Consider the following 127,258-nt stretch of genomic DNA (forward strand, 5'->3'; position numbering starts at 1 on the left):
TACCTTTAATCATGTACCTACCATAGTACAGGAAATACAGATGGGACTAGTTAGCTAGCTTGCAAGCAAGCCTTTGTAGCTAACGCACTATCAGAGCTAGCTAACGTTAGCTAACTAACGTTTAACTAGCTGACGTTGAACTAGCTATTATTACTAGTTATCATTCACCGTAGGCGATGGCGTGTTGCTTGGCGTCTGGTGACAAACGGCCATGTATTTCTTTATGTTTTCGCTCCCCTTGATGAAGTCAGTGTGCCTGTGCTGGATTGACAACGATTTGGCAACTCGTTGTCCACAAATCCGACGTGCCTTGAAAAAAATGTGCGTCTTTTTCTCGTCGTCGTCATCCTCCACCCCAAGCCAATCTAGCTTCAATTTTTCGAATGAAAATTGTATCTTTTGGAACCTGAGATGGTGACAGAGACTGTGTTTGCTGATCCTCATTTCTCCTCACACTCGCAGTCACAGGTCTGATTAAGAAGCGCTCCATTTATAATTTTTGTTAGAATGTTCGGCTCTTCACGCACACGCAACAATCAGTCAAGGCGAACATCTAAAACATTTTATGGCAACTGGACCGGGTCATATAGGCTACGATGTTTTTGACAAGTTCATTAAATTGTTATTAGAGGTAATTATGGGGGCATTTTTTGCCCCTCTCCTAGTGATATCAGGGGCAAAATTATATTTCTTAGGGGCAGTTTTGCCCTTTGCCCTCGTGTATTTCCGACGCTGGGTATATCACTCCTTGCTGTTGCTGGTAAGGTCCTGGCCAAGGTGTTGCTGCAGAGGCTACTCAACAACATCACAGAGTCATTGTTCCCAGAATCACAGTGTGGCTTTAGAAAGAACAGGAGTACAGTCGACATAGTCTTCACAGCCCGGCAACTTCAGGAAAAGTGCAGGGAGCAACATCAAGACCTGTTTATGGCTTTTGTCGACCTCTCCAAAGCCTTCGACACTGTGCAGAGAGACCTACTGTGGGACATCCTGCTCCGGTTTGGATGCCCTAGCAAGTTTGTCAACATCCTCCGACAGTTTCATGATGGTATGAATGCTAGGGTGACAATAGGAGGACAACAGTCTGCCTCCTTCCCTGTGTGCACAGGGGTCAGGCAGGGGTGTGTACTAGCACCAGTGCTCTTTAACATCTTCCTCCTATGCGTCACCCAGCTTCTCCATAAGGAAATTGAGGACAACAGCGGGGTGACAGTGGTCTATAGGCTAGATGGCAACCTCTTTAACATCAGGAGGCTGCAAGCAACCACCAAGCTGCACAGAGTGAGGGTCCTTGAGCTGCAGTATGCAGATGACTGCGCTCTTGTGGCTCACACGCCACAAGACCTCCAGGCTGTCCTGGATGCAGCTGTGAAGGCTTACAGCAGGATGGGGCTGACCATCAACATCACCAAAACAGAGGTAGTCTGTCAGTGGAGCACCAACATCCCACCCACGCCACCCATCTTCAACATCACTGATAAGAATCTGTCTGTAGTACCATCTTTTAAATACCTGGGGAGTATCCTCTCTGAGGACAATAACAAAAACAATGAGGTCCAGAACAGAATCAAACAAGCATCAGCTGCCTTTGGGAGACTCAGGCGCCGGGTCTTTCAAAACAAGAACTTGTATCACTCTACAAAAATCTCTGTGTATCAAGCAGTTTGCATCACCACCCTCCTCTACAGTTGTGAAGCATGGGTCACTTACAGCCGCCATGTGAAGTCCCTGGAGCATTTTCACATCCGCTGTCTCCAGTGAATGCTAGGAATCACTTGGCGTGACCGAGTGCCACACACCGAGATCCTCAGGAGAGCAGGTTGTAGGAGCATTGAGGCCACCATCACCCACTACCAGCTACGATGGCTGGGGCACATTATAAGGATGCCCCTCAACCGGCTGCCTCACAAAGTGCTGAATGGCCAGCTCGCCCAAGGCCAACGCTCTGCTGGAGGGCAGAAGAAGCGCTATAAAGACCAGATAAAAACAGCGCTAAAGAAGTGCAAAATCAGACCTGGGGACCTGGAGGGCTTGGCTGCTGACCGTAACACCTGGCGTCAGATGTGCCAAGACGGGACCAAAGCACTGGAGGAGGACAGGACAGCCAGGAGACAGGAAAGGCAAGAAAGAAGGCATACAAGAAAAACAACCAAGGTTGCCAGTACCACCACTACTACATACGCATGTCCCACCTGCGACAAGACCTGTGGATCCAGGATAGGACTATACAGCCACCAGAAAACTCACCGTTGAGAGTCAGAAGTGGACGTCATCATCGGCCTCGATGGACAACTACAAGCAAGCAAGCAAGTTCCTGATTAGCTGGGCAGGTGATTTAGGACAGGTGTGTTCCTGATTAGCTGTGCTTTAAAAGCCCTGACCAGCCGACAGTCAAGGCTGCTCTGGTCCTCCTGGCATTTGGCTCGTTGGTTCGTCCTTGGTCGTTGGAATTTGGGTTCGCCTTTGGTGTTTGGTTCTTCGTTGTCTTTTCTTTTGTTAACCCCTAAACTGACTTTGCACAACATTTTGATTTACTTTGGTTCACAATACTGAATTGCACCACACTTTTGCATTCCTTATACTTTGAAATAACCTTTATCCTTTTAATAAATTATTTATTATTATAAAATCAGCGTGGCCTCCCCTTTATGTTCGTGCCCTGAGCCGTGCATGTAACACTAGGCTCTAAGGTATTTAGTATCGTTCGAATTACCAGTTCATGAATAAGGCTCCAAGGTACCTGTGTATTACCGTTTGACTGAATTACCATGACTTTTGCTTCACTTCAAAAAGGCTGTTCTTGGCGTAAAGCTAACTTCATACAATTTTAACTACTATTCAAAGCGGAATAGAAGGGCATGTTTTCAACTAGCATGGCCCAATCCTCACTACACAAAATTATGATACACAAGAGTAACAGACGCTAGCGTCATTGCTCGGATTATGCAAACACCTTTCTTTTCTCACCCGCTCTTGCTGACACACACGCACGCACACACACTCACATGCAAATGTTTCATAATCGGCAGGAACACGCCAGATAAACCATCTATCTTTCCGGTGTGACCAATAGGAACACAGCAGGCAATTGGGGTCTGGCTGTAAAGACTCCCATCACAGTCAGTCTCTTGGCTGGACAGAATACAAAATGGAGTAAAAGAAGAAAAAGACTGCAGTAAACAGAGGCAAAGTCAGTGTATTGCTTGCTGTAATGTACAAGAAAACATTCATTGGGAAATCAGGACCCCCCCCCTCCCTACCCGATTAAAGTACAAAAACAAAGAGCAAATAAAAAAGGTCATAAAAAAAAACCATCAACAAACCAAAAAAACAGAACGAATTGGAGAAAAAGAGTACACAGCATCTGGCCGCCACGTCTCACACACGGGCAGCCAGAGTTTGTCTGGATGCTCTGGGCATCACTGTAAAGATGCTTCGCTTCGCCACACCTCACACTGCTTGGGTCAAGACCATCCCGGTCGCAGTTGCGGTGGTCAGTTCATCACATAGTAGAAACACTGCACAAGGTGCGTGACAGCGACACAACCACGGCCTCTAGTACTGCATGCTAACCGGATGACCGTGGACAGGTGTGGCTCGCCAGGTAGTCCGTCAATTGGTCCGACAGGAAAGGTACCCACGAGAAGGACCCTAGAGCCCCTCAGACACATGGAGCAGGTATAGTCCATCAGGTAGTCCTTGAGTAGGATGCGCGGTGGGGTGGAGGGGGGCACTCAAGTCCACAATTAGGGACCACAATTGGGACCCAAGTGCTGCTCAGACATGGTGAGTGTAGTCAGGTGGTCCTAGGGCTGGGCGATATGGGCCGAAAATCATCTCTCTGTATTAGACATATAGACATCTCTGTATTTTCTACGAAATGGTCTAAATGTCCAGTTGTAGGTCAAAGCCACATGTGAGATATCACTTTTATTAAAACAGACTGTGATCAAAATAAAATGGAGACAGGGTTTTCCCTGTTTGAAAATGTACTGCTGCAAAACATGTAAATGAAAAATTATTTAAAATAAATAGCCTATATTGAATAAAAATAGGCCAGAGAAGGCTCCAGTTGTTTTCAACATCAGACTGATTGATTGACAGACAGACTCAACCATTACAAGTTTTCCTCCTTCCTATGAACCCCACTAAAATTCCACAAAACTGCTGCGTAATTTTGCCAAAAACCAAGGGAATTTTTAAGTATTTCAATTAATTAAAAATATCCAAGATTGAGCTAAAAATCTTCATGTCAATTAAAAGATGGCAATCAAATATTTTTAATGACTTGACATTTATTGATTATTGTAGTCACATTGTATTGTAGCAGTAGAACGTGATTGAAATGCATGAATAGTGCATATAGCGTTCGTTTCATATTATTTTCTTTATTAAATAATGGACCTTTTTTTTATTTACATTCTATGCATAATATTTTATAACAATCTCCCAGACTGTTCTATTTATTTGCTGAAGTTTCAGGAGCAAGGCTGTAAACATGCTCACGAGAGAGCAAAGAAAATCTCCTCTTGACAGTTCCACCAAGTGATATACTATGCCATTAAAAAGCTATGTAATCATAACCCTGTGTGATTATAATCTGCCATCAGTAATGTAAAACCTTTATTCACCTAACCACTCATTCACTCTCTCTCTCACTCACTCATTCTCACACCTAACCACCGACAGAACTTGCAGTAAGGCAACTATAAGGACAGCACCACAATCGCCAGATTGTTTTCGTTTCGCAGATAAAATACCACTTTAAGTGCCTTGGACGAAACCAGAGATTTATTTTACTAACACAAAGATATGCTAGCAGGTAGGGTAATTGTCTTCTGTCATTTTGAGAAGTAGGTTCATTTTGAAAGATCTGAAGCAAACTTATATTTTTAATGTGATAAAAAGAGTGAGTCGTGCAACTCCTGACTAAAGTCGGCGGGCAAGCTAATTAGACCTGCTGCTGGTGCTTAAGTTGACAACTTTTTGAGCTATATTTCACAACAAAGTTAATGTTATAACTTTTTGAGCTATATTTCACAACAAAGTTAATGTTATAACTCACTATAGTGTCAGTGCACATCGTCAGAGTCCCTCCCTGACTGGACAAGTGCAGATATTTTGGTGATAGTTGATGTTATCAGAGTGACGGCTACAAAACAGAATCTGAGCTGTTTCATGGTGGGAAATACAGTACATAGAGGAAAACTGTATCAATAGATACAAATTGTAGGCAAATGGTTCACAGACATGACTTGGACTCACTAAAATGTTAGCTGGCTAGCTAAATATGCACTGCTTAACCCCAAATGGAACCTCCACATTCTCAAATGTTGACTGGCAGAGGTGACACTGGTAAAATGTAAAAACATGAACATTTCTCAAAATAGTTATACAGATGCATATATTTACCGTCTACCCATTTTATTGACAAGGGTCTAAAGTAGTCCTGAATGCCGTTTACAAGTCTTTACATACATGGAAACATGCCCGCTGTTGTTGGCCATTACAGTGAAATACAGAACTGCCGTTGCTGGCCGCTACGGGGTCTGGAGGGACCTCCGCAGACACAGGGGGAGGGTGGGGCCGGGGTTGCACAGAGCGTGTGAGAGAGGAGAGATGCAAACACTGGCACGGCCTTATGATTGACACGGGTTAGGTAACGCAACATCAAACATTATAGCTAAAAATGGCATTGTCTCATTCCATATCTCGTTTGAAAATATATTGATAAACCTTAAAAAGTTGATATACCGCCCCAGCCCTAGTCCTTGAGTAGGATAGATGGGCGAATGTAACCATGGTGACACTCAAGCCCTTGATGGCTCAGGAGGGTGTAACCACGATTACCATGGCAACACTCAAGCCACTCAAACATGGTAGGTGTAGTCCGTCAGGTAGTCTTTGAGTCTGTTGGGCAGGGGGAGGTCACAGACCTGTCGCGTCGTTCTGTTGATGCTAATGCGGCAGAGGTGCTGCAGCGAGGGCATGGCCGCATACGCCGGCTTGGTGAGCAGCAGCTGCACAGTGCTGTTGGAGGTTGGACCGAGCGGTGCCGGATCAGGACCAGGACCAGGACCAGGACCAGGACCAGAACCAGAACCAGAACCCAAACCCCGACATTGTCCTGCCCTGCTGGAGGTCCGCGACAGCTTAACGTAGTGCTCAACCAGGTGCACCACGCTGTCGAACTGCTTGAGTTTGGGCTTCACGAGCACCACAGAGTCCAGCTTGAACTTGCCATCCTTGTACTCGATGCGCAGGTTGGTGGGGCCGGCGGACGTCATGGCGGAGATGGTGAAGAGGTAGTCGCGCTGCGAGCTGTCCCGCACCAGAAACGTGCCCTCCGGAGAGTCCTGCAGGATCTCCTTGGCCTCGTTGGCAGTGAGGCGGCCCCAGTACCAGCCTGTACACACACATGAGCACAGATGGTGAGTAATCTTGTACACACAAACACAAATAAGCACAAATGGTGAGTGGTTATGTACACACACACACACACACACACACACACACACACACACAAATAAGCACAAATGGTGAGTGGTTATGTATACACATAGAACTATGTATAAAAGCAATATGACACTCGTGTTTGTGGGGTTGGTAAAGGATATCCTCACGGCCCTGATTACCTGCGGCACTCAGCCTACGACCCAATCACAGCCGTGAGGATATCCTTTACCAACACCACAAACACAATTATCATATTGTCTAAATCCATGTTCACCCCATAGACATAAGAAATGATTCAGTGTTAAAGGTACTGACCAGCTGAATACTGAATACCTGAGTTATTCATTTCTGTCTCTGCCCTCTGATGCATCAAAACAGACGTTACAGGAAGTAGTGGCAAGACACTTTTGAAACTGAGGAAGAAACATGAATATGGACTCGGGGCGTTATTTAGTTTACGATACAGACCCCCCCTTCCCATCTCCTCCCGGCCGACCTCAAGCAGATGGGTCCCCCCTTATGTGCCGTGGTTCTGCTTATAGTTCCTTCCTGACTAACAAGGAGTTTTTCCTTGCCCCTGTTGCTATTGTGCTTGCTCTAAGAGGGTCCAGGCACTGGGCTCTGTAAAGCGCCTTGAGACAATTTTAATGTTTTGGCGCTATATAAATAAAATTGAATTGAATTGAATTACAGAGGGTTGACGACGAACCTGCAGTGGTGCAGTCATGGCTGGTTTAATCTGGTCAATTTCATGTTACACATTTATTACGGAGACCTTTACCTCACAATACAAAAGAGAAACCATTTCAAAATACTGCCAGATAATCTTTTTAATAAGCTAAGTGTTACACATCAGCAACATTTGCCTGTGAAACATAATGTTAACAGAATAACAAAATCCATTTTGTTGTAGCCTAGCTAGACTTTAAGGGTGTTTGCGAATAAGAATCACAATTAAGACAGATGGACTCAGTATCAACACATGGACTTTGTTTTCTGATGTTTGTCAACTGACCTGGACTAATAGGCTTATTTGCTTCTTGCATATGATTTCCTCTTCAGCAATAAGAAGATTGGCTATCGAGCCTTTTGAGCTGCAGCCTTAACATGAATGTATGAACCTAATACTTCTGTCCGTTTCCACAACTGCTGTCTTGGCCATTTTCCTCCATTTCATTTATTCCAATTATTTAAAAGGCACCATGACCATATAGAAGTGCAACCAAAAATGTATCTACATGTTTTTATTGACACACGCTTACAATGCCAATTCACTGATACTGACTAAACTCATCCAACAACCTTCAGTTTAAAGCCGCGGTTGGTTACCCATAGAAATATTTCCTGTCATATTTGCTACTAAGTACTGACAGTAGTACATGAGACAGATAGCCCCTCTGGCTCCACCCAGTGCTCCTAATGGCATTTGCAAGAATCCGACTGAATCAAAACAAACAATTAGAGCCAGGAGGAGTGTCTTGAGTGGCAACCCCATAATTGTGCACCCTGCAGGCAGCACGCCTTTTCTGCAATCTACATTACATTTAGTCATTTAGCAGACGCTTTTATCCAAAGCGACATACAAAGGAGAAAACAATCAAGCTACGAGCAATAGAGACCTAAGCCCTGTCTATTACCGGGCACTTGTTGACTTTCAGTGCTTAGGGCGTTCACACTGACAGAACCAGCAGAATTCAGGGCACTGAAAGTACCAGGATGGCGCACTGCAAACGGTAAAAAAAATGCAGTGTAAAACGATGGACACTACTCGCCCTAAACGGGCGCCATCTTGGCTACGTAGCAGAAGAGGAGGAGCCCTTTCGGCAGCTTTTCAGTTTGGAAAGTTGGCTGACTGACGCCTCGCAAATCACTTCAACCATTATTGCTGGTTACAATAACTGTGTTATCTGATAGTACAGTGTCTATTTCTCGGTAACTTTAAAAAAACCTAAGCGAGAAAACGGCAAAAAGATGTACATTTACATACAAAACACGGCCGTCAGCTGAGTTTGGTTTGCCTTCTTTGTTTAAAATTTCCAGTTGGCCGGAGGAAGCTGGCGCACAGATTTATGGGTAAAAGGCTTGCACATTTTCGTCAGTCAGTGTTCCATTTGAGACAACACTAAATCAGCGACTGAACGCACTACAGATGTACCGTAAATCCTCAAATAAAGACCGGGTTTCAATTAGAGGCCGGGCTTCAGATAGTAGCCGGGGGTGTGGTCGATACGGACAAATAAAGGCCGGGCCCCGAATACAAGCCGGGGGTAAAAAAAGGTACCGGTAGCATATTTTACTGTAGCCTACCAGAATCATTCCATGAGCACAAAGCAGACATCACAATTTTATTGAATCATTCATAATACATGTTCTCCTCATGTTGGCTAATTTCATGGCTGTTTGCAATAAAAAAGAAATGTTTCAGCCTACAAGGCGAATTTGTTATTATAACAGTTACTTGCCTAAACGATAGAAGACATTCCTCCAAAATACCTCTTTTTAATGATTTTGTTGCCGTTTCGCGATTTCCGCTAAGAAAAAGATGTTCTTCAGGCCAATAGAACTTTAACGTTCCAGGTGTTGCGTAGCAACCCATTACTTGCTGACTTCAAGTTACAATGATTTTCCGCTACGTTAAATGACCGGACTTCTTGCCGGAATGATATGAAAGATGTGAATTAGGAATTGCCAATGACAGCGGTCATTAACTTTTCGCAGTAGTGAATATCAAGAAATGACAGACCTGCTAACGTTGGGGTGCTCCATTCAAATCAACGGAACTTTTTTGAACATTCTGAAGAGCCGTAAGAAATAACGGCCTGCCCCAAATACAGGCCGGTGCGCTGTGCAGCCTAAGTAAATAAAAGCCCCAGCCACTTTTTGAGGATTTACGGTAAGTGCACTGTATTGCAGTGTACTTCGTAAAGTGCGCGGTAATAGACATAGCTCATGTGTAACAATAAATACAACTTTACATAAGAAATTAAAAAAGTGCAGGAATGTAACTACTGTAAGTGCGAGTTAAGTACTAGTTAGAGGAGATAGCATTAGAGGAAAGATAAGGAGAGGTAGAGGAAGTGCAAGTAAGTGCTAACTAAACTAAGTTAAATAAACCATGTAGCCAAAGTAGTTAGCCACTTATGTGCTATCGCTAGTAAACTGTAGCTGTGTACACATACCTTCTATGTAATGTCTGTGCATGTTCGCAGTCGTCAGCACTGTAGTTAATCAATCAATCAATCAAATCAATCAATCAATCAATTTGTTTATTTGATCAAGAGGGACAGTGTACATTCATGAACATTAAAATGTAAATGCACCCAATTATAGCCAAAAGGCTAGTTTCCATTGGCAGTCCCCCTGCCAGAGTGAAAAAGGCTATACAACCTAAAAAAGGCATTAACGTATATCAAACATAACATTGACAATAAATCAAAAAAATTAAATAAAATAAGATACAATAAAATAAAATACAATCCTAATATACAAGTTCTACTGCTATACAAGTTCTACTGCTTACCCACTAGTGATCACATTTTTGGTTATTTATCAACCATGTTTTGAGATTACTTTCAAAACAGTTAAATGAAGTTGATTCTCTAATGTTCTGAGGGAGATGGTTCCATTCCCGGGCTGACCTAACTGAGAAAACCGACTGTCCAAATACACTTTTTTTTAAAGGAATATCACAGTCTCCTCTTGCTGCCCCTCGAGTAGCACTGGTTGCTGTTGTGAGCAAGTGTTGTTTGAGGGTATTTTATCTCATGTTAATCTTCATTGGCTTTGAACAGGATGTTCTACAAATGTGGTGATTTAGCTTACTTTCGTGTTTTAGTAGTTAGCGTTAGCGATGACAGCGATTCCCTGCGCTCATCTCGAAAAATCTGTTGAGGACTCATGCTCTGGCAGCTGGCCGTGCATATTCATGAGTTTTGGAGGAGTGGCTTTGGAGGAGTCTGAAAGAAGGGGCTGGGATTTATTCAGCTGTATACTTTAAAAATCTGTCTTACTCTCGCTGGTTCCTCCAGAATGACCTACCCAAGCTTTAAAAGTCTTGGTATGAGTGTGAAGGCAACGTCTTTAGTGTTAAATTATTGTAGTTGGGTTAGGTTTTATTTATTATGTAAATGTTTTGTATTTATTTATATGCTTACATATACTTTAAACCGTTAGAGAGGTAACATACACTAAAATTTTAAGTGTTTTGGCTGTAAACTAAATGATATGAGTGTACTGTGATGACACATCAAGGCAATAAAAAGATTATAAAATCATTTTATAAAAATCTGCATTTTATGGGTTGAAAATGTGTGAAATAGTAGTTGAATAGTTCCCAGCGATTATCAAATTAGTATATTTGCTTGAAATGCCAATCCCCAATACACACACAAACAAACACACAAAAGCACAGGGGTTAAGTAGTTATATCCACGCACAGAAATAAACACATGAATGTGACGCGCAATAACACACAATCAAGCATCAGCCCTCTAGGGCAACAGTGTGGGGCAGCTTTAACAGCCCTCTAGGGCAGGGGTCTTCAACCTTTTTCAGCCCAAGGACCCCTTAGCTGAGAGAGACACTGAGCAGGGACCCCCACCGCCCCAAATTTGGGCCTGATATTCATATAATGTATTTGGAACTAAGTGTCAGTCACACACACACACTCCCCTACACATGTTTGAACAGAATTACAAATCATCTGTGACACACAACTTGTTTCAATTTATTCTGTTTATTATTGAAATTTTTCTCCCTTACAGTTAGCCATCACTCTGTATTTAATTAGGGAGGGACAAAGAATTGAGTAGCTTGAGAAGCTTAAGTATGGATACCTCCAGGCAGCTGCTTACAGAATAGAAATTCCTCCTGCATCTCATTTTGGTTGACAAATCACAAAAAAGCTGAGCGTCGTTTGACACATCGGTGGATTCATCTAATTGTAGTGCAAAATAATCAGCCTTCGGGAGTTTTGCGACTAGTAGTGCCCTCACATCAGCTGCCAATTCATCAATAGGGCGAGCATTGGGATGCTTTTCAGTTTTTGTTTGTTTCAATTGTTTTGCACATATCACTAGCTGTTGGCAATATTAAACTTTCCGCAATTATGTATGGCTGTTTGGTCTGAGCGACACGTAATGCAACTTGATAAGAGGCTTTTAAAGCTAGCTCACACACTTTGGCTGATTGTCTCATCAAGGTCTGCTGGCCCTCAAAAGATTTTAAACGGGAAATATTACATTTTTTTTTTCTTTCAAGTGAGCATGGGTTGTCTGAGTGTAGTTGCAGCTTTGATGGTTTCATAGTTTCGTTTGATAGCACGGAAGAGCAAACCAGGCACACTGCTAATTCTTCACCATCTTCCTCTTTGTAGGTGAAGGCAAACTTCAGATAATTCTCTGAATATTTACGTGTCTTCTCCCGTTTGCGCTTTTGGCTGTTCATGGAAGGGGTGTTGGCATCCTCTGAAGATAGATCATCTGAACCGCCATCAGTGGTGTCTGACGAGGAGCTTTTGTTCCGAGAAATTACAAAACGATCAATTATTTCAAATTGTATGGTTATGGCAGGTAACGTCTTTTGGCACCAGATAGCTAAATGTAGCTAAAAGTGCATATGTTGCCATTATGATCAAATGATCGCGTGAAGACTCATGGGTAGCCTATGTATTATTTTTAAGGAATAGAAAGCAATTTTTACGTTCTGTTCTGTTTATGTAGTCTTTTGGACGTTTTTCATTTTTGGAAGAGGGAAAAAATGCTTCAGATGAAATCATTTGGCGGACCCCCTGCAGTACCTCCGCGGACCCCCTGGGGGTCGCGGACCCCCGGTTGAAGACCTCTGCTCTAGGGCAACAGTGTGGGGCAGCTTTAAAGGAGTATTAAGCCCAATGCAGACGGACTCTAGTTTGTCTGAACCCGGTGAACCCCGTCTCCGGATAGCCCTATCGTGCAGACGAACGCACTGTATCCGCACTCCCTCGAATCGGGGGTCCAAAGTGAGTAACCTCGAAATCCGATTGCTGTTGGTGTTCGTCTGCACGCTATCCGCATACCTAATCGGATTGCCCCACGTGATTGCATCATTAGACCAGCCAGAACAACGGACACAACCGGCATTATTTAATAACTGAATGGGTTGCCATGGCGCAGTGAGTTTGGCAGCCAGTTATAACAAAAAATTCTTCCTATTACCTTGCTCCTTTTCCACGTGAATTTCCCTAACGGGATTAATACAAATGTATCTATCTATCTGTTGTTAGGAAAGGGATGACATTAACAAGCCACACTTTAATCTATCACTGTTTAATCAATTGCATCAGACCATTTTTCAAAAACCAGTTTTTAAAAGTGTCAGCAATAGCCTATATGAGCAAATCTGACGTGAAAAGATTTTTTATTATAGACGGAAGTTTCAAAACAGATGAATGTTACGTTAGCTTTAGTCCTGTCAGACAACGATAGCGATAGCTACTAGCTAGCGTTAACGTTACTTCAGAGGTAGCCTACAATACGTGAAGGACAAAGCCCTCAACAATAGCCTACATTTGTTGTTAGTAATAAAACCATGAAATTGGAAGCAATTGTAAACCATGAAACATCCAGGATCAACAGCACTTGCATTGTGGTCTCTCGTGCTCAAGCTCAGCATCTCCATAAAGCACAGGCATTTAAACAACTCAGACATGTCATGTTGCACATTGCTTTGTTGCACTGTTCTAAACTCTTTATTATGAATAACAAATATAATTATTTTTCGCTTAACCTACAGTCTGCTCTTACCACTGATTTTATAAACCACCATAATGTGTTACTGTGCAGATTAAATGTAGGCTATGCGGCTAAGCTAAACGTTGCTAGTTGGAGCTCAACTACTGTCATATGTTAATTTGATAGCATGCTCCTGTCTTCTTCTCCGTTTTCTTCAGTTGTCTGTAGCACCAAAGCGCCACCAACAGGCGTGGGGGATGTACTACAGCTGAGTCAATCGGATTCGCTGGGTTCATGTGCACGCGATTAAAAAAGTTGATATGTGTGAAAAATGAACCCGGGTTCAGGCAAACTAGGCTTCGTCTGCATGGGGTCTTAGGCAGCACTGATGATAATAAGTACACATAAAACCCCAGAAGGCAACTTCCCACTTTAATGGGAAACACTGGAATACATGCAAACCAAGAAAAAAATGCCACGTCTGAGTCAGTCTTTTATGTACACATTGTCTTTCACAGGCTGTCATTTATTATGAAGTGCTGGTTTCTGTAAGCAGTCATTTCTGAGAAAATGCCTGTTAATATTGCTTTAACACTGCAGCTTCTCATATTATTTCTCTCAAAGGCAACACTGTGTAACACACCATCACAGACATCATGCATAAAACATAAGTTGTGTGAGTCGTTGAGAGCTGTGAAGGGTGACTGTTTTGGCACGGTGGGTTATGCAAATACAATACCAAGTCCAACAGCCCTGGCACCATGTGACCGAGCACACGGCACTCCGTCATAACATGAAATTCACGTTGGAGTTTGTAATCTGTTCTGCTTAGGGGCTTTCTGGTTTCCTACTGAGACCGAATATAAATTGATAGCAGATACTACCATCTAACTCAAATGCTAATGAAAAAAAGATGTTTAGGCTATAGAGGTTCACCAAAACCACTTATTTCTGTGTCCCGTTACACGACACAAAAATATACATTCCAACTGGTCGCGATATCAACTATCAAATATCAACCACAAATTACAGTTTTGATGACACTTTTTACTGAGCTGTTACGTGAAAACAAAAAACAAACACATGCAAAAACACACACACAAGGACCGCCTCAATTCATGTGATTTTTCTACGGGCATACTATTCTCGGACGATGAAATACAGCCAAGTGTAGCATTTGGTAGCCTGTATCAATTTCATTAAACCGACAGTTCCTGGAAACTCAGTATTCACATACGACTGTCCACCTCACTTTCCTTACAAAAACGTTGTCATGGTTATTATTCGTCTGTGTTAACAATGGAAGAAAACAACACGCACTAGCCGCCTAAATGAATTGTAGGATACAGAAAAATATTATTTTAAAAGGATCATAATTTTAACAATGATAAATTCTGAATTTCTAACAAAGGGTCGACTTCTGGTGTTTTAATTAATTAATGGTTGTTTATTTTGAAAAGGGATAGGAAAAATGGGGTTAGTGAATAATATAAAGACAGTTTAGTGATAGATAAACCCTAAATCACTACACCTGTCTCGATACCTTCTAGACAGACTATCCTGCAACTCCAGACAATTTAGGCAAATCTTGAGAACCAGACTACGGATTTATGAAGGTTTGCATGCAAAAAATCCAGGCAGTCGCTATTGTTTAAGCAAGGACTTTGCCTCGTGTAGGCTACGCGTAAGCTATAGTTAATGAGGTGAATAAACACCGTTACCTGTATTCTTAAGGTCTCTCATGGCGGAGGCGACGCGACTCTGATCAGTCTCTACGGCGCGGCTTTCAGTCTCCGATCTCCGGTTATTTTCGATGTTTTCCGTGGAATCGGATGAGTGGCAAGTCATTGGAATAGCTAGCGATAGGGGCCCTACCCCCCAGAAGAGCGATACACATCCAACAAACGTTGCAGTCCCCTCCCGTGGACAGGTGCACTAGTGCTTTTACAAGACAGCTCCTTGGTTCGCAAAAGAATCCTTTTAGTCCTTCATTGCCACGTGCACGGCTGCATATCCGTCTGTAAAATAGAAAATTCAATCATCAGACCACACAGTGCAGACAATTAAGCCATCTTAAAAATCAAGCCACTCAATGGCCGAATACCTTTGTCTTGTTAGACAGAAGTTAAAATCTGGCGAATAAACTGACCGTGGGCCTGAAATAACATACAAAATCAGAAACGTGGGCTACCAGACGACCCTGGTTACACTTGTTTTCAAATGCGACAGAGCATCTGGTCACGCCAGGACTCAATAGGGAAGCGCATTCTGCGAACTACCACTAACAAGCCTACTTGGAAATTGCAATGACAGTTCCCGACCTCTCAGTGTAAACGATCGCTTGCCAGTTAAACAAAATAAAAGAAGACTAGCTGTGACTGCATGGCGATAGTGTTCTGTACGTGAACAATTAATACAACTCAATTATTCACGCAAACTACCATTTAGCCAAATGTGGGAAGTTCTGCGTAAATTAGTCCAAACACGCCATTAATTCGCTAATTTAATCACCGGTCAAATGGCTTTAATGTCGGCTTGATTTGCTATTCAAAATGAACATTCGATGAATTAATATGTAAAACCTGCATGCATGTTATTGGAGTCAAACAATACGCTATAAACGAAATTGCAATAAACAGACACACTTACCCTTAATGTTGGCTACAAAAATGAGTTTAAGACAAAGGTCCATTATATTCTCTCCTTAACCTAAACATTCAAGCTAACGTACTCTATTAGTCAAATATTTTCAATGACGCCTGCTGACCTAACGTTAACCGGCAATGGCGATCCAGACGACTGTACGGAAGTCATTAAAAAGTCCCCGAACAAATGCAATTACAAGCCTGTCTCTCGCTTTCAAACTGTCACTGAAGCCAGTGCTGGACAGAAAGCAGTGGCTGTAATGTGTCTGTACGTAATAGGCTATGGCATGGCCGTCGCTTCGTCGTATGTCGACTGGCAAAATGACACGAAGAACAATAAAGGCAAGCAAGGTGGGCTACAAAACCAGCCGTGTCAGAAGCTATGGGGGAGGCGTAACGTTAACGTTAACTGCGGGGGACAGAGACAGATTACTGGTTTAGCCGGAATATTTCCTACTTCAAAGTAAACGTATTTTCTGTGACTTCAGCGCGGTATCTGTCCTATTTGGTTTGTATTGATAATAATCTAATCCATATTAAACAGATCAATACACAAAAGAACGAGTTCCAGGAACTTTCCAGGAATCGTATCACGTGGTTCTCCAGGGTAAGCGTTTTCTTAAGGTAGCGCGACACAAATAAGTTTGAACATTAATAACTGAATAGGCCACCAACTGTAAATACTTGTGATTCGAACAGTTCACAGTTGTCAGTTCACACAAACAATTTATTATTTCACCTCTTCAAGTTTTTGAATATGTTTGCTGAGTAATCCGAAAATGTAGTCAATAAAATGTTCAGATATGAAGCTGAACAAAAAAAAAAAAAAAAGGAAAAAAAACTTGAGAATTACCAATATAAATGAGAAGATCGACGGGGAACAATCAGCTCCGTTTGCCTCTGCCATGTTTGCATGGACTTATCACAAGTTAATCACCCGACAGTGCTGCCATTGATTTACATCGATCTAATTTGCTGTACCTTAAGAAGCTAAAGTGACCCTTAATCTTTCAAAACAAAGTCGTATCTCGCGCTTGATTCATGCTCATCCAATCTGCAACTGAACCTGTGGTCACGGGCAATTGTCCCTGGCTCCTTAATACAACAGACAGATGGGTTTAATTTTGTTGATCATTTTAACAGTGAAATATTAAGTATAAGACATAAAAATTAAAAAAGTCTTATGAAATGAGTCATGGATTAGAAATCCATAGGCATAGGCCTATCATAGACTGCACTATTTTTCTTTGAAGATACACATTCACACTATAATAAACTAACAAACTACAAAAGGCGAACAAACACACACATACATACTCATGAAAATCCATGAACTTCGTGAATTCATGTCATCGTAGGTCGAACCTTGTATATTCATTTTGAACATGATCACTGAAACTAAATAAAAACAAAGTCTACCAAATCTCACTAATCAACAACTTCGCAACATACCATGACAGCAAGTTTGGCCATACAAAACTAGATGAGTGTGTTCACAGAGAGAGAGGGAGAGTGTGAGAGAGAGAGAGATTTACAAGATTCTTGGAAATTATGTTACGAGGAAACACGCGGCCACATGGACAAGCATTGACAGTCAGTGTCTGACCTCTCAAAACAATGGGCCACTTGTGCTGCTGCCCCAGTAGGCAATACACTCACAGCAAAATGTAACCAATTTTGTATAAACTGAATAATCTTCAAGAACACTCACATGCTGTTTGCTAGAGGGATGACAGATATTATGCTATTCTTCTATCAGCCTAACAACTATTAATAAACAGCTAATTTACCTTTGAAGACTTTTTGTTAGGTGAACAAGCCCTTCGATTAGACCTAGTTAGAGACCTGTGTCTAATAGCCTACTTGTCAGATGTAGGCTATTAGGCTACGTGGCAACCATGGCCGATTAGCCTACTACAGGCCATGCCATTGTCACACAGAGTAGCCAACACTATTCAAATTAGCAGGAGGGCATAGGCAAGGGCCAAAGCTATGAGCCTATATCTAATCTCTAGGAAGATTCGTCAAATAGTGGAATATCCTCTCCATCTATAACAACAGTGGGTTTAAACTACTGAAGAAAAGCTTTTATTTCACGAGCAACACTTGAACGTTGGCGCCACCTGCTGCTGAAAAGAGGAAATTAACATATTAAAACAGATTTGAGTGAGATCATTCCACCAAATCAATTTCTTACTGAATGTTGGCTGATCGAATTGTGGTGAATTTTTACGTGGTCGCAGTTTCAGATTAAATTTCTTGATAAGTAATTTCAAATGATTGATTGATTGATTGATGAATTAATTAATTCATTAAGACATTATAGGTCTTTTGTTTGTTTGTGTTTTGTTTTCGATTTTTGTTCTGTGCAGAAAATGAGTGTCAGTGTACAGTCAGTGATTTAGTGTACTATCTATCTTTACTGTACTATCTGATATGCCAGTTATTGTAACTAAAAAGCAAGGCGTCTGCCAACCAACTATCTAACAATGCTAGCACGTTAGCTTATGTCATGTTACCTACCAAAGCAGACTGGTTTGCTGGCAAAGTTAAACAGCAGTCAGCAATTCATAATGGTGTGATTTATTGTTGACCTGTCAGTCTCTGCGTTAGCAAAGACTATCAACACACTCCCAAATGTCGGGCAAGCAGACCAACCATACTTTTTGCCGACTGGGTAGCCACGACGTGTAGTTACATTTCTGGGGAGGTTCGCGTCAGGTTACAGACATTGTACAATCTGATAACCCTGTTGCTGTAACCAAAAAATATGTCTACGGTGATTAAGCGAGGTGTCTGCCAGCCAACTATCTAATGTTAACACATTAGCTTATGTTAGCAAACACTCACAGAGTAGACAGCTTGCTAGCAAAGTAAACAGTGGTCAGCAATTCATAGCAGCGTGATGTTTATTAACACACCCACACACATCGGGGGTGGACCAGTCACAGTTGTTGCAGTCCGTGTCGCCGCGTGGTTCCAATTCTGGGGAGGTGCAGGTCAGGCTGTCTGGCATCTGTCAGTCTCGGGAGACAATGGTACGCGCACACTAGGATTGGGTCAGTTCTGGGAGCACTGACAGAGCAGTGCTTGGTGTGGAAAGAGAGAGAAGAGAGAGAGAGAATAAATCATTATAATCTGGTAAATAGGACATAAGGTACTCTAGCAGATATGATACCCACATGCGCATGCTTGTTTGTATGTGTGTGTGTTTAAGTGTATCACCACCTTTGTTTGATCTGGAGCTCTGCCTCCAGCTGAAGCGGTGCCATGCTTTTGGTGAGGGTAAAGGGGCAAAACCTCTTCAGGTGTAAAATGAGAACCCTAGAGAGAGAAAAAACAATTATAATCTGGTCCATAGGAGATATCTCTCCATAAGAAGCACCAATGCCAGTGGAATGAATGACTGGCTGCTGTGTGTTACTCTGGTAAACAGGAGGAGTACAGGAGTAACTGTTACATTGGTAGCAATGGTGTTATAAATATGTTAAACTCAAGGTATTAACACACCACTGCTATGTGTTTTAAACACCCGTGGCAGTGGTACTGGATACAGGTGATGTACCCTGATTTCTCATGTGTCTCGTGTGTGACTCATGTGTCTCGTGTGTTATTGCTCAAGTGGAGTCAGGCAAACTTACCAAGGCAGCGTATGGAAACCACACCTCAGGCTCGACACCTGACCCCCACACCGCTCACAGCTGTATTCAACCTGACTCCTGTGGACACAAACACATGGGACAAACCAGTTTGTGTGTGAGAGAGAGAGCATGTGAGTGTGTGTCATGACTACATTGTGTCTATAGAGATTGAGATTGAGATTGTTAGAAACGTACGCTAAAGTAGAGTTCCAGGCTGTTTTGGACTGTGTCCTGCACAACCATTTGGAGGGAGAGGTAGGTGGAGATCTCCTCCCTCCTGCCTTCAACTCCAAAGCTGCTCAACAAACTAAAACACACATTTCACACATGAGGGCTACCGATCAATGCTTCACACACAGGAATAATGTCTGCCTCCAGCCAGATCTTATGTGCTGGAGCTGGAAGGAGAGCAGAGTGTCCACTGGGCACCGATGGGACACATCACCCATCTGGAGGGTGTGCCCAATGTCCTTGAGGCCCAGAAGAAACTCCGAGAGGAACTCATTGGTGTCCTACAAACAAACAAACACAAACAAACGTAACTCCCACAAGCAGAGGCAGATGAAAGCCTATACAATACACTTATACTTCCCAGTATGATAAGCAGAACACACCCTGAACTAAGTCATTCCACCAAAGATAATTGTTAATTGTTTTGTTTTACAAAATTGTAAATTGTTGAGACATAGTCCTCCTGACATATATACTATATATTATGTGCACAGAGCCATGCAAGATATATGGTCTACAATGTCATCAGTAAAGCAGTTTGCATGATGTTTAATAATTAAGACCTTTGTCAGGTTTTTAATTGCACACACGACACACTGGAACACACGTTTGGAGTGTTGGATTTCAAGTGTGGTGTTCTCACATTCTGTGAGTTCCCCTCGAATTCATGGTTGCGCAGGGCGATGCAGTCCTTTAGCTCCCTCAGGCTGGTTTAGAGAGAGAGAGAGTGTGGTGATCTGGGTGACTTACCCCCTGCACTCCAGCTGCTGGGCCACGAGAACATGTGGCCTACTCTCTGGGGTCTCCGGGGCAATGAGGAGGGCCACAGGGGGTGTCCTGGCCCTACTCTCTGGGGCCTCTGGGGCAATGAGGAGGGCCACAGGGGGTGTTCTTGCCCTCTGTTTACCGCCCCTTGATGGGGACTGGCTCCCTTCCGGGAGATTGACCATATACCTCCCCTCTCGTAGGTCATGTCTGACTCTCTGGTCATACCTTATATATATATTTTATATATATATATACACACCTTCTATATATTTTTATATCCCACTTCTTGCTGTCCTGTTGTGGGCTGACCTTAGTCTCCAGCCCAAAGGAACTGAGGACCTGTCTGAACAGATAGCAAATTGTATTGAATATGTAAATAATAATAATAATAATAATGAACTTTATTTGTATAGCACCTTTCATACAAAAAAATGCAGCTCGAAGTATTGAATATGTAAATGCCACTTCTTCTTTAATTGGCTACTGTGGCTAAAGTGTAACTTTGTTTAGGATAGTTTTCATAGACATGGGTTAGGCTTGCACACTTACCTCCACCCCTCCACAGCGCTGTTCCTCTGCCCTGTAAACAGATGGCCTGCCTCCCCTCTGGCCCGGATAAACCAGGCAGTGTCATAAGACGACCCTACATGGAAATAAATAATTAAGAAAAACATTTTTAACCATCACAAGACAATTGGGTAACAGGTGTAACAGGACCTGGATTGCTACCTATTGTGTATGTCAAAAACCTGTATATGGAGATGAGCAAAGAGCTTAGCTAATGTCGGTTAGCCAGTTAACAATTGCTAGCTAACGTTAGCTTCCTGGCCAAATCAAACAAATTGAGTTGGTTCCAGTCATGGCATTATAACGTAGTACAATCAGTTTCAGGTCCTTGATGCCTTGTGTTAGACACCCTGCTGAGATAGCATTTTACCCTGTTTCAAATGGACCCATTGTGATGGCCACTAGCTAGCTATTAACTATTTATGTCACAACTAACTACATTGCATTGGTCAACTGCAGTAGCAAGCCAGCTTCTAACTAACGATGTGCATCACAATTTCCACCTGTGTTTCAGGGTTCATACACATTTTGACCAATGGATGAACTTTAAACCGAACTTTTCAGGTAGTATGAGAGCGTATGCCTGCTTATATTATGAGCGTATTTCTTTTATAAGCATATGAATTATTTTTTATATGAATTATTGTGGGTGACACCTGATGTGTCACCCACATCTTGCCTGTTTCATTAAGTTAGCTAAGCTAGCTAACTAGATCAGGAATAGCTTTCTAACATATGTGTTTCGAATCAATGAATTTACTTTATACAGACTTATAGTTAATTATTAATCAGACTTCCAAACTGATACGTGAGTATATTTTACTGATTTAACGACTTGATATCAAGTCTAAAACCAAAACAAATCACAGGACATCAGCTCAGGTGTTGCTATTGTGAGCAAACGAGTACCGCAACCTGACATACCCCAACCTCCAGCAGCTCAGTTTCAATGATGTGGGTCAGATCATGACTCTGGAGGAAGGCCACCAGTTGGTCAAAGGCCTGCTGAAACGCACCAGCATCCTGGAGGACAGAGAAAGGGGGTTGAAGAGAGCCTGGCATGCACATTTCTGATGTAGAAGAGGGTGTATGCTGTGCTGTCTGTCTCTTTGTGTGTGTGTGTGTGTGTGTACCTTTCTGGTGTAAAAAAGCATGTAGGCAGTGCTGGCTCTCTCTCTGAGTACAACCTCCTGAGTAGTGGGGTAGACTTCCTCATCATTAAGAGAGAGCCAGAGTCCCCCTTCCTTGGCACAGTCACTTGTGTAATGACCTGGAGGTGTCAGTGAACCACAGATCAGAAACACACTCACACACCTCCCATATTTACCTGTGTGTGCTCCTTATAGAGTCTGTGTTTCTGTAATGTCCACACTCATACAACTTTAAATATGGGTCTTATTTAGGGCTGAATGATTTGGGAAAATAATCTAATTGCGATCCCCCCCCCCCCCCCCCCCCCCCCCCCCCCCCCCCCCCCCCCCCCCCCCCCCCCCAATATTGTGATTGCGATTTAATATGCATTTTTTTTTTTTTATCCTAATTTTTTTCCCAACAAATCATAATGATTTAAATATGAGCAACACAATATTAGATACATTTAGTGTAAAATATTATTTCCCATATTTTACATTTTTATTTAACTGCTCATAACAGAATCAAGAACAACAAATCGATGGCTTTGCCACTGTGCATTTAAGTAATTTAAACAAAGTCATTGTAAGAATAAACACAAGGCATGTATTTTTTTTTTAGACCACGTTTTTAATCGCGAACGTTGCGGTTAGAAAATCACGTTCTATCATATCACGATTAAATCGCAAATGCAATTAATCGTTCAGCCCTAGTCTTATTTGCCTGTGTGTGTGTGTGTGTGTGTCTTACCGCAGTCCGTATTGGTCCCAATGTGGCTCAGCACACTCATTAGGGAGTAGGTAGAGCTGCCTCCCTCCTGACAGGAGAAACACAATATGGGTCAGCAACAGCAAGAGTACCTTGCTCTGAATTACTTGCACAAGTCTTGCTAGACTCTCCTAAGAAATGTCTTAAACTGTGCCATACCAGTCCCCTGCTTTAGTGGTACACCAGAGCGATCAGTGAGTTCTGACACCCCTTTCTCTGACACCGGGAGCACCCTATATAGTCCCGTCAAAGAGCTATACAAACCTTACTGTGGGTGATGACCAAACATTGCATAATACGGTGTATATTTTGTCGACCTTTGCTGTACCTAAGAATCCCACAGAATGACATTCACTCGTACTGGTGTATTCTAACCAAGGTTATTATAGTTTTGCATTTTTCACTAGTTTTTATTTGTATTTCTTATTGACTTTTTGTTTTCAATTTCAGTTTAGTTTTAATTCGTTTTTTAATCGGGTTTGCTAGTTTCGTTCATTTAAAATTTTTGGAAAATGCTTAGTTTGAGTTTATTTTTTTTTAGTTTCAGTATTAGTTGTAGTCTTTACCGCGGAATGCAACAGACCAAGGGGGGGCCAGTCAGGGAAGCTTAATTTTTTGCTCGCAAAACAAAATGCTCAAAATGAATAGTAGATACAGGCTATAATAAATAATAAGTAATAAAAACTCAACAAGACATACCATTTAAAAAAAAATGTATTCACTTAAGACAGATGAACAGCCATCCACAAAAGACAACTATGAAAGATGTGTGTCAGTCAGAATTTGCGTATGTCCTGTTCAAACGGACAGGAGACAGCGAGACGGTGAGGCAGCGACGAGCTGTGCCTCATCTCAGATTGCGCAATCCCTCACAAACTGGGTTGAGCGCATGCGTAGAACCTATTTAGTCTTGCTGATCTGAGATAAAACCGCAGTGAAAAAGCATGCAGGGGAGGCAAACAGTACCTCTGCCTCAATGAAGGGAGCATGCGAGAGCTGTGAAAGAAATATGCTATATAATTATTATCATGAAGTTGATATTAGGTTGTTAAATGGAAGTCTAAGCTGTTCCTTTGCTCTGATGAGAGGAATTCTGAGTTTGTGAGAGATGTTAAACTCAGACCTGTCATTTGATGTTTAGGGTAGGACTGAATTAGGAGACCATGTGTTTATGTGAACTCATTCTGGACTGTTGTGTTAAAGTCTGGGTTTGGGGGTCTTAGGTAAACATTCTTATCTCTGGGAACCAAGGACGAGATGGTACAAGATGGGAGTGTTTTCCTGTATGAACTGTGAACATCTTCTGTGAATATAAAGTCTGTTACATTTTTACCAGAGAGTCAGTGATGGGTTGAACAGCGTTCTGAAACCACTGCACTCCTTTTGGAGGAGTGTATGTTGAAGAGCGTTCTGAAACCATGCACTCCTCTTTGCCAGAGTAAAAGTTTGTTATTTATTCTATTCTTGGTTGTGGGTGTCTTAATTCTGAGTTTAATACAGTCCTGGTAAAGGGAAAAATTCCCTGAGAAGAGCCCACCGGTCGGGTTTATGCTTGTTCTGCCGTTGCTGTTCTTCTACACTTATATTTGACCTTGACTGCGAAAATGGAAGATTCTATAGCTAAGCTAAAACATCTCAAAACTGGACTTTCAATCAAAAAGTGAAGTGATCAATAATGGGAGACTAATGCCGTAGCTAAAAGGTATGCTTCAAACGACGGGACATAAGATAACTCGATCGACTTCTCACATTCAAAGCCAAATTGCTTTGAAAATATTTGGAACCTCAAGAATAGATTTGGTTTTGGACGTACAGCGGAGACTAAATATTAGCAAGGCGGAGGGGGGGGCTAACATTACATTGATATCAGAGTAAGCCCTTGCTCCGTTGATTTCCCATTATTTCTCTTAAGATTGTTTAATGTCTATGTGAAGCCATTTAACATAACACAGGTGGTTGTGATCACTTTGAACCCAAGACTGCTTTTTATTGGTGAGCTGATTAAGAAATTAAACTTAAATCGCAGATAAAGTTGTGTCTCCTGGTTGCTATGGTTATCTAGTTGCTACGCTAGCTAATTAGCTAGCTAAGGACACTTAATAAGCTTAAACTATTTAAATGGAAGAGTTCAATTTGCATGAAATGATAGCTAGTTATCTAGCTGATGTTATAGTCTCCTCGATTTAACTTTAATTATAATGGGAAAAGGTAGAAACCCTCAGGGTGCCTGTGCAACTTCGTATGAAAGAGTTCATATGAAGTTCATATTCATGAGTGCATATTCACACATATTAACACGAGTTCATCACAAGCTAGCAGCTGCCAACTGTATGTACCTTACCTATGTGTGTGTAAAGAATGCTGATATGAAAAACAACCAGTAGTCAATGAGCAAGCTGCCAATTGAATGGTGATTTAAGATACTCTATTGGGTTTATATATTTGTAAATCTGACTGAAAGAGTCAGTGCCTCACCAGCCACGAACCTCACCACACGTCACTGTTCGAAGTAATCCCAAATAGGACTCTGTCGCTTTCTCCCGACTTTAGCCGCCATGATACCAGGCGAGGGGCGTGTACTAAAAGTGGTACAGCGGAAGATAGACTTAAAGAAATAAATTGACATCTATGAAATACATTAACAAACATGAAAACTAAAGACATTTTCTCTATAATTCTATTTTTTTTAGTTAGTTTTGTAAAGACACAATACAGTTTCAGTTAGTTATCGTTTTTTTATAAAGCCTCGTTTTTATTTTTATTTCAGTTAACGAAAAACAAATTCACACCTAGTTTTCGTTTTTTTCGTTAACGATAATACCCTTGATTCTTACATCTGAGGAATAACAGCGTCCCCAATCTTGGTCTTTTTAAACAACCTCCTAAGTCCTTGCTCTGCCTGGACTTTCCTCCTCTGGATCCAAAGGATGGACATATCAGCATTCATTTACTTCAAATAGTTAAATATTTTTTTGATGTTACAGTTTTTTACAATCATTTTAACTCTTGTATCAATACCATGAACACTTTTCCTAAACATTTAACCCAGTGGGCTTTACAGACACATACCTCCGCATATCAGTTAACCTTTGGTGCAAAATGCACTACAACCACCAAAACACAACTCATGCTGCCTCAACATTAGCACATGTTCTCTCTCAGAGTACAATGACCTAAAAAAACCTAACAACTTGAAGCATTGCCAATTGCATATATAAAATGTTGCTGTGCCCTCCAGTTTGGCATAGATTACTGTAGTGTTGCATTGAAAAAAAAGAGAAAAAAAAACACACACAAACAAACACTTCTTTGGACTACAGTAATAAAGTTTGTAATATTACAGTAAACAAATAATTCTAAAATGCTGCAATATGTTACATTACAGCCATATGCTAAAATTGCACATGTTACTGCACTATATAGGCTTACTACATTACAACAAAAAGGCATGAATATGCTACGTATTTACTGCAGTATTTCCAATGCAGTAAATTACATACATCAACACAAGATACAGTCTACCAAAGTAGTGATGTGTCGTTCGTGAACGATTCGTTCATTTTGAACGAATCCTTACAAGGACTCGAGAGTAACGAGTCCTCTCAAAAAAAGATTTGTTCATTTTCTCGTGGCCACGCATCGGGACTTGCAAAGGCTCAGCCAAGGAAACAGAAATGATTCGTTGAATGCAGGTCACGTGGGAAATGATCCAAAGATCCGTATCCGAAGACCGAGTCGAAAAATGAACGAATCATTTCTGTTTCCTCTAGCTACCAGTACTGAGCCTATGCAGGTCACGTGAAAAATGATCCAAAGATCCGTATCCGGCAGATGAACGAATCATTGATCCGAAGACTCGGTTGGCAGAAGAACGAAACATTGACCAGAAGATCTGTATCCGGCAGATGAACGAATCGTTCACCTCCCGATCGTTCATTTACCCGAAGACACGGTCGGGAGGTGAACAACTCGTTCATCTGCCGGATCGTTCATTGACCCGAAGACACGGTCTGGAGGTGAACGACTCGTTCATCTGCCGGATACAGATCAGATCTCGTTCATCGTTCATTTTCCACGTGACCTGCATAGGCTCAGCACTGGTAGCTAGAGAAAACAGAAATGATTCGTTCATTTTGACTGGGTCTTCGGATACGGATCTTAGGATAATTTTTCACGTGACCTGCATAGGCTCAGAAGAGGAAACAGAAAGGATTTGTTTACCTCGTTCACTTTCGCGTGGCTAGGTTTAGTAAGACGTGAATGATATCCCTTCACAAGTAATAATTACAGATTTCGTTATTTTAACTTTTGTGTACTTTACTTAGGGTTCAACGTAATAGTTTGCCGTGATAATTGAATGCTAGTGTGATAATAAATGACCACTTCAAATCATCCAGACTGTCATGATACAGTGTTATGTTGTTAGTGTTAGTGTCACAATATTTTAATGCAGGAATTTCTCTGCTAAAATAAGAATACTTTTTCTTATTCACGCATATAACTTAATTTGTCTGTCCAAATACAGCATATTTTCATCTACAGTGATCTAAATTACTGTAAGTTAGGTTTTGAATTGAAAGTTAACTGTTTTGAACAGAGTATCTAAACATCGAGAAAAAATGCTGTAGTTGCACAGCGTTTTGCTGGTAGTGAACATTGACTGGGACAGGTACTGTATCCATGAATTTTGGAAGAAGGTGTCATTGACTGCATTTGTATCTAAGCATAGGGGCAAGTATCCACAGTTTGGTTCACATGGTCTACTGGTATGCTCGATGTGTTAAGTGTTTTGGGAATGTGTACATGGTATTGATACAAAGAGTTAAAATGATTGGAAAAAACTGTAAGGTCATAATCATCATAATAATCACCATTATTACAGTGTCCGGGCTGGGTGTCAGGTTCCTGCGGAGCTCCGCTCCGGCCACGCCCCCTTCAGCTCACTAACTCTCCCAGCTGCACGCTCATCAGCTGCATTCAGGTCCCCAATCACACAAGCACATACACCTGTTCCACTCTCTCGCTTCACTCACCGGAATACTGATCACGTACACCTGTAGCCTCACTCACCTGCACTGCGTTTACATTCACCAGGTTCATAATCACCCACACCTGTCACAGCCCTTACATATACCTCACACTCCCTTCACTCAGGTGTCTGGTATCGCACTTCAACGGATAAACAAACCTTGGATTTCCCGCGACCTGACTTTCATATGGATTACATTCGCTCCCGTCATAGTTTGTACCAGTTACGTTTATCGCTTTAGTTTCAGTTTTGCTTATAGTATTAGTTCTTGTGTAGTTAGTACCTTGCCGAGTGTGACTCGTGTTTTGTTTGCCGCAGCGGCGTTTTCCTCAGTTCCCAGCAGTGCTACGAGCCTGCGCCCCTCCGTGGGTTGTGACTGTTAATCGAGGATTAACCCCTCAGCATCTCCGTGTCTGCAACCTGTTGTCTGTCCTGTGTGTTCCTGGCTGTCTCTGTCTGCAATAAACTCTGTTTCCAAGTATTCCTATTTCGGAGTCTGTTCGTTCCGTGACACGGGGGACCTCCTCATCCTTGGGTGCTGCTCCGGAGAAGCCGTGCTGTGTCACACGAAATAGATGGGGCCCCTATTATGCTAATTAGATTACTGTTACTAGTTACTTAAGCAATATAGTGCGAGTGGGGTAGGTAAGGGATATTCCCACGGGTGGTGTTCGGCCGTAGCCACGAGGCCGGAGGCCGAGTGGCGCAGGCAACAACACCCGTGGGAAGATCCCTTACCTACCCCACTCGCACGAGTACTATATTGCTTTTATAAAACAATTTTATAGTCAACCAATTAACATTTAAACACGAAGTTATTGATTAAAAAATGTTTATTTCGCCATTGTTTCTCCGCAACAAAAAAATGGTTCCATTGTCAACGTCTTTTGGAATTATAAGAACTTTGAATTAACGGTTAACGTTTAATTGTATCAACGTGCTATAGAATGTTTCATCGCGGAGTGATTTATTATTAGCTGTGAAAAGTCCGAGTTGGGATGTCCTGGGATATTCCAACTCATGGAACGTCTCTCGGCCAATCAGAAACGGCTAAACAATTCAATAGAACCCAATTGTTTTATAATAGTAATTAGTTATTATAACTAGTAGAGTTCAGATTGCTCCTGCAGATCCTGGTGTTATAGAAGGGAAGTTACCTACCACAGGGCTTGGCTCCTGGATGTCCAGAATATCCCTGAGGAAGACACAAGGATTTTACTCAACACACACATACACACAGCAACACATGATGGAGATAATTTCCAAACACTGTTAATGACTTAAGAATATAATAATCAAGTGGCTTGATTATTAATTACCTTATAGGAATCATGTACTTATGTAAGCAGGAATATGGCTTTTCTGTGTTTCTGCCAGGGGCGGCTCGTCCATAAGGGCGACGCACTGCCTAGGGGAAAAGGAAAAAAAAAAAAAAGGAAAAAAAGAAGAAAAAAAACCCTCCTGATGTATAAACGCAATATCCTTGTAAGTCGCGTAAATGACATGTACATTTAAATGTAATACTTTTTTTTCTGTCGGATTCTACCACTAGACCGTCTGATCTGCCTCTGTATGTCATTGTCGAATCAGGTAACAGTCGTTCAGTCAGCCTAAAGTCGTGCTTCAAATTACAGTACTGTAAATTTGTAGGTCTACTGACATCAGCCGCTGTCTGTACACACGCGATGTAAAGCCAAATTGTTGTTAAAATAGTCTGTCAGATTAGGCTAATCAACTTTGTAATGGAATGAACGATTGAAGAGCTCTCGCTTTGATTTTGACATCCAATCAAATAGGCGTTCAGTGGCCCAAACCTAACACTGATTGGTCGAGATGCAGGAGGAGGCAAAGCTAACTTTGACCTGACAGCTAGTAAGTAACAACTCTTTTTAGGTAGGCAGCCTGAATATTGACTTGATTTTTTCACAGAAAGATTAATACACGTCAGTTATGTTTGTTACATGCCCCCTTAGTTTACCCGCCAACATGACAGGTAGGTTGATCAAACTGTGATAAACTCTTAAACGCAGAAAACGACTAAATTGCCCCCCAAAATAAAAAATGTTTACTAAATATTTAATGAGTATAACATGGATATTACAATACAAAGTACAATATTGGTGTCAGAGTCATTATCTCGTTTACGTTTTTTGCTTTGTAAGTTTAACAGTTAACATTACACATAATACTAGTTCAGATAAACATGTCAAGGTGAGCTGCATGTGGTTATAGCTGCAAACCACGTGGCAGTTAATCCAGTAAAATACAAATATGACATTTTGAATAAAACCCGGTAAGGTAAGGTGTTTCGACATTATGCCACTAATGCATAAACCACTAAATAAATAAACTTAATCAACTAGCTAACTTTATACACAAAGCAGGCGTTATGTAGTTTGAAAATTGTTACTAAGAATTTCTGGATAGACAGGCTCTGGTTGTTACCAGTTGCTAGCAAGCTAACTCTTGCAACGGTTGACTGATAGGCTAGCATTAATTATTCTAAACCAATTTACTGCATTGCTTATAAAATACTGAATGAACAAAGATGACCGTTGTCAAATTAATCATTAGCTACAACCAATAAAAGCTCTCCCTACCTCGCACGACGTTAATTCTCAAAAAGGAACAAAGGCAATGTGTGAACCCAAAGAACTTCAACTTCAAGATGCAGGTCGCTCTCTGATCTGGCTCTTCATTGGATCCCGGCAGGCAGTTCACCACATCAACCAATCAGCGTATTTTATACTGTGTTTTTTTTTTATGTCCGTTAGTCTCTAGTCATGAAGTTAATGCAAAAGTAGTGTGGTAACTGTCGGTAGGAAAACTGTATGATCAGGGAAAGTGTATTAAAACCGGATGTCGTCACTTTAAGCCGGTCTCTGGTTGGATAAAGCTTTTCAGCAGAAATGGACAAGGACCTTTGATTTATTCTGTAGGAACCATGCCGATGCCTGACTTTTAATATTGTGTGACGTTGTTGAAGTTCAAGTTCAACATTAATAGCGATTGAATTACCCTTGTGTCGTGTAATCGCTAGCGGTAAATAAACGTTAATAACTTGAATGACTGATTAAGGATATATGTTACACATCACAAACACATGTAATCGATGGGTTTTGGGGGAAATGAGGTAATTGGTTAGCTTAAATTGCAGTATCTTAGGCAAGCTAATTGACCTGGCTAGCTATAGCGGAATTAACAGTGCTAGCTTTGTGTTTGGTCATATAGCTTCGTAAAAGTTCAGTTAACAAGTCACTTGTGTGTTTAGTTGTATGACTTCGTAAAAGTTCGGTTAACAAGTCAATTGAGCATTAAGCCACCTGACTATAATGGGTCTATTCATATTAGCATGCTAACGTTAGACTTCTTAGCAGCGAGGCTAGCTAGCTACTATGTGTTCCAATGGATTGTTGGTCTAAGCGTTAGCTTCAGTTAAGACCTACGTGTACCACATGAACAACTAAACGAGTCAATGTAGACATATAAAAAGTTGTGTAGATAGCTTTATTCACATAAGCCGTATAACTTCACAAAAATAATAATAATTTAAAGAAAACCGATCGTTTGCATGCCAGGCGATCAACACAACTTCTCAACTCAAAAGTAAAGGTCCTTGTCCATTTCTGCTGAAAAGCTTTATCCAACCAGAGACCGGCTTAAAGTGACGACATCCGGTTTTAATACACTTTCCCTGATCATACAGTTTTCCTACCGACAGTAACCTTACAATATCCAACAGTTGTAATTTTTGTATATTTGACCCATATTGTTACATATTATGCTACTGCTGAACATGAGCACTGTTGGAGATGAGATGTAGAAGAATAACTGTTTGTAAGTTAAGAACTAGAAGTTTAATGTGTAATGAATGACTTTTGATGAATAGTCACAAGTCAATATGTAATGAAAATCTAATCCAGTAAAATAATCTGTGGGATTTGAAAGGAGAAACTATAGTGATTTGTAAAAACTCTTGTATGAAATAAACTAATAAATATTTTTGTGATTAAAAAATGCGCTTGTGTCCTTACATTTCTTGCATTTGAGGTTGAATATGAAGTCACATGACTGGCCAAAGCAGTTTAGGGCTTCACTTAGCACAAGGTAAGTGCAAATGAGTGAAGTATGGCCTTACACTGCTTGGTAAACAGCACTATATTTGTACTTGAACTATATGTACCCAAAAGACACAAAGGACATTCATATTTAAGTACATAGCCTTATTTTCCAATGCTTTTGCATTATGACAATTTATAAGGTTTAAGTTGTGTGTAGGACGTATATGATTGACAATATAATAATATTATACGAATTTAATTTGTGGGTTTAGCTCCATATATGGCTCTTATAATATTTACTTGGAGCAGATAGGTATCACATGTGTTTCTGATTCAAGAATTTGATCCCATGATGTACTCTGAAAATGTTCTATCACAATATGACTTTATGTGGATGTATGGGATGTGTGTGTGTGTGTGTACACATGTGTGTGTTGTAGATGACAAGGGTCCCTGTGGCCCAGTGTGTTGTGTAATCAGATACTGAGGGACTGCTGATCGGCCCTGGACCCCTTCTGAGGCTGGTATGTGTCTCAGAGCAGGTCCGTGACCCCTGTACTTACCACACACACTTTCATACCGCCACGCTTGAAGATCTTCCGCCACACTCTTTAACCTTGACCTACTGCTAGCTTGGCTTACACACTTCAACGCGTCTCCGTCTCCTCGTCATCAGTATACACACACGCACATCAGCATGCAAGAACATACATGCATAGTATACTAGCCACTGAGACTCTTAACCTGCACAAGAATATACTGTATATGTATATAGATCACTGAACATAGCTGATCATTTACAGCTTTCCACTTCCTCCTAGCCTTGTCACTAACAGTCATAATGTTCCTATTGCTAAGCACATTGCCATGCCTTCTGTATATGTAACTTGTCTCCGGATGCACATTTCATCATGACTGTTCTATTTCAAAATGAAAAACTGCTTCAGGATTAGCAGAAGGCCAACTTCTGCTTTGTAAGAGAGCTGTGGTTACGTTTTTTTTTTTTGTTTTTTTTTTCTAAAGATTCTCCTTGTTAGTCAGTAGGCAAAACACAGAGCATGTCCAAACAGAGCATGGCCAAACAGCTAATCAACGCTTAAAACTATCAGGAGTTTGATCCCATAATGTACTTTGTGGAAATGTTCTATCGCAAAATGACTTAATGAGGATGTATGGAGTGTGCGTGTGTGTGTGTGTGTGTGTGAGTGAGTGTGTGTGTGTAGGTATGTGTGTGTGTGTCCATGTGTGCGTGTGTGTAGGTTTGTGTGTGAGTGAGTGTGTGTGTGTGTGTGTGAGTGTGAGTGTGTGTAGGTGTGTGTGTGTGTGATTGAGTGTGTGTAGGTATGTGGTGTGTGTTCGTGTGCGTGTGTGTGTGTGGTCTCCCTCAGGTGATGCCTGTACCTCAGTCACCACACAGGTGAGACGTGCTATAGTCAACAACGTTTCTCAGCCTTTTACATTCAACATCTGACATAACTCCACAGTGAGTTATGGAGAAATTATAATTTTATATAGATTAACATGCTTTATGCTCCGGGCAGGCCTCCATATCTCTCTCTCTCCTTCTCTCTCTCTCTTTTTTTACTAGGGGATACATCTGTTTGGCTATGCTATTGACAGAGCAATCTGTTTTACACTCAGTCATAGTTCATAGTGTTGTTTACACACTCTGTCTTTCAGTCTCTCTCTTCGTGTCACTTTTTTCCTCTTACCTTTTATTAGAAGCCAGAGATTCTGTCTGTGACTCCTGATTCTCCGTGTCAGTGTACATTAGTCAAGTAACAAGTGTGGATCACTGCACAGTTGTTTACTACAGTTACAAGGGATTCATAAGAACTGCTAGACGTGGATTAGGGTTGCATTACTTGGGGGTGTACTAACTCATATACGCTCTCTGGGGGCGACAGTGGTACAGGAGGTAGAGAAGGCGGTTAGTAATCAGAAGGTTGCTAGTTCGATTCCCTGTCGAAGCGTCCTTGAGCAAGACACTGAACCCCTAATTGCTCCTGATGTGCAGTGTGCCATCAGTGTAAATGTAAAAAAAATGTGTATACATTGTAAGTCACACATATGTAAGTCGCTTTGGATAAAAGCGTCTGCTAAATGTAAATGTCTCATCTTGCTTTTCTATAGTCATTATACTGTATACTGCTGTTACAAGAAAAAAATAGGAAGATGACTGGAGAGTGGAGCAAGACGTTGAACTGGCAGGCAGAGAAACTACTGTGCTGTGTAGGTACCATTCCGCAAACTCAGTTGAGAGTTAGTGCTGTCTCGTCACAGTTTAAATGCCAAAGCACTCATTCTCTACCACTGACAACCCCCCTATTTTTATGATCTCCAAATACATTTACATGTGTTTTTACATCACTGCTATGATGTTGAATAGATTCACAATGGTGTAAGTGTATCCCATGGTAACGGAGACAGAGCACACACAGACAGACATAGACAGACACAGACAGACACACACACACACACTCTATAGAAGGTGTATTCATTTATTTAATTTTCATCTGTAACTGGGTGCCAATTCAAATGAAAAAAAAGAAGAAAACAAAGAATAAAGAAAATGACACACCATTACTGTACTTCTGTATGAGTTGATGTTACCAGACCTTCATAGTTATACTCAGCTAACTATAGTTATATAATAAGAAACAAACTATAATTTAATTTAATTTGAAGGCAACCGTAACCTAAAGAGATCTGTCTATCAATGATACTGACCCTGTGAATTTAAAGCGCCTTGAGACAATTTGATTGTTTTGGCGCTATATAAATACAATTTAATTTAATTTAATTTAATTTAATTTGCCTGTTCACTTCCTCTCAACTGTAAAACTTTCCATTCAACCTTATGCAATAGCACCTTAAGTACAGAAGATGGCACTGCAGTCTACAGTAGAGGCCAGAAATCTACAGTTTGGCTTCCTGAATTACATCAACGGTCTCTTTGGTGCTGGATTCCATCGTCGTTTTCTTTGATCGACCCATCCTATGTCAGATGCAACACAAAGAGTTGTATTCTGTTTAATATAATCAAAAACAATCTTATGAACACATACAGACTGCTTGGAGAAAATTATCTTTATCTTTACTTTTTTTAGAATGATAACAAAGTTTTGTGAATGCTAACAATTCACTTTCCATTTGGCGATTCTTTCTGCATAGAAATGTTTTGTGTTGTTGTTGAAAGTTGGTATCTATAAACTGGGTTGAATTATTAACCATGACATACCCACTAATTAGATTGCCAGAAACTCTGTCTTGTTTTTAACCTGACATTAACTTCATTAAGTAACTGTGGCTGATTGACGGCTGTCACTCACCCTCTGACTGACTGCATCTCAGCGAGGGTGTCTGGAAGAACCTTTCCAAACGTCTCAGGCAAAACAAAACAGAGCATCCCCGAGAAAACTGCAAGACTCCCAATCAAGAGGTAGGGTAGGTATTTATAGTAGTTGCCTATTACAGACGGAGAGGAGAGAGGGAGAGAAGGACAAAGTGGTAGAGGAGAGACAGACAGAGAGAGAGAGGAGAGAGAGAGGAGGGAGCGAGAGGAGGGAGACAGAAAGAGAGAGGAGGGGAGACGGAGAGTAGGAGAAAAGAGAGGAAAACAGAATATTTGGATTTAGTGTTGTATATGACAATGCAAATCTGAAATATATTTTGTTTCACTTGTGCAATGAATACAAATTATATCCATTCAATTATTTTACTTCTCCACTGTCTCACCCAGGTAAATGATGAATGGAGAGATTATGGTTCCGATGCGGGCGGCCATTGAGCAGGTTCCCATGGCCATGTTTCGGATCACGGTGGGGAAGAGTTCAGCAGTCACGGCGTAGACCACACAGAATGCTGTGGTGATGCCAAACTTGCCCACCATCTCCAGGAAGATGGCCACACCCGGCAGATCTGCATCATACACACCAGTTATCAGACCACACCAGAATCTCTGTTCCAGACACTAATCAGTCACCAATGGAAATGGATTCTACACAAATAAAGTTTCTTTAGGAGAACATTTACGAATTACTTTGCAGAAGCTGTTTGCAGAACATTCTTTAGGTGGTCCCCATAGAACTTTCTTTGAGGCTTCCACTTAGAACCCTTTACTATAATGAAGAAGTCTTTGTAGAACCTGGTTGTGTTTTGTAGACCCTGGTTCTTTGAGCTGTAATCCCTTAAGAGTGTTTAATCTGTCCACCGTGGGGACTAGACCTAACCTTTTCTTCCTCTGTGAGCATTCCTAGAGAGCCTGTTCAATCAGGGTTCCTACCTCTGAACATGAGTTGGATGAAGAGGATGATGACACTGCCCAAGACGACCCACAACACACAAATAATTAAATGGGAATCTAGGCACTAGACCATAACTGCCAACATAAGTTTCAAATATACGTCAGCTAGCTAATTCATTCAGCATCAATCCTGTCTGCCAACCCGGGTTGTGGGTTGCCAGGTTGTGGAGACAGGTGGGTTGAAATTGTATGTAGTGTGTGGATTGTGTTCCATAGATGATCAACTAGGCAACTAGGGTCTGACAAACATGCATGGATCCGTGTGTGATTATTATTCATCGTAAAGTTTGAGGGCCAAGCAAATTAGGGGGCGTTTCCCGGGAGAAACAACAAATCGGGAGAGCCCTGGGAGATGGCCTTGGAATATGGGAGACAGTTGGCAGGTGTGCACTAGACTTTTTTCCGAGAGTGTCCCTGTTTAATCAGGTCACTTACCTCTGGGCACGAGTTGGATTAAGAGGATGATGGTGCCGCCCAGGAAGAGCGTGGAGGACTGGCAGAACCGGCGGGGGCAGAACTTCAGCAGGAGCAGGGCCATGAAGTACGCTGGGATCTCCACGATGGCGGACAGGAAGAAGTTAAAATACGGATCACCATGCAGGTTGGTGGTGTTAAACAGCAGGCCGAAGTAAGACATGGTAATGACCATCCTGCAGTGTGCAGAGGGAGTCACGGTCAAAGATTAATCGATGCAGTTGAATATATCTACACCAGTTTTAGCAACCACAGGATTGGCTGAGAGGTATTGACACTGCTATGAACAGAGATATCCCAGTGATTACACAACTAGGTTACACACACTCCCATTAATAGTGGAGCAGTGAAACCACACACACACACACACACACACACACACACTACCAACTGCAACACTTGCCCTCTATATATGGGAAAAGTCGTCTGCATGGATTCATACACAGACACCAGAAAGGTTAATGGATTCCTACTGACGAGGGGCAAAATGAGTAGAAATTTAAACACCACTTTAGTAATGAAACTACTACTACTGCTGCTGCTTCTGTGGAATCAGGTCAAACTGTGTTTTGAGTTCCTGTGGTTCAACTGGTAGAGTAAGATGCTGACAACACGGAGAACATGGGCTTTATACCCACGGAGCACACATACTGATGAAAACCTACAGTAACGCTGTATCTGTACTTTATTACAGGGTTCTTCAGAATTCCAAAGAGTATTACATTGAATTAAAGGGGCCATCCCAACATTCAGAGGTCTGGCATTTCTTGATCATGACCGCTGAAAATGAATAATGACCACTGCCATTGGCTGCACATCGGGGTCCTTTAAGGGTTTAATTTTTTGCACGTTGTCCCTTACGTGTATATATATGTCTTTGGCTTATAGGTCTGCTGAATAAGTGAATGCGCGGCCAGGGAATGTTATACCAGAGAATAGAGCAGACGAGGATAAGGGCCATAGCTTGGCGGCTCCTCAGGATGTCCAGCATGTTGTACCTCTTCTCTCTTTTCTCCTGGGCTTCCATGATCTGGGGGGGGGGGGGGGGACACATTCATTCATGCCAATATTCAGAGCAAAACTCAGTAGGTCTGCCGTAATACAACGAGACTTCAAGTCCCTGAAAATGTACTTTGATTTGTTGTGAATCTTCCCAACATCTCTTTAAGGTGTAGTAAGTGTTATTTGTTGTCAAAACATGAAAATGCTTCTGGGCTTCTGGAAGGAGTGAGAAATAAACAATTAAATTCTATTTATATAGCGCCAAAAGAATAAAATTGTCTAAAGGCACTTTACAGAGCCCAGGGCCTAGCCCCCTTAGAACAAAATAGTACTGGGCACTTTGCACACTCTGATAATCCAACCATCCATTCTGCCCCGACCTGGGGTAATGGGGTAATGTATTCTGCCCGACCTGGGGTAATGCAAACGGATGCAGTGCAGGTTTACCTCAGCGGGTGTGAAGATGACCTCTGGCACGGGGACTTTGTTCATCCTGGCTGCATCTCTCAGTATGGCCTCAGCCTCCTCCACTCTCCCCTGGGACAGAAGCCAGCGAGGCGACTCAGGAATCAGCCTGGGGGGAGAGAAGAGTTCAACACCACACCGCCACAACCCTCAACACTACTGCTTTAATACATGACTGGGGGATAATGGTGTGATGGAATCAACACGGCATATGTAAGGGATAATGCATAGTCCGCCGGTCAGTATCGGAAAAAACTTCCCGACGGGACGAACTTGTTTTGTCCTGAAGGGCTTTTTTTTCTCGATAATGACCGCCGGACTATACATTATACCGCTTATTATATGGTTACTTGCTGTGACTATGTGATCGTCCCTACAGGTGAATATGTGCTCTGGCTGCCATGCCATAGAGCTGGGCTCTTTGGTCTGGCGGTCAGAGCGCATGTTTGGCACCCTGTAGACCCGGGTTCGAGTCCGGGTGGGGTGACCACGCTCTCCCTTCGCTACACTTGCCAAAAGGATAGAAGGCATTCCTCCAAATTATCTCTTTTTGTTGCTGTTTCGTGATTTCCGCTAAGAAAAAATTGTTCTTCACGCAAATAGAACTGTAAAGTTTCAGGTGTTGCAATAACCAATTACTTGCTGACTTCAAGTTGACTTTCCTTTATGTTAAATGATCGGACTTGTTGCGGATAGATATGGAAGATGTAAATTAGAAGCACAAAACCTGTTGCCAAAGACAGCTGCCATTAGTTTTTCCGCAGCAGTCAATATCAAGAAATATCAGACCTCAGAACAATGGGAATGGCCCATTCAAATCAACAGAACTTTTGGAACATTCTAAGGAGGTGTATAAGAATTTCCTATACTGACCAGTGGATTATACGTTATCCCAGAGAGGGATGTAGAGAAGCCCTTAGTGTGTGTGTGGTGTGTGTGTGTGTGTGTGTGTGTGTGTGTGTGTGTGTGTGTGTGTGTGTGTGTGTGCCTTACCACCAGAGAGGGATGTAGAGAAGCCCTGAGGCGGCCATGGGGATGATCAGGAGTCTCCAGTCCCGCAGGAAGTAGGCGAACAGGGGCAAGAACATCTGCCCCACCCCTGACGCCATGAACACCCCCAGGGAACAGAACACCGCTCGTGTGCCAGGGCTCAGTATCTCGGAGCCTGTCAGGCAGGAAGGAGGAAAATGTCACACAGACATTAGCAGATTTGTGTGAAGTTTTGTATTGGTTTGGAACCTGAGATACTGGGGCTGTTTTAAGGGATGCATATCCATAAAGGCCGCCAACAACCAACTTCATCATCATACAGTTACAGACCATGTAAACATTAAAAACCCATGAGTATTTCTTACTTTCAATGAAATTCCTTTCTATTCATTATTTAAATAAGATTTCATTTGAACTTTGTGTACAGGGTTTTTCACTTTATGTAATATAAAGCTGCCACCAAAATAATGTATATAATTAATTGTATATATTATTATAGAGGCTATTTATATCCTGTTACAGTCCACTTTCACCTCTTTGGCTCTCAACCTTTGGTAAGGGTTCTGGAATATAACCATTGGTTAGGGTTCTGGAATGTAACCGTTGGTTAGGGTTCTGCAATATAGCCGTTGGTTAGGGTTCTGAAATGTAACCGTTGGTAAGGGTTCTGAAATATAGCCATTCGTTACGGTTCTGGAATGTAACCGTTGGTTAGGGTTCTGAAATATAGCCATTGGTTAGGGTTCTGGAATATAGCCGTTGGTTAGGGGTTCTGAAATGTAACCGTTGGTGTCATAAACATACCAAGCACATAGCCGACAACATAGTTGGAGAAGCCACTGAACCCGATGAAGAAGAAGATGGCGCTGAAGGCCTCCCAGCTGGGAGAGAAGATCTGGATGAAAATGGTCAACGTCTGCATGGCCATGGTGGCAAAGAGCACAGGCCGCCTCCCATACCTTTATATCACACACAAATGCATGCACACAGACAGTCACACAAACATGCACACACATGCACACACATCAACATTCAAACACACATTTTGATTCCCTATTTGAATCACATTTCCAACACAAGGCATTCAAATATTCCCAGAGATAATATACACTCATTGACATTTAAGGGTACAGAAAGCATCGCCTGGGAAACACAGCAAGGCTACCAATAAGCAACATTTTACCAGCTGACTGGCCTTTTCTTGGGTAGGCCTGCCAATTGGAGACCGGTAACTGTCAATTTCCGAACATGCCCAAGGCTGCTTAATATCTGAATCACCAGCCTACATTTGTAACCCAGCTCATTGATATTTGCAACTAAGGACTGGTACAAGGTTAGTTTATCACAGAAGGCGATATAGGTCAACCTATCCCTAAGACTGTCACTTCCTTTTGGCCATCATCTACAAAAACAACATCAGGGATCAGCTGTTTAGACAAATCAGACATAACGCAGGACTGTTTGTGCACAGGCACATCTCTTGGTAGTGCATCTCTAACAGCAGTGGCAATTAAGTTGACAATACGGTCATGACGTGCGGCATAGAGCCGCCTGTACACTTCACATCCATTCATAATATGAGCAACTGATTCAGAGCCAGGGTGCACTAAGAACACACACAGCAAAGTCAATACATCTTTATGATCTTTATGGCTTTTAGGACGAAAGGATTATTATGTCCTCCTATCTTCGGATTGACTTCCATGGACTGTATCTTTTTTTTTTTTATGATTTTAACACAGTTCAGTTGGTCCACATTTTTTTTTTCAGCCTACATGCGGTACATATCTTTAAACATTTTAAATGAGTAATATGCTTGTTTAGGCTGTGCACAGCCGTGCTGGCGGTGTGATATGGTGTTGCCAGATGCAGAGACCTGTCGGAGAGCTGCCCAGAGATGAACGTTCCCACCAGCACACCCAGGAAATAGATGGAGGAGGCCAGAGGCTCTTTGTATTCATTCTCACACACCAGGTCCCACTGCAAGACAAACCATTGATCCCACTCCATGAATCATCACAAAATCATCTAGCTATGCTGTGGCCCAGCTCAGAGGGTGAGGCCCACTGGAATAACACAATCTTACAGTTTTACCCTGATAGAATGTTTCTGTTAACAGAGGGCTGTGAAACGTGCAGTCCACGATTCTAATCCAACAGACTTTGTCAACTTCAGCTAATTGCTTCGTACGGTCCATTTTGTGTGTGTGCACAAAAAAAGGACTGTGTGCGGTCTGTGTATGGCCTATGTATAGCGTTCGTACACAGTCCTGGCTCTGTATGAGAAACTAAGTGCCTCGGGCCACATGCTATTCCATCCAATCAACACAAGGGGAGAGGTGAAATTTGATTGGTTTGTTAAGCTGAAATGTCAACAACCTTTAAGACATATGGGAACATATTATATCACTTAGCAATTGCCCTTGAATTAATTAGGTACATCAAAACAGGAATTGCAACAAACAATGGCATTGAACGTCAGAATGAGACACTCAAGCACAAGTTCCTGGAGGGCTACAAAGACAGCACACTGTCAGAGAAGCTGGAGAGTGTGCAGTGATGTTGTTATGTTGTTAGGGTTATTATGTGGTACATGTTATTTGTAAGACTGCACACTGTCAGAGATGCTGGAGAGCAGCTGCGGATGAAGCTAGTTATATTGTTAGGTTGTTATGTTATCTGTAAGTGTTATCTGTAAGTGCACTTCAACATTGTTTCACACTCGGGTACAGTGACCCTCCCAAAAACTTTGAGCGGCACATTATGAGTTGCATGGACAGCTCTCTCTCTCTCTCTTAAAGACATGTTGTTCAGCTGAGTGAAGACACGAGGGCAACTGGCATTTGGGACAGAAGACAGCTTGCTATCAAAGTCAAAGTGTTTTATTTGTCACATGCACCGAATAGCTTAGTCATCAGAGCTGTGAAATTCTTGTGACCTGGCAGGCAACATCTACGCAGTAGACAGGCGTACAAGATAAAAAATCCAGTGTGATGACACATTCCATGTGGATAAGTTACCAGTTACCATGTAATCACTTCTGTGCTGTCTGCCAGTATGTCTTTGGCTGGACATGGCAGCAGTTATCCCGAAAGTACAGAATACATCCTCTCCTTGACCTGGATGCCACATGTAGCTCTATGACCCCGGCCTCGTGCGACGAGAGGGGTGCAGAGGTCACAGCCAGCCAGTCACGTGTGAGCTGATGTAAGCTGCCTGGTTAGTTATGTATAACATAAATGAAGGACTTTAAAGCAGTAAAACATTATAAAGGTTACTGTCTAAGCCTGTGTAATCATTAAACCGTTAAATAATCTTAATTATTTCAGCGGGTATGCATCATAAAGTGCAAAAAGACAATGGTGCTATTTTCTTTCTATGTAGAGACACGAGTGACCTCAGACAGTGGTTTGACCTTGCGCAGACACGTGAGGAAAACAGATCACTCAAGTTACCTCAGTACTCCGGAGTTGCATTTAAGTATATTTATTAAACAACAACAACAAGCTTGTTGGGATCACCCACGTCCCGGCAGGTCAGAGAGAAGCATGGGCCCTCTCTCAGAAAGAGAGGGATCCCGGGATTACTCCCAGACTGCATTAGACGAGAGAGAAGCAATATTAAACACATCACACAAGGTTTATAAAGATAGAAGTTTAGCGTTCTATGGCGCCAAAACAATTTGTCAGCAGGGATAACCACGTGGTGGGTCTCTGACGTCCGAGGTAATCTTACTATGCTTCCTGCCATGCAAAGATGTACACAAGGTCGAAAGAAGCACAGTTCGACCCTCCTTATCACCTCTGGTCCAAACATGCTCTTGCACATCTGCAGACTAAGTGGCACCTAATAGTCTAAGTTACACACACACACACAGAAACACAGAAAAGCCATGTTCCTGCTTACATAAGCACACGATTCATACAAGGTAATTATTAATACAAGGCACTTGATTAATATATCCTTAAGTCATTAACAGTGTTTCGAAATGATCTCTATCAAATACCTTACACCTCTGACCAGCCATGAGGATGGAACGCCACTTCATCTTGATGCACAAAGGGGTCAGGGTTTCCTCATGTCTTCCAACACTACTGCCACTGAAAGACCAAAATCCAGATCCACGGGCAAAGTGGTTGTTGCTTACGCAGACACAAAGTGCCTGGCCTCCACTTAGAGGAATGTCTGCCAGACAACACAAGATCCACATGCTCACCGATAAAAGGCATCACAACCACTGATCACAACCACTTGTGGATGATGTTAAATGGCTTCACATTGACATTAAACAATCCTGAGAGAAATAATGGGACATCAGTGGAGCAAGGGCTTCCTCTGATATCAATGTAGTGAATGATTGGGTCCCCCCTTCCAATTGCCTTTCTCAAACACGTACGTTTATATGGTATTTTTCTGACAAATGTACCTTTACAGAAACCTTTTTCTATACAATCTATATTTCTATAAATCTCGATATCCCTATTTCTCTGAGAATAGAGATGCTGACTGGCAACAGTGGGCGGATAGTTTCATTTGTGTGTGTGTTTGTGTGTGTGTGTGTGTGTGTGTGTGTGTGTGTGTGTGTGTGTGTGTGTGTGTGTGTGTGTGTGTGTGTGTGTGTGTGTGTGTGTGTGCTCACCTCAGTGACGATGGTGGACTGGTAGATCTCTTTACTGTACTTCCAGCCATCCAGACAGCCCTCCTGCTGAATCTGACTCACGTTGACGTCCACGTCGGGGGCGTAGTTGAGCCGGGAGAAGTTCCTGAGGAGGTCCAGCCTGTATCTGCTACAGGAGCTGCGCTTCAGCACCCCGTCCTGCAGCACCAGGGGAACACTCACGTTCCTCCAGCTCTCGCTGATGTTGCTCTCCTCTGGGACCAAACACTCATGGGGTGGCGTGTCGGCCACAAACACGATGTAAATGCCCACGAGACCATTGGGCAGGATGCTGAATGCCAGGGAGAAGAAGACCAGGCGCTGGAAAGGCCCCCATGTGCCCAGGAAGGAGGTGATCTCGTCATACTCTCTCATACTTAGCTCTAAAACTGTCTTTTCACAAGGACTTTTCACGGCTTTTGCCGTGTCACTTCTGTGCTGAACTCTGCTCCGGTCACGCCCCCTTCAGCACGCTCACTCTCACTCACACTCCCAGCTGCATCTCATCAGTCTCGTTCACCGTCCTGCATTCACGTCTCCCAATCACACAATCACACACACCTGTTTAACTCCATACATATACCCTTCACTCCCTTCACTCCGTGCCTGGTCTCGTCGCTACACAGGCAAAGTTTATGCCCGAGACGGCCAGCTCCACCAATCCCTCATTGCTCCCGAGATTACGCCTGCAGTTTATCTGGCTTCCATCCCAGCAAGATTCCTTGTCCGCTGCCTTCCATGTCAGCGAGCTCAGTGCCTCCTGGATTCAACGCCTGCCTTACCAAGAGCCCGTGCTCACGACTTCAGGTGTTACGTGACTTTCTTGTCCGGCTGAGTGCCGTGTATCTCTGTTCCGCGCTTATAGCCAGAGTTAAACTCCGTTGTTTGTTTGCTCTTTCGCTTGTGTCCCTAGTTATAGTATCTGTGTTAGTTTAGTATCTCCTATTGGATTTTTAGTTTCTCCCCGTTTGTGTGTCGTCGTCGTCGTCGTCCCCCGGCGTTCAACTATGGGATCTCAGTTTAGTTCGTCATCCTCTGTTGGTCTGTTCCGCTGTTAGATACCGAGTATCTTGGTTTCGTTTAACTATTGCCTTCTTAGATACATGTCTACGATCCTGTGCTCTGTTAAGCTCTTTGTTAGTTGTAGTTTCTTGTTTTGTGTTCCTGAGTATGATTTTTAAGGGTAGTTTAGTTCTGTCTTCTCCTCTTGTCTTAAGTTAACCCAGCCTGTTTGGAAGGGTTTTCCCTGTTGGTTAGTACGCCCTGTGTGTCCACTTTCCTTTTCTCTGGCTGAACTCGTTAATAAACCCTGCTATTCCTAAAACACCCGTCTGAGCCTGACGTCTGGTGACAGAAAACCAGACCCACGAAATTAAAATTAAAATGGATTCAGCCAGAGCCTCATCACCTGACCCAGCCCAGGACTTCATGGACGATCTCTGTGTGCCTTGAGAGCCATAAACTCCACTACCCCCTCGTTTTCTGGTGCACCCGAGGCCTGTGGGGGTTTCATCCTCCACTGTGCCAACACCCTGGTGATGCAGCCGCTTAATTATCCCACGAGAGGTCCAGGCTGGCCTACGTCATCCTCTGCCTCCAGGATGAGGCGCTACAGTGGGTGACCGATGTGTGGGGAGGCCTGGAGACAGTCATTCAACTCATTCACGGTGCACCTTTACGTGAAGTTTGGACAGCCGGATGAAAATCCAGCTATCCAGGAGGGTCTCCAGAGACTCCGCCAGCTTCTCGTGGAGGAGTTGCGTCGCAGCCTCGCCACTAGGCTCCACCCCTGCTGCTGCTGCCGCTGCCGAGGTGACTACTCCCATCGCTGGGCTCTCACACCTGCTCCGCTGAGGGTGACCACCTTGGCTCCCACTCTTATTCAGCCCAGGACCCATGAGGTGTGGATCCAGAATACGCTTTTCAGCTGTTTGAAGTTTTCACAGGCTATCCGTGTTGCCCCCGCACTCGCTCGGCCGAAGACGGCCGCTCCCACTCCAGTTCCGACAGCTACCGCTATTCCCGCGGTAACTGGTGTCGCTGCACTCGCCAGTGCGGATGCCCGCACATACGCTGACGGCGACGCAGACGGCGATGCTAACGCTGAGGGCGACGCTGCTGCTGAGGGCGATGCAGACGATGGCGAAGGCGACGACACCGTGGGGGACTACGCCGAGGCTGATGGCGACAATGCCGTTGCAACCCCCGCCATCACTGACCCTGCGGTCCCAGCCGTCGCTGACCCAGTAGTACCGGCAGTCCCAGGAGCCCCAGTCCCTGCAGTCCCAGGAGCCCTAGGCATCCCTGTCCCAGGTGTTCCTGTCCCAGGTGTCCCTAGTGTTCCTGTCCCAGGTGTTCCTGTCCCAGGTGTCCCTAGTGTTCCTGTCCCAGGCCCAGTTCCCTTCGATGTCTGGTCCCTTCCAGTTCCACACCTCCCTGCTCCCTTAGCTCCTCTGCCGCTCCTCTGGCTTGAGTGACGGCGATTCCGGCTCGAGCAACGGCAGCACCCTCTGCCGACCCAGATCCCGCAGCACCCTCTGCCGACCCAGATCCCGCAGCACCCTCTGCCGACCCAGATCCCGCAGTACCCACTGTCGACCCAGACAGCATCCGTTCCCGACGCCGGTCCAGCAGCCTGCGCTGATGGCACCGGCGAGGGCAACGATGAGGACGTTGCTGAAAGCATACCCCTGGATGTGTACTCTGTCTGTCTCACTGAGACCTGAACCTTTCCCCCTTCCTGCTATCACCCTTTGTCCTCTGTTCTCATCCCTCTCCCCCACAGGTGAACCCCCCACCCCACTGTCTTCTCTTCCTGCCATCACCTATAGGGTGTGGTCTCACCCCCCTGTATTGTACCGAACTGAATGGTATTCATGCCAACACATTCATACAATCAGGTAGGCCATTCTCTGAGCCACACGCTTAGAGGGGGTATCCACAATAAATTCAAGAAATCCTGACTGCGTCTTCCGGTCCATTCTTCAAGTTTGGCATGCTCAGTAAATATATGTTGCTTTTATTACTGCACAATATTATGTACACATATTAAAAATACGTATTTCTACAAAGCAAGTCTGCATACAGTGTTATCTACTAGTATTTGTGGAAATCACATCTTCACAAAGATGCTTCACTGATATGAATATATGTTACTTTTATTACTGCACAATATTATGTTCACATATTGAAAATACATATTTCTACAAAGCAAGTCTGCATACAAGTCTGCATAATTTACAAACTATCTGTTGAAATTCTGTTAAGTACAATTTATAGTTATGGTTTGGTTAAGGGAATGTTCAGTGAACAAACCACCTGTAATGTCTCCGTCAGTGGACTATACAAATAAAGTGTTAAACCCCCCCCCCCCCCCCAAAAAAAAAAAATACTACAAGTTGTAAATGCAAAAAAATCCTCTTAAATAAAATGTTTTAAAATGAGGACATTCATGATTAGAGCCTTGCTTCTTTTTGCGCATTCTGGAGGTGTCCGTCATTCTGATCTGAAGCTTTGCATTTCTTCAAGCTGCAGAGAACAGGAAACTTGAGTGAACCCATACATCAGAGGTGGATTTACATACAAAATCACACACACACACGGATTTACATACTACATGTTTCTTCTCTCTTATGCAATAACCTTGACATCTTTCACAACACTCAGTAAGGTCAAATAGTTGCCATGGCTAATCATTTACTTGCATACACACAGGGATGGATTACCGAACGGTACCTACCGGGCCCATGAGCTCAGGGGGCCCCTAAGCCAGAGCCTCTGCGTGAAGTTGCTGTTATGTTTCTCTTATTTGTGGTTGAAAGAGGTGTATTTTGTTAAATTGCTGTTGGCTTTAATTGAGTGTACCTGCGCTGTGTTAGATGTGCATATGCGCCAGGGGCATGTAGAAAATGCAGCCAGCGCGGAGGGTTTCGTAGGCAAAGGAGGACCTGCCCTAATACCTTTCTCGGCCTTTGACATGTCCAGGCCCAGGGGCCCATGGTTTCATAATCCGTCCATGCACACCTCTCTCTCTCTCAGTAAGGTCAAACCATTTCATAACACTCACAACAGCATTTTTGTTGTTGTTGTTGATTATGTTCTGTTGCATGCCAGCTATAAAAGATTGAACCACTATCTCTCCCAGCAAACCAGAGATCGGTGTGACCTGCAATAATGCCAAACCTTTATGGACAAAGATGGCTGCCAGAAATCTACCTAAACCTGCCAGTAGGTCGAGGCAATACTTTCTGTGGGCTTCTTATTTTATATTCATCTATATATTCTTCAATATACATATTCAATATATATATGTATAAAGTGAGCTCACCCTTTCATGGTCTGCATTTCACTCATGGTATCTGGTAGGACTCTGCCATACGTCTCAGGTAGGAGGAAACACAGCAGCCCACCACAGACTGCCAGACTCCCCATTATAATGTACGGCAGGAAATTGTAAAATTTCCCTGAAAGGACAATGAGGTCATGTGGTAGTCTGCCACGTTTTGAAACTTTGAAAGTTACTTCAAAGACAAGAAAGTGATGTTACCCAAGCAATGTTAATATTTGACGTAGAAGAGCAGAATATGTCTTTGGTCAAATTTCTTATCCTGTAACAAATCCAGCTGTTATCTTTATTTGTTCTGAAAGATATGATATGGCACCTTTATTGCTGACTAGAACTGGAATTTACTAAGGCTAACCCTAATCCTTAAGGCTGCAATGAAGATATGCTTTTCCTGAACTGACCCTTACTTGTAAAACACATATGAAGAACGGGACATTACCAAATAAGTATTTAAGGAAGGGATCCATTACATAGCTGTGGCTAACTGCAGTCCTGATGTTTTGGGCTCATTAAGCCTCTGTAGGCAAGAAAGAGGTTGAAGAAATACTGAGGTTTTGTCTAAAACTAGAAATTTTACAACCAACTAACTTGCCAAGGCCAAAAGCATCAAAGTTGGCAATGACAAAAGCTGGCTAGCTTATTAACATGTATTTCAGTGATCTCCTCCCCCCTTCCCAACTGTTAAGCACAAATTCCACTCTGCTTATAATACATACTGTATGCCAGCCTATTTACCCTTAATATAAACATATGGCATCATTGACATCATCATTTCTTGCTTCATTCAATTGTTACAGGTTATTGAATATTTGGCAGCATTGTGGTGTAAAAGATGCTCTTCCATTCTGAGCACACAGTGTATTACATAGTGGGAACAACAGGTGTATTTATCTCTCCATGTATTACATTTGACACATGCATATGCACAAGCGACTGGTTATCTGCAAAAACATACCTTTAAAAAACACCTGCATAATACTGCTGGGAACAAGTGTGCGCATTAAACACTGTCTCTGTACTGAGAAACTGAATGCTTCTGCAGCCCCTGCTCTTTATTTTGACATGCATACATTTTTTTTATCTTTTTGGATTCATCACCCTGCCTGTCAATCATGTCAAAGCAAAGTAAATCAGGCAACCTGTTCACTCACCCAGATAAACGGTGAAGGGGGATAGGATGGTGGCGATGCGAGCAGCCATCGAGCAGATCCCCATGGCAGTGTTTCTGACCACGGTGGGGAAGAGTTCAGAGGTGACGGCGTAGACCACACAGAACGCTGCCGTGATGCCAAACTTACCCATCATCTCCAGGAAGATGGCCAGGCTTGATAAGTCTGAGAAACAGACACACCAAGGGAAAAAACAGGGAGATTAACAGTGCTGGCTGGATTGTTAAATTGTTGTCAGAGTTTTTCTATCTATCAACTAACTCTATCCATCTGTCTATCTAAGATAAGATAAAATAAGATACACTTTTATTAATCCCCGTAGGGAAATTCAGATGTAATAGCAACAAGGTAATAGGAATAAAATATATAAATATAAATAAATAAAATAAGATAAGTACAACACAGCTGGCATATATTAGATACAAGTTATTATGTGGGGGGACAGACAGAAAGACAAACATAGTAGACATCTATGTTTGCCTGACTGTCTCTGTGCTTGTCTGTATGTCCCTCCATCTGTCCACCTCTCCTTTCTTGCCTGTGGGGACAAAGTTTATGGTGAGGATCACAGCGCCCCCTAGGAGCAGGGTGGAGGACTGGCACAGATGCCGGGAGCAGAACTTGAGCAGGAGCATGGCGATGATGTAGGCGGGCACTTCCACCACGGCAGACAGGAAGGTGTTGAGGTAGGGGCTTCCCACCAGGTTGGCAGTGTTCAGAACCAGGCTGAAGTAGGCTAGTGTGATGATCATCCTGCAGCCAACACACACACACATACACACACACACACACACACACACACACACACACACACACACACACACACAGTCCCTATACATTCACTATGGCTTTGGATAAGTTGTTAGGACTCATACACCGACAGGAAATAACTCAATCTTAAAGCGCCTTGAGGTAATTTTATTGTGTTAGCGCTATATAAATACAATTGCATAAAATTCAATTGAATTAGTCATATGAATAGAACGTGTTGACAATATGTGTCTTTAATCAGATTTTTAACATGCATTTAACAGTGAATGTTATTGATAGTCCAGTACAGTACTGTTACTTGCAAAACTTGAGTCCAGTATGCAGTTGCTTATACTCACCATAGCAGGGCACAAAGTCCTGCCATTGAACAGAGGTTGAAGCTTCTCAGCACATCAAGAATTGGGTATTTTGTAGCTTTCTTTGCAAGGACATTTTCAATCTGTTGGAGTAGATTACATCTGCCTCTTACAAATGTGAAAGAAGAACAGGTACATTTTAGTGTAAAGGAAACTTGGCAAATGATTGAGAAGCCCTGGTAGGAATCCATTTCAAATTGTCAGCCTACTTTACAAACACCTGAAGTATGCGTATGCGGTCATGCTGCGGCTAAAAAAGTAACTTGTTATTGAGTAAGGGTTAAACTGCAGCGAGGTGAAATTGTGGGAAGAAAACCTGTGGAAATTGATTAACCCAGGCCAGTTGTAACACAGCCTGACTCTCACTGGGAAACAGACAGGAGTCCAAGGTAATGTTCTCCAGAGAAGTTACTGCATCATTCAGCAGAGATTTACCTCAGCTGGTGTGAAGATGAACTCTGGCACGGGACCCTTGGGGTAATGGGGTAATGTATTCTGCCCCAACCTGGGGTAATGTATTCTGCCCGACCTGGGGTAATGCAAACGGATGCAGTGCAGGTTTACCTCAGCGGGTGTGAAGATGACCTCTGGCACGGGGACTTTGTTCATCCTGGCTGCATCTCTCAGTATGGCCTCAGCCTCCTCCACTCTCCCCTGGGACAGAAGCCAGCGAGGCGACTCAGGAATCAGCCTGGGGGGAGAGGAGAGTTCAACGCCACACCGCCACAACTCTCAACACTACTGCTTTAATAGATGAACGTGGGTTAATGGTATGTGGAATCATCCCGACATATAGCTGCTTTAATACATGAACTTGGGATAATGGTTTGGTATGTGGAGTTATCACGTCATATAACGGCTTTAATACATGAACGTGGGATAATGGTTTGGTATGTGGAGTTATCAGCATGGACTCTCAGGAATCAGCCTGTTGGGGCTGAACGCACCAGAATGGATTGATATATTGAAGTGGGATAATACAAGATAAATACTCAGGAGTGGTTAATCGCACAAACATCTTGTGAGATATAAAGTCATGTAGCTTTTACCCTGTCAAAGGATGTGATGTCAAAAGGACATTAGGTCTCAGGCATCATGAGCATCTGCACGCCTACTGTACAGCTGAGTATAGTACTATCGCCTTGGGCTCCCTCTAGGGGCTCAAGCCTTGGGCTCTGTAGAGCACACAGAGACTCTGTAAAGCACCTCGAGACGATGTCTATTGTTAATGACGTTGCATAAATCAATCACATTGAACAGAATAGAGTAATGTGCTCTCACCACCACAGAGGAATGTAGAGCACCCCCGAAGCAGCCATGGTGGCGACCAGCCATCTCCACTCACGCAGGAGGTAGGCCACGGGAGGCATGGCCATGTAGCCCAGCGCCGAACCCATGAACACCCCTAGAGAGCTGAAGACCACGCGCTCCCTCGGGCCCAGGGTCTCACAACCTGAGTCACACAGGAGGAGGTGCCACGGACAGGCATCAGGCGTCAGTCTGTGCATCTAATCAATAGGTTGTATAGATTGCTTTTACACATTTACCTTGGTGTTTGTTCATTTAGCAGACGCTTTTATCTAATCAGGCTTCAGTAAATTAGGAGATTTTCTGACATAAGCGTTAAGTGCTAATTCTGGTCAGTCTGACAAAGTGCAAAGAGGGCAGATAGAATAAGTATACAGTACAGTATTAGGAGCGTTAGCATGAGAGATGAGTTTTCAAGATAGTCTTGAAAATAGAATGATATACAGTACAGTGCACTTTAGCATCATAGTCATAGATTGAGCATTTCATCTGTGTACATGTGCACATACAACTAGGATTGTCTCTGTCAGTGTCCAATGTCCTAAAGTCTATCTACCTATTTTGCAGAGTGTATGAAATCGGTGGGATGACAGGCGTACTGTCTTCATCCTTTGTGAAGACACAATCCATATTTCCAACTGAAGTGCAAGGAGAGAGAGTCACACCAACCCATAATGTAGGCGATCAGATAGTTGGAGATGGAGCCGAAGCCCACGCAGAAGAAGGTGGCGGCGAAGACCTCCCAATTGGGCGAGAAGATCTGAGCGAACGTCGTCACCGTCTGCAAGGCCATTGTGATAAAGAGCATGGGCCGCCTGCCAAACCTGGAGGTACAAATGACTCCTGAGAGAGTTCAACATCACAGAAGCAAACCTCAAGAACCTTAGAAATGAACCTCAGGAACCTCTGGAGTGAACCTCAGCAAACTTAGAAATGAACCTCAGGAACCTCAGGAACCTCTGGAGTGAACCTCAGGAACCTCAGGAGTGCACCTCAGGTGGGGGAATACTCACCTGTCTGACATCTGCCCTGACAGGAAAGTGCCCACTAGCGCTCCCATGTAGTGGATTGAAGTTGTCAGCGGTACTTTGTACTCATCCTTGCAAACAAGATCCCACTGCAATGGCATTGAGTTCACACATGCACACACGTACACAGACACATACACACAGAGTTTTATGATGTTATCTTCAAGAGAGGATATCTGGTGTCGTAAACTTTAGTCCTAACAGACATGAGCTAAGCTATTGGCCTAGTGAAGCAGAAATTTGATATTTTATGGTGAGGTCAGTGAGCAAGCCATTGCCCTGTATCACAGTTTTAATTCCTAAAATGAATTAAAATTTCTAAAATGTAATTCACTGTTGAAGATCATTTAGGTCATTTAACTGCGTGGACACTGGTTTTTGTGGCATTCAAAAGAACACCAACCAAGACATAACAGGCTAATTTGTACTGGAAAAGTTAAAGTTAACATTACTTTCCTGAACAACTAAAAGGTAAGATGATAAGAAGGTTTGCACACAACACACAGGCACATGTGCAGATAGACTCCAAGTGGTGCTCAAACACCTGCCCTTAGGCCCTCTGACTTGATAAGTGCCCTTTTTGCAATTGTCTGATTTTAGGTTTTAGTTTTTAAACTACTTCGACTTCCCTTACAACCACAGTTAAAGCACGCAAAACAAACACCCTGTGGAGCAACATCCACATCTCCATGACTTTCCTTCAATGGTGACAGCCAGGTAAGGGCACTGGACATACACACACACACGGACAGGTAACCCTTGTCTTTCTAGAAAGATTATCCTGCCTTCTGCCCTTCCTCACTTTCTTTATCTGATGGGAGTGGACGTTTAACCATAAAAAAGCCAACATACAGGAACACCAACATTAATTATCATTCGCAAGCATAGGCTATTATTATTACACGTGCATGAGATAACCTAGGTATAAAGTCAGTGCCACTGCATAAAAGGTATTAGTTACTTACGTTTCATGAAACGGACTGATACAGCCTTAGTTACTCTTGATACTAAATTGATCGCAAGTTTTATTAGAATACAATAATGCCATTTTATCACAGAGATAAAGCTAGTTTTATTATTTAGAAATGCACCAGGGAAATTACCCAGTAAGCAAATGATAACCAAATTCAGGAAATATATATATATATTTTCTTTTTCTTTGTTACTCAAGATTTAAACATAGATGTTGGTATGTCTTCATGCAAAAATTGAAGTCTTTATCTAATTAAAATGCTCTTTACTACACTCTCTTGCCATCTTTTTGTTTTGTACTGTTTCAAATCTCTATCAAATAACTGAGCCATGCCGTGTGCTCACCTCAGTGACGATGGTGGACTGGTAGATCTCTTTACTGTACTTCCAGCCATCCAGACAGCCCTCCTGCTGAATCTGACTCACGTTGACGTCCACGTCGGGGGCGTAGTTGAGCCGGGAGAAGTTCCTGAGGAGGTCCAGCCTGTATCTGCTACAGGAGCTGCGCTTCAGCGCCCCGTCCTGCAACTCCAGGGGAACACTCACGTTCCTCCAGCTCTCGCTGATGTTGCTCTCCTCCGGGACCAAACACTCATGGGGTGGCGTGTCGGCCACAAACACGATGTAAATGCCAATGAACCCATTGGGCAGGATGCTGAAGGCCAGGGAGAAGAAGACCAGGCGCTGGAAAGGCCCCCATGTGCCCAGGAAGGAGGTGATCTCGTCCAGATCCCTCATGGTGGAGTGCAAGGAGCTGGAGTGTGAGGAGTCCCCAGGGCCACAGATAAGTGACAGACTAGCCTATCAAAAAGCAGTGGCTCCCTGCCAACATCAGTTTGCCCTTAAGGGCTGGGTAATTATTCAGCTCTGTTACTGTGTGATAGGTTAAAGACACACACACACACACACACTCACACAAACAGACATCTTTGAAATACTCCCTACTACACACACACACACACACACACACACACACACACACACACACACACACACACACACACACACACACACACACACACACACAGAGGTACAGGTATCTTTACTCAGCACCTCATCCCCACATACTGATGGGTGTTTTTACTCATCATCCCATCATACATATGACACACCACCCCATAGCCACATGTGTACACTGCTGATTATACTCAAGATTAAATATTTTTTTACACTAAAAACATTTCAATGAACATTAGTGCAAAGGTAATGTAATTAATCCAGTTAATGCCAAATATTTAAGCTCTCAAATCAAATAATTTAATATTTCTATCTGCTACAGAGGTTGGAAATTAAATGTTTTGGTGAACGTTCTGTCGAGTTTTTCAGAGAACTCTCAGGTTTTAGAAGGTTTTCAAACAATGCCTTAGATTTTAGAATGCTTTTTTAGAAGGCGCCTTATGTCATAATAGGTTAAGAGAACTATGACCTGAAATGGCCTTACGACATAAATACACGAGTATGGGAACAACATGTACAACTGATGGAGATAATTTCCAAACACTGTTAATGATTTAAGAATATATTGATCAAGTGCCTTGTATTAATAAATACTTTGTTTGAATCATGTGCCCATGTAAGCCGGAACATGGCTTTTCTGTGTTCCTGTGTGTGTGTGTGTAACTTAGACTATTAGGTGCCACTTAGTCTGCAGATGTGCAAGAGCATGTTTGGACCAGAGGTGATAAGGAGGGTCGAACTGTGCTTCTTCCGACCTTGTGCAAAACTTCCAGGCACCCTTTCAATCTTCAAATTTAGACTAAATTCCTCTTTAGTCCATCCCATAGTCATGAATAATGCATCAAAAACCTGTCACCTGTTGGATAAGGATAGCATTCCTTATTTCTTCTTGTTAGCCATGTTGTTGTGTTTAACAGGAGTGGGATCACACTGTATATCCTGCCACCCTTGCTGTCCTTTATAACTAAAATGCCCATGCACCAAGTCAGCCAACAACAAAAAAATATATAATTCCTTAATTTTACCAGAGGATTGCTCCGAAGACCCCAAACATGTAAACAAAACTAAAAAAGTACTCAAAGTACTCCTTTCTCCAAAGCGACACAGCATGTGCAAAATTCCCACAGCAGGCAAGCACTCTTCCTCTGGCGCCCCCTTCTGACACACTTGAAATAATACAGCCCTTTGAGCCAAATTGGTCCAATCAGACCTTGTTGGAAACAACCATTGAAGTGTGTGTGTGTGTGTGTGTGTGGGGGGGGGGGCACCCCACATAAGTCCCATAAACACCACAATAAGTGTCATTAACATATACATAACACCAACACCAACACCAATGCACCCGGGTTCCTTCCTGATTAACAGGGAGTTTTTCCTTGCCCCTGTCGCCATTGTGCTTGCTCTAGGGGGATTCAGGCCCTGGGCTCCATAAAGTGCCGTGAGACAATTTCATTGTTTTGGCGCAATATAAATAGAATTGAATTGAATTGAATTGTTTTATAAATGATGCAACCTTGAGTGTAATCTACAGTGGCCAATAAACTAGTCCAGTCACTGATTAATATCTGTGTCAATATCTGATATACATGAATGCAAATCAGTTAAGAATTTGCGATATTACTATCATTATTAGTATTCCTCACTACTACTACTAATTGTGATGTTCTTTGAAATGTGTTGAGAATTCCCAGACAGATATCTCTCCTCAAAAGACAATTCAATCCATAGTCATCTGAAAGTGCTTTAGGTCTTCAGAAAATCTCAAATCTTTCCAATAGATTACACTTCAATGATAAATGTTAAGTCACAATTTATTTACATGCTTATGTTAATGAATTTACAAATTGGCCATAAAAATAACAAAATAGCGCTGCAGATTGTTCCATCACAGTAGCAAAGATGAGTGGATAATTACAAATTAGTTTAGACAAAAACACCTTACACTTACACAGTGTGTGTAGTCCCTCTAGCAGGAGCAGTCCAGAGCAGACAGCTGACTATGGACAACATCCCTAAACTTCAACTTGACTTAAACTTTGGAAAGCTGCCACTGTAGTATTTCTTTGGACCATAGACATCACACATACATATATGTGTACATATACCACAGATATGACCATGGAGAGACCATACTATTCATGTATAAAAAATGTAAACTCTCAACAGGCCATTATCATATATAGTGTGCGAGTGTGTGTGTATGAAGGTAAAGTTAGAGAGAGAGAGACAGACAAACAAAAACATAGAAAGTGTGCAGTTTAATAAGCAATAAGTTATTAAATTGTGACTTTAAAATATTAAAAACGATTTGTTTTCAGTAGACCTGAGTCACTGATTCTGCTGAGTCCAGTCCTCAGGCTACGTTCACACTAAAAACGGCATTTTAAAACGATATCGATATCTGTTGAACGTAAAATATATGCATTTTAAAATAGATCTCTGTCCAGCCAAGTGTTTTAGCTCCGTATCAGAAATAATCTCTATCCATACTAACACGCCTGAAAATGGAAAAACCCTTCCACAGAAGTGACCAATCAGGAAATGATATGTTGTGACTGATAAGAACCAGTCAGGAAGTGAATATGGGTGTCTGTGTCACTGTTTCCAAAGGTCTCCATTTCTGCACGTTCAAAACACTCCGGACTTGGGTAGTATGGATGCCAGGTATCAAAAAGTGATGCGTTTTAAAACTAAAACATATTAGTGTGGACACAGGCCCTCAGTAACACAGTCAGTTAGAGCCCTCCCCTGCCATCAGTGAGTAGCTCTTTAGGACGCATGTCTTCACTCCCAGGAGCTTTTCTTCTTGCTGTCAAACAGCTCCCTCACTTGCTGTAGTTCCTCTTTCAGCCTGGAGGTGGCAGTGGTCTGCTCCAGTTTCTCCTCGATCTGTGGAGAGCACAAGTCAAAAGTGATTTAGCAAACAGGGGCCTTTAGTGGAACTACCTGGCAAAGTAAATGCTAAGCTTTGCATGCAGTTATACTGATAGGAGGAGGCTGCACATGTTTATGTATAAACTAATATATGTAAGATTTCATCTTCATATTTCGTATTTCCCCAAGTACATTTAGCAGTTTGTTAGGAATGCACCTGGTTAAAGTAGCGATGAATTAATTTGTAGATTTCACAGAGGGCTGCCGACTCATTGAACTCATTTTCATGTTTCTAAAATGCAAGAGGATAAGAGAAAACGTCAAGGGTAAAGCAAACACATTCACCAGATTACTCAACCCTCCCCTCAACCCTCGTGTCCACGCACTGTAGGGAAAATGTCCACACAGGAACTAATTAGCCTCTAGTGTTTTATTGTTTCTAGTAAGAGCAGTCTAGTCTAATTTTTCAGGCTTTATAGGTGTTTTCCAAGGGAATGTTTATGAAGTATGACCATGAAACGTTTAGTTCCCCAAAGGGTTAAAAAAAGACACCTTCGACTCCTCCTGCAGGAAGTCTTTAAACTCGCGGCTGCTGAGCGCTGGCTGTTCCTGCACCTTCTTGTAGTAGGCCTTCACTTCCTGCTTGTACTGAGGGATGTCTTTGGCATAAAGCAGTTTATTTGTGGGGGCGTGCTGTAGGTCAAATACACACACACGCACACACACACACGAAGAACAAGAACACACTTAAGAGAGAGCTTTTGTCATATCCTGAGCTGTAATCTAGAACACTCTTGAGTATCTTTGAAAACATTGTTACTTTGATATGTTTTATATTTCACATCATGTTTGGTACATTGATACTGCGGTGTAATTAATGTTTTGCATTGTAATTAGTGTTTCATTCTACACAGTTCTATTGTGATGAGTGTAATCTGTGAGAGTTGTGCATCCATGCTGGTGTCGTTACCATCCCCAGCTGTGTGTGTGTGTGTGTGTGTGTGACTGCGTCGTTACCATCCCCAGCTGCTGCTCCGTGAGGGAGAAGGAGTCCATGAAGGCTTGAGCGATGACAGACAGGCAGCCATCCAGGAGAGGCGTCTTCTCCAGGTCAAACACAAACTGGGGGTTCTTCAGAATGTTCACCCAGAAGCGCAGAGGCAGGCTGGGAAGGCGGAGGACCCGGGAAGAGAGGGGGGTTAGAACGAAGGAATGGAGGCGGAAACACACATATAGCCTGGACTAGGAGATGGTGCTTTGTCAAGGGAAGAGACTCAGGAAGAACCAGCGACTGTGTGACTGTCATCCATATGTGCCCCCCAGATATTCCTGAAGTTACAGTGCATCGCTATTCAGGCATGCTGTCAGTCAATTACAGTCATTGCAGATTTCGTTTTCCAACTGCTTCCCAACGTGTGAGTTGTGGACGGATTTCTCAAAGATGGCATCGTTAAAGTCCACTATAAACTACTATGCACACACAGCTTCACAAATTAAATGTTGTCAATTTTTGTGAAAGATAAATGCCAGCAAAGATGACTAATTTCATGTTTAAGTCGGTTAGGCTTACTAATAATGACCAGGATTCACTGTATTAACTAATTAAGTCAGTGGCTATATCTGAATACAATAGGAACCCGCTTTGGTGGCGGAGCGTTTTATCTTGGGTTACTATAGAATGGTGGTAATAATAATGGTAAAATGTTGGTATAACAAATAGTTCATTGATCAAGTGGCATCTACAAATCTATACATTTAGGATTTTCTTTCTGTTCAGAGATGACCTATGCACCCTACTATTTATACCTGCCACACACAACAACCTCAGCACCCCCCCCCCCCCCCCCCCCCAGTATACCAGAATTATATTTTTTCAGGCAACAAGTACTTGATTTCTAAAATGATGTTCTCATGCAACCCATAGAATGCACAGATGAAGTACACGAATCTTCAGGAATTGTAGTAATTGTTGTAATTTGTGTTTCTTAGTGAAAGCAGAAGTCTGTAAGTGTTAGCGGGCCTCTGCTAAGCCTGCTTAGGGGATTACTCGCCCGCAGAGTCAAACACTACCTGTTGGTTTTCCAAATGTGCAGCACGTCAGGGTCGCTGATATTCTTGTTTTCTCCTTGGGAGTCCAAGAAGTCAAAGAAGTACTTGACAGCGTGCGGCGGCCTGTTGTTGGATGTGCCCCAGATGGTTTTGAAGAGATTCTCTACATATGAATGCACAGCCACCTGTATTGAATGGTGAATGAATAAACCGATGAATGGATGAACTAACAAATTAAATAATGAATGAGTGACTGACTACTTAAATTAATGAATCAATGGATGCCTGCATAAATGAATGAATGAATGAATGAATGAATGAATGAATGAATGAAAGAATGAAAACAGCAAAGAAGTTTAAATGAACGAGTGATCACCTTGGTAGAAAGCAGCTTTGTCAAATAAACCTCTTTAACCTTGAGCTTTTTTCCCTGTGAATTTTTGTTGTCCGCTAGCTCAGGGTCAATCTGAGGAGAGACGACAGCAACTCTTTATCAACACAGGTTCTACAGTCCAGCTGGGTCATAACCCACTAGGCGCCCACAACACTCAAAATGCCTCTCACAGAAATACACACCACAGGCCAGTTTAAACACAAGTTACAATTCAAGCACAAATATGAAAGATCATTTAAAGACTGACAAACATACACTTGTATGGTACCCACCAGGTGAAAGTACTTGGTTTGAAAATCAGGTTCCTCTGTAAATGACACACACACATGATTCAGTAAACAGCTTTTGTTTCTTGTAACACTTATTTCTTATTAAACACGTCTACACAATAACTTTATGTTACATTTTCACAATTTTTTGGATATATGTTTTTTTCTTTCTATTAACAGACTGCTTCACTCGCAGTCTTGTATGTACAGTATGTGCATGTCTTTCATATCTGTAATTCAGTGTTGCCAAGCAGTTTCGTGTACTGTCCAATGACATCAAAGGTACTCTACTCAATTCTATACCCCAGTAGTACTTAATCTGTCCAATGACATCAAAGGTACTCTACTCAATTCTAGACCCCGGTAGGACTTCACCATGACAAGCAAAAAAGCAAGAGGCTACTTGAGTCTCTAAGAAAAGTGTTACAGCTTGTCAGAGCTCACAGCTGTATTCATAAACTCAAAAGGTCATGCGAGTCAGTTGGAAAGTAGTTTTGGTTTCCGCCATGTTACCTTACGTTAGATTAATGATCTCATGTGGGCTTATCTAGAGAAACATGGTGTTATGCTGCTCTGCTCTGAGGACCTCTTTGTGCTGTTGGATTCTGGGGCTTGTCCTGTTATGCCCAGACGTTAGGTAATGCCAGTCCCAGCCGAACCCTGACCCAGTTCCTTACCAGTCAGATACTTTGTGGGATTATTTAAAGCACTATTTATGTAGCATTATTTAAAGCAACACTATGCAACTATGTTTTTATGAGCAACTACTCTTGGTATCATCTTCAAATTAATTTTAATGGAATACAGGAATCTGAAGGACAGATAAACACACCTGTCGTTCCCACTAGCTGTCCAGTGTAAGGTTTTAGCATGCTTTTTAGGTAGGCTAGGTAGCTTGAGGTGCAGGAAGCTAGGTAGCTCGCTAGCTGTTAAAGTCTTGAGTGGTTCCCAATCCTTCCCTTGGGCCCCTCCTGCACTGACTGCCTCCCATGTCTCCATACCAGACTGAACTCATCATTTCCCAAAAGCATCACTGGACTACCAGACTATCACTTTGACCAATCTCTCTCTTACTTATCAGGTGTGTGTGTTTGGAGCAGAGATGGATTTGCAGGGCAGGAGTGAACATCTATTTCTGAAGCAAGCAAGCTATGAGGTCTATAGCTATCAGGCAGAGGGAAAGGCCTGGGTCAATGAGACAGTCACACCTTATGTCTTATCCATGGCAGGCAACCCCTCACCTGCCAGATATGTCTGTGGAAAGAGTGCTGAAGGCCTACAGGTGAGAGCAGATTGTGTAAGATGGATGATGATGTCATCTTTAATGTCCAGGAAGGGCACTCACCTTTGAAACTGAGCGTAGGGCTTTTGGGAACTTGAACTTTCCTTGTGATGACCTTGATAGTCGACCCATCAGGAATCTGTGGAGAGCAGCAATTTTTGAGCACACAATGCAGGACCATTTAGTATGCAGTCTGCTGTCATGGTTACGGTCACTTATGCTAAGGAAGCTTACCTTACCATGAGCTCAGTGTATTGAGGAGACTTACAAGGACTTATACATTACACCACAAACACACATACACATAAAGGCTATACACACACACACACACACACACACACACACACACACACACACACAAACACACACAGATATGAACTCTCTCTCCCTCTCCCATACATACACATGTGCCCATGCAAAAACACATGCACACACGTGCCCGTGAGCAAACACATGTACCATGTACACACACACACACACACACACACACACACACACACACACACTCACTCACATAAGGGTTTAATCTAATCCGTGTGTTATTTGACCTTGTGACACAGCTACACACTCTGCCAGCAGGTATAAGAACGTCCAACTCTCTGGCTAAAAGAACTGATTCAATCAGAGTGGGCCATGCCACACAAACACACACACACACACACCACACACAGTCAGTTGGACAACCACATGTACATATATGGCTATATGCACACAACTACAGCTCTCCAGCCATGTGACACACTGTGCCCAAAGTATTTTGCCTCAGACAGACACACACACACATTTACTCTCTCTCTCTTTCACACAGATACAAGCACACAAATAAAAAACGCACGAGCACACACACACACACAGCTTTATTTCTGGGCTGCTTTGCCTGTCACACTTCCTGTCTGCATGTACCCTATAATGTTTGAGGGTGTTGAGCATGGTGACTTCCCCCATCATCTCCGAGCTGCTGTCCACTTCCTGTAGTGCAACATAGCATCCTGACTGCTCAAACTCTGCAGAAGAGGAACAGAGAGAGCGAGAGAGAGAGAGAGAGGGAGAGAGAGGGAAAGAGAGAGGGACAGAGAGAGTGTGTGTGAGAGAGAGAGAGAGAGAAAGAAAGAAAGAACATTAGAGAGAGGGAAAGCAAGGAAGGAAGAAAGAGAAAAACATTTTCTACAGGAGTTTGAGAAGTTTAAGTTTAAGTGTGTTTTACTATATTTAAGTTTGCAGCATGAACATAAACAACACAGGGCATTACTTCCTTAGGGCATTCAGTTTCATTAGCTAGGCTGTGGATTGGACTGAGCTTCACAGTGTGAGAGGAGAATGGAGATGTGAGGTTCTGATCTGTCTCTGGATAAGGCCCAGATCTTGTGAAGATTATGGCGCACACCACCCCCCCCCCGTCAGTTTCCGACTCACTAAAACCGTTGATACCCCCCACCACATACACCCAACCTCAGCATTTCACAACTCACTGACAACGAGAAGCGAACTGAAAACAGGCACCAGTAAGGCCATGCCCACAGGCTTCTCGTCAGACTTTTTTGCATTTCCCTGTACTTTTCGCCACAGACGGCCAATCCACCCTCCAGCACTGCCTCCAGGACGCCTCTGGGAGGGTTGAGAAAGGTGACACGCTGCTAATGCTGTAATTGTTCTACATTACATTGGACTACATTTCAATTTAAGCCATTATGACTCAAGTAATCAATCGCCATTATGAATCAAGTAATCAATAATCATTATGAATCAAGTAATCGATAGCCATTATGAATCAAGTAATCAATGCATTAATTCATGTTTGTTTATCATATCTTTATACTTGTTTGTTCTCAAGTAATGACAGAGGGGACTTTTGAGTCCACAGTACAGGATGTGCTGAGGGTGTGAATTTTAACTGGTACAAGAGGCATCAAGAATTAGTGTCACCACTCACCAATGAGCTTTAAGCTGTTCCTCTTTTGGAGACAGAAGGTATTAATATCGTGACCAGATCAAATGCCATAGCGACAACATTAGGAAAAAAAAAATGTACTGGTAAGATAAATGCCTAAGAGCACTGGTTCTCATCTGACACAAAGATTAGGAAATGGTATAACAGGTCAGTGGTGCAGCTGAATATTCCAGATGCTCCCTGACCGTCCGTTTGTTTCCAACTCACTAAAATCGTTCACACACACACACACACACACACACACACACACACACACACACACACACACACACACACACACACACACACACACACACACACACACACACACACCAACTTCATCAGTTTCGCTTCACGCTGTTAATGCTGTAATTGTTCCTCACTATGGAGTACATTTCAAGTTAAGCCATTATGAATCAAGTAATCAATCGCCATTATGAATCAAGTAATCAATTGCCATTATGTATCAAGTAATCAATCGCCATTATGAATCAAGTAATCAATGCATTAATCACCACTCACCAATGAGCTTTAAGCTGTTCCTCTTTTGGAGACAGAAGGTAATAATATCGTGACCACTTGACTTATTGCAAAAAAAGAACTCTTCTGTGAGTATTATTCATTAGAATGATTTTCTGTGTCTCAAACCCTTGAACCAAAGGTAAAGGTATTATATTGTTAAATTAGATAGGATAAATTAGCCAATACCTCATTAAGTCCATATTTCACCATCGTTGACTGCAGAAGTTTTATGCATCTGGCTATGTGAGACTACTATCTCACTCTCTCTCTCGCTTTTTTCCTTATCTCCTTATCTCTCTTTCTCTATCTCTTGTCCTCTATCCCTCTCTACTCACCGATGTCTATGTCATGGAGCTGCTGGGTGTAACGGAAGCCGAACTTGCGGTGGAAGGTGAGCAGGATCTTCTCCTTCACCTGCTCCACCGTGTCACAGTCCAGAACGCAGACGTCCAGCGGCTCGCTCACCTCGCCCTCCGTTCCCACCGCAAACAGCACGTTCAGCTTCTACACACACACACACACACACACACACACACAGCATGCTTTAACATTACCAAAGCAAACAGCATAGTCAGCTTCTACAAACACACACACACACACACACACACACACACAGACACAGACACACACACACACACACAGCATGCTTTAACATTACCAAAGCAAACAGCATAGTCAGCTTCTACAAACACACCTTATAAGATCACCACTGCACAGTCAGCTTCTACAAACACACACACACAGCACGTTTTACCATTACCAAAGCAAAAATCACGGTCAGCTTCTACAAACACACACATACACACACACACACACACACACACACACACACACACACACACACACACACAAACAGCACTTTGTAAAAGCCAACCGTGCTGTTTGCTTTGGTAAACACACACACCCACAGCACCCTAAACCATTACTACTGCTTCAGTGAAACACAAAGTGGTGAAGCTGATATACTGTGCATGACTGGGTCACATTGGGAGACAGCATGACTGTCACTTAAGAAAGGGGTCATTGGATGACACTGTTGTTGGTACCTAGAATCTGCCCATTGTGTGATTTTAGTCAGGAACTTACGTATGGTTAAATCAGGAACTTATTAATAATATTATTATTGCACCCCCTGACCTGGTAGACAGAGACAAGTCACATATAATTCTCGTTTCACTCCTTGCACTGACGGGAGCACGTCTCTGTTCTCTCTGCCCACTCAGAAGAGCAGGCCCTCGCTCTCTCACCTGCAGACGCAACAAGGACTGGTAACTTTATAACTGGGCATTTACACCTACCCTACCATACGCACTACCTGGCTAAACATAAGACTGCTTTACCTTTGCCATTGTAGATGTATTTGATTGTTTTTTTTCACTGAACGTGACTCTTGGGAGATCTTTTCATGATTATTTGGTAGTTGGCACATTTATTCGGTGCCCACTCACAGGGGAAGATACCTACATTATTCTGGTGCCCGTGTGAGGCTGGTACCCATTGTACCGACACTGTGCTTGACTTTCACTTACCTAATGAGAAACCCACAGTGTCAGACGACCAGACACCACAAACGGTTGTATAAACACCTCCACAACAATACCCCTGCAGCAGAGTGACGTCTTCAGTCTTATCTGTGTAGGAACTGATAAGCAAACGTGTGTGCGCATGTGCACATATAGTATACAAGTATAGACACCAACTGCCAAAGACCTCTGCCAAAATGAGGAGGTTTTAACCTCAGTCCATCATCTGTCGTGACTTCCTTGCTCTGTGTGGGGTGTGAAAGGGAACTGAGCTTTGTAGTGAGTGCTGGACAGGAAGTGCTTGGGCACTGTGCAACTGGTGACTCAACCCACACCGCTCTGCAGAGCCTGAGATCTGCACTGTGAACTGAACAGGTGCAGTGCCAGAGGTAACATCACAGAGCGTGACACACACACACACATGCACACACATGCACACACACACAAACACACGCACACATGCACACACGCACACACACACACAAACACACACACACACACACACCACTTTTCCTGTCACACTCCACCCAAGAGGCTTGTGGGCAGAGATTGAGGTAGATTTGATGGGGGATGGGGCCCTGTGGAAGAGCACAAATGCTTTTTCTGCACTGAAGATTAATGATCAGGTTTTGCAGAAAATAAAAAAAAATCAATGCAATAAGCAACTTTAAAGGCTCTTTTTCCCCAATTTGTGGAATGCATTCTGCATGCAAAGGAAAATAATCCACAATCTCCTTCTTGCCACCTACAGCCAAATGCTACAATGTCTACTCTGTGCTCAATGGAGTTTCTGCAGAATTAACTGCACGTGGCACATGCCTAAGGTTTTAGCCAAACCCACCACAACAATAACGTGTTATGGTTAGGTCTCAAGAGACTTTATGGAAACTAGCATCCAATCTACCCAAAAGAAATAAAAAGCAATTCAATATGAAGTGAAATTGGGTGCAATTTGATGCTGTGCAATGCTGTGTATGATTTGAGCCCTTTAATGGTTTATCTTCTCAACAAACAATCTAACAAACAGCTGTAAAGCTGACATCAGCAACCGATGGTGAAGCTGTCAGATGTGTGTATTCATTGATTATTTAACACAAGGAAATGTCAAACATTGACTTACACAGCTGTTTGTTTCTACAGAGTTGCCTCGCGATCGTGCATTGCCACTTCCAGTTATTCACCGAGACAAATGCCATTTAGTAGTTAGTAGCAAATGACAAATGCCATTTAGTAGTTCATTTTCTTAAAGGCATGACAGGCAATTTTTTGAATTTTTGGGGAAAAGCACTTCCATTAACTATCAGACTCATTCTCAAAGACGTGGGTTTCTTTAGTTACCTATTAGATAAATCTGCTACAGCCAATCAAATGCTCTGCTTTTCAACAGTTGGACTATTTGTCAGTACCTACATTTACACTCATTGGACCAGCAGACTCTGTGACATTGACTTTGGGGATTTCAAAGTCATTTAAGTATCACTGACATTCTTTACACTAAAGCATGGAGGATGGAGAGACTTTTGTAACACTTCAGACTTTTAACACTTTAGACCTTGAACTTCATAAATGGACAGATGATAACATTTTTGCCTTGATCTGGGTAAGTTATGTAGTTTATTGCACACAATAAATAAAGACTGTCAACTCATTTTGAATGCTGTTGTATCAGTCAAAGACATTGTGTGCTGTATGCTCATGTGTTCCAGATTATAGAATTATAATAATCAGCGCTGGATCAGGTTATATAATTATAATAATCAGCGCTGGATCAGGTTATATGATTATAATAATCAGGGCTGGATAATCTGTCATTTGCTGGGCAAGGGTTAGCGATCCTCTTTTACAGTTGCAAAATTTTCTGGCGGAAATGGATCTCTAGATTTTAAGATTTTATTCTCCTATGTGTCTTTTTGCTCCACCCTTGTGACTCAAGAGTTTATGTGCACCACCTGAATATGAAATGAAAGGAACCCATTAATGCAGCAGACAGCAAGCGGAGCAGAGCAGAGGGGGTCAGTGGTGTGTTTGGGTTACCAGAGGGCTGAAGTCTTGGGCCTGCGACAGGAGGTCGTTTTCGCTGAGAGTGTAGAGGGCCTTCCCTGTGACCGAGTCCACCGGACCCTTACTGATCTGCTCCGTCAGCGCACACACCAGCAGGTACAGGGGCTGCCCCACACACTCCTGAGGGATGGGAAGGAAAGACACACGCGCACACACACACACAAACACACACACACACACACACACACACACGCACACAGACACGTACACACACACACACACACACACCCACAGACATGTACACAGACATACACACACGCAGACAAACATGCCGACAAACACACACACACAGACACACACTCATGCAAACACAAAGATACACAGAAAGGAAGAGGAAGAAATATTAGAAGATCTGCTAAAAGAACTGAGCTGGTGCCACTTCAGCCACTGTTTCCACCATGACTGTCTCTCTACCCTGAACATGGACTCTCCTGGCCCAAAGGTGTGAAACACAAATGTTTGCAAGCTACCCAGGGGATTATTCACCATGGCAACTAATGGCTCCAGGCATCTCAGGCTTGGAGAAGGGCCCAGTTATGGTATGAAGAACATATGAAGTTAGAATCAGACAAAAACTGCATCAGGAACATTTTACATGACAGTTCATAACAATAATCCTTCTGCTCGTTCAAGACAGGGCCATTCTTATGACCAGCCATTCTGAAGACTTCGTAGAGAGATGGCCTGACAGTGTAATTTGCAGATGCATTATGTAAGTTGGAACAGGACCAATATGAAGCCACAGTAATTTCACACTGTATATCAGGAAAAACTGCCAACATGAAAGTCAAAAATAAAGTAGTAGTATAGTAGGAACCACACAATACTTGCATGCTAAATCTGTGGTAAAGAGCTTCCATAGAATGCCCTTCAACATGGAAGGTATGTCATATATTAAACATATTTTTCTTCTGTCACTGTATATGAAAGGGGCCTTAATTACGTGTGTTCACACACTTTCACTGTTTACTACATTCAAAATGGACATGTATGAAATGAACAGACTTTTTCCATATGGGTCTGTACTATATGCAAGTCTGAGTGGGAAAAGCATAAATCCAGGCTGACCCGGAGGAAGCCGTAGAGGCAGACGGACATCCAGTTGGTGAGCAGCTTCTCCACGATGGATTCTGTGCGGCGCAGAAGCAGTTTGGGATGAGCGTTACTGGGCTGCTCCATCAGAGACACCAGCAGCTGCTCCATCACCTGCGTCAGGTAGGGCAGGTCATCGTGCAGGGCCAGGGTCAACAGAGACGCCACCATACACCTGGGAGGGGGACAGAGACAAATGCGAAGAGATAAAAGAGAAGAAACAAGAGTAAGTAAAGAGAGAGATAAAGAGAGAGATAGAAAAGGAGAAGTTAGGTAGGGGATTGGAGGAGAGAGAGAGGTAAAGGGTACAGAGGAAGTGAAACAGCCGGGTGGGGAGGAGAGAAATGACGAGACGTGAGGGAACAAGAGAGAGGGGGTCAGATGACCTTTAACCTCCCCAGTGCTGAGGAAGCTACTTTGAATATTACTTCACACCAGAAGAAGTTGAACAACACCAAAGCTAGACTAGGGAAAAATCTAGTTTGGTTAACTAAAGCAACTTAGAAAAAGTACATCATCCTTCATATTGTGTAAAAAAAAGGATACAATTGACATTAAACAACAAACCAGGTCAGGTTTGAACGATTTGTTAATTTCTGATCGGAAAGAGGCATTCCATGAGTGGGGATACTCTGGCACAACCCCACTCATCACCGCTAGTAATCACTCCACATGTGATATACTTCAACTGTTGAATTGTATCATGTCAGCATTCCCTTCACTCAAAGTGAGAGAGCAGAATGGCAGGTGGACAGAGTCACATACAACCCGTTCCTCCACGCACTTGGTGTGAAGTGAAGTTGCATCAGAACCCCTTCTTAACAGACTAATAACACACCACAGGCTTCTCAGTGTGGAATATTATCAGTGAAAAGATCAGCATGGTAGTAACTTGTTATATCTTAAGCGGTTCTTAATCTTATGCAGTATCACTTCCTGCACACACTCACACCACACACACACACACACACACACACACACACACAAGAAACAGTGATCATGGCTCTAGTTTGGTTGCTGTGTTTTTTCAGTAGTATATATTTATTATACAGTATATATAAAATATTTTTTCCCCATTAGCTAAGAAGGTACTTAGTGACCAGTAAAACAGATTCTCGCCTTAAATGAAATGGTCAGTATTTTAAATAATCATAAATAATTTAAATAATCATTTGAACATGTCATGTACTGTACACCCCACCACTGAAAACAAGAAGCAAAATTGAAACAGGAAGAAAGGCTCAAGTCTGATTTTACAACATGAAACTGACATATCACTTACGTTTGTAACTAGCTAACATTAACCCATACTAGTTCAAAACCTAGTAGTTTTATATTCAGCTTCAATATCCTACCAAGACCCTGTTTCAAGCTGTGTCTAAGGTTGTGAGGTTTTCAATCCTTTTCCCTACACAGTTAGGGTGAGTGTGTGAGTGTGTGTTAGGGCCTAACTCCTCCTGAGCTTTCTCTCTCTCACACACACACCCTTACTCCATCTCAGCTCTCTCTCTCTCACACGCACACACTCACTTCTCTCTCACACACACACAATCACTTCTTCTTTGCACACACACACACACACAGTCACACACACCCTAACTCCTCCTGAGCTCTGTCTCTCTCTTACACACACAACAGTTGTTGTAACAATTAGGGTGTGTGTGTGAGTGTGTGTTAGGGCCTAACTCCTCCTGAGCTCTCTCTCTCTCTCTCTCTCTCTCTCTCTCTCACACACACACACACACACACACACACACACACACACACACACACACACACACCTTGACAGAAGGTTTGTTTTTTCCTCCCACATGAGTGTCGCTTGTGTGTAGTTAGTGTGACAGGACCGTATGTGACTGTCACTATAGGGTCGTATGTGTGAGCGCTGAAGTGAGTGTGTGTGTGTGGGCATAGGATAAGAGTGTGTGTGGATCGAAAACCTGGACTCAGTTTGAAACGGGGTCAGGTTAGGACATTGAAGCAGAACTAATGAAATATAAAACACACACACACCCACACACACTCTCATCCTGTGCTCACACACACACTCACACACACACACACACACACACACACACACACACACACACATATACACTCTTTCTCTCTCTCTCCTCCTGTGCTCAGACAAACACTCACTTGTCCTTGATGATGAAGTTCTTCTGCTCCTCCAGGGTGTGGACGAAGGAGACGAGGAAGAGCGGGTCTCGGATCAGGTGGGACAGCGCTCTTGCAGCTCTGGTCCTGCTGCTCCTTCACTGAAAGCTGCAGGAAACAGAACCGGATGAGACCAACAGAACCGAAGAGGAAGGCTGGTTCAGAGGAACGTGGGTTAGTTTGAGACTAACAGAAAAAGAGAACCGTAACAGTAATGGGCCGTTTTGAGAGAATATGGTGCTGGTCTTTGGACCCTTATTTGATAATGTGGTTTTGTGATGTTTGAACAATGGGTGATTTTAAAGGGGCATCGTTCCAACTGTAGTAGGCTAGTGTGTGTGTCATTGTTTCTTCTCTCACCTGAGTCATATCTTTCATCATAGACGTTGCCAGAGGTCCATCCTAAAAACAGAGTCAAAAACAAAAAGTGTTTCCATCAAGATATTACCATCGATAAAATATATACAGTATATATATAGACATACATACCACACACGCACATGCACACGCATATATATACACACACACACACACACACACACACACACACACACACACATACATACACATAGTATATATATATTAGAGAGAGAGAGAGAGAGAGAATTTTTAAACAAATACAGTCAGTGGTATAGTTTACCAACCTCTGGAAAGAAAATTCTAGAAGCAAAATGCTTGTAATCCAGGAAGGGTATGGCTCCAGTGCTGGAGATAAGCTCTGATCTGTCTGTCTGCATATCCACGAAACCTAGGAGTCACAAAAGAGATTTCAGCCAATCATGCATCTAAATTTGTGTGAGTGTATATGTGTGTTTGTGTGTGTGTGGGACCTTGGAGTCGCAAAAGAGATTTCAACCAATCAAGCATCTACTGACACTTTTTCTCACTTTATGTGTGTATTGTGTGTATGTGTGTTAATGTAAGTGTGTATGTATGTATAACCTAAAGACACAAAAGAGATTTCATAATCTAATCTATCACCAGTCCAGGAGACTGACCTTGGTTGACGTGAGCTATGTATGACTTGCATATTCCTGAGGAGACTGACCTTGGCGGATGTCTTTGCGGATGTCGCATTCTATCATCTCCAGCCGTTTGTTCATCTGATTCGTCAGCATCCTCTGCTTCCTACGATTCCAGTACACAACCACCCCCACCACTGACATATACACACACATCAACACACACACACACACACACAAACACACACACACACACATACATACATGAGGAGTAAGGGTTCATTTTGTTAACAAAAACTATGACGATAATATTTTTTCATGACAGACGAGACAGCACTGACATCATTAAAGACTAACAGTGACTATATCAACATGCAACATTGTTAATGAAAAAAGACGACACTAAAATGTCGCTTTTAGAAATAAAAACCTCACCAAAATCTCTTTTTCTTTTCATTGACAAAGAAGAGGAGATAGAGCAGATGTTTTCGCTTCTAAATTACAATCCAAATATCCTGTTCATTGGATGGCATATGCAACAGTTTCGTCATATCAGGACACGCCACACACATATAAATGTAGACGCACATTGCCCTCCAAAGTCTATTTGTAGTCTGCAAATACACTACGAAAATACATCTATTAACAGGCTAGCTGAATATTATCAGTGCTAACAGTGTGTCAGGTGTTAGCAAGGCAGGTATGTGGTTTAGCTAGATTAGTTTTCTTAGAGCAGCTAGGAAAACACTCAAATGTAAACAGTTTTCATTGACTAATACTAGATTAAAATACTAATGGTTATATAAGTCTAAAATACCCAGACTTTTAGTCAACTAAAGACAAAAAAAAAAACCGGTTGACTACAGATGAAAAAAAGCCAACAAAATGAACACTGGTGAAGCCACACACTTACTGCTAATGCCTAGCGCACACACACAAACACACACACCGTGCAGGGCACGAGACTGTGCTCCATTTAAAAAAATCAGACATCATGTGACAGCTCAGCTGAGCGGTCATGTCAACCAGAATTGCAGCTAGTACACTGACTAAAGTCTCTCACAAACACAACTGGCATGTTCACATCAGGAAACCTCTCTTGTCTTCATTTTTTAAATTAAATGATTTACATAGTTGTTATGGTTATGGAATTTGGCAGACGCTTTCGTCTGTTTTTCCAAAACTTTCAAAACAGTTTAGTTCTGTGATAAAAACACAGTTGTTGTGATATCTATTCTCAATAATCCCCAGTTGAGTTTAAAGGAGAGTTTTTTGTGAAGTTTTAGTCCTGTCATGTGTTGCGCTTAGGAAGTTCTTTACCACAGATGATGACGGCGATGAAGATAGGGATGGAGATGATGTACGACAGGTTCTGGCTTTTCTTAAGGCTTACTGAAAAGCTTCCAACAGTGATCTACAACACAAAGGTAAAATAAATATCAACGGTGATGACAACGATGGAGGCACTTTAACACCACAATAACGAAGATAATTAACAGTAATAATAATAATCTCATATCACATCTTCAGTAAGACCCTAGACAGTTCCTGTTACCTCCAGTGTGTCTATGCTGAGGCCTGTCTGATTACTGATCTCACACACAACAGAGGTTGTGTCAGCACTGGGTTCGATTCGTTCAATCACACAGCCATAAGACTTCTCCCCCTGCATGGCCTGTACACTGATCTCTTCTTGTTTCAACACCAGGGAGTCTGCAGTTTTCTGGGCAGAGGAATACATGAGAAGGGTTGATGTCAGGGAAAAGACCCTCAACAGTTAGTTAGCAGATTAAAGACACAAACCAGCATGTAAGTGAACTGGACTGTTTACGAACAGGGCCCCGACGGAGAACAGACACCTTAAGTCTGTCTGACGTGCCATGCTAAAAACAAGTCCTTTTATTCAAACACAATGTTTACACAGTATGACAGTCAGGATGCTGGAATACACTTAGGATTAGTGCATTTCAGCTGAATTCTACTTATGCCTAGCAACGAGTCATTTTACAACCCGCTTTCTCCTTCTGTCAGAAAAACATCACGTGAGGCATCTGGTTTCACATTCTCGGCTCACTACGTGTTTTTCCAAAATCAACCTACACACTTTACACACAACATTTTGAACAAACCTTTTAGCTAAAACATTCATGATAAAATATACTAATACTTTCTTTAACAGTTGAAAAACAGACGAAGGTCTTCAGACATGAAGTCTCTAACATATGTATCTAGGCACCAGCTGTGATGTAAATAGGAGGTGCTCAAGTTCAATTCAATTCAATTTTATTCATATAGCGCCAGAACAATAAAATAGTCTCAAGGCGCTTTGAAAGAACCCAGTGCCTGGACCCCCTTAGAGCAAGCACAATGGCAACAGGGGCAAGGAAAAACTCCCTGTTAATCAGGAAGGGACCTTAAGCAGAACCACGGCACATAAGGGGGGACCCATCTGCTTCAGGTCGGCCGGGAGGAGATAGGAAGGCACATTAGGCTCACAAAGAGATTGCGGTAGCTTGGTGGTGACATTTCTTGCATATATTCAAACAAAAAGTCACCAATGAGCATTCTAGCAAAGCTTTTATCAGTGCCAACTTCACTGTTGATTGTTTCACAAGGTTTTGTATTCCTTCCAGGCCCGCGTTTGTGCAATGGGCAAAAGGGCTGCTGCCCTGGGCCCCGGCCACTAGGGGGCCCGGCGCGGGAGATAAAAAAAAAAAAAAAAAGAATTATTATATTTGGATATTTTTGATGCATTTCCCCACCCGTAGTGAAGTCCACGTTCTCTTAGCGTCACGTATCGTTGCCGGTATCAAAGCATGCAAGACAACAATGGCTTGCATGAAACGATAAGAAAATACGAAAGTGGGGCTAAAAAAAACGAAAAATGAATCAGCAAAAGAGAGAGCGACAGGCAGACGTTTTAAGTAAAACCCCAAAACTTTCAACTTTTTTCAAAAGTATCGATTGCCCCCCTGATGATGAGGATCAAAATATACCTTGGCTACCGCTGGCAGCATTTTTCAAGCCTTAGTTGAAGTAATTGATGGTAATGATATATTTCATGGTTGATGTTTTTGTGCATTGCCTTACGTTTGTAGGCTACTTGTTTTTGGTATGTTGGTACAATTGTTATGTTGGTTATAGGCTACAGTTCCACAAAATAAATGCAAATTTCTTTTTTACATTATGTAATAATAATTGAATTACCAATCCCTCTCTCTCTCTCTCTCTCTAATATATATTGATAAAAACAATAGTAATAATAATAATAATAATAATTATATATATATATATATATATATATTTTTTTTTTTTAAATCTTTGGCGGGCGGACGGGGGGCCTCGGGGAGGCTTCTGCCCCGGGCCCCAGAGGACCTAAACCTGGCCCTGATTCCTTCAGCTAGTTTCAGACAAAAACGCCTTCGTGCTGCTGTTAGCAGAGAAGCACAGAAATGTGTGTGGAGTGGGGTGCTGTACCTGTATGACGACAGACATGTCCTTGCCCGTACGTGTGGTAGTGAAGCTCGTGAAGTGCTGGGTCTGGGTGGTAGGTGAGCTTGCCTTTGCAGGTCACAGAGTAGTTCCCCACTATCAGCATCACAGACTCCTGCATGGGCATAGGAGAGTCCAACAGACCAGGGGGGGTGGAATAGCCGAGTTTCTGGAAGAAGAAAAAGATTTGCCTTGTTTGTAGGGAACTATAGAAACACCAGACATAACCTGTTTAAATTAAAATCAAAACAATCTTCATCAGAAAAAGCGGACTCAGGTGATCATGTTTCGGCTCATGCATGTGCTTGGTCTCATGAAGAGTTACTAAAATGTCGCAGTCTGTCATGATGAAAGTGATTACTCAGCTATGACCATGACATTTGCCTATGACCTCACCAGATATAAACCTTCAATATTCCAGTATAGAAAGTTAAAAAAGAATGGGATGTGCCCCGTGTGTTGCAGATTCTAGCCTGTTTCAGTGGCCAAAAACTGCTGAGTCAGAGTACTGGGGTTGGCTAACAGGGTGATGGAAACTGAGTCAGCAAAGACAAGCAGAGTACCTGAATGACTAAGACATGATGTCATGCAACACAGGAGGGAGGAAGAACATCAGAATGTTTAAAATAAACTGTTTGATTAATTCATTAATTCATCCAAGGAAAAACGAAGCAGGGGAGAACCACAGATGCTGCAAATTCTCTGCAGACAGAACCCTCATTCTTACCCCAGGTTCAGGGGTGATCTCTTCAGATGACCCACTGTGCTTCACCTTCTCCACAAACTCCAGATTAGAACCCACAAACAAGATCTCTCTGCCTCCACTGCAGAACACAGAACACAAAACCCAACAGCAGGTCAAATTATGCGACAGAACATCTGAAGAAGCTTCTAAAAGTGCTTGTATGATGTTCCTCTAGCCCAAAAGGTGCACAGCTGGGGCTGGAGAGCAGTGCTCATAACATCAAGCATGGGTTCAACCTAGCCCTAATGCTAAGTAACAGATAGAAGGCTAAGTTTGTGTCTGAGACAGCCTAGCCCTAATGCTAAGTGTGTGTCTGACACGGCCCAGCCCTAAAGCTAAGTAACACAGAGAGAGCAATGAAGAAGTGAAACGGCTGTGCTGGGAAATGCATGATGGGGAGGCTGTGTAATGTTTGATGCTTTAGTTTGGACGAACAGAAGAAATGATGGTGACACTGAGCTATAGAGGAGACACCAGCTACTCACAGCGACTGCAACAGATTCTGTATCACATAAAAAAAAAATTATGCATTGGGTCATGGGAAATTAAGATGCATACATTTGAAGTAATTTTAAGGACTCTATGTATCCTGAACCTTCTGAAGAGAGGCTTTTAGAATAGATGTATAAAACTGCACCTGGCCCAGGTGGTATTTGGGGAAAGGCCTCTGCAGGTCGGCTGGGAGGCGTAGGTGAGTTTGGCGTTGCCATGACACTGGCCGTCTGGTGTCAGCACACACACTCTCACGGTGCTTTTGGTTCCACTCGGAATGTGGAACATCACCGACTCAACGGAACTGGAGTTTCCAGAATGGGACAACACTGGGGACCTGGTCATGTGACAAAACAGTGAATAAGATGACACATTTCATCCACTCAGTACAATATTTCCCCTCTCCAGGAAAGGTACCTACTCTTTTGGATTGCAGTCCATGTTTCCTTGGAAACGGACCTTTGTGACTGATTCCAGGTTCCTTCCTTGAATAACAGCACCGTTTCGACCATGGATGGAAACTTCACCAGGTCTCATGGACAGAATTTCTGGCTTCTAATAAAAGTTAAGAGGAAAAAAGTGACACGGAGAAAGAGACTAAAAGACAGAGCGTGTAAACAACATTATGAACTATGACTGAGTGTAAAACAGATTGCTCTGTGAACAGTATAACCAAACAGATTTGTCCTCTGGTCAAATGTCTAAGAAACAATGGATGTCTTTGAGGATACCAGGGCCTCTTTATTTCAACATGACACATACCCCGAAGCTCAGTAATGTCTGAATGCCTAAGATAAATTTGCACACAGACCACATTATATTTTTAACATATCTTCTGCTATGCTATACTATGCCCTTGAGGAGAATCTTTGCTCGAAATTAAGCAGCTCAATTAAGTTGTTGTCTACACATCTCTGCTTGTGAACATAAGTATTTAGAAAAACTGCAAGGAAAATGCATGCTCAATATTACCTAAAATGTTAGTAAAAATAATGAATGTAGTCCTAAAAGAATAATAAAGTAATACAGATTGATTGGTTGTTATTGGCTCTGTGTGTTTTTTTCCCTATTCAGCAGCTCATGCTTGATGAGCCATGTGAAGACTGTCTAAGACCGAGGAGACGGGTGATGTTCTTGTCTGAGGAAAATAGTTGTGAACAACCGTGCAAGGTGAACACCAGAGACCCAACAGCTGCAGGCCACAGACCTCACAGTTTTAAAATAAAACTGTGGGCAGAGGAAATCTGACAAAAATAACGTAACCATTTCGGAGGGGTTCATTAATGTTTAAACACAACTGTAATTAGCTTCAAAATATACTGTATATAGTGTTTACTAATTATTATATGTTTAAATTAGGGCTGTCAATAGATTAAAAAAAATTACTAATTTTAACACAATGGTGCCCCTCGACGGTAAATCGTAAGAATTTCCCCTGAAGCAATTCGAATCACCTCAATCAGCCCACTGTCCTCAACTATGTTGATGGGCCGGACTTGTCTAGTTATTTTCCTAGAGAAGTCGTAGAGTGTGGGTTGGCGATCATCTAACCTGGGACTGCTTTCTGTCAGGTGCTTTGCATTAAGGTGATAACTTCAAGACGAGCTGCTTCTGTGATAGCTAAATTCAGCTTGACAAATGCTACATACAACTTTAGTTTTGTCGATTGTTCAGTCATTTTGGTTCTTAAACATAGACTTTCCGCCCAACAATCACTCAGCTCTCTCCATCTTCAACTACCGCAGTGGTTCTCAAACTTTTTCTGTCATTCCCCACTTTGAACAAGGGGGGCTATTCAAGCCCCACCTGTCCCTCATCGCTCCCATAAAATGGTAGGTCAAGTCTGGCCTGATGTAATTCCCAATCCTCTCCCCACCTCTTCTCCGCCTCGCTTCCTGTCATAACTTCATGTCCTATCCAAATAAAGGCATTTAAAAAAAAAAAAAAAAAAAAATTATTATTCTGTTTTTTTAAAGTTGCGTTAATTGCGTTAAAATATTTTATCGCGTTAATCGCGGCCGCATTAATCGCATAGATTAACGCGTTAACGCTGACAGCCCTAGTTTAAATACATAAATGGTACAGTGTTTATTTATTTTTTATTATTCATTACTTTTTATATTTACTGTCTAACTTGTTTTATTCAAACATCCAACCCCCCACCCCCACCCCAACCCAGTTTCATTGCAATGCATTCGAAAGTGTCACACTAAGAACTAAAAAAGGAGAGGCCAATTTCTCAGTGGCACGTACATTTTACTGGCATTCGCAGACAGGTTATTTATATAGCCTAGTTAAGCAAACTCTGGATGTAAGCCACTTCCCTGTTTCAGGACCCATGTTTGAAACGCATCTTCACTGGTCTGATGAAAGCACATAGAACTGCGAGCTGAAGGCACAACTTACTGTCTGGTTCTGTCCTGACGTGAGGTTTCTACATACATCCTAAGAAGAGGTAGGAGAAAGAAAAAGAGGGAGAGAGAGAGAAAGAGAGAAGAAAGAAAAAGCCATCACACATCAGATATGACTTTTCACCTATGTGTGTCACACGTCCATTAAATGTTTCAGTACAGTAATTGTGTGAAGTTGAAAATCGTTGTTGTTGTTGTTGTTGTTGTTGGACATCTGAGACACATCTCACCTGTGTGGTCACATTGTCCGTTGTGGAGGCTGTCCTCCAGGTACAAGCATCACCTGAGAGAGACCACACACACCCTGCAAAGAAGCACTGCATACACCTGCGGAACACACACACACTTCATTTGTTGTAAAAGCTTTGCGCTGAAAAAAACACTTTCTTTTCACTTTTAACTGAAACGGCAGTGAACATGACCAGAGAAAACATAGCAGCTGTCTTACAAAACAGAAGGTGGCCCTCCTCTGATAGCGGAGCAGTTTTCCAAACGCACGTCCTTAATGAGCGTCTCCCTCTGGATTGTAATGTTGACGCTTAGGCCGAGTCCTGCACACATGAACACCATCAGTTGATCAGTCCATATGGACATAATCTAGTCATCAACAAGCTGTTACTGTATCAATAATAAGCAGACTTTTGTCCTTTCAGACCTTCGGCAGGAAAGCTCTCACTAGAGAGGATGCAGGAACAGGAAGAAGGCCCAGGGCTGTCACACTTCTCTAAAGCACACGCGAAATGTATGCCACTGTTCAGGTTGGGTGCAGCTGTAACTGTGATGTCCTGGCAAGAGACAGAACCACAGACTGTCAGGCTCATGATGAAATACAATCAAAACAAAGCCACACTTGACAGAATATACATAAGAAAAGCCTCCTCCACCTGCCCATTGATGCTCCTCTTCATGTGGACAGAAATAATCTCCCTCTGCTGGGACGTCCCAGGAACTGAGACCCAGTCAGAGCTGGAACAGTCATGTTGAAACGAGCATCTGGAGAGGAACAGAAAATATGTGTGTGTGAGTGTGTATGTGTGTTGTGTGTGTGATTGTGTATGTGTGTGCATCTGGAGAGGGACAGAACATACAAGCTATGCAGTTACTGTTTTCCCAACCAGAATGGGGGAAACAGCTTTTTCATGGGTGAGAAGAGAACTGAGAAGAGGTCTGAAATAACTTGGTGTGAGAGAACTGCAAGCATGGTTATAGTTACAGTAAATATGCCTTTGTGTGTGTGTATGTGTGTGTGAGTGTGTATGTGTTTGTGTGTGTGTGTGTGTGTGTGTGTGTGTGTGTGTGTGTTTCTCTGTGTGTGTGTGTATGTATGAGAGAGAGAGAGAGCGTATGTGTATGTGTGTGAGTGTGTATGTATGTGTGTTTGTGTGTATGAGAAAGAGAGAGAGAGAGAGTGTGTGTGTGAGAGAGAAAGAGAGTGTGAGTGTATGTGTGTGTGAGAGAGAGAGTGTGAGTGTATGTGTGTGTGAGAGAGAGAGTGTTTGTGTGTGTGTGTGTATGTACGTGGGTGGTCATTGTGGTGACACATACACTTCATTACAGTTGTGTGAGTTGTAGTTGTATGAAGGTGAAGGCTGTTCAAAAGCACACCGGTGCATCCTCAAGTGTTCTCACCTGTTCTGAGACACACACCAGCCACAGAAGGGGTCCAGGGCAGACCAGCAGTCCCTCAGAGTCTGATACACACCACACTGGGCCACAGGGACCGTTATCATCTACAACACACACACACACACACACACACATATGCACTCACTCTATCAGATCAAAATGTCAACAGGAGCATATTGATGTGCTGTTCTGGCTGAAGAAGGTCATGACACTTTTACAGCATTTTCAGTTTGTTGTGGGACATGTAGGACAGCAGACACACACACTTTACAAACGGTATTTTACCCCAGTTCTGTGGTGAACTGTTATTTAGCTGACCCACCTGGTTTCCCAGAGCCATGTAAATGTCTGTGTGATGCACTGGGGTGAAGAGCATCCTGGGTAAAATGTGTTGATCCTCATTTGAACTGTACAGCACGGTGGGGCAGCCAGGTTTGAGGGATGCATCCACAACAAGCTGGGAAGACAAAGATCGCCATGTTTGTTTGAAGGACATTTAAATATCAAAATGACCCTTTTAAAGCATTCAAAAATAAAGAAAATAAAGGCTGGGGCTAGAATAATGCACCATTGTATCTCTGTGTAGGTGAATTCAGATTAAAAATTAGCAATGCATTCAATGCATTCAACTGTAAAACAACAATCTACAAAACTGAGACCCACCTTTGATCAGCAGTCCAGTTCCAGTGCCAAGAAAAGCACAATCAGGAGTTGCTCCTTAAAGCAGCGACTGATGTTATGTTGCTGTACTTGAACACCACTGCAGCCGGCTTGAGAACTTTATCTTTGACCAGATCAGACTGTAGAAGAGCCATAACACACTGATAAACAGGGGTGTGGTCATTCACTGCTTCACCACAGTAATATGATTCCTTTAAGTTTAGTAAAAGTTTAGTTATTATTATTCAGAAATAAAAACACAGACACATACGTTGCAATATAGTAACACATATTTTCTTCATTAATATTTTCTAACCTGGCGTTTATCTTCTTCGTTACACTCATCTTTGTTAAAGCAGAACCCTGAAACAGGGCCTGTTTGCGATGGGCTGATGTCAAAAATGGCCACCGCGGCGTCTCCAGTGTTGTCCTGAAAGACACCTGCCCAAAGCACCTGAGATTCTCCAGGAATAAGAGCAGAGGACAGAAGCATCCAGGATTCGTTGCCGTCGCAACACTGAAGCGCCGCACCTTGGAGGGTTTTGAAGGTTCCCCTTTACTGTTCCGATTATCAAGCGTTAGAAGTTTGACTTTTGATTCGAATCTGTTCTTGACGTTCATAAAAAGATAGATTCGTTGTATATTTGATGCATTCAACTGGAAACCATGTACAAACTGAATTTCCGGTTCAAACTTAATTTCCTTTCCAGACTTAATTTCTTTGTGAATAATTGGTTGGATGCTGGCGGTAAAGTGGTGATCTGATTTGGAAAAAATTCCTCCAACCTGTCCATCAACAGTGTCTCGTAATGTTACTAAGGCGTCACTGTCACACTTCGTTCCTCTGTTTTTGGCCACCAATAAGTATTTGTCATTTCCATGGTCAGTAAAAAAAGCAATACTTGAGTATGACCCAATGGTGCTACTTTCCCTGTGTATCCTTGTAGAGATGTGATTCAGGTCAATAACTTCACAGTATCCACAGGGATCCTCAGGGAGAGATCCGCATGTCAACAGAGTACCGTTACTGGTGAAAGGAAGTAAAGTCACGTTGTTTGCCGATGAATTTGAAATTAGTTTAAGCATTTCCAGTGTGAGGCTCAGGGTCATCTGATGAAGTTGAGTAGGCTTATCCGTGAGTACGAATAGTGTATCGATTCCAACGGCTAAATTAACAATTTCCCCATCAAAAACGTGCGTTTCTTTACAGAGAGCATATCTGCAAGCAACCAGAAGAAACGCGAGTAAAGTAGCTCCCATTTTGTGCGAAAATTCGGCTACATTTGCCTGAACAAGGAACCTATTGCAGACGATTCGCTTTCTGTGAACGCCCTGTCACTTGGTTCTCCTTAAGAAGAGAAGTAACTTACAGCAGTACAACAATTTGTTCAGTTCTCCTTTCTGCAAAAAAAGCTTTAACTTCCGCCTTCGATAGTGCAGAAAAAGTAGCCCATCCTAAAATTGGGTTACTTTTCTGAGTGAAAACACATCATGAAATTAATAACATATGAAATGTTGTTTAATATGAATGTAATGAACGCATATGATCAAGCACGGATAAACAAACGAGTCAGAGCGGTATGAACAAGAAATCAGTGCCCTAATTATAGACAGCGCTTATTTCACTTACAGTCCATTCCTGTTCAAAACATGGTCTTACAGATGCGACTTGCTGCAGGTTCAACTTTAGCTGAGTAATGAATCTGTCGTAGCAAATCCCCCTCTGACAGGTTACGCTGATTTTCTGCAACCCTATACCCTAACGGTCTACGTCTGCCTGTGCCATGTGGTCAGTATTGCAGTGTTGATCAGGAGAGGTCTATAAGCCAGCGGCCGGCTTAAAGACCCCCTCCAGTGAAAATACAGTTTTTAACCTTGTGTGTGTCCATACAATGTTTGTTTTAATATGATACTCAACATAGGCCCTATCATGAGCGAAATAAGCAACCAGCCACGGCTGAGTATTTCCACCTTGGAACTGCGGTGTACCAATGACACAAAGACACAGAATCAGACAGCCTGGGTTTCATACATCACACACTTAAGGAACCAATCGCGTGAATTTGCATTGTGGGGCTTTATGTAAAGGGGCCATAAACAAGCCTATTTGCTGCCCCCTGCAGGTTACCTAATTTGGACAAAATTACCTGGGCACTGAATCAAGTCACACACCAAGGTTTAGGGAAAAGCAAAGATTTGTATTTCTCTTTAAATTGTATTTTCTAAAAGCACCTTGGGGAGGGAGCAGTGGCCCAAGCACACATCACATAAATGTCAAGTGCTACGTGCTGATTAATAAATAGTTTAGTAAATAACATGCAGAAGATAGGCCTATACACAAGGACAGATGGCTATATAAATTAGCAATACATAATACACAGAAAATTCATAGGTGTTTCAGATGGGCAAAGCACAATCAGATAAAATGTTCAATTCAATTCATCCCAATCATAGATTCAGTGATAAAATACACATCAAGAGCCAGAAGGCACACATAGCAACCCATAAGCACAGCCGGCAAAGGCTAAGTTTATCCCCTCCTATTCCACTGTACAGACAAGGCACTTTGCACAGAATATGAGCTTTTTCTTCTCCTCGCTCACATGCACGCGCACTCACTCACACAAAGAAACCCGCCGGGGAACCCACTTTCCCGGAAACAAAAAGACATTTGGTGCACCAGAATAATACATGATACGCTGGCCTCCTCGCCGCAGCCGCCGGACGTGGGGTAAATCGAAGGTACACAGACCAGTGATCGCAACACGAGACAATCAGCTGTCTAAGCCAACAGCACTTAATCTCAAACCTAAACGGCGGACGAGCAACAATTAGTAATGCGACGGATAACAGCACTGGACCTTTTATTCAAAACCATTACCTTCTGTCCTGGTAACAAAGGCTCCCCTCTGACCTTGCGGTCAAACCCTCGTTTCTGCTTTTCTACGTTCTAGGCACCAAAGGCGGCTGAACACCAAGTCCAAATGCGAGATATGGGCGTCAAAGGATGGGGAAAAGACAAGGCAACTCCAAGGCTCAAAGGCAACTCCACTAATCTCTGGAAAGTCCCAGGTGCATTGCACAGGCCCATTGGTATTCTATTGAACTCGTAGAGGCCCATAGGGGTCACAGAGGCTGTTTTTTCTTTATCAGCTGGGTGCACCCCCATCTGCCAGTAACCATGTGCCAGATCAACAGTGGAAAAGACTTAGGACTTTTTGAGGGATGCAAGTGATTCCTCAATCCGAGGAAGGGGATAAGCATATTTATGAGTGACACTATTAAGCTTCCTGTAGTCTACGCAAAATCGAAGGGTGCCGTCCTTCTTTCTTACGAGAACTACAGGAGCCGCCCAAGAACTGCAACTTTCACTAATGATACCACCGTCAAGCATGTTACCCAAAAGCCCCCTCACTTCTTGATAAAGTTTTGGTGGAATGCGACTATACCGGTCTCTTATTGGAGCTGAATCCCCTGTTGGCATCACATGGAAGACCTTATCAGTATATCCAGGTTTGGTTTTATTAGTATTCCAATCCAGACTCCTCCTGACCAACTGTTGAAGTGTCCATGACAACCTCCCCCAACTGCTCCTGATGTGCAGGTTGGCACCCTGCGTGGTAGCCTCCGTTATCAGTGTGTGAATGGGTAGATGTTCGAGGCATTAACATGTAAATCGCTTTGAGTGCTCTATGAGTAGATAAAAGCTATATATTTACGCTAACTTACAAAAGGCTAATAAAATGTGCAACTTTTGCATTTAATCCGTATAAATCCTCACGTTTGTTTAAAAAAAGTTGAAACCCCAAGAAAAAACACATTTAATTAAATATTGGTATAGTTTATTGCAAGTCCTCATTCATTTATACAACTGACTGATTGTAAGACTAATAATATTTGGAACATTTGTATTACAAAACTGACAAGGTACTGCATTACCTATTTTAGAAACTGTCTCCAATAAAATCTGTAATGACAGGCTTTACTGAACTCATGAGCTTAGCATTCTGACTTTAAACCGCAGCAAAAACAGTGAAACAGAACTGCAACACAGCCTAGCTTGGAAACAAGTCTTGTGTACATGTCAATGTGAACGGCGTGACCGTGAAAGGGTGAAGGAGAACAGAAGAAGAAAAGGAGAGCGAACAGTGAGAGAGGACTTGACTGCAGCGTTGGGCTGATTACCCTCAATCACTGACGACGAGTGCCTGTAAAACAAGCTAACAAACAACAAATAAATTGAGCAACACAATGTCCCTAGTAAAATATAAAAATATGAAACAAACTAATGGAGGGGGAGAAAGGTGAACATAAGAATGAAGGGAGAGAAAGGGGCCAGAGCAATAAACTGTGTTCAAGGGAGAGACAGGGAATGGTTACAGACGGGACAGAAAGGACATATGGAGGGAAGAGAGAAAGGAGAGAGGGTGGCTAGCTGGTTGTTACAGTTTAGGGAGGTTAGGCTGCCTAAGTCAGTAGGTGTATAGCATGAGGGGTGTGTTGGACAGTAAATTAGGGAGGTTAAGCTGCCTAAGTCAGTAGGTGTATAGCATGAGGGGTATGTTGGACAGTAAAGTAGGGAGGTTAAACAACTGGATTGACTAGTGTGTTAAATAAAACAAATATACTCACCAATAGTACACTTATGATGTTAATGTATCCACAGTAGGCTGGAATGTGTGTGTGTGTGTGTGTGTGGGGGGGGGGGGGTCTAGATGTATTCACGAGTGGTATGAACATATGTGTCTGAGAATGTGTGTGTGTGGCGAAGATGGTGTCACCAGTGGAGTGTGTGGGGGTGTGTGAACATATCCACAGCAGACTGGAGTGTGTGTGTGTGTGTGTGTGTGTGTGTGTGTGTGTGTGTGTGTGTGTGTGTGTGTGAATATATCCACAGCACACTGGAGTGTGTGTGTGTGTGTGTGTGTGTGTGTGTGTGTGTGTGTGTGTGTGTTTGTGTGTGTGTGTGTGTGTGTGTGTGTGTGTGTGTGTGTGTGTGTGTGTGAACATATCCACAGCACACTGGAGTGTGCGAAACACTGGGTTTTTGTTATATTCAGGCAAGTATGTGTGTGTTTGGGGGGGACGGGGGGCTTCAGCAGCAGGACTTGATGGTACTGAGCTGTTTCAGCACTCCGGTCACCACTGACATACGTCTTACCTTGAAACAAGGACTATAACCTTACTGTGTGTAAGGTTATAGTCCTTGTTTCAAGGTAAGACGGACTTGACAGGATGATGGCTAATCTTGAGCACTGCTATGGGTTTGTCTGCATGCTATCTGTGTCTGTGGTGTGGAGTTTGGACACGAAACTGGGGCTCTGAATCTGACCATCAAGAATTTTTACTACAAACTTAACCTAACAACTGGGTGGCTGTTTTTTCCTCCCCTCTGAAAAGCATTCGATACCTCTGCAATTATGTGTAGAAACATTTAGACAGGTAATTATATCAACTTACTTCACATGTGACGTCTCTGGTTGAGTGTCTCCTGCTGAGCAGGAGAGTCCTGTCTGTGTCTGGTGCTGAGCCTTGATGACCAGGAAGGGGCACTTCACTGAGGGGACAGAAACATGGAGAGCAGAAGGTGAGTCCGGATGATGGCGTCAGTGTGTGTTTGTGTTTGCATGTGTGTTTGAATTTTGCACATTTCTGATGTAGAAGAGGGTGTATGCTGTGCTGTCTGTCTCTTTGCGTTTGTGTGTGTGTGTGTGTACCTTTCTGGTGTAAAAAAGCATGTAGGCAGTGCTGGCTCTCTCTCTGAGTACAGCCTCCTGAGTGGTGGGGGAGACTTCCTCATCATTAAGAGAGAGCCAGAGTCCCCCTTCCTCGGCGCAGTCACTTGTGTAATGACCTGGAGGTGTCAGTCAACCACAGATCAGAAACCAACACACTCACACACCTCCCATATTTACCTGTGTGTGCTCCTTATAGAGTCTGTGTTTCTGTGATGTCCACACTCATACAAACATATGGGTCTTATTTGCCTGTGTGTGTGTGTGTGTGTGTGTGTCTTACCGCAGTCCGCATTGGTCCCAATGTGGCTCAGCACGCTCATTAAGGAGTAGGTGGAGCTGCCTCCCTCCTGACAGAAGAAACACAAGTGTCATTTATACATCACGGGGCTCATGTTGTTTACACACTATCACTATACAAAACACACACTCATTACCATACTTACATTACAACCGTCCAGCACCACCATAGTGGAACACTCATAGTATAACACACATGGACACATTACTCATTTCACTACCCTCAATAACTCATGTAACCGTTTTCACATAAATTACTTCCACTTGAGCCAAACTAAGATCTCAGCCTAAGTGTCTCCCTGTGTGTCTCACCACCTTCTCTCTCTCTGTCCCTGCCTCTAGCTCCTGAGTGATGGAGGATGCTGGGTAAAAGGAAGGAAGGAGGGAACGATGAGCTTCTTCTACAACATCAACTCAGTCACCTCTGACTCGATTTTAAATGAATAGTTTACGTGCAAAGATTCTAGTGTTTTTGAGAATCGATACACTATCATAAAACATAATATTGTGATTTCTTACACCCCTAATCAGCATGTGTGTTCTATAGGAACCAGACACATAACCTTGGTGTTGTTGTTAGCAATGGTTCTGCGATTTGAGGCACAGAGACACACGCAAGTTCATTGGTGTGACGTGTGTGAGCAGAGAGGAGACTTGCCTTCAGAGGAAGACGCCCCCCCCAGAGTAGAGGTGGCTGCAGGGCAGCAGCCTGATCCTGCACTGGGGGCCGCAACCTGAGGGGACTCGCCACACCTTCCTGCAATGTCCTCAGTCCTGAAAAGACATTATTAGTGTGTGTGTGTGTGTGTGTTTGTGTGTGTGTGTGTGTGTGTGAGAGAGAGAGAGAGAAAAAGAGAGAGAGAAACACAGTTAGAAAATATATTTTACTGTGATAAATTCAAATCACTCCTAAAGTCTATTTTACACAAGCCCCCTGGTGGACCACAAAGGCTAAGGCTGTTCCATGTGAACGGTTATTAGCCTGAGAGGACTCCCAAAACCTTCCTGCCATGTCCTCAGTCCTGGAAACACACATTATCATTGTGTGCGTGTGTGTGTGTGTGTGTGTGTGTGTGTGAGAGAGAGAGAAGCACAGTTACAAAATATTTCACTGTTATATGTAAGGCCCATACAACTAGCAAAGCCTATTTTTCACCAGATCTTCAGTATTTTGTCGCCGCCTGGTGGACCTTCAAGGCTAAGACTGTTACATGTGAACAGGTATTTTTATAACAAATCTCCAAATGAATAGAAACATTTAAAAAAGACAGGGTATAGATAGGTAGTCTTGAGTCTGTTCCATTTCTCGGCTACATGCATGTATGGGTGTGTGTGTGTTTGTGCTAGATTGTTTGTGAGTGTGTGTGGATGTGTGCGCATGCTTGTTTGTATATGTGTGTGTGTTTAAGTGTATCACCACCTTTGTTTGATCTGGAGCTCTGCCTCCAGCTGAAGCGGTGCCATGCTTTTGGTGAGGGTGAAGGGGCAAAACCTCTTCAGGTGTAAAATGAGAACCCTAGAGAGAAAGAGAATAATTATAATCTGGTCCATAGGAGATATCTCTCCATCAGGACCAATGCCAGTGGAATGAATGATTGGCTGCTGTGGGTTACTCTGGTAAACAGGAGGAGTACAGGAGTAACTCCGTTACATTGGTGGCAATGGTGTTTGTACATGTGTCTCATGTGTTTCTCGTGTGTTTCTCATGTGTCTCGTGTGTTTCTCACGTGTCTCTCATGTGTTTCTCATGTGTGTCGTGTGTCTCATGTGTGTCTCATATGTCTCGTGTGTTGGTGCTTAAGTGGAGGTCAGTGGAGGCAGGCAAACTTACTGAGGTAGTGTGTAGAAACTACACCTCAAGCTCGACACCTGACCCCCACACCGCTCGCACCTGTACTCAACTTCTGATTCCTGTGGGCACAAACACATGTGACAAACCAGTTTGTGTGTGTGTGTGTGTGTGTGTGTGTGAAAGAGAGAGTGTGTGTGTGTGTTTGCTCTGACTACATTGTGAGTATAGAGATTGAGATTGACTGTTAGTAACGTACATTGAAGTAGAGCTCTAGGCTGTTTTGGACTGTGCCCTGCGCAACCATTTGGAGGGAGAGGTAGGTGGAGATCTCCTCCCTCCTGCTCTCAACTCCACAGCTGCTCAACAAACAAAAACACACATGAGGGCTACAGATCAATGCTTCACACACAGGAATAATGTCTGTAGATCTGCCCTTATATCAGCCTGACTGACCTTCTGCAAGACCTTATGTGCTGGAGCTGGAAGGAGAGCAGAGTGTCCACTGGGCACTGATAGGACACATCCCCCATCTGGAGGGTGTGCCCAATGTCCTTGAGGCCCAGAAGACACTCCGAGAGGAACTCATGGGTGTCCTGCACACACACAAGCACATATATGACACACACAGATGCATACGGACATAAAACATGTCAACATGAACAGAAATGCCCATCCACACGCATATTTTACAAACGTTGAGCCTTGCAATGATATGGCTTACAATGTCATCAAAAGCTGTATACATGAGAATTGATTAAGTTCATAGTATCTGATTTCATGTGTGTGTTCTCACGTTCTGTGAGTTCCCCTTGAATTCTTGGTTGCGCAGGGCGATGCAGTCCTTCAGCTCCATCAGCACTGCCGCCTTCAGCTCCCTGTCCGTGGATGCCCTCAGGCACCAGAGACCCACAAAGGAGCTATGGAGAGAGGGAGGGGGGTGAGGGGAGTGTTTATGTTTGTGTTCATGGGATTATTTATGTCTGTGTGCAAATGTGTATTTGTGTGCATGGGTGTGTGTTTGTATGTGAGCGTGTATGTGTGTGTGTATGTGAGCGTGTGTATGTGAGCGTGTCAGTGAGTGTGTGTGTGTGTACTTACCTGAGGAGCAGTGCTGAGGGCTCCTGCCTCCATGTCTCCTCATGCAGGAGCAGCTGGATACAGAGGGGCTGCAGAGCGAACAGACACTGCAGGGTGGAGTTGATATAGCAGGTCTGTCCGAGGTTAGGCAGCCTGAGAGAGAGGAAAATAAACAAGAAAGTCAAACACAAACTGCCAAGAGCTACTCAAGCAAGCATCATACATGCACATAAACACTGCCTAAGGGAATACACATCAAATGTAACCTCTGCTGGGGCCCGTTCGTCGTAGGGTTGAAGCTAAGTTAATCAATTGGCCTTTTAGCCCGTTAAGATTAGCGAGCTGATTGAGAACAGCAAATATCGGTTCGTTAACGGCTGATCCGCATCCAAATCATGTGGTTCATTTCTACCAGGCTAAACTTATCATGGCATTTGCGCGTGCAAGTCCTACTTCAAAAGGCAGGAAAGGTCGATCACCAAAACCATGATTTTCTAACGGTATAATGGTTCTAAACTCAAAGAAAAGGGCTCTTTTTTTCTCCGCTGGCGAGTAGGAGATGAACATGAACGCTTATGAACAATACAAGACCATAATCAAGGCAAAATTCAACACCACCACCGCTGTGAGAGCAAGGTGTGTTGGGATGTTTATAGGCTGATATCTATGTATGAATACCTGACGGCAAGTGTCAACTGGTACAGAGGTTTCCTCTACCGGTTCGAATCTGCAAGGTTGCTAGTTTGAATCCCCTCACCTCCTTCCTCAATGTAGTTTTACATTTCCTTGGAAGTCGCTTTGAATAAAAGCGTCTGGTAAATTACTAAATGTATTAATAACAAATGCAATAAATTGAAGCAGTGAAAATAAATTGTCTGTATTTCTCTCTATTCTTATCATGAGTCCACATTAATCATTTTCTACAATAATGATATGCTATGGTGTACTAATAACACTCATATAATTATGAGTGCTTTGTTCTCTGCATCACCGACACTACAAAAATGTACCACTCGCAAAAAAGCGCAAGACAGTCAATGTTCGACTGTGGTGTTTGCAATAAATTACTCGAGAAGGTCTTGTAAATTAATTATTCCTTGTCGGCTGAATCCGTAGCGCTCATACAAGAATAATGGATCTTGGCGATCGCAAAGAACTCTCTCCCTCCGCTAATCTAACTAATATCAGTCCTTGGTCAATGGGGTCCCTCCTTTTTCCGGGGGTGTGGCAAGCTTATCCAGCTACACTTAAGTTAGCCTGCGCTGGAGCAGGTTAGTGCTAATCGATATGTTACTATGGTGATTTATCAAAAGTTGCTTCCACGAACCAAAAAGAGGGGCGTTTTTTATCTTAGCCTGAAAATTAGCTTGCTAGACCGCTTAGCGAGCTACGACGAATACCCCCCTGGACTTCAATATATGTTCAATATATATGCTGGACAGACATACTGAATGTGAACACACACATCACTCCTCTAGGTGGTTTAAAGTGAGAGAATGGTGATCTGGGTGACCTCCCCCCTGCACTTCAGCTGCTGGGCCGGGAGAACATGCGGCTTTCTCTCTGGGGCCTCCGAGGCAATGAGGAGGGCCACAGGGGGTGTCCTGGCCCTACTCTTTGGGGCCTCCGGGGCAATGGTGAGGGCCACAGGGGGTGTCCTGGCCCTACTCTCTGGGGCCTCCGGGGCAATGAGGAGGGCCCCCGGGTGCTTTTGCCCCTTTTTAAGGCCCCCTGATGGCAACCAGCTCCCCTCCACGAGTTGGACCATTAACCTGTACAAACACAGTTTGGAAGTGAGTGTAGGTAAACCCAGCACTCAAGTTGAGGCTAAAAAAATGTGATGTGGGACTGGATGCAGTCTGTGGTTGGGATGATCTGTGGGGCTGCAGCTGGATCTTACTGTGTTTCTATATGACATTTACGAGTGTATATAAGCTCATTAAGGTGTGATATGGGAACTAAGACTGCAGCTGGATCTTATAGTGAATCTATATGATGTTTCTGTGTGTATCTGTGGTGTGATCAGTAGCTATGACAACATGAGGAACAGCAGTATGGGGTGGTGAGGCAGCATTAGGGAAGTTAGTGAGGGCACATATGTGTGTCGTGTTCTGAATCAGCACTCACTGGTCCAGGGGGTCACAGCCTTTTGGGATGTCCGGGCTGGGGACCTCCTCTCCTTGGGGTGCCCCGGGAGATGGGGTTTCTGGGGAGGCCGGGGTGACCAGTGTGGAGGACTCAAGGGTAGCTAGGGTGACTAGAGGGCCTGGGGTGTCCAGACAGGGAACCACCTTTACTGTGCTGGAGATCTGGTGAAATGGAAAAACACTCCTTGCTGAGTTTGGCTTTTTTGACCTATAAGTGTCTACATTCCACAAACAATTATAAGTTCATGTAAGTTTAATTGTCTAACAGTAAATGTCACAGTCTTATGTGTCACACAAAATAGTTGAGCCAAACTTTGATTATAAACTGCTAATTAGATGACTGTAACTAAAGTGAAGATTGCTCCTGCAGGTGTAATAGAAGGGAAGTCCATCTATGTTGCCATGGTTACCTGAGGGACGTCCCCTGACACAGGGCTTGGCTCCAGGCTGTCCAGAATAAAGGAAGACATGGGAACTTTAGTCAGCACACACACACACACACACACACACACACACACACACACACACACACACACACACACACACACACACACACACACACACACACACACACAGCAACATGCATACAGACACACGCTCAGAATCCCACAGAATCAGATTCACTCGCACTGGTGTACTCTTACATCGCAGGTATACCAGCATCCCCAGTCTTGTTTTTTCTAAATAATCTCCTCAGCCAGTGACGAGGCCTCCTGTGTGAGAGATTAGAGAGATGAGACGACTAACAAGACTTTTGGTTAACCTCAATTCATAATATTATTATTATTATTATTATTATTAGTTTTGTTTTACATAGTACCATTAACATCCACTTCACCAATACATAAACACACACACACACACACACACACACACACACACACACACACACACAACAGTTTACCTCTCAAGCATTGGTCTGCCTGGACTTTCTTCCTCTGGTTAAAAAGGATGGACATATCAGCATTAATTTACCTAATAGAATTAAAAACCAATGATTTGATACAAAGGTCATCATTATTATTATTATTGCCATTATTAGCCTATTATTACTGTTGTTTACTTTTACCTTCCTCAGAGGAATACAAGGACAGCAAAGCATCTTTATACACTGTAGTAGTCACCTCAATCACAAATCCAATTATGAATCGATGTCAAATTCCAGACCCTTTTATACTCGCGCTATGGCAAATTTATGGCACGGCAATCAGTCTTTGTGACGTAATGACAACACATAGGCAAACTCCAGTCAAAGACCTACCGTGGGCATTCTAAACCGAATTAATATTCTCCAAGGATATCGCTCCCCATAATTACAATGTAGACCAATAGACTGCTTCCGTGTCGTTTCTGACGGCTGAAGGCAGAACGTCTTTGCCTCCTTTAGACTTACTTACATGCAAAACAATCCATGACTTTCTCAATGTTATTAAAATAACTTAACAATGTATATATAATGTCAGCGTATTTTTTTAGTACACTGTAGCGGTCACATAACCTTGGCCCTACTAGGCTACAAAATATATTCAGGGGTGCAAACTCATCAGGGATGAAAAAGCCTAGGAGGGTCCGGGGCATGCTCCCCGGGGAATATATTTGATATATAAGGACATTTTGCACATTTTAAAGTTCAATGCATCAATCTGGTACACTTTGAAGAACTTTGTGCTGTTGTAAACAATTTTGTGATCTGGTAACAGTTTAATCATAAACATTCCTGTGTTGAATGTTGCACGGGCACAGGCCAACCCAACCTAAGTTTGTTCAGTTACAGTGAGAAGTGTGAAGTTGGGTTGGGTTGGCCTGTGCCCGTGCAACATTCAACACAGGAATGTTTATGATTAAACGGTTACCAGAGCACAAAATTGTAGCCCGGCAGTAGAAAACGGGTCAGTGCTTCAGATTACATACACATAAGGACGTGTGGTCAGGGGAGGCAGAGCCTCATGAAAAGTAAAAGTCATCATGAAAAGTAAAAGTCATCATAAAAAGTAAAAAACAAATAATGATAAAATAAAATAAATATTAATATGTGTCTACTGATCTGTGCTTTAAATTTAATCTTTGTATGATTCCGATCATTTTTATAATCAAAATTGCTGAATTTGACCATGTCCTGTTCAAACAGAGGCGACTCGCGAGGTGAGGCAGCAACGAGCTCCGCCTCATTTCAGATTGTGCAATCCCTCACACACTGGGTTGAGCGCATGCCTTTTGCTTTCTCATTGTTTGTCATCACTGAAATATTTGTAGACACTTTTATTATATGTCGTTTGTATCCAAAGAATAGGTAATGTAATGTATTTAACGTATGTGAAGAAGCTATTTAGTCTTGCTGATCTGTCATAAAACCACAGTGAAAAAGCACATAGGGGAGGCAAACCTAACCTCTGCCTCAATGAAGGGGGCGTGCGAGAGCCTGGAAAATGGACTTCCAATCCAGTGAAGTGATAAATACATAATGGGAGACCAATGCCAGAGCTAAAAGGTTTGCTTCAAACGGCAGGACAGAAGGTAACTTTAGCAGCTAAACTCCGGACCAGACTCGGCCGACGGCCATGTCTTTTATGTAAATGTACATTTTTCGGCGTTTTCACGCGTAGATTTGTCAAAGATTACAGAAAAAAAGACACTGTACTATCCGATAACACCGTTATTGTAACCAGCAAAAATAGTTGATGTGATTTGCGAGACGTCTGTCAGCACGTTAGCCTAGCATAACGTTATTGCAGCGTACAACGTCACACGTTACCGTAAATGCCATCTTAAAAAGGCCGCTCGAAACCAACACTTTCACCTGAAAGACATGTCTTGTAATACACCTGTCTATTACGGCATCGAGGCAGCTACCTTCCATTTCGAACAGACCCGAAGACTCGAAATAAAAAGCATGCCTGTCATGGTGACATGAGTTGGCCAAACGAACAAGCTTGAAAAAAATATTCATGACAGCTTGCGTTCGCAGATTACTTGGCAAAACAAATCCTACAGGTCTGTCAATGTGAGACATGAGCCTGCTTTTCCCTGCAAAGGTCCTCAAATCTTGGGGCAATGTTTGACAAACATATCCTCTGGGGGGTTTTCGTCGTAGCTCGCTAAACGGTTTAGCGAGCTAATTTTCAGGCTAAGATAAAAAACGCCCCTCGTTTTGGTTCGTGGAAGCAACTTTTGATAAATCACCATAGTTACATATCGATTAGCACTAACCTGCTCCAGGGCAGGCTAACCTAAGTGTAGCTGGATAAGCTTGCCACACCCCCGGAAAAAGGAGGGATCCCATTGACCAAGGACTGATATTAGAGTTAGATTAGCGGAGGGAGAGAGTTCTTTGCGATCGCCAAGATCCATTATTCTTGTATGAGCGCTACCGATTCAGCCGACAAGGAATCATTAATTTACAAGACCTTCTCGAGTCATTTATTGCAAACACCACATTGACTGTCTTGCGCTTTTTTGCGAGTGGTACATTTTTGTAGTGTCGGTGATGCGGAGAACAAAGCACTCATAATTATATGAGTGTTATTAGTACACCATAGCATATCATTATTGTAGAAAATGATTACGGTGGACTCATGATAATAATAGAGAGAAATACAGACAATTTATTTTCACTGCTTCAATTTATTGCATTTGTTATTAATACATTTAGTCATTTAACAGACGCTTTTATTCAAAGCGACTTCCAAGGAAACGTAAAACTACATGGAGGAAGGAGGTGAGGGGATTTGAACCAGCAACCATGCAGATTCAAACCGGTAGAGGAAACCACTGTACCAGCTGACACTTGCCGTTGGGTATTCATACATAGATATCACCCTATAAACATCCCAACACACCTTGCTCTTACAGCGGTGGTGGTGTTGAATTTTGCCATGATTATGGTCTTGTATTCTTCATAAGCGTTCATATTCATCTCCTACTCGCCAGCGGAGAAAAAAAGAGCCCTTTTCTTTGAGTTTAGAACCATTATACCGTTAGAAAATCATGGTTTTGGTGATCGACCTTTCCTGCCTTTTGAAGTAGGACGTGCACGCGCAAATGCCATGATAACTTTAGCCTGGTTGAAATTAACCACATGATTAGGATGCGGATCAGCCGTTAACGAACCGATATTTGCTGTTCTCAATCAGCTCGCTAATCTTAACGGGCTAAAAGGCCAATCGATTAACTTAGCTTCAATCCTACGACGAACGTACCCCAGGTCATCCTCGATCTGTGTGCGGTTGCGGTATTTAGTTTTGAGTCTTGAAAAGCCTGCCTCGCACAAATATGTCGACGCGGAAAAAAAGGAGCATTTTTAAGGCTATGTCGCAAAGCTGATCATTGCTACCCAGAATGACGAAAGAGGGGAGATGCTTAAAGCCTGGTTTATACTTATGTCGCCGACTCTTTTGAAATGGTCGCCGACAAAAAAAAAAAGTGTCGCTCAAGCTGTTTTGTTTATACTTCAGGCGAACAGTCGCCGCCTACGTCATAAATGGAGTGGCTCCAACGGCATTTTTTTGCCATTACATTGTTGACTTTTTGAAAATCAACTGCGCGTGCTGTCTTTCTAGCTAATCACACTAGCGTGATTAAAAAGTGTCTAATAGGCTAGTATATATCCGCTTTAACAGGCAAACTTATCTCCATCATGGTAGGTATTATTTGTGGAGGAAGCAATCTATAATACAAGTATATGCGTATCTAACATACACAGCCCGCTGTTCCGAAATTGTGAGCACAGCAACGTGAATCACTAGGCCTATAGCCCACATGCACATCCCAATTAATTGATTACACAATTATAAACCTATAAATGCACAACCAATTTCACAACCATGAACTTTAATTCAGAATATTATTATAGCCTACACACATGGGATTTGCATCGCGATGATAAAAAAAAACGTTTTATGATAGCCAACTTTCAAAGCAAAAAACTTGCATCACTCTAAATAGCCTAGGTTAATAACGTCAAACAAGTCAAATAACGTTGTGGACCAAGAACTGAACTGCTGCCCAGTATTCCGGCAGCGTGCCGAACCCTTGATTGTAATCGCGTTTGAGACGCGCAATTCTCCTCTCCAGGCGCCTCCACTTTCTCATGTGGAGGACGCAGCTTAAACGCAGAGACAGGTGTTTGCCCGTCTCCTAATAAAGTTGGTGAAACAAATGCAACATTCGCTGATTAGCCTACCTCTTGTTACCAGCAGCAGGACACACACAACACTATCCAAAATGGCATTGCATTGATTAAATCAGACCTATGATGTGCATTGCGCATGCATGCTTTGTCAGTGCTGAACAAGATCTGCGTAATGTCCTGCGACAATCTGCCGGTGATTTCCTTCGCACGAGTGGTAGGCCTATCCTATATTCAAAACCAGAGTAGGCTAAGTTAGCAAATATTGCCTAGGAAAAGTTATATGAATAAAGGCCCGGTGAGCGTCTCCGCTCCGCTGCGCAAACTAAATGCTGCGTGTGTTTGGTGTTACTTAAAATATTTCTAAATTATGCCGGAGCCTGCACTTCCAGCATCCCTGTTGAGGAATATGTGTAAAACATGAAAATTCCTCCCACCGACTGCAGCAAACACGCCAGTTAGCGGGCCTCTTGCATTCTTCACCTTGAACACGCACTTTGTGCCACCCCACCACAAACATGAATCCGGCACCACTGGTTGGAACAAAGGCATTTCGGAACAGAGGGTTTAATTTTGTAAAGATATTATATGTGTTTTTCAGATGTGAGTATGTGCTGATGTGTGTGCTGCTGTACCAAATAATGCCTTTCATCAGTGTTTTAAGAATGTTTTAGCACTTTGACCGTCTGTTTACGTTACCGCGAGTCAAAGCACTATCCATGTTTCTGATCGCTCTCTCGTTGACCTGTCTACTTTCCCAATACAATAGCCGAAGTAACTAATTCGACCGTAAAATGCCAACACATTGTTGATATACAGTATACATTCGCCAATGGTGTGTGTGTGTGTGTTTTTCTGAAATTTGGCACACTCATTAAGGATAGTCCCTTCTTTACTCACACCAAGATTCATGTGTCCCACTAGACCACTCTAGCGCCACCAACGGGTCAAAGTTGGACTTTTGTTATCACACACAACTTTTGAACCCTTTGACCGATTTTCAAAAATGAGGTACCATTGGATTCCTTGGATAAAGACGAATTCAACGTTCAATGGCGCCAATTTTCGGTTATATAGATTTTCCGCAATTTCCGGTTTTATCAAAAACCTTTGAAAGGCATCAACTCCTACAATTTTTGTCAAATTTTCTTCAAAATCATCAGAGATGATCTTCAGACCAAGCCTTACAAAAGTTCTTCAACAGAATTTTGATCCTCACAACCGTTTGTCCGGTACAGCCACTGAAATTCAGCAGAAAAGATGCCAAACAAGAAGTAAAGTCATTTCTCAGCAAATCTTTCAGATATCAACACCAAACTTGGTACGCACGTGGGAGACACTACAACATGTTCCCATGTGCAAAGGCAACTTCATATCTTCAAAAATGATTGATATAAAGCAAATTGCATTAATCGCTAACGCTAAAACAATGCTTTACACATTTTTCATTCAAAAAGTGATACTCTGATTCAATCACAAGTTCATATGAAGACACTTGAGAATGTTTAGTACACAAATCTGAAAAAAAGTTGACTGTAAGATGAAAAGTAGATTTTTGGTGAATATTTGAAACATGCATGCTTGGCTAATTTCCAATGTAATGTAACCGGGTAGCTTTAGGACCCAGGAGTTTATAGACAGCCCACGGGTGACAGGCTACATTTGTTAGCTTGAGGATCCAGTAGCTTCTAGACAGCCCATGGCTGACGTGCTGTTTTCTTAAAGTGGCATTATACAGTAATTGTACATCAGGATTAGGGTTAGGATACGCAGTTTTACCTTAAAATAACAGTTTTTAAAAAATTGGGGCGCTACAATGACTTTTCATATGGAGAATCGCCTCCGTGCCATTGCCATTTCAAGAGATTTCGTTAGTTTTAGCCGCTAGCATATCGTTAGCGATTAGCAATTGTTCCGTTATGTTTAGGGTGACCAGACGTCCGGATTTTTAATGCACTGTTCGGCGCAGCATCAAGCCGGACGCATATTTGTCCTCCTTTTTGGAGTTGGAGGTGCAGAACCCAGCTTGACCGCAGCAGAGAAAGTGATTGTAACCCCCAAAAATCTAAAGAGTTATGTCTGGAAATGTTTCGGATTTTGGTCAGTTGATTGTAAACTTGTTGAGCCTACAGCTAAACTAGTGTGTAAGCTAAGTCAAGCTAGAGTTAGCTAACCATTCAACAACTAGCAACTTGAGGCTACATCTCCAAAATGTGCACCCAAGTGAATATGGCCTAATATGTGGAACTTCAGCGAAACAGCCACGACTGGATACATATTTTGCGCCGTCCGCCACAAGTTCGTTGTCTGCGGCACGACAGGAGGCCTGCACGCAAAAAATGATTTCGTTCATATGCAAGGACATGAGGCGTGTGTGGTGGATGGGATAGGCTTCATGGAGTTCTGTGAAGCACTGGAACCGAGGTACCGTATCTCATTTTATTTTACGTTAACATAAACATTACTTGTGTAAGCTAGTCGCTACTGTACTGGCTGTATATTGCATGAATAAAATAGATTACATAAGCTACAACAGCTTCATGCACTGGTTTGATTATTTGCCGTTTCATGCCAAGGAAAAGTTTCATGTTTACCACAGCCCAGCTCGCTCGGAGCGTTCAATGTCGGTTCTATACTGTAAAACTTAAATTAATGTTAATAATATTAGTTTCAATCACTGAATGAAGCCTGCCATATTTGGGACAAGAATCGCGACCTTAAATTGCTTGCACGAAACTCTTGATCAGCACTCAGCATTTGTTTATTGTTGTCGTTCATTTAAACCGATGCAGAGGGCGCGACGATAAGGGAGGGAGAGAGAGAGAAAGAAAGAGTGCGTGTGTGTGTGTGCGAGCGAGAGGCCAAGGTCTACGGTCTTGGCCATTAGTTAATTTACTTATTTTTGTGTAGGTAATATGTTGTTAAATATGTTAAAACTTAAATAAATTACCTATACAAGTAGTTATGTCTCGTTGTATTAATTTATCCTGTTATTCACGTGCCTTAATGCGCAACCAGATATTCGAATATGTTTGAATATATGTGTTTTTTTAAAGGGAATATTCGAACGTCATTTTTGAGCAATTTTGACAGCCCTACTTTGCAGTGAGTGTGTTTGCCCTACAATGCTAAAAAGTTGCAGTCAAATTTGGCAAAATTGCTAGCTTATGGAGAATCGCCTGCGTGCCATTGCCATACCAGGGTCCGTAGGCATATTACTCCTAAATGTGGGTTTGCCTGAAGCCGCCCAATTTCTACTGTCTGCTGAACTAGTAAGTAGCTTATTTGCCGTCTTGCTTTGTCTTGTATGTTGCACTTGCTTGGTGTTTGACTGTGTTAGGACAGTTGTTGACTAACTAGTTTGTCATAATGTCAAAGTCAGCACATTTCAAGAGATTTCGTTAGTTTTAGCCGCTAGCATATCGTTAGCGATTAGCAATTGTTCCGTTATGCTACTTTAATAAGACCTGCAATAGTTTAAATTGCCGTGTTGTAATGGAGTCAATTATTTGCTGCGAGGTTTACTGAATGCTTTAGGCATTAGCTCTGTGTACTTCAGGTAGGCTGGCAACTCTCTTACTACATCCATAGTAGCTAGCATATTTGCATGGTGTTCAACCTGGTGAGATGTAGCCTAATGTTTTTACCACATAGCGACATACTTCTCAGCCGTTGACGTGACTGTGGACGAGTGTTGAGCAGGGAGGTTACAATTCAACAGCCCTCGGTATGTTTTGTTACATAAGTTAAGAACATTTATATAATGATGCTGTTGCTATTGTGTAACTAATACGGGCATTTCTACCACAGGTAGTGTCCAGCAACTGCCACTGTTTTTCCCCAGAGCTACCAACTCTCACGGTTTCGCCGTGTGACACACGCTTTTGCATGTTTTCACACGCACTCACGCCACACATCCAATATCTCACGCTAAAAAAAATCAGATTTTGGGCCGGGACGCGTTCGTTCCTTTGCAAACTCCCCGACGTTATATGGCGCTAAGGAGCGCATCTGTAACCCTATTCGCTGCATAGACATCCTATTTTCCCCGAAAGTCCCGAAGTAATAGCGACAGCAGAAGAGTTACAAAGAGAGACAACTGCGGGAGAAACTCGCGAAGAGAATCTATCGCTGAAGAAAATCTTCATCTCCAATCTGAGCAGAGACTAGATATGTTAATGACATGTGGTTCAATTAAGTACTCACTCTCTTAAACTTTAAATCTTGAAAGAAATTATTCGTTTGTGTTTGTGTGTGTGAACTTGATTTTGTGTGGTGAATGTAAACTCAGCTGTCATTACAAGCAGCAGGAGAGCACCTTGTTAACCTCGTGGTATACTGCATGCTCAAATCATCATAGCATTGTTTATTTAGGCTGCTCACATAGCATTTATCTTTTTATTAACAGGCCAAAGAAAAGGACTCACTCTGAAGACTTTTCCAAACAACACTTTGAACAGGTAAGATGTATTCCAAAGAATTTAACATAAAGACAGGAATGATGAGGTATGTTCACTCCTAAACTGCACCTGAGTTATTCTTATATGGCTTTTCCTCGGACATGTGTATGAACTGCTGCTGGTCGATGACAATATACCTATAACTTAACAACCTGTAACTCTACTTTCATAAATAGGTTTCCCCATCTCCTCCCATACCATGGGCCAGAGGAGCATGACCACCTGGGTGAGGAGTTTCTGAATTATCAGACCATGCCAACCACCTCCCTTCAGGACGAAACTGAGATGGAAAGCTTCTGGGCTGGAATGGCAACACGGAAACATAAGGTATACTTTTTTTTGGCTTTCTTTTTGGCAGGTGTGGCTTGGCTACATCTGTTGCTATTATTGATGCATGCCTATATCGTGTCATACATGATGCAAACTATGCATGTTGTATCTGAACTTTGTTACAGTGTACTTACAGTATTAATCAAAACAAAATATGGTATGTTTTTCCATTTTGTTCTTTGTTCATTCTCAATAGGTGGCAGGAACCAAAGAATTTGAGAGGCTTGTTGCCGTCGCCAAGCTGGTCCTGGTGTTGCCCCATTCGAATGCAGATGCTGAGAGGGTGTTTTCAGTGTTCAGTGGGACTGAACAAAACTAAGACCAGAAATAGCCTGGCATTGGATGGCACCCTGTCTTCAATAATGGCCATAAAGATGGCCGACCTGGAGCCCTGTTTCAGATGGGAGCCCCCCTCAGAGGTCATCAAGGCCTCCAAGAAGGCCACAGGCCAGTACAACCTTGCCCACAGATCTTAGAAAATGACTAACCAGGTTCTGATCTGCACCTGATACCTCATTTTTAGTTATTTTTGTCATGTGTTGATCTATTTTATTGCTTAAAAAGGCTACTGTTTAAGCACTTTATTTATTGCACTTTTTTGTTTGATGGAACGTGTGGTGGGAGGCTTTGAATAGTGAAAAATATTTCTCCCTAACTAATCTTGTGTCATTTTTTGCTGTTCATAAATCGTTAAGTGCTCTTAAATTTAAGTGCTCATAAATCATTAAATACAATTATTAACAATATAGGTTAGGTTCCAGTTAAGAATTAGTTGAATACCATTGTAATCAAAATGTCAATCAACCTACCTTGGTAAAATCTTAAACACAGGTCTATTAATTAGGCTATATTGTGGTACATAGACAGTCATTGAGGCACAAGAATAGTTTTCTGGTTGAATGTTCAGCTCAAGTCTAAAAGGCCCTACAAGTCATGATCAGATGAACATGAATCAGAATAAGTTCAGGTATTGCACATCTTTAGCATACCACCCAAAAATCCACTAGAATGCAGGAAATAACATCTACTTAAACCAAAATGTCCTGGGGGTGAACCTTCAGCTATGTCTTTGCTTCACAGAATGTAACCAATGTTGTCCATCTCCAGTAGGCCCCACATTAGGCAGACTTTGGGCCCCAAAAACCAACAGAATGCAGAGCACAACATGGGTACAACGCCAAATTAATTCCAATTCCCTGATATCTGAGCCACCCAACGTTTGTAGCTGCGTGCGCGGCAACATTTTCTCACTCCAAGGTTTTTTGAAAAGTTGGCAGCTCTGTTTTCCCACATTAGTTTCTCATTGTTTTATTTCTTTCTGTTCTCTGTTTTGTTTAGCTTAAGGGCCTGTTTTGTGTGCGTTATTATTTTGGAGTTATATCTGTATTTTGAGCCTGGGTTATGCTAGGCTTGCTAACCTGGTGACAGAGCTACCAACTCTCACGGTTTCGCCGTGTGACACACGCTTTTGCATGTTTTCACACGCACTCACGCCACACATCCAATATCTCACGGATCTCAAGGACTCACTCAGAAGACTTTTCCAAACAACACTTTGAATAGGTAAGATGTATTCCAAAGAATTTAACATAAAGACAGGAATGATGAGGTATGTTCACTCCTAAACTGCACCTGAGTTATTCTGATATGGCTTTTCCTCGAACATGTGTATGAACTGCTGCTGGTCGATGACAATATACCTATAACTTAACAACCTGTAACTCTACTTTCATAAATAGGTTTCCCCATCTCCTCCCATACCATGGGCCAGAGGAGCATGACCACCTGGGTGAGGAGTTTCTGAATTATCAGACCATGCCAACCACCTCCCTTCAGGACGAAACTGAGATGGAAAGCTTCTGGGCTGGAATGGCAACACGGAAACATAAGGTATACTTTTTTTTGGCTTTCTTTTTGGCAGGTGTGGCTTGGCTACATCTGTTGCTATTATTGATGCATGCCTATATCGTGTCATACATGATGCAAACTATGCATGTTGTATCTGAACTTTGTTACAGTGTACTTACAGTATTAATCAAAACAAAATATGGTATGTTTTTCCATTTTGTTCTTTGTTCATTCTCAATAGGTGGCAGGAACTAAAGAATTTGAGAGGCTTGTTGCCGTCGCCAAGCTGGTCCTGGTGTTGCCCCATTCGAATGCAGATGCTGAGAGGGTGTTTTCAGTGTTCAGTGGGACTGAACAAAACTAAGACCAGAAATAGCCTGGCATTGGATGGCACCCTGTCTTCAATAATGGCCATAAAGATGGCCGACCTGGAGCCCTGTTTCAGATGGGAGCCCCCCTCAGAGGTCATCAAGGCCTCCAAGAAGGCCACAGGCCAGTACAACCTTGCCCACAGATCTTAGAAAATGACTAACCAGGTTCTGATCTGCACCTGATACCTCATTTTTAGTTATTTTTGTCATGTGTTGATCTATTTTATTGCTTAAAAAGGCTACTGTTTAAGCACTTTATTTGTTGCACTTTTTTGTTTGATGGAACGTGTGGTGGGAGGCTTTGAATAGTGAAAAATATTTCTCCCTAACTAATCTTGTGTCATTTTTTGCTGTTCATAAATCGTTAAGTGCTCTTAAATTAAGTGCTCATAAATCATTAAATACAATTATTAACAATATAGGTTAGGTTCCAGTTAAGAATTAGTTGAATACCATTGTAATCAAAATGTCAATCAACCTACCTTGGTAAAATCTTAAACACAGGTCTATTAATTAGGCTATATTGTGGTACATAGACAGTCATTGAGGCACAAGAATAGTTTTCTGGTTGAATGTTCAGCTCAAGTCTAAAAGGCCCTACAAGTCATGATCAGATGAACATGAATCAGAATAAGTTCAGGTATTGCACATCTTTAGCATACCACCCAAAAATCCACTAGAATGCAGGAAATAACATCTACTTAAACCAAAATGTCCTGGGGGTGGACCTTCAGCTATGTCTTTGCTTCACAGAATGTAACCAATGTTGTCCATTTCCAGTAGGCCCCACAGTAGGCAGACTTTGGGCCCCAAAAACCAACAGAATGCAGAGCACAACATGGGTACAACGCCAAATTAATTCCAATTCCCTGATATCTGAGCCACCCAACGTGTGTAGCTGCGTGCACGGCAACATTTTCTCACTCCAAGGTTTTTTGAAAAGTTGGCAGCTCTGTGGTGACACGTTTTAGTACACTTTGCAGTGAGTGTGTTTGCCCTACAATGCTAAAAAGTTGCAGTCAAATTTGGCAAAATTGCTAGCTTGGATATTATCTTTACATTTAGATGGGTTGGTGGTTACAAACAATGAGGATGCGCATGCAGCTTCAAGGCAGAACAATGCCTACCATTTCACCTTTACTGTATATGTTCCATCCACCCCCCCTTTCTGAATAAAGTTCCATTGATCTGATTTGTTGCTATCTGTTGCTATAAAAACCATTTTAGCCAAGCTAACTAACATTGTTTTTAGCTAGCTGACATTACCATTCAATCACAAACAAAACATGAATAGAAATAACTTGCTAACAGGGTCCTCACGTTTAATCAAAAGCTTGTAGTGAGATGCATGACCCCCCGAGACAAGCTTTCATGTTAATAATCCTGTTGGTCACCCTGATTGTGCATGTTGTGTAGTTAAATGGAATGAGAGAGTCTGACCATGATAAAGTATTGTCAAGCTGCTGTACCATCACAAGGTACACTTGCAAACAGCTGGACATTAGCTGTACCTTGGTCCAGTTCACTGCATGCCTCTTGTCAGTTGTGTATGACTGAGACTAGAGAGATGTCAATTCAGGGAGAGTTCCTATAACCATGGATTTTTAACCAGTTTTGGGAAATTTTGAAAACAGTGTTATTGTGTGGGACTACGTTTTTTAGGCTACTTCTAATCCTCATGCGGCCGCCTCATTTATCCCTTGGCGTGACCTGCACTGGGAAAGAGGGAAACAGCATGGATCGGGAAAGTGTGTGGGCAGAGCAAGCAGTAGTAGTACATAACCTACAAACGTCCTTTAGTGAAGTGTATCCTCACTTTCATACAGTTATTGTTGTAATCAAAGCTTTTAAAGAATGGATCTCTGCATTAAGGGCCTGACCAGAGCACAGGTGGCCTGACAGAACACGCTTCAAAGTTGTCACTTTCAAAAGGGTGGCATTTTAACCCTGTCAGTCCAAAATGTCTAAAACTTGGTACCCATGACTTATTGCTCATGGGAAACAAAAAAGTCTCAAGAACCCATAATGTCACCAGCATGGATATTTCTCCACAGTGACAATTTCTGAATAATTTTAAAAAATGACTTCAAATCGGCCATTGATCCAATTAGCTGTCCAATGTTGTGTACATGTATGAAACACATGTCAGTGTCATGTCAATTTTGTAATGATTGGAATGTTGAGGAGGAACCCGCCATTGCTGCCTGCAGCTATATTTGTGTTTGTTTTTGTTATTGGTTGATTTTGCCCCGTATTGTTCTGTGATTTGGTTTGAAAACTGTTATTGTTTAACTGAGTTCCTTGCTCGCGCAAGATCATAGAAGTGTATGTATATGGAATGTTTCAACAACGGTTAGAATGTAACGGAAAAAGATTATTGTTTTTAGCACTCTCCGATGAGGCACAAGTTTTTACGGTGTTTATGGATGTTTATGTACTAAGAAAGAAGGATTACAAATAAACAGAAAAACGTCAGTTCAAGACTGGACCATATATCGGGGGGAAGCTACACTACTGTCACTCTTCAGCTGCTCTTTCATGTCTATTGACAGCTCGTCTGCTGAGCAGAGAAATGGATCCCGAACTCAGGCGAATGAACGGTAGTCCTCTTTGAAATAGGACCCAAACTGATTTCTGATATTCGGCGTGATACAGTGTCATTTGACATAGTTTAGCTCCAATCATTATTCTACACGTCTTGCGCGGCCGGCACAATCAGTGTTTCTGCAATTGTATGGGGTTTGCCAAGCTTAGCAATGCTATGAGCAACTACATAAGATGCCTCCAGACACTGCTTGGAGATGGTGGTTCGTTGTAGCTGGAGGCCATCACGTTTATGTTTAAAGAAGTCCACAGGGGGTGCGGTTGCGTTAAGTTACGTTATGTTAGTTACGTGAGGGCTCCTGCACACTGCCAGGGTGGGATGAGCGTGTCAGCTACGTGACATTCGCAAAAATGAGGCGGTCTAAACCATCTGGAGCACAGGGAGGAAAACGAAGAAAGGAAGATAAGGAAAAGAAAGCCAAGTATTGAGGTAAGTCTTCTCATCTCAGCCATTAAGGTGTCAAAGGAAATACATGTAGTATTGTGCATCACCTAATATTGGACGTTTCATTGCTGTCACTTAGGCTAGCTATAGCTAGCTAGCGACTGTTACTTTGCTAATTTGCTACGTAGGCTATTACTAGCAAACATAACTTCACTGATAACCTACATGGGTGTAAATGTCAAAAGACCAGTATCTGGATAACGTATGCTAGTTATGAAAAGTACAGTTGCTGTCTACATTCATTATAAATGGCATAAGTTCTGTTTAGTGAATTCACAACTAGCAGGTGCATACAGTGGGGAAAATAAGTATTTGAACCCCTGCCGATTTCGTAAGTTTGGCCACTTGCAAATAAATGTGTGATCTATAATTGTAATGGTAGGTGTATTTTAACAGTGAGACATAGAATATCAACAAACAAATCCAGAAAACTGTATTTTATAACATTTATGACTTTATTTGTATTTGATGCAGAAAATAAGTATTTGAACCCCTAAGCAAACAGCAAGAATTCTGGCTCCCAATGACCAGTTATGTGCCCAAGAAGCACACAGATTAGTCCTCATTAGGCCTAACAAGGTACACCTGATCTCAACTGGTGACGTGTATAAAAGAAACCTGTCCAAAGAATCATACTTCACACCTTCAACCTCACCACCATGGGCAAGACCAAAGAGTTGACCAAGGACATCAGAGATAAGATTGTAGACCTGCACAAGGCTGAAATGGGTTACAAAACCATCGGCAAGCAGCTTGGTGAGAAGCACACAACTATTGGTGCGATTATTCATAAATGGAAGCAACACCAAACAACTGTCAATCGCTCTAGGTCTGGGGCTCCATGCAAGATATCCCCTCGTGCGGTATCGGTGATCATCCGAAAGGTGCAGAATAACCCCAGAACTACACAGGGGGAGCTTGTGAATGATCTCAAGGCAGCTGGGACCACAGTCACCAAGAAAACCATTGGCAACACACTACGCCTATGCCTCTTCGCTCAATTGGTTACCTACAACCAATCAGAACAACGTAGTATGTGACCAGGGGCAGCTGATACATTACACTTTTACCGGATCCCGTAGGAAGGAAGGCAAAAACATCTTTTCGATTGACAAATGCCTTAATCGCGTTTCTCTGTTCCTCTTTCAAAATGAATGCACTGTCAATGTCTAAATGGACTTGAATCTATACATTTCAGCTCTCCAGCGGCAGCCATGTTTGTTGAAAACGAATTCAACTCGTGTGGTGGTGACGTGGTTGGTTACGTTACTGTTGATCATCTGTCCATCATCGTATAAAGCCCGCCTTAACAATTTGATTGGTACGGCCAATATCTGTCCACAGATAATTTCTCCTCAATGGAGTAATGCCAGACCGAACTTCCCAACCAAAAAATGTGTGGGCGGGGCTAAGTTCGGTCTGGTATCCAGGCTATCATTCCCTCCCATTGAAAACGCAACCTTAAGGATTTGGAGAGGATCTGCAAAGAGGAGTCAACCAAAATCCCTCCTGAGATGTGTGTAAACCTGGTGACCAACTACAAGAAAAGTCTGACGTCTGTTCTTGCCAACAAGGGTTATTTCACCAAGTACTAAGTCATGTTTTGCTAGGGGTTCAAATACTTATTTTCTGCATCAAATGCAAATTAAGTCATAAATGTTATAAAATGCAGTTTTCTGGATTTTTTTGTTGATATTCTGTTCCTCACTGTTAAAATACACCTACTATTACAATTATAGATCACACATTTCTTTGCAAGTGGCCAAACTTGCGAAATCGGCAGGGGTTCAAATACTTATTTTCCCCACTGTATACACACAGTAACCATTTTGGGGATAGTGGTGGTGTAAACCCTTCTGTACAGTTCCTCCCCAGGAATATACTAAAATGTATATGTGTGTTTTGTTTTGTTTTTATTTTTTATTTTTGTTTTAAATTGGCCAGATGCACTCAGGCAATTTTTGCAGAGGCCGGCACCTGCTGGAGAAGGGACGCCTGATTCGCCTGCCTCTGAACTTTGTAAGTAGCCTACACAACTAGTACTATTGTTGCTGTTTTTGTTATTGTTATTATTATTAGCAATTAATACTTTCATAAGCACATAACATTAATACTACTAATTGTAATCAGTAGCCTAGTATTATTTAGCCTTGTAGCAGTGGTGGCAGTAATTGTAATGTATCTACTACAAGTTACATGGTCAGATAAAATGTATTTGTACAATGCAACTATGTGGTAGGATGATAGAAATGACCAAATGCAATTGTGTAACAAACAGATGAACTCTGTATTTAAATACAGCTGCAGGAGAAGGGACATCCAGTAGTACTCAAGGGGCCAGTAACACACAGCCTGCATCAGGTGAGTCTATTTAATAGTATTTATTCAAGCCACATCCATACTTTAAAGTACAATAGAAACATGTTAGCATGTTTATATACAATAGCTTGTTTTCTTAAAGAAGTTCAACCACATTCATGATCATTTTACTTATTATATTAAACGCTGCTTGTCTGGCTAAAATGTATTTGTACAATGCAACTATGTGGTAGGATAATAGAAATGACCAAATGCAATTGTGTAACAAACAGATGAACTCTGTATTTAAATACAGCTGCAGGTGAAGGGACATCCAGGACCACATCAAGCACTCAGGGCACCAGTGAAACTACACTGCCGCCTGCAGACACCTCACCCTCCACAATTCCTGATATCCAGGGAGAACCTATAGATCCTGCTGACTGGCCAGCCCTCTTAGTCAGGTGGCTTAATGCAAAATGTAGGCTCGATCGTGACAAGAGTGATAAAAGCATGAAATTTGGCACACAATTAGCTTATACCCTACTAAAAGATATTAGAAGGGGTGCCCAAGTGAAACTGCTCATTTTTTCGTTTTAATGAGATATTAAGTTTTGACCTAAATCAAGATATGCGTTACCTGTGGTCCGATTTTCAAAACGGTTATTTTGCCTAGAAATGCTTACCAAATAAGTAATAAATCAGTTATTTATGCATGTTTGTGTTTTCTTGTTCGTTTTTGATATCCACTAGTTTAAACAAATGTCCCTTTAAGTAGCAAAACAGACAAAAAGACTTGTGCCCGTGCTCGCGCTCATCCAAGATGGCGGGAAAGACGTAATTCTGCTATATCTGTTAGGTAAAACCGTTATTTTACCACCATTTAAAACCATATTTGCATTTGTATCTTTTATATGTATACGTAAGTACTGTAATATTTTATTAAAGATTTGCTTCAACATCATTAAAATAGCACCAACAAAGGCGCATTACAGTACCAGTAGGCTACCGCAGAAAAACGGTAAAATTGGCGCAGATGATTCAAACATAAAACATATGTAACGGTAGAAAAGTGCCGTTAGGCACGCGATATAGTTTTGCCTACTGTTTTGGGGAAGGTAACCTAGCAACGGGAGTCGGAGAGTGAAAAACTAAAGAGAGTAACACAGAAGACTCCGGGGCTAGGAAATCCTAACATATTAAAATAGGATAATCGCCCAGGACAAGGGCGTCAGCAGCATTTTAAGAGTGTGGGCGGGGACATATTTTGGCGGGGGTCTGGGGGTTCTCCCCCAGAACATTTTGAAAGGGTCGGCAAGTAACTTGGGCCGCGGGCCAGTATTTTTCCTCGCCACTAGGTGGCGGGCCAAAGTCTGGGTTACTGCATATTAAGACGCTGCGATAGGTGCACTCGCAACAACTAGGCCTACATGGAGAATGGATAGGTCTACTACAAATAACTAATGATAATAAACCATGTGAATTAGCCCATTGGTTGTCTGTTTGAATAATTTAATTATTTTAACGAACTCTGTCTTAACCCCCTGTCAATATAGCCTTGCCTATTGTGAATAATAGCAATGACGAAGTATTTTCAACATTGAGCCTCCTAATTAGACCTAGGCTACTACTTAGAGTCCATCTTAGACTACTTTTATTTCGAAATAGTTGGTTGACGCACCTCCTTACAATGTTTATTGTTTGGGAAAATAGCGTGCAGAGAGAAATTAGCATACAATGTCTTTGTCAAAAGGTCTGAAGAGGAAAGTTGACAACGACAACAGAGCCTATTAAACTTTGCCTTCATCTTACCCGGCTTCACTAATGGAGAGCCCATGTGTCTCATCTGCAACAAAGTTGTTGTGGTTTGCAAAGGGTACAATGTCAATGATCAGGCTATGTCTCTTCAATTTAAGGAGTGATGAGGCTGGTGCACTCAATAGCACGCTATCGACTAACATTACCTCAGACAAGGTAGCTAGCTAGCAGGTTAGCTGGCAAAATAGTCTTACAAAACGAGATGACGATACAAATTTTAAAAGACGTTTTTTCTGACTTCCACAAACAGAAAACACAGCCGATTACCCACGTTGTCATTATTGGTGCACAGCTCTCACTGACGTACACCGGTGCTTGCTTTGTAGTAACAAAGTGACTTGTCATTTCTATGAGTGAGGTAACGTTAAAATTCGCTTTATTGAACGTCCTTCAAAAGTCCCCCAATAAAAGTGTCATGGGTTTACGATCCATTTAAATTCCATTGATCTACCGATGTCAATTCAGAGATGCTAGTTATAAACCAACCGACACTTCTCTGTGACAGCCATACGAAGACGTTACGAGAGGGTTGCCTTGCCAGAACAAACAGGAGGATGCTAGATAATATTACTATTTCTAATACGTTTTTGAAATTTGACATCAACATGGTCTGTCATCCAAACGTGGTGGCTCGTCATCGTTGGTGCACATAAATACTGTCTCATCCAGTGAGAATAGACGCGGGCGTTTAGGATTACTAGCCATAACTGTAAAACACACTGTTTCTTCTCAGGCGATCTGTCAGTAGTGAGATGTAGCGATAAAAAACTTCAGAAAAGTCAATGACAGGAAACCCAGTTTCCGGTTTCAAAATAAAAGTAAAATGTTAATCTAACCATTAGCGGGGTATTATTTCATGAATTAATGTTGTAGTATAAAAACTGTCTCTTTAAAAAAAAAACTGCTACGATCGGAATAATTTGACGGGCTCAAAAAATGAACTGGCGGGCCACAATTTGCCCGCGGGCCGCCTGTTGCCGACCCATGATGTAGATGCAATTTCCCGCATTCTGGTGCATTTATCATGTTTTTAGATAAAAAATGATCTCTCTCTTTCATTGATTTTCCTTGGAGTCGGCATGGTCTGCAATTACTGACTACTATTATGTTCTGGTAGACTGGGTAAACCCAGCCCGATCTGCAATCTTAAATAAGATTGAGCTTGGTCTGGTGATAGCCAGGATAATGTTTTGGTGTAATACACTGAGGACTGACACTGACAACTTTGGCACTTTATTCTCCATTTAATAATGAGAGCAAAATATTTAAAAGGATGATTTAAAAAGTCGTTAGGAAAACTAGCATGTTAGTTAACGTTAACTCCAGATTAGCTCACGGTTGTTAAAAAATAAACCACTTTCATTTTTTTTGTAGCTACTTGAAAAAAACATCCTGGTCATCGCTTTCTGCCTGAAACAGACGCCTGTGAACACGGCCAATAGCACAACATATTTTTGTCCCAGAATAAGAAATCAACAAATGCTGTTCCACTTGTAATTAGGGTTGGGTACCGAGAACCGGTACCAATATGGAACCGGTTCCAATACAACCGGTACCTACCCGGACCGAAATGCAACGCAGATTTCGGTGCTTCATTTCGGTGCCTGAGCCAATTGAAAACGGTTGCTAGGCAGATTTCGCGGGGCACATGTAAAACTGCCCCAGCTCCCAATGTAAACTTTGTCCTGTGTCGCTCACGCTCATTGGTGTTTTCATAGCAACAGTCTTATGACAGTAAAGAGCATGCAGCATTTCACAGAGCAAGCACAAACAGAACTAGCCATCAACCTTTTAACAGAGAAAATACCGAAAGGTAAACGGTCAAAAGTGTGGCTGTATTTCGCACCAAAATATTCAAACATCGCGACGTGCAGCAAATGCAACAAAACAATTGCGTGAAAAGAGTGGAGAGAAGGCAAAGAGTCAACGGCAGATCAGCAACCGAAGACTGAAAAATAAACGGAGATGACAGCTATACTTAACCTACGGTAGTCTCTTAAAGGGGCAGTACACATTTTCTCGTACTCAGTGTGTTCAAGTAACAAGATTAACTATAAACAAGATAGAAAAGATAGGTATAAACAAATCATAAAATGGTGAAATTTCATGAAATAAATGCAAACAAAATAATACATTTTTGACTCCAAAGGCAAATATGCTCATATTTTTGCAAAAGAAGTTTGAAGCTGTTTTTTGTATTTATTTATATTTATTTAAGTATACTATAAACTGTTGTTTACAGTTAATATAATGTTCATAGTTTGAAGTTAAAAAGTTTGAAGCCAAGTGTTTTGTATGTATTTATATTTATAATATACTTTAAACAGTTAATATATTGTTCAATTTGAAGAAAAAAAATTGAATTGAACAAAAGAATTGCTGAAGTATTGAAGCTGTAGTGTGTGTACAGAGTGTGTGTGTGTGTTTTGTATTTATTTGTATTTATTTAAGTATAGTCTAAACTTTTGTTAACAGTTCATATATTATTTAAGTTTTAAGTTAAAAGGTGTTTTGTATTTATTTATATATATAATCTACTTTAAACAGTTCATATATTTGGCAATAAAGCCTTTCTTAAATGTCGTCAATCGTAAAACATTTTTTTATTTTTTTATAAAAGTATCGGTTCCGGCACCGTTTAGGCACCGGTATCGTTTTAAAAGTATCGGTTATGTACCGGTATCGGATAAAAACCAAACGATACCCATCCCTACTTGTAATGGGTAAATAAAGTATGATATTGCCTAGTGCTAGTTGTAGGTAAATAGCTTGCTTATCTAGCTATAATCATAATGTTTGCAGAAGGATCTTTGTGACTTAATGCTTTTATAGCCAGAGAATGTCTCATAAGGGTGCTTTGGCCACTAAAGGGAAAACTTGGGCAACTCTGACTTACTTTCCTCTTCTTCGAAAAAAACCTGCTTCCATCTCGTCTGTGGAACAGCTAGCGCAATGCTTCAATCAAAGAGTATGGGAGTTGAATCTGGTGCGTGATGTGTAGGAAACCAGGAAAACGCGGAGTGGATTTCTATTGCTATGGGTATTCCCGCTACTGATAAAGTGGAACGGATTTGATTGTGAAGCAATGGAAAGAACGCTGGACTAGTAGACCAGTCATGCACTAATATTTTGATGGCAAACGTGGGGGGGGGGGGGTTAAAGTGAGGGGGACGTGACCCCCCCAAGTTATATGGTGGCGACGCCCATGGCCCAGGAACAGCAGAGAAAACAGTAAATGTCAGTCGTCGTTGGCGAGCAGAGAGAGACGAAGGAGGGAACTGAAAAAAAAGGAGCTACAGCCTGGTTGGAGCAGTGGGGAGTTAGGGGTTTAGCTGGGAAGCTAAGCTAGCTTTGCCCAGCCAAAGGGAGTTTATTTTACTACGGATGAGTCCCTGCACAACCGGTGACCACTCTCCGCTGCTGGCCCCACTAACCAAGTGGTGAAATGTTTGGATAAGGTACTGTGTCTTGATCTATTCTACGGCGATCCAGATGAGCCTTTGATGAACACTCCCCCCTCTAGGGAACGATTTGTTTAGCGTGCCTCTTCACGTTAAATGCGCAGGACTTGTTGATGGACGTTTGTTCTATTTGATTGTTATTTCTGCTGACTGATGTATTTATGAATTCTGATTGTTATTTATTCGCATTGTTGTTTGTCCCGATGAATATGTATTTATATAAATTCTGATTGTTATTTATTCGCATTGTTGTTTATCCTGATGAATATGTATTTATATTAATTCTGATTGCTGTTTATTCCAATTGTTATATGTTCTATTTGTTGTACCTATCTAGACATACTGATCATTTTTAATACATTTGAACTATAGAACAATCTGAAGTTGGCTCTGTTGTCTTCCTGGACTGGGATTGATATAGCTACACACTCATTAAGGGAGAGACATTTTCCTAGTTGCCCTCGCGGTAACATACAGCAGTATAAAAAGTTGTTCAGTTCTCCTTTTCGCAAAAAGAAGCGTTAACAATCGCCTTTAACTAGCCCATCCTAAAAATTGGGTCACTTTTCTGAGTGGAAACACATCATGAAATCAAATATGAAATGTTGTGTTTAATATGAATGTAATGAAAGAAAATGATCAGGCACTGATAAACGGAAGAGTCAGAGCGGTATGAACAATACATCAGTGCCCTAATTATTTTAAAGACAGCGCTCATTTCACCTACAGTCCTTGCCTGTTCGAAACATGGTCATACAGATCCGACTTGCTGCAGGTTCAACTTTAGCTGAGTAATGAATCTGTCGTACCAAATCCCCCCTGTGGCAGGTTACGCTGATTTTATGCAACCCTATAATAACGGATCAAGTTTTTAACCTTGTTAACATGTCCATACAATGTTAGTTTTAATATGATACTCAACATAGGCCCTATCTTGAGCGAAACAAGCAATCAGCCACGGCTGAGTATTTCCACCTTGGAACTGCAGTGACAGTCTCAAAAACACGGAATCAGACAGCCTGGGTTTCATACATCACACACCTACAGGAAACAATCGCGTGCATTTGCGGGGTGGTGCTTTACATGTTATTAGCATGGCTGTTAATAGCGAGGCTATGTCAAAATGAGAGCTATCAGAAGAGAAGAGGCACTGTAAAAAATGTCACTGTAAAATACTGCCAGCAGAGACGCCAGTATTTTTCCGTTATTTGACAGTGCATCTACTGTAATTTATTTTAACAGTATACAGGATTAGCGTGTATTGCAGTGAGTAGGATAACTGGGTTATAAGGTAATTATATGTATATGCCAGCATTTTACTGTTTATATACAGTGGTTCAGGAGGTAGAGGAATGATTCAACAATCAGAAGGTTGCCGTCATCCCACTTCAGGGGGCGCGAGCACGTACCTCAGAACTCAGCAACGTACAATCATCAGAATAAAACCCCGCCACAAACACAGCAACTGCCATAATGTCTGAATGAGCGTTGTAGCTGTAGGCACGAAGAAAGAAAATCGGTCTTTCATATGTGTAACGTGAACGACATTGACTTTTTAACTCTGGCATGCTGTCGTGGAATTCGAAAATGGTGCTTCTTAGGAATAGGTTCTTATTTAAGGTGAGTAATTTAACACAGCTATCTAGCAAGCTAACGTTAGTTAAAATAGCTAGATTTTTTGGCTAATGCTAGTGCTAGCTACGCTAAGAGACTGTTACAAGCTATAGCATGTCCAATACCACATATAGGGGATTGCCACGTTGACACGCAGTGTTTCTGAATATTTTGTTTTAATATTTTCACTAGGAATCTTTGGTTGTTGCCATTTTATTGACTGGAATTCAGAGTGTGTGTGCTGCTTCTGGTGAGTATCATTGCTAACATTATTTCATGTTTACCAGTGAAGACCTATGAACATTTCATTGTTTTTTCAGTATTTTTTATATTTTGTTCTTCTCTTTCACTCATTTTAGATCCAGAGGCAGAAGTTCAGAACTTTATTCAGTGTTCCAATGCGACTGGAGCAAACGGATTTAGACTATACTTGGGTGTAGAAGATTTGGTAAGTCATGAAAGAAACTGTCCACACAGTGGCGTTTCTACGTTAGGGGCACGTGGGGGCACTGCCCTATCAGATCCAGATGGCGCTGTGGTGCAGAAAGCTCAATACATCTTTGCGGCAACATTTATCTTACTTATTTAATATGCAAGGTAGCGATTTCATTGTGAATGTGTGTGTGTGTGAATTAACAAGACTCACAAGCAATATAGTGCGGTTTTGGAGTAATTTGATGGCAAAATATATCTTACTTTATTTAATATGCAAGGTAGCGATTTCATTGTGAATGTGTGTAATTTGATTCATGTGTGTTTCTGTGTGGGCTTGCCCAGTGAAATGCTGCTCTCCGCTGTCCCTCTGCTCTGTGGGGCAGCGCGGCAATCTTAATACTATAACATGTGAGCGTAATTTGAAACATCCCAAAGTTTACATTACCTGTTAGTTCAGAAGGGTATTTTTGACAATTTCAAATGCAATCAGTTAAAGTGTTTTATTATGTCATTTTAGTTTAGTTTCAGAGCAGCAAAATTAAAACATTTGTCAGAAAAAAACATAAAACGCCTAGTGTTTTTTTTATGTTTCAGTGTAGAACTGGGTTTTGAATGTCATAGGAAACTAACATTTCAATTTCCTAATGCAACAACATCTTGACAGTGTGTGTAAAAAATGTGAAGCAGATAGACAAAAGTTTACAAGTGTTACACATCAGTTTCCATATGGTGTCTTTAGATGTATCCAAGTGTCTCATAACCTCTCAAACCTCACCAAATACAAAAGCAAGTACCTGTCACTGTATATCAAGCATTCATACTTTTTTCTTGCCTTCTGTACTACAGCAAACCATTCTGAATTAATTTCAGTGTGATATATTGTAATTTCTTGTGAGAACACATATCTATAGCCTCTCCAAAATATACCCAAAAACCTATCCAAATCCATATAAAAGTACATCATGTATGTTTTGTGGTTTTGTACTCAGACTGAGGTAGCCTGTCCTAATGTGGTGGGGTGTGGAGGTGGTGTGGTGGGGTATGGAGGTGTGTGGTGGGGTTTGGAGGTGGTGTAGTGGGGTGTGTGGAGGTTGTGTGGTGGGGTATGGAGGTGTGGAGGTGGTGGGGTGTGGAGGTGGTGTGGTGGGGTTTGGAGGTGGTGTAGTGGGGTGTGATGGTGTGTGGTGGGGTATGGAGGTGTGTGGTGGGGTATGGAGGTGGTGTGAGGAGGTGGTGTGGAGGGGTGTGCAGGGCTCTACAGTGCGAGTATTTCACTCGCATTTGCTCCTAAAAATAGGTATGTGCGAACTTTAAAAATTATTTACGAGCACAGTGCGCGAGTGACGGGCTGTTGTCAATACACGGAACAACAGCGCAATGAAGTGAAGCATACCATTTATTTCACATGGAAAGCAAGTGACGGGGTCGCGACTGCACGATGTGAACATAGCATGATGACGCGCTTAACTTTATGCAAATGAGAGCGACGGTTCGCAACCAATGGGCAAAAGCCATATATAAAAAGAGAGTTACGACACTCTTTGATCTCGCCGACACGTGATCACTTGGTTCAAGTAGTTAGCAAAAAACCCACTGCTGGCAACCTGTTTGAATGGTTTTCGACGGAACAGACAGCAGCACCATCTCGATTTACTGACATTTTCGGTATATTAACACATAATATCAATTGGTTACTGGTGTGTTGTATCATGTATATGTCTGATACTTTATTAACATTTATGTATTACATTAACTTATAACACTAGGCAGCAATATTGTGAAGCAGAGCTAGAAATGGCTATGCTAGCTACCATACTGTATCTCACACCAGCAACTGCTCAATTTAAGACAAGAAAGGAGTTTGGTAAATAGAACAGAATATACAAGGCAACCAATTGTATTCAATAAAACATTTTATTATACAATATGTCCAGTGAGAGTGTCAAGTTTGTTTTTAGTGAGTGGACCTGAAATTCCTGCAGTTCATTGTTGGTAGCTCTAATCAGATGTACTAACTAGGCTAATAAGAGAAGACTAACTTTGTATGCCAACGAACATCAATAACTAGAACTAATTTGACAGACTATAAACCAACGGACTTCTGGTTATGATACACATGCTCTCTAGCTAGCTACAGTAAAAGTGTTGCTTACGTTAGATACTAGACCTACAGTCTAACTCTAAACATTTAGAATCTAACAAGCCATATCTTACAATAAACTTTAAGTAAAGCTGGCTATATAAAATACTACTAATAACAATTGATAAGAGGTCCACTGATGTGTTGAAATATGAAAAAATGCAGTAATTTGATCAATTTACCAGCTAACGTGGAGGTGGGGTGTGTGGTGTGGTGGGGTATGGAGGTGTGTGGAGGTGGTGTGGTGGGGTATGGAGGTGTGTGGTGGGGTGTGGAGGTGGTGTGGTGGGATGTGGAGGTGGTGTGGTGGTGTGTGGAGGTGGTGTGGTGGGTGTGGAGGGATGAGATGAGTAGGGCCAATGATTTTCCGTTTCAGCTCATTTTGTTCACTCTGAGGTAGATTGATGGCTTAAAATGAGTGAATAATACGTGCCCTTCTTAGATTGTTGTTTGCCAGCCATCAACAGAACAGCAGACATTTTTTTTTATTAGTTTTTATTCATAGTTGTATAGAAATTCTTAGAACTCTCTCCCACTGTTCGTGTTGGCGTTGCAAGCTATTTTTAACCATGACGGGAGCGGCAGTCGAGCGCTGTAATGCAATGTCACTCGCCAAGTGGCGGGGCATCGGACACAATTTAGTCGCCAGCCCAAAAATCTACACGCCATTGGCGCTTGGCGGGTGCCAATTTCGAGCCCTGCCTGCAAGCCTGCATTCTTTAAAATAAACACAACAACGATCCCAACGATAAACAAACATTAATTAAAGCACAAAACCATTGAGAAAATGTCACGTCTGCACTGAACTCCGCTCCGGCCACGCCCCCTGTTGACACACACACACCTCACATGCACTCGCTCGTCTTCCCGATCACAATTAAAATTATTTTTTTTTTTTTTGTCTTCTGTTCTGTTGATGGCTGGCAAACAACAATCTTAGAAGGTTTGGGTCACTTGTGGCACATATTATTCACTCATTTTAAGCCATTAATCTACCTCAGGGTGAACAAAATTATCTGAAACGGAAAATGCATTTTTTTTTTACGGAATATCATTGGCCCTATTTAGGGGACAACATCTTTTTATTGATTACATAAAAAATGTATTGATTTTATACAAATTATTACAAAAAATAAAGGGCTAACTAAAAATAAACATATAGAATGCAACCAGGTCTACAGGTTTTTGGCAAGAAACACCAGCCTGTTGACATTTTCTGGCTTGAGGGATGAGCGAAGGCAGGTCACTACATTTCCCCCAGTGCTAAAGACCCTCTCTGATGCTACGTTTCCATTAGGACGTTATTCGTCCCGCTCTCATTGGGAATGAATGGAGACGCTGTCCGGTCTGTTGAGCAACGAACCGCCGACGCCTCCCTTCCAAAGTTGACGAATCTTTAACTCTATGCAAATGCAGACCAGGCGGTAACCAATCAGTTTGACGTGTGTGAGAATTGGCAGCTGAAGTTGTGCAGATGGGCGGGAGTAATCAAAAAAATCAAAGCAAGATGGCGGAGTCTTGGGATTCTGTTACTGGGAAATATTTTATGTGAAATTAAGGGGAATACAGGTGTTTACACGACTTTTATATGTCTACATCGACTCGGTTTGTTGTTTATATACTACACGAACACTGTCAGGGCAAACAGAATATTGTAGGTCTTATCTGAAGCTCGCGACCATGATTGTTAGCTTGCTGCTAACACTTTAATTGAGGATCAATGTAGAAGCTAGCTGGTTTGTAACCTGTAGCCTCATCGGTGCGTTTTGCCTCTGGTATGTGTGATATCGTGATTTAACTGGCTGATATAAATGAATCAGAGAACACAAATGTATAAAGGAATACATTTAATGGATAAGTAAATGAATCAGAGCACGAGTGACAGCCGCAACATCTATCATATTTTCATGACTTCAGAAGCTAATCTGCTATATTAACGCTGCACTGCAACCGAACTTGCTACTTAACAGAGAAACTTGATTTTTCTGACAATGCCCCCTAGACGAAATACCGGCTGCCGATAATTCGCCTGAATGGAAACGTAGAGTAAGGGGGAACTTGTGGCCGGAATGCACAAGTACTTTTTTGCCAGCTTGGAGAGTCATGGGTAGAATCTCTGGTGTTCCCTCCACCAGTCCAGCGGGTCCTCCTCACTGTCAAGATTGGCACACTGTATGTAGGACTGTAGCTCAGAGGCTACAGCTTGTTGTTCCTGGTGGGGAGAGGATCTTGGTGTGGTTGCCTCAGCAGTCTTGAAGAAGCTCCCCAAAGTCTTCTTTTTCTTTGGAGCGCTGGGTGCATCCTCCGCAGCCTCAACGTTGGGATCAGTTGGGCCCATCCAGGGTTTTTCCTGGGTCAAAATGGGTCTTCGGTGCTCCAAAAAAAAATGTGCGCGCTGTGCGCGCAGTCTGTGTTACCATGTCACCTGGTAGCTTACATTTTACCATTTCATAAATAATGAGGATATGCTTCAGGAAATCATTTTGCTTCCACTTTAGATTCAAATAGATTGACAATAGTCCAAGCCCCATGGTGCTATCATGTATGGTTCAAAGATTATTAAGGTTTACCTCTTTACATATATATGCAAACTACTGAAATGTATATCAATAGAATCTAGAACTAACCAGTGGTCAGAAATGGAACACACACATTATGAAAATCAAGTTTATCTATTATTACTATTCATTTTTATTATACAAACCTACATACCATTATTTTTGTTTTTATTATTAAAACTGTCCACAAATATGTTTAATAGTGTGTTTAACTTCTATTGGCCCACCGATGGAGGCTGCGTTGGAAATCAAACTTTTGTCAGCATTTTGAGTGGACATTTCATTTGCATTTGTACAGGTGTATTCGTGCACGTCGGGCTGGCCCTCGCAGCGGAACGACAGTTTACAACCGCACCGGTTTATCAATGATAATATTAATTCGAGATGCAACACAAATATATCCGCTCTCCTCCGAACGAGCTGAGCTTTCATTGATAAACCAATGCGGTTGTCTGCCTCTCCCGAGGACCCGCGGTCTACTGGTAGGCCTACTCGTTCAAACGGGTAAACAAATCAAATAATAGCCTACACCTGTGTAGGTCCTCAACATAGCAGATATTGTAATACATTGAAAGCCATGAATACTGAAAATGGAATGTTATGCTCAAAATCACCGCCGACTGATGAAGTCAGGATCCATATGCAAGTTGAGTGATTGGCAGTTGGCCGCTCTGTCCATTCGCGCACCTCACAGTTGCGTATTGTTCAGACAAGAAGACACGCTTATCAACTCGATTACTATTGATCAAAACAGAACGAGGTTTCGGCTGTAGCCTATACTTGAAACATACTATTGAGACCATATTCGAACATGCATTGCACGCGTGATGAAGGCGCATCCCACCACCTGAGCGAAATAATTCATATCTATAAATAACAGGTCACCTTTATTTTTTTTACCAGATTTGTAAACAGGTCGCGATCAATATTTTGCAGTACAATAGGCTACCTTGGTTAAAAATCAAATTACGGTAGATGCATGCTAGCATTGCGCTAAATAATTAGACAGCTAACATTAATTAGTGGTGTTAACATAAAGTCAGTTATTGTATATGGCATTAATATTATTCTAAAACACCTTCACTAGTGGTTTTAACCAGATTTGTAAGCAGGTTGTAAACAACATTTTTGAAGTGCCTTGGTTTAAAACAGCTAAAAGCTAGCTACATTAAGTTGCTTGCTCAAATCTCAAATTCAAACCAAGTATTCTCTAAACTGGCAAGCTTGGAGCAGCCTCTTTTCAATGATTGGCTCAGGGGGTGGGAGGTGGGACAAGCTGCTGCCTTGAAGTCGACGGTGAGGGCTCAAAACACCATTAAGCTGAATTGCGCCATGAATGACACCTTTTTTTTATTTATTTTTTATCGCGGACTTTTTTTGGTGCCTTAGGCGCTCGGGATTTGTTGTAGGCGCTCGGAAAAACGGCTTAGGCGCGCGCCCAAATTTTCTCTATGCAGGAAAAACCCTGCCATCTCCTTGAAAAAAGTATGGTAAATAAAATATGAATGCCAAATGTAATCTAATGAAACATATTTAACATCCATATCCACAAAAAGTAGATTACTGCACATTAAATCACTTGATTTCATAGCACATTTTAATCCACTTAATTTCATTAATTTATATTAAATTCTGTATGTAATCACAATAATTACTAACCATGCTCACAGACGCAGCCATCTCAGAGGTTAGTCTGGCTTGGATTGGTCCCTGTCTACACTAATATATGTCAGCTTCAACCGTGGATCAAGAGCAGAGGCCATATCAAGCAGTTCTTGTGTCCCGGGATCCTTGTATTTCTCCTCCAGGTAGTTCAGGATTTTGGTGTTGATGGTGGTTGTTAGGCCAGGATCATCATCGTTGATTTTTAGGATAGAGGACCTGAAAAGGTGGAGGACTGGCTTGACAAATGATACACTGACATACTTCTCACTGGAAAGCGCATCTGTAAACTCAGTCAGAGGGCGGAGGGATTTGTTTATGGCTTCCAGTACGTCAGTGTCGGGCCTTACTGTCAGTGGACAAAACTTGAGAGATAGCCCTCTGCTGCTCCAGGACTCTTTCTATCATTGCCTGCCTTGATCCCCACCTTGTGGGGCACTCAGTCTTCAGTCCACGCTCTGGAAGCTTCAGCTCCTTTTGTGCCTGTGCCAGCTCCCTTTTACGCCTCCAGCTGTAGGAGAAACTGCTCACTAGTTTTTTGCAGATCCCCACTGCACGGTCATTTACATTTACATTTACATTTAGTCATTTAGCAGACGCTTTTATCCAAAGCGACTTACATATGTGCGACTTACAATGTATACACATTTTACATTTACACTGATGGCACACTGCACATCAGGAGCAATTAGGGGTTCAGTGTCTTGCTCAAGGACGCTTCGACAGGGAATCGAACTAGCAACCTTCTGATTACTAAACGACTTCTCTACCACTGTACCACTGTCGCCCCGGTCAATCCGAGGATCTCTCATTGCATTCTCTAAAAAAGAGCATGAGAATCATATGTTCAATTAAAACACAGAATAAAAGAATATGACATCACGTTGTATTTCCCCCCGACGTTTTTCATACAGTAACGGTAATGCCTGTTTCGAAAAATAATTGCGAGAGGGGATCACATATCTCTTATCGAGTGTCTCTTGATAATTTTTTTGAATCCTTCGTTCAGACCTGCCAACCTGCACGCATTTTGTGTACCAACCACGCAATTCAAAAAAAAAAAAAACAATCAATACAAACCTATACCGTACATTTATTTAAACTACATCCCTCAGATTGGACAAGATGCTACGACCTTGTGCCTGTGGTTCTGTAACCCTCCCCGACCCGCAATAGTACTCTCACTCACTCAACATCCACTGATACTATACTTCTACTTTATTTTCCACCGAGGCGTAATGCATTGCTGAGGTACAATGGGAAGTGGGGGGGTAATAATCAAGCACATAAATGTGACCGTAATGTTAGCATATAAAACGTTAAAACATGTGTTCGGTAACTTAACAAGATGATGCATTTCAAGGGGTATATCCTTCAGATACATTTGTATAAAAAGTTAGCCGTAGTAGCTAGCATACGATGTGATTAGCCTGGTTGCGAGACGGCTACGGTGTGAATAACTGATGGAGTAGGCTAATTTAGCTGCAGTAACGTTAACTCAAACGCCACGGAGACTGTTCTAACTTTGAATCGCTCTGTTGGGGCAAAGTGACCATTGCAAAGGTGTTTGACTACAGACTGCTAACGTAGCAAATCATTCCTACTATTGCAACCGACCAGCCTTGCAGGTATAAAATAATCATGACGTCAGATGACGATTTTCAGTCTCGTTACCAAAAACAAGATCCAATACAGAGCAACCCTGAGCACTGACATAAGCGCTTTGGTGACAAGAAAGGTGAGCATGAATGCAAAGGGGACTGTCTGTGAAATGGAAGGCTTCAGTGATGCTCTGGCAAAGCAGTCAAGAGCAAGTGCCACTGGAAGTAAATAGATGGATACTTTAATAGGAGCTTTAAAAAATATATATATATATTTAAATATATATAAATATATTCTTTAGAAGTGCTAAATGATGCAACATGTAAAGATCTCTCTTCATTTATGGAATTTTTGTCAAGAAAAAATATATTTGTATTGTTTTCTTCGCCGCTGATTTATTATGTTGAATAACTGGATGATATGGCGGTGAGTGGGGAATTGACCGTATGCAAAGCCCCTGCCAAACTGAAACTCCCCTGGTACTCAAAAACGTTTTGTTCGTCGCTCACCGTATTTATAGGACACATATCTTTGGCCAAATGAAATGCGATTGCATCCGTTACTTCAGTGTGTCTTTGGGAGGTGGATGGGTACACTGTTGCACCATGCAGGGTCGCTGTAATGGTTTTCTGGGTTGGAAATGGAAGGTGATTCAGTGTGGTAATTTTAGATTTAGCCTTCATGCACTCGTCATACTGTGGTCTGTGGTGGCTTTTCAGGTGGTTAAACAAGTTAGTTGTGTTGCTATGCGGTGCAGACACAACTCTAACGCACTCTTTGCATATGATATTTTCTTGGTTAGCATCACTTGCCCTGAATCCAAAAAACTTCCAGACCACAGATGACGATCCTTTTCGAGGGACTAGCTCCTCGCCTTCTGCTCTTGACATTTTATTTAACCTACCTTTAATAATTAATAAAATGTGTGTATATATATATATATATATATCTATCTAATACCGGGCTGTATTTGCAAAAACTCCTAAAATTGTATTTGGCCTATCTTTCACACGACACCCGTGACCGTCTACTCTATTAATTTCCCCACGGGATAAATAAAGTATATATCTATATCTCTATCAATCTATCTATCTATCTGATATCGGGCTGTATTCGACAACTCCTGAGGTTTTATTTAGCCTACCTTTCACACGACACCTGTGACCGTCTGCTCTCTGTTATTAATTTCCCCACCGGATTAATAAAGTATCTATCTATCCAATAAATACTGTGAGCAAGGAAGGCTTCAGAAAAATGGTCTATCTATCTAATACCGGGCTGTATTCGAAAACTCATAAAAGTAAGATATCGCTAGCTGTCTTTCTATCTTGATGGCTTCATGACTGACGCGAGATATTGTTACGGGTGAATGTATCTCAAAATACCGTTGATTTCCAACGGTCTTTTAAGATAGCATGTAGCTATATGGTGTCATTTTATTGACAAAAACTCACACACGCGAGGAAACTCAACATTCGAGAGACTTTCAGGTTTTCGCAAGCGTGAATTTCGTCTGCGCACTCACTTTTAGCAGCCGTGCGAGGAACTTCAACAACTGGGAGTGCAGAGACTGACATACGCTCTCGCGAAAACTTGATTTGCTCACTCAAATTCATACTTAGGACTGTGTGGGTGGGAACCAAAGCAGGACGGGCTCTTCTCTGATTTGTCCTAATTTGACAGGAGAGTCTCCTAGTCACGACAACTGTTTAGCTACATATGAAAACTGATATTTAATGACGAACCGAAGTAACGGTACCCATTAAACCTGTTTTGACTTAATACTAGTGGTGGTTGTGGCAAATGACCCACGATCACTTTATTTATTCCAGGAAAAAGAGTCAGTTCCCGTGACAGTCGATGTTATCTGCCTGTAGGTAACAGAGCTAGCTACTAGCTAGCTTTAAGCTTGCTGCTAGTATGAAGTGTTAAGCACTACACAGTAAACAACAGTAATTTTTCAGTCACAAAGTTCATTTTATTGAATGTGTTCATCATTCTTACAGTAAGCCCTTGTATTTGTGAACGTTTTTGTAATTGCTTGTCCTCTCATGTTATTACATTTTATTGTTTAGCTGCTAGCTAGTCTACT

At 42.3% G+C, this 127,258-nt stretch overlaps 6 protein-coding genes and 3 long non-coding RNA genes across 10 annotated transcripts; all 9 read right to left on the reverse strand.

Annotated features, from left to right (window-relative positions):
• Positions 1–3,176: 3,176 nt before the first annotated feature.
• On the reverse strand, positions 3,177–16,311 carry socs2 (suppressor of cytokine signaling 2). 2 transcript variants are annotated; one of them, XM_012838195.3, is made up of 3 exons: positions 15,816–16,311; positions 14,888–15,184; positions 3,177–6,406 (listed from the first exon to the last, which is right to left on the reverse strand). In XM_012838195.3, the coding sequence occupies exons 2-3, from the start codon at positions 15,012–15,014 to the stop codon at positions 5,871–5,873; spliced, it is 663 nt and encodes a 220-aa protein (XP_012693649.2). In that variant the 5' UTR covers positions 15,015–15,184; positions 15,816–16,311; the 3' UTR covers positions 3,177–5,870. The 2 variants fall into 2 exon arrangements, with proteins under 2 accessions (XP_012693649.2, XP_012693650.2); XM_012838196.3 differs by lacking the exon at positions 15,816–16,311 and adding an exon at positions 15,316–15,777.
• A 2,406-nt stretch (positions 16,312–18,717) lies between these two features.
• On the reverse strand, positions 18,718–19,570 carry LOC116224024. The gene is made up of 3 exons (XR_004165389.2): positions 19,453–19,570; positions 19,040–19,135; positions 18,718–18,900 (listed from the first exon to the last, which is right to left on the reverse strand). It is a non-coding gene; the product is annotated as an uncharacterized LOC116224024 (long non-coding RNA).
• Positions 19,571–34,506: 14,936 nt separating this feature from the next.
• Positions 34,507–44,530, reverse strand: LOC105909545 (solute carrier family 22 member 4-like). The gene is made up of 10 exons (XM_031583229.2): positions 43,883–44,530; positions 41,121–41,224; positions 40,049–40,203; positions 39,248–39,419; positions 38,237–38,363; positions 37,717–37,817; positions 36,749–36,963; positions 35,746–35,928; positions 35,340–35,475; positions 34,507–35,005 (listed from the first exon to the last, which is right to left on the reverse strand). Exons 1-10 carry the CDS (start codon positions 44,273–44,275, stop codon positions 34,927–34,929), a joined length of 1,665 nt encoding a protein of 554 aa, XP_031439089.1. The 5' UTR covers positions 44,276–44,530; the 3' UTR covers positions 34,507–34,926.
• A 2,769-nt stretch (positions 44,531–47,299) lies between these two features.
• LOC105909544 (solute carrier family 22 member 5-like) lies at positions 47,300–54,589 on the reverse strand. Its single transcript, XM_012838181.3, has 10 exons — positions 54,195–54,589; positions 52,863–52,966; positions 52,519–52,673; positions 51,823–51,994; positions 51,106–51,232; positions 50,524–50,624; positions 49,953–50,167; positions 49,397–49,579; positions 48,228–48,363; positions 47,300–47,428 (listed from the first exon to the last, which is right to left on the reverse strand). The coding sequence occupies exons 1-10, from the start codon at positions 54,585–54,587 to the stop codon at positions 47,356–47,358; spliced, it is 1,659 nt and encodes a 552-aa protein (XP_012693635.2). The 5' UTR covers positions 54,588–54,589; the 3' UTR covers positions 47,300–47,355.
• A 2,010-nt stretch (positions 54,590–56,599) lies between these two features.
• On the reverse strand, positions 56,600–72,074 carry plxnc1 (plexin C1). The gene is made up of 16 exons (XM_042710151.1): positions 72,005–72,074; positions 71,601–71,704; positions 71,342–71,358; positions 70,939–71,052; positions 68,776–68,974; positions 67,681–67,827; positions 64,459–64,627; positions 62,578–62,678; positions 61,738–61,813; positions 60,396–60,430; positions 60,106–60,195; positions 59,751–59,914; positions 58,698–58,845; positions 58,233–58,373; positions 57,898–57,972; positions 56,600–57,695 (listed from the first exon to the last, which is right to left on the reverse strand). The coding sequence occupies exons 1-16, from the start codon at positions 72,072–72,074 to the stop codon at positions 57,591–57,593; spliced, it is 1,755 nt and encodes a 584-aa protein (XP_042566085.1). The 3' UTR covers positions 56,600–57,590.
• A 1,164-nt stretch (positions 72,075–73,238) lies between these two features.
• LOC116224138 (plexin-C1-like) lies at positions 73,239–81,137 on the reverse strand. Its single transcript, XM_031582985.2, has 13 exons — positions 81,007–81,137; positions 80,688–80,788; positions 79,943–80,051; positions 79,714–79,843; positions 79,507–79,609; positions 79,289–79,385; positions 79,054–79,092; positions 77,069–77,202; positions 76,793–76,984; positions 76,138–76,234; positions 75,396–75,579; positions 73,474–73,641; positions 73,239–73,332 (listed from the first exon to the last, which is right to left on the reverse strand). Exons 1-12 carry the CDS (start codon positions 81,058–81,060, stop codon positions 73,556–73,558), a joined length of 1,326 nt encoding a protein of 441 aa, XP_031438845.1. The 5' UTR covers positions 81,061–81,137; the 3' UTR covers positions 73,239–73,332; positions 73,474–73,555.
• A 6,900-nt stretch (positions 81,138–88,037) lies between these two features.
• Positions 88,038–89,251, reverse strand: LOC122133581. Its single transcript, XR_006152882.1, has 3 exons — positions 89,211–89,251; positions 88,800–88,895; positions 88,038–88,153 (listed from the first exon to the last, which is right to left on the reverse strand). It is a non-coding gene; the product is annotated as an uncharacterized LOC122133581 (long non-coding RNA).
• Positions 89,252–89,930: 679 nt separating this feature from the next.
• LOC122133609 (ubiquitin carboxyl-terminal hydrolase 37-like) lies at positions 89,931–92,016 on the reverse strand. The gene is made up of 3 exons (XM_042710152.1): positions 91,775–92,016; positions 90,270–90,401; positions 89,931–90,088 (listed from the first exon to the last, which is right to left on the reverse strand). The coding sequence occupies exons 1-3, from the start codon at positions 92,014–92,016 to the stop codon at positions 89,947–89,949; spliced, it is 516 nt and encodes a 171-aa protein (XP_042566086.1). The 3' UTR covers positions 89,931–89,946.
• Positions 92,017–92,400: 384 nt separating this feature from the next.
• Positions 92,401–93,110, reverse strand: LOC122133577. The gene is made up of 3 exons (XR_006152878.1): positions 93,040–93,110; positions 92,806–92,842; positions 92,401–92,557 (listed from the first exon to the last, which is right to left on the reverse strand). It is a non-coding gene; the product is annotated as an uncharacterized LOC122133577 (long non-coding RNA).
• Between the last annotated feature and the right edge of the window lie 34,148 nt (positions 93,111–127,258).

Source organism: Clupea harengus, chromosome 16 (assembly GCF_900700415.2).
Source record: "Clupea harengus chromosome 16, Ch_v2.0.2, whole genome shotgun sequence".
Lineage (NCBI taxonomy): Eukaryota > Metazoa > Chordata > Actinopteri > Clupeiformes > Clupeidae > Clupea > Clupea harengus.

Excerpts from the sequence above, each read along its gene's own strand:
- socs2 (XM_012838195.3), bottom strand. The coding sequence starts at position 15,014 with ATGACTTGCCACTCATCCGATTCCACGGAAAACATCGAAAATAACCGG. Across the intron at positions 6,407-14,887 it reads GAGAGACCTTAAGAATACAG|GCTGGTACTGGGGCCGCCTC; the intron begins GTAACGGTGTTT and ends GTGTGTGTACAG.
- LOC105909545 (XM_031583229.2), bottom strand. The coding sequence starts at position 44,275 with ATGAGAGAGTATGACGAGATCACCTCCTTCCTGGGCACATGGGGGCCT. Across the intron at positions 39,420-40,048 it reads TGTTGTCGGCTATGTGCTTG|GCTCCGAGATACTGAGCCCT; the intron begins GTATGTTTATGA and ends CCTGCCTGACAG. Across the intron at positions 36,964-37,716 it reads CTCGTCTGCTCTATTCTCTG|GATGGTCATTACCATGTCTT; the intron begins GTATAACATTCC and ends TGCACACTGCAG.
- LOC105909544 (XM_012838181.3), bottom strand. The coding sequence starts at position 54,587 with ATGAGGGATCTGGACGAGATCACCTCCTTCCTGGGCACATGGGGGCCT. Across the intron at positions 52,967-54,194 it reads AGTCCACCATCGTCACTGAG|TGGGATCTTGTTTGCAAGGA; the intron begins GTGAGCACACGG and ends ATGCCATTGCAG. Across the intron at positions 51,995-52,518 it reads TCTGATCGCCTACATTATGG|GTTGTGAGACCCTGGGCCCG; the intron begins GTTGGTGTGACT and ends TGTGTGACTCAG.
- plxnc1 (XM_042710151.1), bottom strand. The coding sequence starts at position 72,074 with ATGCTGACGAATCAGATGAACAAACGGCTGGAGATGATAGAATGCGAC. Across the intron at positions 59,915-60,105 it reads CAAAGCTGCTTTCTACCAAG|GTGGCTGTGCATTCATATGT; the intron begins GTGATCACTCGT and ends CATTCAATACAG. Across the intron at positions 57,973-58,232 it reads TCCTGCAGGAGGAGTCGAAG|AAACATGAAAATGAGTTCAA; the intron begins GTGTCTTTTTTT and ends CTTGCATTTTAG.
- LOC116224138 (XM_031582985.2), bottom strand. The coding sequence starts at position 81,060 with ATGCTCTTCACCCCAGTGCATCACACAGACATTTACATGGCTCTGGGA. Across the intron at positions 79,844-79,942 it reads AGAGGAGCATCAATGGGCAG|GACATCACAGTTACAGCTGC; the intron begins GTGGAGGAGGCT and ends GTCTCTTGCCAG. Across the intron at positions 79,610-79,713 it reads TGAGAGCTTTCCTGCCGAAG|GACTCGGCCTAAGCGTCAAC; the intron begins GTCTGAAAGGAC and ends TCATGTGTGCAG.
- LOC122133609 (XM_042710152.1), bottom strand. The coding sequence starts at position 92,016 with ATGGTCCAACTCGTGGAGGGGAGCTGGTTGCCATCAGGGGGCCTTAAA. Across the intron at positions 90,402-91,774 it reads CTCCCGGCCCAGCAGCTGAA|GCTGCCTAACCTCGGACAGA; the intron begins GTGCAGGGGGGA and ends CCTCTCTCTCAG. Across the intron at positions 90,089-90,269 it reads CCCTCAGCACTGCTCCTCAG|CTCCTTTGTGGGTCTCTGGT; the intron begins GTAAGTACACAC and ends CTCTCTCCATAG.